The sequence below is a fragment of the Oryctolagus cuniculus genome, chromosome 15, assembly GCF_964237555.1.
Source record: "Oryctolagus cuniculus chromosome 15, mOryCun1.1, whole genome shotgun sequence".
In the NCBI taxonomy this organism is placed as follows: Eukaryota; Metazoa; Chordata; class Mammalia; order Lagomorpha; family Leporidae; genus Oryctolagus; species Oryctolagus cuniculus.
This window is the reverse complement of record NC_091446.1, coordinates 27,160,433-27,285,390: the sequence shown is the minus strand read 5'-3', so window position 1 is coordinate 27,285,390 and position 124,958 is coordinate 27,160,433. Positions and strand designations below refer to the sequence as shown.

General features: G+C 50.0%; 4 protein-coding genes and 1 long non-coding RNA gene across 12 annotated transcripts in view; 2 read left to right on the top strand and 3 right to left on the bottom strand.

Annotated features, from left to right (window-relative positions):
- The window catches only part of ARL3 (ARF like GTPase 3), a 38,259-nt gene extending 26,501 nt beyond the window's left edge, over positions 1-11,758 (bottom strand). The window contains exons 1-2 of one of the 3 annotated variants that reach the window (XM_008270423.4): positions 11,582-11,758; positions 4,736-4,879 (exon numbers count right to left, since the gene is read on the bottom strand). In XM_008270423.4, the coding sequence (XP_008268645.1) occupies positions 4,736-4,879; positions 11,582-11,584 (147 nt within the window). In that variant the 5' untranslated portion in view covers positions 11,585-11,758. Of the gene's footprint in view, positions 1-4,735; positions 4,880-5,191; positions 5,281-11,460 lie in introns of those variants that run through there. The other 2 variants (XM_017348527.3, XM_008270424.4) reach the window with 2 other exon arrangements.
- Positions 11,759-11,871: 113 nt separating this feature from the next.
- Positions 11,872-33,043, top strand: SFXN2 (sideroflexin 2). Of its 4 annotated transcripts, XR_011382300.1 has the most exons (14): positions 11,872-12,006; positions 24,280-24,457; positions 24,607-24,777; positions 25,886-25,984; positions 26,575-26,650; positions 26,894-26,979; positions 28,036-28,096; positions 28,429-28,495; positions 29,037-29,086; positions 29,410-29,459; positions 29,874-30,073; positions 30,660-30,769; positions 31,125-31,172; positions 31,934-33,043. XR_011382300.1 is itself a non-coding variant. In XM_002718583.5 (12 exons), exons 2-12 carry the CDS (start codon positions 24,297-24,299, stop codon positions 32,031-32,033), a joined length of 969 nt encoding a protein of 322 aa, XP_002718629.2. In that variant the 5' UTR covers positions 11,872-12,006; positions 24,280-24,296; the 3' UTR covers positions 32,034-33,043. The 4 variants fall into 4 exon arrangements, 2 of the variants coding, with proteins under 2 accessions (XP_002718629.2, XP_069913413.1); XR_011382299.1 differs by lacking the exon at positions 29,874-30,073 and having other exon boundaries at positions 31,934-32,023; XM_002718583.5 differs by lacking the exons at positions 29,874-30,073; positions 30,660-30,769.
- Positions 33,044-37,682: 4,639 nt separating this feature from the next.
- WBP1L (WW domain binding protein 1 like) lies at positions 37,683-109,268 on the top strand. Of its 3 annotated transcripts, none has more exons than XM_002718584.5 (4): positions 37,683-37,908; positions 93,963-94,065; positions 104,280-104,441; positions 105,725-109,268. In XM_002718584.5, exons 1-4 carry the CDS (start codon positions 37,819-37,821, stop codon positions 106,465-106,467), a joined length of 1,098 nt encoding a protein of 365 aa, XP_002718630.3. In that variant the 5' UTR covers positions 37,683-37,818; the 3' UTR covers positions 106,468-109,268. The 3 variants fall into 3 exon arrangements, with proteins under 3 accessions (XP_002718630.3, XP_051679503.2, XP_051679504.2); XM_051823543.2 differs by lacking the exon at positions 37,683-37,908 and adding an exon at positions 54,523-55,695; XM_051823544.2 differs by lacking the exon at positions 37,683-37,908 and adding an exon at positions 69,511-69,763.
- Positions 65,093-69,580, bottom strand: LOC138845311 (uncharacterized). The gene is made up of 2 exons (XR_011382296.1): positions 69,208-69,580; positions 65,093-65,317 (listed from the first exon to the last, which is right to left on the bottom strand). It is a non-coding gene; the product is annotated as an uncharacterized lncRNA (long non-coding RNA).
- A 5,545-nt stretch (positions 109,269-114,813) lies between the features above and the next one.
- On the bottom strand, positions 114,814-120,778 carry CYP17A1 (cytochrome P450 family 17 subfamily A member 1). The gene is made up of 8 exons (XM_002718585.5): positions 120,414-120,778; positions 119,027-119,165; positions 118,583-118,812; positions 117,896-117,982; positions 116,680-116,895; positions 116,215-116,384; positions 115,641-115,744; positions 114,814-115,263 (listed from the first exon to the last, which is right to left on the bottom strand). The coding sequence occupies exons 1-8, from the start codon at positions 120,708-120,710 to the stop codon at positions 114,980-114,982; spliced, it is 1,527 nt and encodes a 508-aa protein (XP_002718631.1). The 5' UTR covers positions 120,711-120,778; the 3' UTR covers positions 114,814-114,979.
- Positions 120,779-124,958: the final 4,180 nt, after the last annotated feature.

Sequence of the window (124,958 nt, the reverse complement as noted above, 5' to 3'; positions counted from 1 at the left end):
TGAAATGCCACAACGGCTCGGAGGGCTGGGCCAGGCCGAAGCTAGGAGCCTAGTACTCCACGTGGGTCTCCCCCCATAGATTGCAGGGGCCAAGCACTTGGACCGTCTTCTGCTGTCTTTTTTTTTTAATTTTTAAAATTATTTTTTAATAATTTATTTGAAAGAGTTAGAGAGAGAGGTAGAGCCAGAGAGAGAGAGAGGACTTCCATCCACTGGTTCACTCCCCAGATGGCCGCAACAGCTGGAGCTGTGCTCATCTGAAGTCAGGAGCCAGGAGTTTCTTCCAGGTCTCCCACGCGGGTGCATGGGCCCAAGGGGTTGGACCATCTTCTACTGCTTTCCCAGGCCACAGCAGAGAGCTGGATTGGGAGAGGAGTAGCCGGGACTCGAACCGGCACCCACATGGGATGCTGGCACTGCAGGCTAGGGCTTTAACCCACTGTGCCACAGCACCAGCCCCTTTTCTGCTGTCTTACCAGGCACATCAGCAGGGAGCTGGATCAAAAGTGGAGTAGTCAGGACTTTTGAACTGGCATTCATGTGGGATGCTAGCATCACAGGCAGTGGTTTAACCTGCAGTGCCACAATGCTGGTCCTCACTCCCCCAAAAAACTTTTTTAAATGATGTTAAATGTCATACCCAATAATATCTGGTATTTTCTGGAATGAAGCAGGGAATAAATAACAGTAAATTGTTTAAAGGGACCATATGTATCAATTGCCTTGAACTTCTATGAGTTATCAGATCAACCAAATCTAGTAGGAAATTATTCTAGGGAGATAATACTACTATCATGTAGAGATACATTACACAAGCACACACAGACAATGTAGGAAGAGGTTCATGACATGTTATTAAGTAAGCAAAAAGCTGATACAATACAGTGTATCTTTATAAGCCATTAAAATTTTTTAAATATACCCATCATAAAAATGCAAAGAAAATAAACCTGAATGGATACATTCCTAAATGCAACAGCGGTTATGTCTGACGGGGCATTGTGATTTCTAGTTTTTCTTTTTCTTTTTTTTTTTTTTTTTGACAGGCAGAGTGGATAGTGAGAGAGAGAAACAGAGAGAAAGGTCTTCCTTTTTCCATTGGTTCACCCCCCAATGTCCGCTGCGGCCGGCGCACTGCGCTGATCCAAAGCCAGGAGCCAGGTGCTTCTCTTGGTCTCCCATGCAGGTGCAGGGCCCAAGGACTTGGGCCATCCTCCACTGCACTCCTGGGCCACAGCAGAGAGCTGGACTGGAAGAGGAGCGACCAGGACAGCATCCGGTGCCCTGACCTGGGACTAGAACCCAGTGTGCCGGCGTCGCAGGCGGAGGATTAGCCTAGTAAGCTGTGGCGCCAGCCTCTAGTTTTTCAATTTATTCATTTATGATTTCTAAATTTACTATAATGAACATCTGTTACTTTTCTAATACAAAACAGAAACACAATAAAAGTGTTTTTAAAGAATAAACACAGGGGCGAGTGTTGTGGCACAGCAGGTTAAGCCACCTCCTTCAACGCTGGGTTCCCATGTGGGTGCCACCAGTTGGAGTCCTGGCTGCTCCACTTCTGATCCAGTTCCTTGCCAATGCACCTGGGAAAGCAGCAGGAGATGGCCCAAGTGCTTGGGCCCTTGCATCCACGTGGGAGACCTGGAAGAAGCTCTGGGCTCCTAGCTTTGGCCTTGCCCAACTCTGGCCATTGTAGCCATCTGGGGATGGAACCAGCGGATGCAAGATCTCTCTCACTCTCTCTCTGCAACTCTGATTTCCAAATAAATAAATAAATCTTAAAAAAAAATAAATATAAAACCCTGATATAATATGAGTCACCAACATACATCCACAATAGAATCGGAACTTTGAGTTCATTCCTTGTCTATAGTGTGGAAATCTTTTTTAGCATGCCTGAGACATGCAGGCCATTGCTAATACTAAAAAAAAAAAAAAACTAACCCTTCTTTTCCTGGCAGAAATCCTGTCACACTAATATGTGTTTTCAGCCCTTCTAGGCTAGACGGCTGTAATTTGCTCTTCCTTGTGCTATACATTAAATTTGCTCAGAAGCTGCAAAATTGCTCATTTGGTAGGAGTTGAAATGACTTTCCTACAAAGAGCTGAGAATCGGCGCGAGGCACAGGCCGTGAAGTATACATACCCACCGTGTTCAAACCTGACACTGAGGTCTCATTATGTACAGCATCAGAAAATGCTAAATAACTCTGGTTTTGCTAAAACTTGTAATGCTCAAACACTTTCAAGTGACCAAGACCAATAGGCTATCCCTCTTGGCTTGGGCAAAGGCCACGCTTTCTCAGGATTCCCTAGTGGGAATGAGGTCCAAAGAAGCCTGCTGGGGTTCTTCCAATCACAGTCCATCTTTACCCCTCCTGCTGGGAGCACAGCCACTGCTTTATCCTTTGTGTTTTGCTTGCATGGCCTTAGGAAAGAGGAATGTTGATGAAGCTATATTTTATAAGACAGTAATTGTCTTATATTTAAAAAATGGACAGGTATTTGTAAGCCTGAAAAAATATGCACTAAAATATTGACTGTGCTTTTGGCTTTTTCCTTTCTACTTTCTCTGAATTTTCCCCAATACTAATTTAATAGTCAGAGAAGATAAAGCTATTTTTTGAAAGAATATATAGGTAATTACTTTCTGAATGAACTGTTTTTGCAACACACACACATGTATATGTATTCTCATTTTTGGTGTTTTAAAAAGATTTATTTATTTATTTGAAAGGCAGCGTTACAGAGAGAGACTGAGAGAGAGAGCATCCATCTGCTGGTTAACTCTCCAAATGGCCACAATGCCAGGGCTGAGCAAGGCCGAAGCCAGAGACCTGGAACTCCACCTGGGTCTCCCACATGGGTGGCAGGGGTCTAAGCACTTGGGCCATTTTTTTTTATAACTATTTTATGAAAAAAGGATTTATTTTATTTATTTGAAAGGCAGAGTTACAGAGAGGCAGAGGTGGAGAGAGAGGTCCTCCAACTGCTGGTTTATTCCTGGAAGGCCAAAATGGCTGGAGATGGGCCTGTCTGAAGCCAAGAGCCTGGAGCTTCTTCTGGGTCTCCCATGTGCATGGAGGGGCCCAAGGGCTTTGGCCATCCTCCACTGCTTTCCCAGGCACATTAGCAGGGACCTGGATGGGAATGGAAAGGGTGCTCATATGGGATGCCAGTACTGCAGGTGGCCACTTAACCCAATGTGCCACAATGCTGGCCCTTAAATTCTGATTTACGTATGAGGGTACTTCAAAGACTTTGTGAGGACCAGCAGAGTGGTGTAGCGGGTAAAGCCACCACCTGCAGTGCCAGCATCCCATATGGGTGCCTGTTTGAGTTCTGGCTGCTTCAGTTCTGAGCTAGCTCTCTGCTTTGGCCTGGGAAAGCAGTAGAAGATGACCCAAGTCCTTGGACCTCTGCTCCCAGGTGGGAGACCCAGAAGAAGCTCTTGGCTCCTGGCTTCAGATTGGCACAGCTTCAACCATTGAGGTCAATTGGGGAGTGAACCAGTGGATGGAAAACCTCTCTCTCTGCCTTTCCTTCTCTCTGTGTAACTCTGCCTTTCAAATAAATAAATACATCTTTAAAAAAAGAAAACTTTGTGAAAAATGGAACTAAAAGGTAAGTTTGTTTTCGTGCAAAAGAGCTAGGAATCCATAAATATGAGGGGTCTTAGAAAGCTATACAAAATGTATATTATAAAAAAACAAATGCATGGATTTCTTTATCTGCTCATTCATTCCCAAAATGTCCAGAACAACCAGGGCTGAGTCAAGCTGAAGCCAGGAGCCTGGAACTCAGTCCAGATGTCCCATGTGAGTGGCAGAGACCCGAGCACTTGAGTATCACCTGCTGTCTCCCAGGGTGCACATTAGCAGGAAGCTTGATTGGAATCATTGTGGGGACTCAAACTCAGGCACTGTGGTAAGCAATACAGGTATCACTGCCACAACGCCTGCCCCATAAACTTTAATTTCATTTTTCCAAAAACACTTTGAAGCACCCTTGTATGTAGGTATATATTTTTAAGATTGTAGAATATACATAACATAAATGTGCTGTTTTAACCATTTAAAAGTGCACAGTTCAGTGGCATTAAGTATATTCACACAGAGATTTTTTCATTTAAAAAAATATGGAGCTGGTATTATCTCCTAGCGGCATAACCTGCCATCTGCAATGCTGGCATCCCATGTCACAGTGCTGATTTGAGTTCTGGCTGCTCCACTTGCAATCCAGCTTCCTGGTTAGGTGCCTGGGAAGGCAGGGGAAGATGGCCCAAGTACCTGGGACCCTGCACCCATCGCCTATGTGGGAGACTGGGATGGAATTTTTGGTTCTGTTGCAGCCATCTTGGGAGTGAATCAGTGGATGGAAAATTTCTCTCTTTCTTCTCTCTCTGCTGCTCTGCCTTTCAAATAAATAAATCTTAAAAAAAAAAAAAACAACCTATATTTATTAAACAACACCTCCACATTCATAATTCTCCCAGTGCCAGTAAGCCCCATACTAAACTAACTTTCTCTATGATTATGGCCACTTGAAATAGCTCATATGAAGGGAATTTCTTGATGTATGTTTGAAATCTGATTAATCTTAGACTGTATAGACTTTTCTCAGAAACAGATCATGGGAGTGGACAAAACTCTATTTCCCACGTGGTCTTTCACACCTCGGTTAGCCTCCTTCCCCAGTCACACAGCACCTGGAGGCAGGCAGTGCTCACCTGTGTAGGTGTGATGTGGCTGATGTCCTCCGATGCAAGCTGCTTCAGAAGGGTGGTCTTGCCAGCATTATCCAAGCCCAGGAGAAGGATTCTCACCTCCTGGTCCGGTGCACTTTTCAATTTGCGCAAAATTGAGAGTAAGCCCTTAAACAACCATGAAGGAGAGAGATTACTTTAGGGGCACTGGTTTTGACATTACTGGACATCAGAATGACTTCTCCTTGAAAAACGTTCTTGGTTATGGAGAGCTTATGTCATTATTTTCCACTCTAATGCCACTTAGTTCATTTACTTGCTCCTTCCAAGTGTTGGCAGACACACTACGGTAAACTCAGCAAGTTAATAAGCAGCCTGGCTTATTCCTGCTCCTCCTCTTAATCCAGCTTAACAGTCACCCCAATTCTCCTGTGAGTGCGCACTACTACCCACTCTGTTTTCCTGAAAACCTTTACTCACCATAATTGATTTTGTATTTTTTCTTCTTCACTAGGGTGAAATTTCTCACGGGTAAGACTGACAGCTTCTGTCTTCCACAGCGCATGGCACTTACTAGACAGACAGCAGGTAACAGCTATCAAATTCAACAGAATCACCCACCCGAGTCAAGGCAACATTTTCAAGCACTTAAAGATCGTAGCTGAGCTCTCTATGTAAGACTATCTATTTCAGTTCATGTTTTAAGACTTCATTCAAATACTCTATCATAGTCTAACTTTCACAAGAGCATTTCAGGCTACACACATGCTATACAGATTACCTGGGTTTTTCAGATGAAAAATCGGATACAACAGAGAAACTGAGGAATTGGAAAGGGCATTCATGAAGAGAAAAACATCCAGATATAACCAGAGTATTTCTGAATAGTCATCTAACATTTCTGTTGCTTTTTTATTTATTATTTTTATGGATGAAAATAACCCACGTTGCTTTTTAGCTAGCCACCGAGACAATTTTTATGTGATAGTTATTTGTTTTGTCCTGCAGCTGACAGTCGAATGAGGCATGGCTGCAACAAGCCTCAAAGAATCCCAGAGTTGAAAGGGCATATAATCTTATCTCCCAGCCAGAGCAGAAATTCCTTCACGCTGAGTCTAACAATATATAAAATGGCTGTATTTGTTATCCACATGGCAGCAGGCAACGATTCAAACCAGTTTGTTCACTAAGATCAAACAATACTTCTGTGAAAGAATCCTTAACAATTAGGTCTAGGGACAATGATATGCAAATACACATAATTATTAAGAACTCCTTTCTGCCTGGAGGCTCCTTGTTTAGCACTTGAACTACTGTATTTGTACTGACTTGCTGAGGACCGCATTAACCTCGCCAGCCTTCAATCATTCCAGCAGCAAAATGAAAGGTTGAGTTTAAGATAGAAAGACAAATTCTATGCCCAAATATTTAGGGGAGGAGACTGGATGGACTGGAAACAAACACAATATAGGCAGGGCTTTTTGTCTGTTGTTTCACTTTAGTTTCCAATCTCCTCTAGCCTTGAATACTTTGACACCATTCCTTCTTTCTCTTTTTATTTGTTTATTTATTTATTTATTTTTTTGACAGGCAGAGTGGACCGTGAGAGAGAGAGAAAGGTCTTCCTTTGCTGTTGGTTCACCCTCCAATGGCCGCCGCGGCCAGCGCGTTACAGCCGGCGCACCACGCTGAGATGGCAGGAGCCAGGTGCTTCTCCTGGTCTCCCATGGGGTGCAGGGCCCAAGGACTTGGGCCATCCTCCACTGGACTCCCGGGCCACAGCAGAGAGTTGGCCTGGAAGAGGGGAACCGGGACAGAATCTGGCGCCCCGACTGGGACTAGAACCTGGTGGGCTGGTGCCGCAAGGCGGAGGATTAGCCTAGTGAGCCGCGGCACCATTCCTTCTTAAAACTGTATTTGTAGGCCGGTGCCGCGGCTCACTAGGCTAATCCTCCGCCTGCGGCGCCAGCACACTGGGTTCTGTTCGGGTTGCTCCTCTTCCAGGCCAGCTCTCTACTGTGGCCCGGGAAGGCAGTGGAGGATGGCCCAAGTGCTTGGGCCCTGCACCCCATGGGAGACCAGGAGAAGCACCTGGCTCCTGCCTTCGGATGGGCATGTTGTGCCGGCCGCAGCACGCCGGCCATAGCGGCCATTTGGGGGGTGAACCAACAGAAAGGAAGACCTTTCTCTCTCTCTCTCTCACTGTCTAAGCTCTGTCAAAAACAAACAAACAACAACAACAAAAAAAAACCCCTGTATTTGTAAGAAGTCTCCTGGGCTTCCATTTGCAATCACTCATTTATAATACCACCTTTCAGAATAGTTACAATTCTGAGATCTTCAGAATGATACAAAGAACAGGGAAAACACAATGCACTACTCATCCCGAGTGCCTGATTGGATGTGAAAAAAAAAAAAAAGGGTCCCATTATCTCTTACAGTAAATCCCAAAAAACTGGAACGTATTAATACATTAAATGACATACAGGTAAAATCTTCTGAGTCACCCACAAGTGAAGAAACTGTGATGAAGATCTGCTTGCTTTCTTTTTTTGACAGGCAGAGTTAGACAATGAGAGAGAGAAAGAGACAGAGAAAGGTCTTCTTTCCGTTGGTTCACCCCCCAAATGGCTGCCACTGCTGGTGCGCCTGCACCCATCTGAAGGCAGGAGCCAGGTGCTTCTGGTCTCCCGTGCGGGTGAAGGGCCCAAGCACTTGGGCCATCCTCCACTGCCCTCCCGGGCCATAGCAGAGAGCTGGCCTGGAAGAGGCCAACCTGGAAGAGGGGCAACCGGGACAGAATCTGGCGCCCCAACTGGGACTAGAACCCGGGGTGCTGGCGCCGCAGGTGGAGGATTAGCCAAGTGAGCCGCGGCGCCCACCTAGATCTGCTTTCTAAGCTTGATGTTTTGGGTTCTCTCTCATGTATCTTCTCTTTTTAAAAAAACATCAAATAAAATACTCTTTTCTGCAGGCTAGGATTTTCAACACAACTCATTGTATTTGAAACTGCATAATTAAAAGTATCATTTATATTCATCTTAAAAGAAAGGGAGAGAACACAGCCCAGAGGTTAAAGCAATCATCCTGACTGCAGAGAAATTTTACTAACCTAATGGCCCAGAATACTATACGTCTTCACTTCTAATTGGGAAACAGAAAGTTTACGTGCTTCACCTATAGGTGAAATTACGGAGAAATGTAAAGTTCTGCTAATATTTTCTTGCAGCAAAATGCTAAGTGTCATGTCAAGCATGGCCTAGGGATACAAATGCAATGCAGCAGGCTACTAATCCACCTACGGAGGACAGGGGCACACAGGATTACCAGGTGTGCTAAATAGGGCTGAGGACATTTATAGATGCCAGGGTTCTGTCTGAAAGGTACAGAGTAAGCTGATTCAAGAGAGGCTGAATGGAAGGGAGCAGAGTAAGTCTAGGAGCATTCTGCCCTTCCATCCATATACACCCATGCTCTATCTTAAATGTCCAACCAAGGGAGATAGCCTTTAGAAGTTAAATTTATCATTTGCCTGAGCTTTGCAGTATAAATGAACTTTACAAGTTTTATTCTTGGTCAAAATATCCATTCATTATGGGTCATCCTATTAGACAGCCATAATGTACCCAAGTACAACAGTGAGCAAAATGGACAGGACCTCTATGCAGGATCCACATTCCTCCGACATTAAACAAAGGCAGTAAGAAAACAAGAATTTCAGTTAATTGTACGTTGTGTGTCACTAGCATGGGTGTTTACAAGTTATCTGCACCCTGGTGGACGGAAGTGGTCTGACTCAGCCACAAGCACTTAAACTAACTTTTCTACAAGCAAATCATGCCTCCAGACATTTTATCTGCCTTAAAATCAGCTTAAACTCAGCTACTGGCAGAGGCATGGCACGCTGACCTAAAATGATGCTACAAACTAGGTCACTCAAAGAGACTGGAGTGGTGGAGGGGGACAGGGATGTGTTGGAGTATGGAAAATGAGCTAACATTTTACATATTGAAATTACAAAGCCAACTTTCAAAGACGGCCCCTCCCAATGACTAGCTTAAGTGGAACTGACCATTTTTACTTACTTATTCTTACTTCTTTAAACTTCTACAGCTTTGAAAGGGAAAATCTCACTGACATTTTGTCATCTTTCTCATCACCACTCTACTAAATAACAACACAAGGTTTCCCAGGCATCTCCTCAGCCAGGGTGGGCCTCACTAGGAGGTTCAAGATTTCAGATTTGTATTCATTCAACTTCCCTCTCCAAGCACACACAACCTGGGGCATCTTTTCATCTAGGAAATGGGAACAGCAATAGACACACCCCCCAAAAAAATGCCAAGAGCATTAAATGAAGTAACAGATAGAAAGCATGCCACATGGTAGGCACTCCCAACAGTAGTTGCGGGCTTTTTGTTCCTTAACTGACCATTTTCAGACCAGAAAACTTAAACACTGCTGGGAATAAGCTTTCAGTGTTGAATAAGCTTGACAACTGCCCCAAGCTCCACAGGGGTGGAAAGCAATCCCCAAATAGCTACTGCATGGAGTCACACAGTAAATAACAGTGATTAGTTATGTGCTAAGATTACTGTCATCTTGGTACTTCTTCAAGAACTTGGTATCATAAGGCAAGAGTAATGCAGCTGACTCTAAATGTTCACAGAAACCAATAATGGTTGCAGTAACCTGAATTTTTTTTAAATATATCAGTTGATGCTGAAATTTAAAAAAAGCTCAAAACTGGCCAGCGCCACGGCTCACTTGGCTAATCCTCCGCCTGTGGCACCTGAACCCCGGGTTCTAGTCCTGGATGGAGCACCGGATTCTGTCCTGGTTGCTCCTCTTCCAGTCCAGCTCTCTGCTGTGGCCCGGGAAGGCAGTGGAGGATGGCCCAAGTGCTTGGGCCCTGCACCCCATGGGAGACCAGGAGAAGCACCTGGCTCCTGGCTTCAGATTGGCGCAGTGCGCCATTTGGGGGTGAACCAACGGAAGGAAGACCTTTCTCTGTCTCTCTCTCTCACTGTCTAAGATCTGCCTGTCAAAACAAAACAAAAAAAGCTCCAAACCTGGAATTCAGTTTTCAGTTGTACAGTGAAGCATGGGGCTCCTGGGGATACCAGATGTGACATATTTAATTACATCACTGACCATTTAAATTCAGTGTTCTACTTCCAATCCTAAGAATAGCTCACTCTTTTAGAAATAGACCAAAAAAAAAGTGTATTTGGTAACCAGATAAAGAATCCAGAATAATTTGTTCTACTTTCTTATTGTTCATTTTAAGAAAAAAGGAAGAGACAAACCCCCAATCTGTTTTGATTATTGACAACAGTTGTATACAACAGTGTTGTGTACACACTGTCAATCTGTATACAGTGCCAATGTGCACCTGGTGCGGTCCTCGATAATGACAAATCTCACTCTCTGGTGGTTTGACATGCCTTTTTTTGTTTCGATTTTAGGAATTTTCTGTGTAAATATTTATGTTTGCACTCATAGGTTGAGAAAAACCTAGCCTTCAAGTGGACTGCTCATGTATAAATGATTACTAAAAAGAAAACACTTGCAAAAATCTGTTTAGCCTGAGGTTTCAAAAGCTACAAATGTAGCAAGTGCGAAGTGTGATGGCAAGGTCAGATCAAGTAGCTCTGCTTTGGGAGCGATATGACAATGTTAAATCAACTGAGGCTCTTTCTTCCTATCAAAATTTACTCAATGGATAATCGACCAAAGGGAAACATGTACTCTCTCCTCCCGGTCATCTGGATTTTTCTTACTTCTTAAATTAATAGTAATGGTTCAACATTCGAAAGGTCAGAAAGGAACAAGGGGGCAGGGTGGAAAGTTACTGCAAGTTTCCTTTACTGGATTTTTTGCACTTGGTAAACCAACCAAGCTGCTCCGAAATCTTTAACAAATCGATTTTTCTACGACTAGCTCAAAAGTCACTCAATGCCACCGCACAGAAATCAACAAGGAACTGTCAAATCCATCACACAAAAAGTGCGATTTGTCACAGCCTTAATTAGGGTTGACAGAGGAAACGCTCGCCCCACTCACGCCTATTCTCCAGTTCTAGCTTCCCTCCCTCATTGCCGGAGGTGGGGTTGGAGACCCCACGTGGGGATCAAGACCTTGGGGCCCGGTGTGGCCACATGCAAAACGGGGTTGCAACAGGTTTCCAAGGAGATGGTAGGGGCCGGGAAGCCAATTTGTTTCCATCCACACAGATTAAGGACTGAACGAATCGTCGGTCATCAGCAACCGGATCTTGTGGAACTCTGAGCAAATGAATAAATAGCTCGGGATTTCAGAAGCGCCCCCGCCACGCAGCCGCCGACACTGCGTGGAACCCACCAGGCATCCCAACCGCACCTCGTTTTGTCCTGGGAATCGGACCCCGGGGGCCCAAGCCCGGCTACCGTCCCCCGGCGCCGCGGGCCCACCTTCTCCCCGCTGCGGGCCCGGACCCCGTCCTGCAGCGCGAGGAGGCCGAGTCTCAGGGTGATCCAAGCCTGCGTGCGGAGGCGGCTGCTCCGCAGCTCCCCGGATCTGCCCTCATCCCTGCCACCAGGGCACTGATGGAGCCTGGGCTCGGTACCCGGCCAGCCACCAACTCTGCCAGCCCCTTCCCCAAGCCTCGGACCCGTCGCAAGCCCCGCCTTCCTCCCTAAGCCCAGGCCTCCCTTCTGGGCCCACCCTCGGGGCTTCCCGCCGCCCCTCAAAGCGAATCCAGAACCCACACTGCAGGCTGAGCGCCTTCCCATCTCCTCCTCGGCTTTAAGCGCGGGGCTCCGCCCTGGGCCTGGAGCGGGGAGGGGGGTGATCGGCCGGGTGCAGAGGGGCCCGGGTCCCCACACTCACCATCCTCCCGCCGAATCCCTCCTCCTCCTCCTCCTCCTCCTCCTCCTCCTCCTCCTGCAGCCTCCCCCGTTACCAGGGGCAACTGCCGCGGCGCCGCCCCCGACGTCCCTCGCACGCACAGCGGAGGAGCAAAGCCGCCGTATTGGGCGGGGTCCGGCTTCGCTTTCTCCAAAGTGCGCAAGCGCGCCGAGGTGCCCGCCCCTGCGCGGGCGGGGTCGCTGCAGAGGGGGCTGGAGACCCAGGGAACGGCGAAAACTCGCCCACGTGGCTGGCGGGAGCCTCCCGGTGCCTGATTGGCCAGGAGGAGGGGCGTGGGCGGGCGAGAAGGCGGTCCCTTGGCCCTGGCAGGCGGAGCACCCTGGCCCGGCTTGCAGCGGCTGGCTACATCTGGCGGCGGCTGTGTCAGGCATCCCTCTTGCGGCCAGGTAAAGGGTCTTGAGCGGAGGCTGCCCAGCGGTTTGCAGTCGCCACGTCCCGGGAGGGCTGGGAGTTCTGTCCTGACTCCGCCTGCGCTGGGCTGGGGTGGGGGCTAGACTTCTACCTGCAGAAGCCACGTGGTTCAAGGAGTGGCCTAGAGCTGCTCGCAGATGCCACTGCTCGGATTCTAGCTGCCATGGAGCGCCGGGCAGAAGGGTGGGGGTTAGGGGCTGTGCAGTCGTCTCCACAGGGAGTCCCTGCGGGTGAAGGTTCCTGGTCGGAGGGCCGGGGGCAGCCTCCTGACCGCTCTAAACCCCGAGCTGGGACCTGGAGGCAAAAACGGGCCTGCACTTCCCTTCAGGGGGCAGAGAGACGGGTTCTGGGTGAGCTGGGAAGCGCCGCCCCCACCCCGTCCGTGTAAGTCTCAGCACGTGCATTAGTGGTAGGCCCGCATCTCGGCACACTGCGGTGGACAGTCTGCCCTCATGGAAATGTCGCCTTTCCTAGAGAACTGCTTTTCACCGCACAACTCCAGAAATTGATTGTTGCAGATGGCGAGTTTGGACTTGGACCGACTTGGACACACTTGTTTACTTTGCTCCTAAACACAGTTGTTCAGGTGGGAGGGACACATCACAGATGGAAACCAAGAGCTTTTGGAGAGCTGATAAAGTCTGGGGGCAAATGATACATCTGGAAGCTTGCTAATGTGCGTGTGTGTGCCTGTGACCTCAGCGGTTTCTAGTGAGGGTAATGTGAATTATGAATATTATCTGTCAGATGCATAGAGCATTGCCTGCCGCAAAGGAAGCACTATCTAAGGGCTTACTTTGCTCTTTTTTAAGAGAAAGAACACCTAACCATTGGTTCACTCCCAGAATGCGCAAGATGGCCCTGGGCTGATTGGAAGCCCAGAGCCAGGAACTCAATACAGGATTCCCACCTGGGAGCTAGCTGGAGTCGAAAGCCAGGGGCTATGGTGCATTGGGTTAAAGCCCCAGCTTGCAGTGCCGGCATCCCATATGGGTGCCGGTTCAAGTCCCGGCTGCTCCAATTCCAACCCAGCTCTCTGCTGTGGCCTGGGAAAGCAGTAGAAGATGGCCCAAGATCTTGGGCCCCTTCATCTGTGTGGGAGACCCAGAGGAAGCTCCTGGCTTTGGATCAGCTGCAGTCATTTGGGGAGTGAACCAGTGATGGAAGATCTCTCTCTCTCTCTATTTCTCTCTCTGGCTCTACCTCTCTCTGTAACTCTTTCAAATAAATAAAATAAAATCAAAAAGAAAGAAAGCCAGAGCTGGGAATTGAACCCATGCACTCTGATGTGGGATACAGGCATCCCAGCCTCTGAGCTAAGTGTCTGCCCTAGGGCTAGCTGTCAATAATTTCATCTAGGGTTTTGGACTTTTTTTCCCTACCAGCCGGATTCTATGTCTAGTTAAGATCATTAGAATGAAGATATTTTTCCTGAGTGGTCTTTAACTGTTTACACATTCAACTAGAGGTTGTTGTATTTTATTTATTTGTTTGTTTTATTTGAAAGCCAGAGAGAGAGAGAAGTCTTCCACCTGCTGATTCACTCTCCAAACACCCTTAACAGTTGGGGCTGGGCCAGGCTGAAGCCAGGAGCCTGGATTCAATCTAGGACCCCCATGTGAGTGACAGGCACCCAATTACCTGACCCATCCCCTGCTTCCTCCCAGACTGGACATTCGTAGGAAGCTGGAATTGGAAGCAGAGCCAGGACTTGAACTCAGGTTCTAATATGGAATGCAGGCATCCCGATGATGGTTTAACCCCAGTGGCAAATATCCACTCCCAAAGTATTTTTAAAACACCTGGGGCTTGGTGTTGTGGCGTACCAGCTAAAGCTGCCACCTACAACACCTGCATCCCATAATGGGCGCCATTGAAGTCCTGGCTGCCCCACTACTTATCCAGCTCCCTGCTAATGTGCCTGGGAAAGCAGAGGAAGATGGCCCAAGTGCTTGGGCCCCTTTCCCACATGGGAGACCCAGTGGAAGCTCAGGCTCCTGGCTTCATCCTGGCCTAGCCCCGGCTGTTGTGGCCATCTGGGGGAATGAACCAACAGATGAAAGATCTCTTTCTGTCTGTGTTTTCCTCTCTCTCTCGGTGTAAATATGACTTTCAAATAAATGAATCATTTTTTAAAAATCAGCTACGCGCATACCAGCTTTAGATTTTTGGAGCAAAGACGCAGTTCAGAACCTTGACCCAGGAGGTGCCAGATGAATGAGTGCTTTGGGGCATGCACCCCTATGATCCATCATTTTTAGGTGGCTGGCTCTTTTGTGAGAAAAGCGAGGCAGGTTTCTTTCAGGTTGTCAGGCGCCTAACATCACAGCAGCCTGGAGTCAGGTGAGTGTTGGCTAACATTCCTGGACCCACTCTCATGTCCATTGGGTTCTAGGAAACCGTGATAGGAATCTTCATCCATCTCAGTCAGTGGCCTTTGGTCTGACTTCAGAGTCTGGCAGCCTCGCGCCTATAAAGACATCGTGGGTCCCCATGCCCTTCAGCTGTGACCTTCTCCAGTGCTGCAGGGCAGATATTAGTCAATCTTTGTTTTCATTTCCACCGTGTTCCTAGTGGAACTGTAATGCAACAGAAGTAGGGCTGTCTGGGACACGATGGTAGCCTTTTCTTCCTTCCTCGCTCCCTCCCTCCCTCCCTCCCCTCTCTCTTTCTTTATTTCAAGATTTTTTAATTTTATTTGAAAGGCAGAGTTACAGAGATCAGAGGCACAGAGAGAGAGAGAGAGAGAGAGAGAGGGAGAGGTCTTCCATCTGCTGGTTCATTCCCCAGATGGCCATAAGGGCTGGAGCTGTGCTCATCTGAAGCCAGGAGCCAGGAGCTTCTTCTGGGTCTCCCACGCAGGTGCAGGGACCCAAGGACTTGGGCCATCTTCCACTGCTTTCCTAGGCCATAGCAGAGAGCTGGATTGGAAGTGGAGCAGCCAGGACCTGAGCTGGCGGCCATATGGGATGCCAGCACTGCAGACAACAGCTTTACCTATTACGCCACAGCACCAGCCCCCTCTTTTTTTATTTTTTAAAAGATTTATTTTATTTATTTGAAAGACAGAGTTATAGAGAGACAGAGAGAGAGCGAGGTCTTCCATATGGTGGTTCACTCCCCAAATGGCTGCAATGGCTGGAGCTGAGCCAATCTGAAGCTAGGAGCCAGGAACTTCTTCTGGGTCTCCTACGTGGGTGCAGGGGCCCAAGGACTTGGGCCATCCTCTGCTGCTTTCCCAGGCACATTTGCAGGGAGCTGTATTGGAAGTGGAGCAGCTGGGACTTGAACCGGCATCCTTATGGGATGGCGAACCTTCAGGCCTGGGCATTAACCCACTGTGCCACAGCGCCGGCCCCAATGGTAGCCTTTTTTAGGGAAGGCTAGATGCGGCTTGTGCGGGAAGACGGAGGGAAACCGTGTAGGAGAACTTAGAGGCCACACGTGCCTTCGTACAGCAGGGTAGAATTTGCGGCTTCATGAAATAACCTGCTCTTCTTCTGAGCAAGGCAGTTCCCGAGTATGACTTCAGAGAGGAGCCAGGAGAACCCAGGCCTCTGCTGGAGGGCATCTCAGGCAGGCAGTAAACGTTTGTAGAGGGCATATGAGAGATGCAGCAGGGAACACTAGACTTGGTCCTGATGCCCGTGAACTTTACAGTCTGTCGGGGAGGCCAGGTAAATGAGTGACTGTAAATGGCAGGGAGCCGGCAGTGCTAACAGCCCAGCATGCTGCAAAGCTCCGGGTGCCAGAGTACTTATTGCAAGGACTTGGTGCCCTGCAGGAGTCAGAGAACTGTTCCCGTTGGCGGACAGCGGATGTTGGCGGGGGGGGGGCTGTTCCAGACAAATAATCGAGTTGTCTTTTTGGTCTTGTGGTTTGTATAAAATAAGGACTGTTCTGTTTCCATCCTGACCCCAGTAAGGAGGGCAAAGATTCTTGCATCATTTAGCAAATGATTATCGTGGTAGAACTTCCATGTGGGACAGTGGACTTTGCAATGCTGACTTGAGGTAGGTGTGTGTGTGTGTGTGTTGGGGGGGAGCATAGCATTTTGCTCGGTAGGCTGTCCCCAGCACCTGTGAGCCCAGGGTTGTGTAAGCCAAGGCAGAGTGACTTGCTGGTCAGCCAGACTCCCAGCTTCACATAGAGTCCAGGGAAGCCAATTCTTTACCTCTTCCCACTCCTGGTTCAGTTAGAACTGAGACCTATGCCTGAGTCTTTTTTTTTTTTTTTTTTTTTTAAGATTTATTGATTTATTTGAAAGGCAGAGTTACAGAGAAGCAGAGACAGAGAGAGAAAGAGAAAGAGAGAGAGATATATATCTTCTATCTGCTGGTTCACTCCCCAAATGGCTACAATGGCTAGGGATGAGCCAGGCCAAAGCCAGGAGCCAGGAGCCAGGATCCCCTTCCAGGTCTTCCAAGTGGGTGCAGCAGCCCAAGCACTTGGGCCGTCTTCTGCTGCTTTCCTAGGCACATTAGCAGGGACCTGGATCAGAAGTGGAACATCTGGGACCTGAATCGGTGCCCATGTGAGTTGCTGATGTCGCAGGTGGCAGCTTTACTTGCTGTGTCAAAGCACCAGCCCTGGTAAGTCCCTTTTAAGAAAAAAGAACTGGGGCTGGCATTGTAGTGTAGTAGGTAAGGTCGCTGCTTGTAGTGCCCACATCCCATATGGGTGCTGGTTTGAGTCCCTGCTGCTCCACTTCTGATCCTGTTCCCTGCTAATGTGCTAGGGGAAAGCAGCGGAAGATGGTCCAAGTCCTTGGGCCCCTGCACCCATGTGGGAGACCCAGTAGAAGCTCCTGACTCCTAGCTTTGGCCAGGCCAAGCCCCAGCCGTTACAGCCATTTGGGGAGTGAACCAGTGGCTAGAAGACCTCTCTCTTTCTCTCTCTGCCTTTGTCTCTGCTTCTCTGTAACTCTGCCTTTCAAATAAATAAATAAATCTAAAAAAAAAAGTGGCTTACCCTCATCATATAACTTCCTAAATTCCCTTCCACCCTAACTAAACATCTAAAAACTAGGAGTGTGTGTTTACCCTTAGTGCTTCAAATGCCCATCTTCGTTCCCAGTTCCAGCTCCTGACTCCAGCTTCCTGCCTATGAAGACCTTGGGAGTTGGCAGTGATGGTTCAAGTGCTTGGACTCCTGCCACTCACATGGGAGACCAGGATGGAGTTCTGGACTCCTAGCTTTAGCCTGACCCAACTCCAGCTCTTGCAGGTGTTTGGGGAGTGAACCAGTAGATGGAATCTCTGTATCTGTCTCTCTGACCCTGAAGTAGATAAGTGAGTAAATCTAGAAAGTGACCATGGCTGTCTCCCCACTCTCTTTGGCTTTTCTTTCTCATCTTTTGGGCCTTGTTTTTCTGAGCTTGCCTCATTTGTAGTGACTTCACAGATTCTGTTTAGTTTTGTTAGATTTATTTATTTGAAGGACAGAGCAATGGAGAGAAAGTGATCTTTCATCTGCTGTTTCATTTCCCGGATGGCCACAACAGCCAGGTGTGGGCCATGTAAAGCTAGTCTCCTAGTCTTCCATGTGCATGGCAGGGGTTCAAACACTTGGGCCATCCTCTGCTGCCTTCCCAGGTGCATTTGCAGGGAGCTGGATCAGAAGTGGAGCAGCCAGGACTCAAACTGTCACTCTGATATGGGATGTCACAAGGGGCAGATTAACCCATTGCACCACAGCACCTGCCCCACTTCCTCAGGGTTTGTCTTCAGAGCTCTACTCTTCCCGTTCTCACTGGAAAATACTACTTAATTACCTGATGCTGCTGACTCAGTTTTTTTACTTCCAACCCAGTCCTTTATACTTTCTTTCAAGTTAGAATATCCAGTTGGGGGCCAGTGAGGTGGCTTAGTTAATTAAGCCACTGCCTACAACACCAGCATCCCATATAGACACAAGTTTGAATCTTAATGGCTTCACTTTTTTTTCAAAGAAGAGGAGCAGCCGGGACTAGAACCGGCATCCATATGGGATGCCAGCACCCCAGGGCGTTAACCCACTACACCACTGCACTGGCCCCTATTTACTTATTTTCATTTTTAATAACTTTTTAACTTAAAAGGCAGAGAGACAGAGATCTTGTACTCACTGACTGACTTCCCAACACCAGCAACAGCTAAGGGCTGGGCCAGGTTGAAGTCAAGAGCCAGAACTCCTGGGTGAGCATTAGCAAAGCTGGGACTTGAATCTAGCATTCTGACATGGGATGTAGCCATCTCAAATGTCTTAACTGCTATGCCAAATGCCTGCCCCTGAGAAAATCTTTCATTATTTTATAAGATTTATTTATTTATTTGAGTCAGAGTTACACAGAGAGAGGAGAGGCAGAGAGAGAGAGAGAGAGAGAGAGAGAGAGAGAGAGAGAGGTCTTCTATCTGCTGGTTCACTCCCCAGATGGCCACAATGGCTTGAGCTGCGACAATCCAAAGCCAAGAGCCAGGAGTTTCCTCCGGGTCTCCCACGAAGGTGCAGGGGCCCAAGGACTAGGGCCAGGCTGTACTGCTTTCCCAGGCCACAGCAGAGAGCTGGATCGGAAGTGGAGCAGCCAGGACTTGAACTGGCGCCCATTTGGGATGCCGGCACCGCAGACGGCGGCTTTATCTGCTACGCCACAGCATTGGCTCCTGTTGTATAATTACTTATTTACTTATTTGGCAGAGAGAGAGGGAGGGAGAGAAATTGATCTTCCATCTACTGATTCCCCCTCCAAATAGCTACAATGGCTGCTGCTGCTCCAGGCCAAAGCCAGGAGCCCAAGCACTCGGGTCACCTTCTGCTGCTTTCCTAGGTTCATTAGCAGGGAGCTGGAGTGGAAGCAGAGTCACTGGGACTCAAATAGGTGCTCCAGCATGGGATGCCGGGTGCCACGGTAGTGGCTTGACTGGCTGCATCACAACACTGCCCGCTGAGAAAACCTTTAAATCAGGAACTTGCTATGCCACTGGGTGCTGTATCAGTGAGGGTTCGACCAGAGACGCAGAATCAGTAGATTGTGTCTATCTCCCTATTACACACATAAATCTAGAATGCACTCACTACAGGGACTTGGTGAACTGGCTTATGCAATCGTGGCAATGGACTGAGCAGGCCTGACAACAGCAGGGTGGGCAGCCAGGAAGAGACAGTCCTAGAGGGGAGGGGAGCTTCGCACGGGGTTGAGTCTCAGCCTTGGGGGGCTTGGCCCTCATTGAAAGGGCTTGCTTCTGTGTGAGTAAGCCAGGCCACCCAGCATAAGCTCCTTTTTGATTAACTTAACACCAACCAATTAGGGGGTTAATTATATCTGCAAAGGCCCTACACAGCAACACCTAGATTCATGTCTAAGGAATAAGGTACCTGTGTGCTGTACCCGGAAACACCCCAGAGAGGGAATCCTGGGAGTCTTGTTTGGCCTAACCACGGGGAAACATCACAAGTATGTAGAGTAAAACCCAGGGCTTCTCACTTGGGCAATGGGCACTGAGATAGAGCACAGAAACATAGGCTCTAAGAGATAACACAGTGAGCTTTATTTTCCTTCATTGAATTGCAGGTTCCTCGGAACTTTCTTAAATCAAACAGGCTGTCTACTGTCTCGAGCCCTTTCCAAACACTGTTCCCTGGCCAGATGTTTTTCCTTCCCCAACAGCCAGTGCTGGTTCAGGCCAAAGCCAGGAGCCAGGAGCTTCTTCCTGGTCTCCCATGTGAGTGTAAGGAACCAGGCACTTGGGCCATCTCCTGCTGCTTTCCCAGGTACATTAGCAGGGAGCTGGATCAGAAATGGAGCAGCTTGGGGCCGGTACTATGTCACAGCAGGTTAATGCCCTGGCCTGAAGCACCGGTATCCCATATGGGCGCCGGTTCTAGTCCTGGCTGCTCCACTTCCGATCCAGCTCTCTGCTCTGGCCTGGGAAAGCAGTAGAAGATGGTCCAAGTGCTTGGGCCCCTGCACGTGGGAGAGCTGGAAGAAGCTTCTGGCTCCTGGCTTCGGATCAGCGCATCTCCAGCCGTTGTGGCCATCTGGGGAGTGAACCAGCAGATGGAAGACCTCTCTCCTCTCTCGCCTCTCCTCTCTCTGTGTAACTCTGACTTTCAAATAAATAAATAAAATCCTTAAAAAAATAAGTAAATAAAGTAAAAAAATAAAATATCATATTAAAAGATTTTGATCCCTCCTCTGGGTGCATCTGGGTTCATTTAAGCCCACCTTTATTTTCTTTCTTTTTAAAAGATTTATTTATTTGAAAGACAGTGACAGAGGGAGAGACAGAGAGAGAGAAAGAGAGCGAGAAAGAAAGCGATATCCATCCGCTGATGCACTCTCCAAATGCTAGGCTAGGGCTAAGCCAAGCCACAAAAGTGGCAGGAACCCTAGTACTTGAGCCATTACCTACTGTCTCCCAAGTGCATTAGCAGGAAGCTGGATCATATGCATGGAGTAGCCAGGACTTGAACCAGGTACTCCTTTATGGGATATTAGCATCCCAAGTGGTGGCCCACCCTGCTGTACCAGAACACCTGCCCTGAGCCCTACCTCTTGCTTGGATTTTTTTGATTTTCTTCCATGTGGTCTCTTGGCATCTCATGAGGTCCTACCCCACCCTGTTTTTTCCTATATGATTGCCCAGGGTGTTCCTTCTAAGCTATGCATATACATCTCATCTTGTTACTGGTCTTTTTTTTTTTTTTTTTTTAAATATATGAAAAGCAGAGAGACACACACAGAGAGAGGCAAAGACAAACAGAGATCTCCCCCAAGTAGCTGGAGCTGGGCCAGGCTGAAGCCAGGAACCCAGAACTCAGTCTGAGTCTCTCACATGGATGGCAGAAACTCAGGTGCCATCATCTGCTGCTTCTGGGGGTGTGTTAGTAAGAAGCGGGATCAGAAGCAGATATTCGATTCCAGGCACTCTGATACGGGAATGCAGGTGTCATAAGCCACAGCTTAACCCACAGTACCACTTTACCTTCCCCATATCACCAATCTTCTTCTTCTTCTTTTTTTTTTTTTTTTTTTTTTTTGACAGGCAGAGTGGACAGTGAGAGAGACAGAGAGAAAGGTCTTCCTTTTGCCGTTGGTTCACCCTCCAATGGCCGCCGCGGCCGGTGCGCTGCGACCGGCACACCGCGCTGATCCGATGGCAGGAGCCAGGTACTTATCCTGGTCTCCCATGGGGTGCAGGGCCCAAGCACTTGGTCCATCCTCCACTGCCCTCCCGGGCCACAGCAGGGAGCCAGCCTGGAAGAGGGGCAACCGGGACAGAATCCGGTGCCCTGACCGGGACTAGAACCCGGTGTGCCGGCGCCGCAAGGCGAAGGATTAGCCTAGTGAGCCGCAGCACCGGCCACCAATCTTCTTAAAATCCTTTTATAACTCTCTGAGATTTTCAGACAAAAATTTTAAAAGTTTAACATTTTAAATTTTATATATGACTCCATTTTCTCTCCTCTATTAAGATATCATTTATATTTATTTATTTATTTATTTATTTTTTTACAGGCAGAGTTAGGCAGTGAGAGAGAGACAGAGAGAAAGGTCTTCCTTCCATTGGTTCATACCCCAAATGGCCGTTACGGCCGGCGCGCTGCGCCAATCTGAAGCCAGGAGCCAGGTGCTTCCTCTGGGTTCCCATGCGGGTGCAGGGCCCAAGCACTTGGGCCATCCTCCACTGCCTTCCTGGGCCACAGCAGAGAGCTGGACAGGAAGAGGAGCAACCGGGACAGAACCGGTGCTCCAACCAGGACTAGAACCCGGGGTGCCGGCGCCGCAGGCGGAGGATAAGCCTAGTGAGCTGCGGCGCCAGCCTATATATATATATTTTTTAAGGCTTATTGATTTTATTTGAAAGTCAGAGTTAGAGAGAGAGATCTGTCCACTGGTTTTCTCCCCAAATGGCTGCAACAGCCAGAGCTGGGCCAGGCCAAAGCCAGGAGCCAGGAGCTTCATCTGGGTCTTCCAGGTTTGCGCAGGGGCCAAGGACTTGGACCATCTTCTGCTGCTCCCCCAGGGGCACTAACAGGAAGCTGGATTGGAAATGGAGCAGCTGGGACACAAACTGGGGCCGTTATGGGATGCTGGCATCACAGGCAGTGGCTTAACTCACTTCACCACAACACCAGGCTCTCATTTATACTTTTGAAAACATTTTTTTAGTGTTTGCCTTAGAGTTTGCAATAGATGTTTACAAGTAATCCAAGTCCACTTTCACTAACACGTACCACTTGAGGGGCAGTGCAAGTACTTAGGGACATCCTCAGTTCCTCCCTTGCATCCTTTGTTTCGTTGCTGTCACTCATTTCCACCTCTCTGCTCTATTATCCATCTGTCCTTAGATTTGTTGTGCACTTTTTCCTTTGGAGTCCCTCGTGTCTTAGTCATGGTGATTTTAAATTCCAGGTCTGACAATTCCAATATCCCTGTCATACCTGAATCTGGCTTTGATGCTTGATCTGTTTTTTTTTTTTTTAATAATTTTTTAAAAGACTTATTTATTTGTTCAAGAGTTACAGATAAGCAGGAGGAGAGAAAGAGAGAGAGGTCTTCCATCTGCTGGTTCACTTCCCAGTTGGCTGCAATGGCCAGATCTGGGCCGATCCAAAGCCAGGAACCTGGAGCTTCTGTTGGGTCTCCCACACAGATGCGGGGCCCAAGCACTTGAACCATCTTCTGCCGCTTTCCCAGGCCATAAGCAGGGAGCTGGATCAGAAGTGGAGCAGATGGGACAGGAACCAGTGCCCATATGGGATGCCGGTGCCGCAGATGGAGGCTTAACCTACTACGCCACAGAGCTGGCCCCCGGTCTGTTTCTTCAGGCTGTGTTTTCTTTTGCCTTTTAGTAGGCCTTGTAATTTTTTGTTGCAGCCGGACGTGATGTACCCGGTGAGGGAAACTGAGGTAAATAGGCCTTGAGGGCGTTTATCCGGCCAGGATTTAGGCCACATTTGCTGGTTCGCTGTGTGCTGCCGCTACTGTTTCAAAGGCATCTGAGAGGGGCCCTGCTGTGCGGCGAGGTCAGGAGGGCACGCGTCCTACAGTCCTGTGATTAAGTCCCGGTCTCTACTGAGCCTGTGCCCCGGCACTTCCCCAGTGCTTCTCACTCTCCTCTCCCCGTAGGTGAGGCAGGAAGGCTAGAGGGCTGGGGTTCCCTTCCCCCAGATCAGTTAGGTTCTGCTAAAGCCCCGACTGGTTAGGCTCTGATACAATATTTCCTTTGAGGGTAGGCCTGGTTAAGAAGAGTGCTCTGGGTGTATTTATTTTATTTTTAAAGATTTACTTATTTATTTGAAAGGCAGAGTTATAGAGAGGCAGAGAGAGAGAGAGAGAGGTCTTCCATCTGCTGGTTCACTCCCCAAATGGCTGTAACAGCCAGGGCTGGGCGGATCTGGAGCCAGGACCAGGAGCTTCTTCTGGGTCTCCCACATAGGTGCAGGACTTAGGCCATCTTCTACTGCTTTCCCAGGCCATGATAGAGAGATGGATTGGAATTGAGTAGCTGGGACTCGAACTGGCACCCATATGGGATGCCAGCACCACAGGCGGCAGCTTTACCTGCTATGCCATAGTGCTGGCTCCTGTATTTATTTTATAAAAGATTTATTCATTTGAAATGCAGAGCAGCAGAGAGACAGAGAGAGAGAGAGAGACAGAGAAAGAGAGAATCTTCCGTCTGCTGGTTGACTCCCCAAATGCTTGAAACAGTCAGGGCTGGGCTAAACCACAGCTAGGAACTAGGAGCTCCATCCAGGACTCCCTCATGGGTGCAGGGGCCCAAACACTTGGGCCATCTTCCACTGCTTTTCCAGGCTCATTAGCGGGGAGCTGGATTGGAAGTGGAGCAGCTGGGACTTGAACCGGCGCTCCCCTATGTGATGCAGGCATCACAAGCTGCAACTTAAGCCGCTGTGCCACAACGCTGGCCCTCTGGACGTATTTAAAAATGGCTATGTTCCCCGTCTCTGCCAAGGCATCAGGGACTATCATATATTACATATACTGCTTTTATTCCCCAGACAGACCCTGAGCTCCGCAAGAACAGCCTTGGGACGCTTTTCCTAGTTATCCCAGTGTCGTGCAGCACAGGCCTGGTTGGCAGCAGGCGCTCGGGAAACACGAGTTGACACCCCGGCTCAGCCTGGAGAGCTGCGCCGGGAGACGCCTGTGGCTGGGGAAGTAGGCAGCCCAGAGCAGTGGAGCAGGGGCAGGCTTTGGCTGGGGGGTAAGCCCCTTCTTTCTCCATCCCTTCCGTCCTCAGTCTCGTGGGTGAGCACCATGAAGGCTGACCTGTCCGGCTTTAATATCGACGCCCCCCGCTGGGACCAGGGCACTTTCTTGGGAAGGGTGAAGCACTTCTTCAACATCACGGACCCCCGCACCATCTTCGTACCAGAGCGGGAGCTGGACTGGGCCAAGGCAACAGTGGAAAAGAGCAGGTGAGTGATCAAGGGAGAGGAGCGGGAGGCGGTGGGTGACACTGATGGGGTCCTCCAGGGAGGCGGCGGCGGCTGCGGGTGAGCGAATAGACAGAGATCTCGGGCGTGGGTCAGGCCGGCAGTAACCCCCTGCTGTCTTTGGGGGAAAGGTTGGGGGTCATGCCCCCAGGCACCCAGGTGGAGCAGCTGCTGTATGCCAAAAAGCTGTACGACTCGGCCTTCCACCCCGACACGGGGGAGAAGATGAACGTCATCGGGCGGATGTCCTTCCAGGTCCCTGGCGGCATGATCATCACAGGCTTCATGCTGCAGTTCTACAGGTGGGTCCGAGAGCAAGGCGGTGGCAGGTGCATCTGCCTGGGGCTGCAAGATGGGGAGCTGTGTTAGGATGATGATGGATACTGGGAACCGCGCTGAGTTCTTTGCGTGCATTGCCTCATCCCACCCTCTGAACACCCTGACACACACACGCCTCTATCAGCTCCATGTCACGCATAAAGAACAGAGAAACTTGTCCAAGGAGATGTGGGCGCCTGGATCCTAACCGAAGCAGTCCGCTCCCGAGCACTCAACAAGCCAGCTCTCCCGATCCCTGCTTTAAAGAGTTCTTCTCCTACAGTGCAATTTAACTATTTTTATTTATTTTTTTGACAGGCAGAGTGGACAGTGAGAGAGAGAGACAGAAAGAAAGGTCTTCCTTTTGCCGTTGGTTCACCCTCCAATGGCCGCCACGGCCGGCGCGCTGCGGCCGGTGCACCGCGCTGATCCGATGGCAGGAGCCAGGTGCTTCTCCTGGTCTCCCATGGGGTGCAGGGCCCAAGCACTTGGGCCATCCTCCACTGCACTCCCTGGCCACAGCAGAGAGCTGGCCTGGAAGAGGGGCAACCGGGACAGAATCTGGCGCCCCGACTGGGACTAGAACCCGGTGTGCTGGCGCTGCAAGGCGGAGGATTAGCCTAGTGAGCCTCGGCGCCGGCCTTTTTTTTTTTTTTTTATCAGTAACATCCCAATAAAAAATGCAAAGAGCCTTTTCCTCATCCCAGCTGGGGGGAGGATGCCCTCTGTGTGGAGCTGCTGGATGTGTGACTCCCCTGCAGCCCGGCCGCCTCCTGCCCCTGTGTCTGCTCACTTATGGAGCTGAGCCCGGGGCCTGGTGTTGGAAGTGTGCACCAGTTTCACTGAGGAGCCCAAAAGTAAGGGCTAGACTAGGGGAGCAGGGAGCGCTGAGTGACTCCCTCTGTCTCTGGAGGGGCAGTGTAGTTCCAGAAAGTTCCAGGGGGGGAGTGGTCTCTTGCAGAGCAGGATCTTGCCATGGACGGGAGGAGGAGGGGCACTCCAGGCACGGGAGCTGCAGATAATGCGATTTGATGGGGGACCTCAGCCCTCCCTCCCTACGCCCCGTCCCTTCCTGGCCTCCCTTCCTGTTAGGACGATGCCGGCAGTGATCTTCTGGCAGTGGGTGAACCAGTCCTTCAATGCCTTAGTCAACTACACCAACAGGAATGCTGCTTGCCCCACATCTGTCAGGTAGGAGACCCGGGCCCCCAGCCATCCTCTTGTTTCCCCCTGGGGCAGCCCCTGGGGGCGGGCAGGAGAGGAAGGCGGCCTTTGCCAGGGGCTGGAAGCATTTTCTCAGGCTCCCTAGGAGAGTGTCTTCCTCACCCATTCAAAGTGCATCCACTCCTGCTTTCTACAAATGCTTCTTGACCGTAATGTGCCACGAGTGCTCTGGGTGCTGGTCCCTGTTCTGGTGGGGCTGAAGGTATTTTAAGAAATCAAGCATAGTGATCCTGGGTGAGGTTCACTGCCATTGAGGACAGTCTCGGGGTGACAGGACAGAGAGCAGTGAGGGGGCAGCCATCTGCAGAGATGGCATGTCAGCTGGAAGCTCGGAGCCCAGGGAGGGATCCCCAGGCAGGAGCTGCAGACTGCACAGGTTCTGGGGTGGGAAAGAGCTGGCATAAAGGCCAAGGGGGTGGGGACATTGTGAGTGAAGCGGGGAGGGTCCCAGAGGAGCCTGGGGGCAGATCACGTGGTTTTTAGGCCTGGAGCCGCCTCACCGGGCTTTGTCCTGGCCAGCAGGGCACCGAGTTCTGAACACCTCTCTCCTCCCCCAGGCAGATGGCCCTTGCCTACTTTACAGCTACAACCACCGCAGTGGCCACGGCTGTGGGCATGAACATGTTGACCAAGGTATGGTCTGGGGCTGCTGTGGGCCAGGTGGCCACTGGGGGGCAGCAAAGGCTAGGGGAAAATGGCAGGGCTGTCCCTGGTTGGGTCCTTCCTGGGCCTTTGTAGGGGTTTGGGACTCCCAGGCCGGATTTCCAGATCCATGGCAGTGGCCAGGTGTAAAGTCCTCTAATGATTTCTAGTCCCTAAACCCCTCTACCCCCAGCCTCCCAAGCCTGAACCACTCCCACTGTCCTTGCCTGGCAGAGAGCTCCACCCTTGGTGGGCCGCTGGGTGCCCTTTGCCGCCGTGGCTGCAGCCAACTGTGTCAACATCCCCATGATGCGCCAGCAGTGAGTACAGAGACCCCCTGCCCCCTGCACACCACCAGGTCGGCGGGGAAAGGGCACAAGACCAAGGCCGGGGGTGGATCCTGGGGACCAAGCTGGGGGGGCGGGAGAGCTACTCCCTGCGTTCCTGTGGTGTTGGTCCAAGGGGTGTGAGTGCCTTGGGCATCCTTTCTGGGGTGGTGGGTGGTGGGGGAGACAGGGCGGCCCTTCCAGTGAAACCATGGTCCAGTCGAGAACTCTGCCTGTGTCTCAACCCCGGGTGCCGGGCACTGGCTTGCAGAGGGTCTGTACCAAGGCTCTCTGAAGGAAGCCACAGGAGCAGGTGGATGCTTTCCAGGCGCCAGCACTGAGCTTTCCAGCAAAAAAGAGGGAGACACACATCTCCTGGGGCCTATTCCCTGACCAGAGAAAGCACAGGTGGTCCTCTGTTAGGAAGCTGTGCTGATGTGGTGGCCGTTACAAGTGCCACGCAGGGTGAACAGCGTCTACACATTTTCTTGGGGCTACTCACGGTGGAGATTGATCGCGGCCTGTCTCGGAGAGAGCACCCGCTCTGCCCGCCTTGTCTCCCTCCCCGCCACAGCGGCTCTTTGTCTGCAGATGGGTGCAGCCCAGCCACCACCCTGGTCTGAGGCGCGTGCCGTCCAGAGCAGGCCTGGGCGTAGCCGCAGAGTAGCTACTGTTTGTGGAGGGGTCGCTGTGTGTCCAGTGCCCCAGCAGCTGTTTTGCGGGCACCGTCTCGCTTCATCCTCACCAGATCCTAAGAAGGAGATACCAGGATGATCCCTGTTTAGGAGGGTGAAGGACCGTGCTGCAGGTCACACACACGTCCGGGACTCACCCTGGGCAGTCTGGGCCCAGGGCCAGCTCCCTTAGTCACTGCCCTTGATTGCTTCTGAGATACCTCTCACTGGAGGGCAGAAGGAAGGTCAGCAGGCCAGCTTGCGGGAGGCGGCTTCCTGGTGCTGGAAAGCCTTGGCTTTGGGCCCTTGTGAGTCACGTGGATGGCAGGCTTTAGCGCTCCGTCCCCCACGTCTAGCATCTCCTGTCTGTGTTTAGGGAACTCCTCCAGGGCATCTCCGTGAAGGACAGGAGCCACAATGAGGTCGGCCAGTCCCGGGTGAGCACAGGCCTCCCTCTGGGGTGGGAGGAGGGAATCCTGGCTCAGACTCTGTCGGCTCCGCAGTGAGCAAAGCAGGCCCAGGCGTGGTTAGAGGATTGAGGAGCCTTCTCTCTGAGCCTCTCCCGATTGTCCTTGAGTTTACCCCCCAGTTCTCTGTGCACAGCAGGCCTCTGATGACCTCGCTCTATCATTTCTGGTCTGGCTGGGTGGGAGAGGGTTGGGTGAGGGTCCCATCCCCTTCACCACCTCAGACTTGGCCATGACCCTGACCTAGCCCTGCAGTGCACTAGATACGTTGTTCCTGACAGCTCGCTCCTTCCCGTCCTCAGAGAGCTGCGGCAGTGGGCATCACCCAGGTGGTTATCTCCCGGATCACCATGGCAGCTCCTGGCATGAGTAAGACGGGGAAGTCTTTCCATCCCTGGGCACCTAGTGCAGGTCCCAGCCACACTCAGCCATGAGTGGGCGAGGGACCCCTGTCTCCACAGCTGTGCTTCTCACGCGGGCGTGCTGAAAGGCCTAGAACACCAGCGAACCGGAACTTTGGGGGAGAACGTTCTTTTCATTGGTGTGCTAGAGAGACAGTGGGAGAGGGAGTAGACGCCCTGCCTTGGTTTGCTTCTCACAGGGGTGTATTCCAGAGGGTGTGCCCACAGGTGGCTTTGAGCTTTGGGAAGGACACTTTGGGCCTGATGGCACATGTCCCATGATTATTGCAGGTTACAGGTGTGCACAGTGGGGGGTTTGGAAGCACTGCGCTGGGACTTGGGGGGACAGGCTGAGGGTGACCGTGCCTATGCAGTCTTCCATTCTTCCAAATGAAAGGGGTTTTCTGGGGCTTCTAGGGGAGGGGAGAATCACTCAGCCCTGATGTGGCTTCACAAGGGCTCTTGGGGAGAGTGTACAGTCCTCCCTAGCTGCTCATGGTCTCTTCCAGTCTTGCTGCCAATTGTCATGCAGAGGCTGGAGAAGCTGCATTTCATGAAGGTAAATGGGGTCTCCCTTTGCATCTTCCCTGCCCAGAGGGGCCCCCTAAACCCCTGTACCTGGGACTCCTGACCTCCCTCCCTTCCCGCCAGCCAGCACCTCAAGCAGAGCCCATCCCAGTGCCTGCTGGCCTTCGGTCCTAGACATCATAGCAGGCTTCCCGACTGTTGCAGAGAGCAAGGAGAAAACCCTTGCCCCCACCTCAGGGCGGGGAGATCCCTGCCTCTGGGTTCCTGTAGCTGGCGGATCTGTGGCGGGACAGGCGCGGGGTTCACCTCAAGGTCTAGGAGTCCCACACGGGTCTCTCTTTTGTTTCTATGCAGAGAGTCAGGGTCCTGCACGCCCCATTGCAGGTCATGCTGTGCGGGTGCTTGTGAGTATCGTGCTCTGACGGTTTGGGTTCTGTGGTGGCTGGGGAACCTAGGTCCTGTCTTCTTGCAGCATTGGAGAACGTGTGCTCCTTTACCTGACTTTAAAAGCGGCCAAGCTCAGGAGTGGGCGTTTGGCCTAGTGATTAGGATGCCCATGTCCCATATTAGAGGGCCTGGGTTCTATACCCTCCTCCAGCCCTGACTCTAGCTTCCTGCCTTGGAGACCCTGGGAGGCAGTGGTGATGGCTCAAGTAATTGGGTTCCTGCCACCCACAAGGGAGACCTGCATTGAGTTCTAGGCTCCCAGCTTTGGACTGGCCCAACCTGGGCTGTTGTGGGCATTTGGGGAGTGAACCAATGCATGAAAGATCTCTTTCTGTTTCTCTCTTTCTCTCTCTGCCTCTCTGCCTCTCCAGTACATTTTAAAATATAAGCAATTTTGTAAATGGCCAAGCTCAGAATACCCGTGGCCCATTCGCAGAGTTCACACCCGTCTTTTGTAAAGGCACGCGGCTAGCGAGGCTGTGTGCACGCATTCCTGTGGAAAACAGAGTGATCTCCTGTCCCTCTGACCGCAAATCCGGACCTGTGTTAGAGAAGAGACAAGAGCGATGAGGTATAGCTCTGTCTGAGGCTGTCTGTCAGGCGTCCCAGCATTGCGAGCAGGAAGAAGCCGCAAGTCGCGTCGGCATCCTCAGGTGCCTGCCTCCGGCCGGACATGTTCCCAGCATGAATCACGCCCAGCGAGGCCGCGGGGCTAATGCTGACAGCAGTAACAGCTGGCATTGGTTCAGGGTCTTCTGCGTCCCTGCCGAGGGACTGCTTCGTGTCTGTAATTTCACTTAGCACTGTCTGCCCTGGCGGCATGTGTGTGTCCTGTTAGCATCTTCCACAAGTGACGAAACGGAGGCTTACGTTAAAAAAAAATTGCCCCGGGTGTATGGCTGGTAATTGGTGAGGCTGAGATTTGATCTTCAGTGCTCCAGCACCGCGCTGTACTAACTCCTGCTAATTGCCGGCCGGGCGCTTTACGGAGTCTCACCGACTCCTCCCGGTAGCCCTGCCCGGCGGGCACCGCTGCCCTTCCTCTGCTGGCTCGGAGGTTATTTGCTCAAGATTGAGTAGCTTGCAGGTGGCGAAGCTGGGATACAAAGGCAGGTCTGTTAGACTCCCACATCTTGTCATTTGCATCCCCAACTCAGGCCTGTCTCAGAACTTGCTGGAAATAACGATCGTGGAGTCCTTCCCCGGACCTCCTGAGTCAGCAGCACGGACCCACGAGCTCCTCCAGCCACCTGTGGGTGCCAAGAAGGTGCTTAGTCTCCACCCCTTGGTGGGTGCTAGCAGCCGAAGGAGCTGGGCTCTAGGATTCACGCCATCACCCCTCGCCCTGCATGTCTGCTGTGTGCTGTCGCTCCTGCCCCTCCTCCCTGCATTCTCTCTTCATCTGCTGGAACCTGGGGCTGTGGGATGGGAGTGGAGGGGGTTCTGGTTTTGTCCCCATAGCAGGATGAGTTTCCCAGCACTCAGAGGCCAGGGAAGGCATTGGAGGAAGGGGGCTCTGGGGCTACCTGGGAGGACAGGCCTGGTGCACAGGCATTGAGGGTGGGGTGTGAGGGGCCACGGGAGCCTTGGTTTTTGACACCTTGGTTTCTCTTTCCTCGCAGCCTCATCTTCATGGTGCCAGTGGCGTGTGGGCTCTTCCCGCAGGAATGGTATCAGCCTTTCACCGAACAGCCTGCCTGGGCGCGCCCTGACCTGCCTGCTGTCCAGGAGGGGAGAGGGAGGGGACAGCAGGGGCAGCGTTTGTCCAAGGCCAAGTGCCCAGCAGCTTAAGCTTGGGGCCTCTTAGCATGGGGAAGGGCCAACAGAAACAGATGGCCAGGGGCCAGAGGAGGCCAGAGGAGTGAGGGCTGCCCGGAGAGGAGCGGCAGCGGGAGGCATTCTCCCACTGCCACCGGGTTGGGAGGAAGGGCTCCCTAGCTGAAGCCGCTCTGTAAAGTTAAACAAGGGCCCTGGCACTTATTCTGACTTGGGTTTGCCAGAGGGTTGGCAACTTGAACCTCACCACTTGCTTTGCGTGTCCTTGTTGGGGTCGGTGGGTGGGAGGAAGGGGTGGGAAGCATCGGGCCAGGCACTGGAGGAGGAGGCCTGGCTTGATCAGATGCTGAGAGAGGCGCGGTCTCTGCTGCCTCAGCGCTCCTTCTCAGGACCAGTTCTGTGGTCACCTGCTAGACATGGTGTTCTGAGCACCGTGCTTGTCACCTTGTGGGAAGGCGAGAAATTTAAACCAGAGAGAATGGAGTTGGGCCTGAGTAGAGGTAAAAGCAACATATTGTGAGATCAATAACCGTTCTGACTGGACAAATCAGGAAGGTCTTCTTGGAGGTGGCGTTTGGGTCGGACTTTATCTGAGGATAACTCGCTGCTTATCCCAACTAGCACGCGCATCACCTGCTTCTTGCTCTCGTTCCAGTGAATTGCCGGCTTCCTACCTGGAACCAGAGCTCCGAGACACCATCAAGGCCAAGTACGGAGAACTCATGCCTCACGTCTACTTTAATAAGGGTCTCTAAGCGCCCCACCCCAGCCAGGACCAGTGGAACCCCTGTTCACCGGCTCCACCTTAGCCACCGTTCCTCAGGCCTGCGGCTGGGGTGGTGGGTGGGAAGATGCCTCATGCAGGCACCTGGACTGTTGGACTCCTCTAGTGGGTACAGATGAAGAGGGGAGCAGAGACCCAAGCCCTCGCTCTGCTTTCTCCTTAACCCTCGGCCCCAGGAGACCAGCGCTGAGGCCCTCACAGGAAGTTGCTGGGCCTGAGGCAGGCAGTCAAGGAAGTCATGTGGAGAAATGAGGAAACTTCTAGGATTCTGGCTGCAGCCAGGCCTGGGGAAGAGCCTCAGGGCCTCCCTTCTTCCTCGTCCTCTCCCAAGTGATGGGACCACTCTCCCGGCCACTCCAGCCTGACGGAGGAGGCAGGGAGGACATCCGTGTCCACCTGGAGCCCACCGTCCTCGTGCTTCTCCCCGTCGCCCAGAGCCAGAGAGCCGCCTCGGGAGCGCTGCCCCGCCTGAGCCTGGCGGGCCCCCGCAGTTCGGGGCCGCGGGGTTCCATGGTGCGCCACGCCCTGTCCGTCGGCACTGACTGTTCCGTCTTAAAATCGTGCCTGAGTCTTTACTTGGCGTCTTTTCCCATTGCCGTGGAAGTTCTCATTCTTCACCGCCTCCGGCCTCTGTTATAAAAGATAAACCCACTCGCCGTGAGGGACAAGCACGGAGGGAAGCGTTCATCACACATTTCCGTGGGGGTCATTTCCTGGCTGCCTCCCTTCCTCAGAGAAAGACCACTGTGTCCGGATAGGAAGGGGAAGTTTTACTTGGACACCTCTAGGAGGACGTCGGCCAGGACCAAAGAGCCTCTCAGACCAGGCGCAGGGCGCAGCCGCTTCCCTTCTGCTGCCCCTGCGGGGTCGCTGGCGCTTACCTGGGGTCGGTGTGGGTGCGTTCTGTCTGGTAGGATCTGCTGGCTCTGTGCTGAGGACGTCACTGTGACCTGAATCAATCACTTGCGAGAGCATGGGAAACTGGTCCCCAGACCAAGTTAATAAAGCCTCCGTGGGAAGCGGGAGCTGGGCTTGCCTGGTGCTGGCTCCTCTGAGCCGAGGCTCTCAACTCTGAGGGGAACCTGTGCCTGCCTCGAGGCCGCTGTCTGCTTCCTTGATGAAGCGGAGGAATCTGCCTGTCCCAGAAGCGCCGGAGGTTTCCCAGAATGGGAGCAGGGCTCAGCGGACTGAGGCCCAGGGCTAACACCTGCTACCTGCTTTTGTCCACCTAGGATCTCAGTATTTGCATCCTGTTAAAAAGACTGGGAACGTGTGGCTGAGACTCTACATAGGTGATGTGCAAAGCCTGCGACATTTGCTCTGTGGCCCTTTACACAAAAGGCGTGCACACACAGTGCATCAGATTCACCCCAGGACCTGTTAGAACATGGGTCCCAGGGCCGGCCCCCGGGTGTCCCTGCCATAGGTCTTGGGGGAACCTGAGGATGTGCTTTTCTATTTCCTGGTGCAGATTTTTGTTGCAGCCCACACCTGGAGGAATTCTGCTCCAACAGGAAAGAGCCCCCTCCTTGATGGCAAGATCCTGGCTACAACTTGATCCACCTTTCCCCCACTGATTACAAAAATTGTAATCCACATATCATAAAGTTTATCTTTTATTTTTAAAAGAGATTTATTTATTTATTTTATTTTTTGGACAGGCAGAGCGGACAGTGAGAGAGAGAGACAGAGAGAAAGGTCTTCCTTTTCCCGTTGGTTCACCCCCACAATGGCCGCTGCGGCCGGCGCCGTGCTGATCCGAAGCCAGCCGGGTGCGTCCTCCTGGTCTCCCATGGGGTGCAGGGCCCAAGCACTTGGGCCATCCTCCACTGCACTCCTGGGCCACAGCAGAGAGCTGGCCTGGAAGAAGAGCAACCAGGACAGAATCCAGTGCCCCGACCGGGACTAGAACCTGTAGCGCCAGTGCCGCAGTTGGAGGATTAGCCTATTGAGCCGCGGCACCGGCCTATCTTTTATTTTTAAAAGAGATTTATTTATATATTTGAAAGAGTTACAGAGAGAGGGGGAGACAGGAGAGATCTTCAATCTGCTGGTTCACCTCCTGGATGGCCACAAAGGCCAGGCCTGGGCCAGGCTGAAGACAGGAGCCAGGAACTCTGTCCCAGTTTCCTGAGCTCAGGGGCCAGGCACTTGCGTCATCTTCCTCTGTTTCTCAGGCATATTAGCAGGGAGCTGGACGGGAAGGCAGAGCGGTCAGGAATCGGTACTCCAGCACGGGATACCAGCAACCCAGTGGCAGCTCAGCCCACTGCGCCACAAGGTCAGCCCCACACATGCAGCCTTTGTGTGTGGCTTCGTTCACTGGGTATTTTCCAGTCCATCCGTGTTGTAGCGTGTGCAATGTGGTTTTAGCTGGTGTCTGAGCAGAGGAGTCCGTTTGAGTAGCTTCCTACAATAGGAGACGCCTTTTGAAAGCGTTTGCTGTGACTGCTTTTCTGCCCCATTTTACAGCATCTCTGTCTTCTTTGAGGTGAATCCTGCGGAGTGTTGACAGGGAGGGGGCTAAGGTGACGAAAAGGCCCTGGTGTGGAAAGTGCTGATGCAGACTGCACAGTTTAATATTTGTCCTGTCGGCCGGAGCCACGGCTAACTAGGCTAATCCTCTGCCTTGTGGCGCCGGCACACCGCGTTCTAGTCCCATTTGGGGCGCCAGATTCTGTCCCAGTTGCTCCTCTTCCAGGCCAGCTCTCTGCTGTGGCCAGGGAGTGCAGTGGAGGATGGCCCAAGTGCTTGGGCCCTGCACCCCATGGGAGACCAGGAGAAGCACCTGGCTCCTGCCATCGGATCAGCGCGGTGCGCCGGCCGTGGCGGCCATTGGAGGGTGAACCAACAGCAAAAGAAGACCTTTCTCTTTGTCTCTCTCTCTCACTGTCCACTCTGCCTGTCAAAAAATAAATAAAAATAAAAATAAATAAAAAAATATTTGTCCTGTCTGGTAGCTCCCTCTCAGGTAAAAGGAGAGGGGGGGAAGTTCTGACAGAATCCTGTGTTTGCCAAAAATTGGGGTTTCCTGATATGATGATACTTGGCTTTTCTGTGCAGCACTTATAACTCCCTGAGGCCAGGATTGGGAGACCCTGTGCCGTGAAAATAGTTCGGCCCTTGCCTATCCTCTTTATTTCTCCCCAGGGGAGTTTGACTTGTGGGACCAATGGATTTCTGAGAATCCACAGATGGGCAGATACACTGGTCACCTCTTGTAGTCCTTGGGAATGCAGGATCAAGAGGCAAAACTGGGTACTGTGAAACTGGGACAAAATGGATTCCTTCACTCTTACCTGTTTTCCATTTTACCCACATTTAAGCTAAGGACAGCTCCCTTTGGGCTCAATTATGGGCTAGATTGGGCCAGGCTATAAATCCTTTTGGCAAGTTTTTGGTGGGAGAATTTGGTTGCTAGAGGCAGCTGGCTTTTCTGCCATGGTCTTCATTTGTCATTTACTTTACCAACATTTATTGAATTCATGGTTGACATCCCTGTTTGGGATGTTGTGGAGATACTTTTTTTTTTTTTTAAGATTTATTTTATTTATTTGAAAGAGTTTCAGAGAGAGAGAGATGGAGAGAGAGAGGTCTTCCATCCGCGGGTTCATTCCCCAGATGGCTGCAACAGCCAGAGCTGCACTGATCCAAAGCAAAGAACCAGGAGCTTCTTTCGGGTCTCCCACGCGGGTGCAGGGGCCCAAGGACTTGGGCCATCTTCTACTGCTTTCCCAGGCCATAGTAGAGAGCTAGATTGGAAATGGAGCAGCTGGGACTTGATGCCGGTGCTTCAGGCCAGGGCTTTAATTCACTGCGCCACAGCACTGGCTCCCGGAGAGACTTTTTTAAAAAAACATTTATTTATTTGAAAGTCAGAATTACACAGAGAGAGGAAAGGCAAAGAGAAAGGTCTTCCATCCCGTGGTTCAATTGGCTGCAACAGCCAGAGCTGCAAAGCCAGGAGCCAGGAGCTTCCTCTGGGTCTCCCACATGGGTGCAGGGGCCCAAGGACTTGGGCCATCTTCTACTGCTTTCCCAGGCGAGAGCAGAGAACTGGATCAGAAGTGGAGCAGCAGCTGGGTCTCAAACCGGTGCCCATATGGGATGCTGGTGCTTCAGGCCAGGACGTTAACATGCTGTGCCACAGCACTGGCCGCACTTACTTTTTTTTTTTTTTTTTTTTTTTAGAATAAAATCTAGGGACTGGTGCTGTGGCACAGCAGGTAAAAGCCCTGGCCTGAAGCGCCAGCATCCTATATGGGCGCCAGTTCGAGACCCAGCTGCTCTACTTCCCATCCAGCTCTCTGCTATGGCCTGGGAAAGCAGTGGAAGACAGCCCAAGTCCTTGGGCTCCTGCACCACGTAGGAGACCTGGAAGAAGCCCCTGGCTCCTGGCTTTGGATCGGTGCAGCTCTGGCCTTTGTGGCCATCTGGGGAGTGGACCAACAATTGGAAGATTTCTCTCTCTGTCGCTACCTCCCTCTGTAACTCTGTCTTTAAAATAAATAAAATAAAATAAATAAAATCTAGTGTGCTGTAAAAAAAAGCTACACATCAGGTGGACAGATACGGATTACACTGTGTGGCAAAGTGTTGTGTGAATCCAGAAGAAACAGGTTGGAGCTAGGAGCTTGCACTCACTGGGAATGTGAGGTGTAAGTGAAGCTATTGGACACTGAAGTGCTCACCGTGAGTGGACTGTGTGGGAAAACGTGGCGGGAAGAGAGAAGTAGGTAGGAGCCAGGTCCTAGAACCCATGAGGTCACTGAGAAGTTTGGACGACATGTCCTGTAGGTAGTTGAAGTATTTTCACAGAATACTGCTGGTTTTATGTGGCGTGGCTGTTGCCGCGATTTGTGGGAGGGATCTGAGAGGGAAGAGTGGGTGACCCCACAGAGCAGCAGGGAGGCCATTTGTATTCAGCAGGAAGAGCTGTGGATGGAAGCAATGAGGGGTGGGTGGATGGGTTTCAGAGCTTTTCTTCGGAGAGTCACTAGAATTTTGTCCCTTCTGAAGCTGGAGGTGACAAAGCACTACGCCTCAGATGGACGTATCTCATGAAGAATTCAGGTGAACTGAGCTGCTGTTTGGGCAATTTTGAGAAGGGAAAAGGGACCCTGGTAATGGGGCTGTGCTTCAAGACAGAAGACATCAAAAAAGAGTGCTAAATTGCAGTTGTTTTCCTCGTTAGGAGAGTCCATTACTTTCTAGAAATAACATTTTCTAATACCCTTTGGAATTATCATACCTCTTTTTGTGTTACACTGTGGAAACCTAGTACTTCCGCCACACTCAAGATGGGTGCATCCGATGTAGCCTTTTCAATACTCTCCCTGGGTGGCCCCGCCCCTGTGGAAACCATTTCCGCCACACTGTGCGAAGTGGGACGAATTTTACAGTGTCTCTCAGCACGCAAGATGGCCCGGTTCCTCCTACTTTTCATTGGTTGACTCACTCGGGTCTTCCTCGTGAGGGGCGGGGCTTACATTTGATCGACGGCTACTCTGGTCAATGGGCGAAGAGCAGGGACCAATGAGGCCCTGGAACTGGAGCCCCTTCCCCGTGGTTGGGCGGGTGTTTTGCGTGGGGCGGGGTGGAGCAGAGCCGGAAGCGGGAGGGGAGAGTGAAACAGGAAAAGAAGGGAAGAAGGAAGAAGAGGGAAGAGAAGGAGAGGGAGGAGGAGGAGGAGGAGGAGGAGGGAGGTGGCGGCGCCGTGGCGGAGGAGCAGGAGCAGGAGCAGGAGCAGGAGGGGGATGGAGAGGAGTAGGCTCCTGGGTGGCATGGCGCTCCTGCTCCTCCAGGCGCTGCCCAGCCCCCTGTCAGCCAGGGCTGAACCCCCGCAGGTAAGGGGGAGGGGGCGTCCGGGCCAGGCTGGGGGCCTGGGAGTCGTCGAGGCCTGGCTGGAGAGGTCTGGAGGAATGTTGCTGTTAAAGAGTTGAGGGGTCCCGAGACGGGCGCCCATGCCTGGCGTGCACAGGGTCTGAGGGGGCGTCGGCGTTCAGCTGAGCGATACCTGTGACGGTTTGGGGTTAGGAAGGTGGTAGAGGCGTGTTGCCAAGCGTCCGAGGAGCCTTTGAGATGTGGCAGTTAGGTGAGGGGCTCTGTGGGAGTGGCTGGTGATGCCGAGCTGGGGCCTCGGGCTCATTTGTGCCCCCCGGTGGCGCAGGTGGCCAAGAGGGCTGTGCTATGAGCCCGGCTATGTGGGTAGGGGTACCCAGGCTATTGAGCTGTCCTGGGGAGAGGAGGGCCTTTCAGGCTGGACGGGGAGAAAATTCTGTGCTTCATTTTGGCCCCATTTTTCATGGCGTGAGTCAAGGCACTGTTGGTGGCAGGTTGTTGGTGGCGGGGCTCTTAAGGCAGGTGGGAGGAAGCGGTGGGACCGCACTTGGTTTTAGGAGCGCATGCTGTTAGGCCGGTGGTCCCGGGAGGGCAACCAGTGATGTTGATCTGAACCTGCTCAGGGCTTTTGAGCGAAGGATGGTTCTGATGCCAATATGGGCAGCAAATGGAGCACCCTTGCTTTTCTTGCTGGGTGGCTTGCTCTGTGTCCAGGCAGAGCTTGTACTGGCGTTTCGAAACCCTGCTGGGAGTGTTACTCCTGGTGCCAAGTTGGGTGGGGTGCAGGAGGGGGAATCACCCCTCCTTTCCTGCTCTGGCAAAGCTTTAACCTTCATTTTCTTCGTTTTCTCTTCCCTTCCCTGTCTTCCGAGAGAAGTGAGCACCCACACACAGACAGCATGGTGGCAAAGTCTGTTAACTTAGCACTTGTTGTGGTCAGGAGCAGAAACAGCATGCCTGCAAAAACTATTCCCCAGGGGGTTTGAATGCTGCCTTTTCATATATGCAAATATTTTTTCCCATTAGTATCCTCTATTTAAAATGAATGTTTAGTGTGTTGAAGTTCCTTTAATAAAATTAGCCATTTTCAAGTGAACAGTTCAGCAGTGCAACCATCATCCCTATCTAGATTGAAAACACTTTCACCTCCCTGAAAGAAAACTCCATCCCTATTAAATACTGACTCCCTTTTCTCCCCTGGCCCCAGCCCTTGGCAGCCACCAGTCTGTCTTTTGTTTACGTGAATTTATGTATTCCAGATATTTCATATAAATGGAATCATATGATACTCATATGTGGTCTTTTGTGTCTGGCTTCTTTCACTTAACAATGTTTTCAAGGTTCACTCACAGTGTAGCATGCACCAGTACTTTGTTCCTTTTTATGGCTGAATAGCATTCTATTGTGTGTATATACCACAATTTGTTTATTCATTTATCTGTCTCAAAGTATCTAATTTTTCCTCAGAATAGATTTGTATGTGTTACAAATACCATGTTGAAAGGGATAGAGCTCATTTTCTGGCCTAGAGCATTCTCTTTTCCAAGGCTGGCACCCTTCAGTTTAGCCTTGTTGGAGTTTTTTCTTTTCCTAGTTAAAAATACCCTGGGTGGTGGTGGTGGGAGAGTGGGGGAGCAGCAGTGCTGTGGTGTAGCGTGTAAATCCACCTGTGATGCCGGCATCCCGTATGGGCACTGGTTCGTGTCCTGGCTGCTCCACTTCCAATCCAGCTCTCTGCTGTGGCCTGGGGAAAGCAATGGAGGATGACCCAAAGTTTGGACCCCTTCCACTCTTGTGGGAGACCCGGATGAAGCTCCTGGCTTTGGCTTGGCTCAGCCCTGGCTGTTGCAGCCACTTAGGGAGTGAACCAGCAGATAGAAGATCTCTTTTTCTTATTTATCTGTAACTCTGATTTTCAAATAAATAAGTTTTTTTTTTTTTTTTTTAAGATTTATTTATTTATCTGAAAGGCAGAGTTACAGAGAGAGAGAAAGATCTTCCATTCAGTAGTTCACCGCTTAAGTGGCTGCAGTGGCCAGGTCTGGGCCATGCAAAAGCCAGGAGCTTCATCCGGATCGCCTACGTGGGTGCACGGACCCACATCCTCCACTGCTTTCCCAGCTGTGTTAGCAAGGATCTGGATTGGAAGTGGAGCAGTCTGGACTCAAACAGGCATCCCTATGGAATGCTGGCATTGCAGGCGGCAGCTTAACCCATTAAGCCACAACGCCAGCCCCTAAATAAGTCTTTAAAAAAAAAAAAATACACAGGCAGGCAAAATACATTTTTTTCTGCTAGAAAATCTAAAACTCTCAGAATTGGTAAAGTTAGAAATGCATTGACAACAAAATGTGGAGTGAACTTACTTTTGCTTTGCACGTGTCTATTTGTCTAAGTGTCTTAAAGGCTGTTCCCAGTAACCAATAAAAACTGTTGCTAAAGGGCTGATTTGGGGTATCAGACGTTCTGAAGGGGTGGCTGGTGATAGGAATGGGTTGCAGTTCTTCTGCAAGTGTAAGGATGGAAAGTGGGGTTCCTGCCAGGTCTTACCCCTGGGAGGTGGTGAGGAGAGGGGAAGGACTGCGCTGTAATTGCAGTTTGTCAGTCAAATCCGCTGTCACCTTGGCTCTGACACGTTAATACTTTCTGGGGACAGGATGGCGTCTGTACTTGGTTGCATTTGGGTGGATGCTAGCATCAAACAGCTATTATGTGGTTCCAGTTCCTGCAGAGAAGGGAGCGGTTTTGTGAGGCACAGCAGCCTTCTTCCTAACAGCTCCTGGTTCCCTCACCGCCAACACCCTCCATCCACTCTGCCCCCACCTCACACCCTTGTTTCTTTCCGTCTGCGAGTGCTAGATATCCCAGTCAGATTTGAGTTCTAACCTTTGGAATGGAAGTTACTATATAACAACCGTGAATTCACCACAGTTTAGTCCATTTAGGTTTTTTTGTTTCCTGGCCTGTTCAGATCAGTAAGAGGGGAAAAAAATTCTAGAGACCATGTTGGCATAAAACATAACTCAGGTCCTCCCTGTGGTTGATTTCAACACTGACTTCCAGCTAACTCTGAATTGTGCTGCTCATTCTGTATCGAATCGCATCCTGCTCCCCACCCATGGATCTGCTAAATATACTCTTTTAAAAATAAATAAATTTATTTATTTATTTGAAAGGGAGAACAACAAAGGGAGGGGAGTGGAGAGAGAGAGGGATCCAGGTTCATTCCCCAAATGAACGCAACAGCCAGGTCTAGACCAAGTAGAAGCCAGGAGCCAGGAACTCCATCCTGGTCTTCCACATGGCTGGCAGGGTCCCAAGCACTTGGGCCATCTTTTGCTACTTTCCCAGGCCATCAGCAGGGAGCTGGATCACCAGTGCAGCAGCTAGGACTCAAACCAGTGCTCCAATATGGGATGCCAGTGTTAGAGGCGGTGGCTTAACCTGCGCCACAGTGCTGGCCCCCTGTAATCTTTTTTATGTATACATTCTATATCAGACATACACCCTTTTAAGCATTGTGGTTTTGCTGTTAACCAGCTCTGATCTGAAATAGCCTTGTTTTGCCATGTAGGCCCGGGAATGTTCATCCACCTTGCTCACCTCTGTGATTAGGGACTTAGATTGATTGCTGTAGGTCACTGTGACTCACAGATGTGATTCCTTGCATCTATAAAGAATAAGAAAAGCAGTTTCCAAACAGGAGGACCTTGGCATTTGTTCCTTCCAGTTAAATTATGATTAAGATATGGAGAGTTTGTGTTGTTATTTAGATGTAACCAGAGTATTTGAATATTATTTACAGTAAAGTTTGCTGTAAGGTGAGTGAGCCAGTGGTCTGGACAGATCTCTAGAGCTGCAGGCCTTTCCTCCCTGCCACGCTCACATGGGCCCCCGTGTCTACTGTGTCCGACAGTACCCTCCCCTCAGTAGTCAGCTCTGCCCCTCTGCCCGCACCTCACCTCTGCTCACCTCCATTGCCCTGTCTTCAGTGTGGAAGTCCTGCTGCATTTCCCCTTCTTAAAGCAGCTTTCGTTGCTCTTGCCATCAGTCCTGCTCATCGCCTTTTCTGATTTACTTAAACTGCTTGCTGTCCCAGAGTGAGTATTTGTCAAAGATCAGTACTTCAGTTTCTGAGAATCCTTGCAGTGAAATTTGGTCGAACTCAAAAAATGGACATTTACTGAAGTGTCCACTCTTTCTTTTTTTAATAAAAAATTTATTTCTATTTATTTGAAAGGCAGAGTTACAGAGAGAGGTAGAAGCAGAATTCTTCCATCCACTGGCTCACTCCCTAAATGGCCACAACAACCAGGGCTGGACCAGGCCAAAGCCAGGAGCCAGAAGCTTCTTTTTTTTTTTTTCCCCCCAGGAAAGCTAGGGTTTTTTGTTGTTGTTGTTGTTGTTGTTGTTGTTGTTTAGATTTATTGATTTATTTGAAAGTCAGAGTTACAAAGAGAGAGAAGGAGTGGCAGAGAGAGAGAGAGGTCTTCCATCCGCTGGTTCACTCCCCAATTGGCTGCACTGGCTAGAGCTGCACTGATCTGAAGCCAGGAGCCGGGAGCTTCCTCCAGGTCTCCCATGTGGGTGCAGGGGCCCAAGGACTTGGGCCATCTTCCACTGCTTTCCCAGGCCATAGCAGAGAGCTGGATCAGAAGTGGAGCAGCCGGGACACGAACTGGCGCCAATATGGGATGCTGGCACAGCAGGTGGCGGCTTTAACCGCTACGCTGCAGCGCCGGCCCTGACCAGGAACTTCCACTGGATCTCCCATGTAGGTGCAGGGGCACGAGGACTCTGCTTTCCCAGGTGCAGCAGCAGGGAGCTGGATTGGAGGTGGAGCAGCTGGGCCTCAAACTGGAGTCCATATGGCATGCCAGCACTGTAGGCAGTGGCTTTGCCCACTGTGCTGCAACGCCAGCCCTTGGAGTGTCCACTCTGTAGCAGGCTGTTACGGCTTGACTCTGGGATCTGTCAGGTGACTGTCACAATGCGTGTCCTCAAGGAGCTGGTCATCTTGTGGGAGGACAGAGAACATACACGGCGAAGTGTAATCCAGAGGGATCGGTGTGGTGACGGACCTGCAAGCAAAGGACCATGGGAATAAATGATTCTGCTAGGGCAAGAAGAAGATGGGCAACAGGGAAAGCTCCCTCGAGGGTGTGCCTCTGGACTCGGCTTTCCGTGAAGGTCATTGAGGAGGAGCAGGCTAGCATGGGCTAGGAAGAGGAAAAGGTGTCTTCCAGGGTGGAAGAGTGAAAATGGAGGAGGTGTTGGGAGGTGGCAGGTGGTGTGTGGCAGAGGCTGTGTGGGTGGGTGCGAAGGCGGGTGTGGGGCTGTGGGCAGATGGGAAAGAGGCCTTTCATCCATTCATCTAAGGCTGCACTGTCCTATAGAACGTTCTGTGGAGCTAGAAGTGATCACTGTACGTCACTGTATGTGCTGTTCATTTCAAGTAGCTCTTAGCTGCCTGTGGCTGCTGAGCACTTGAAATGTAGTGAGGTAACTAAGTACCTGAGGTGCTTTTTCATTAACCTCTTGGAATTTTTTTTTTTTTAAATTGGTTTGGTTGAAAGGCAGAGCAACAGAGAAAAAGAGAGAGAGAGAGAGAGACAGACAGGTATCTTACATCTGCCAGTTTACTCCCTAAATGCCCGCAACAATCAGTTCTGGGCCAGGCTGGAACCAGGAGCCTGGAACTCCATCTGTGTCTCTCACAGGGTGACAGGGACTCAAGTACTTGAGCCATCATCTGCGGAATTTTTATCTTTGTTTAATTTTTATATCAACTTTACTGAGCTATCATTCACATGCCAAAAATTCATCCTTTTAAACTGTACCTAGATATCTTTATTAGTATGGTCATGCAACCACCACTGCTATCTAATTTTATTGTTTGTTTTTAAAATTTTTATTTATTTAAGGGACTGGCACTGTGGCATAGTAGGGTAAGCCTCTGCCTGTGGTGCTGGTATCCCATATGGGTACCAGTTCATGTCCTGGTTGCTCCTCTTCTGATCCAGCTCTCTGCTTATGGCCTGAGAAAGCAGTGGAAGATGGCCCAAGTACTTGGGCCCCTGCACCCATGTGGGAGACCTGGATGAAGCTCCTGGCTTTGGATGGGCCCAGCTCCAGCCATTGCGGCCATTTGGGATAGTGAACCAGCATATGGAAGATCTCTCTTGTGTCTCTCCTTCTCTCTCTCTAACTTTGTCTTTCAAATTAATAAATTAAAAAATTTAAAATTTACTTGAAAGGCAGAGAGATAAACACAGATGGCTCCCAACTGCCAGTTCACTCTCCTTCAACTGCCTGCCACTGTCAGGCCCGGGGACATGAAAACTAGGGGCCTGGCACTCCATACAGCTCTCTCAGATAGGTGGCAGGGACGCAATACTTGAGCCATCAGCCGTCACCTGCTGCCTTGCAGGGTGCACCTTAGCCTGAAGCTAGAATCAGAAACTGAATCAGAACTAGAATCCATCTAATATAGGATGCAAGTGTTCCAGGCAAAGTCTTAACCACTGTACCTAATGCTCACTCTTATCTAATTTTAGAATAATTTCATCATCCCCAAAAGAAACCCTATAAACATTAGCAGGCACCACCCATTCCACTCCCTCTCTGCCAGCCTGTCCCAACCACTAATTCACTTTGTTTCTATGGATTTACCTCTTCTCAACATGTCCTAGAAAAGGAATCATACACTGTGGTCCTTTGTGACTGTTTTTTTCTTTTTTAAAGATTTATTTATTTATTTATTTGAAAGGCAGAGTTATAGAGAGGCAGAGGCAGAGAGAGAGAGATGGGTCTTCCATCCGCTGGTTCATGCCCCAAATGACCGCAATGGCTAGAGCTGTATGGATCCGAAACCAGGAGCTTAGAGCTTCTTCCGGTCTCCAACATGGGTACAGGGGCCCAAAGACTTGGGCCATCTTCAGCTGCTTTTCCAAGCCATTAGCAAAGAGCTGGATCAGAAGTGGAGCAGCCAGGACTTGAACAGGCACCCATATGGGATGCTGGCACTGCAGACTGTGGCTTTATCCTCTGTGCTACAGTGCTGGCCCTGTGACTGGTTTCTTTCACTTAACATAATGTGTTTAAAGTTTATCCTTGTTCCAGCATTGTATCAGCAGCACTTCATTCCTTTTTATGGCCAATAACTATTCTGTTGTGTGCATTTACTATGTTGTATTTACACATTCATCAATTGGACATGTGAGCTGTTACCACTTTTTGGATATTATGAATAGTGCTGTGAACGTGGAGTACAGGTTTTGAGAGGACGTGTTTTTGGTTGCATGTACCTAACAGTGGAATTGCTAGGTTGCATGGTAACTCTTTGTGTAACCTTTTTAGGAACTTCCAAACTGTTTTAAAGTGGTGTGATATTCAACTTAAATCAAACAGCACGTGTGCTGGTGACTACAGCTTTCCAGTGTGGTGGTTTGATACAGTGTGACATAGTGCTTCAGTCCTGGTCTCTGGGGTCAGTCCACTTGAGTTCCAGTCCTGACACCATAACTATCCTGGAGCCAGTTTCGTAGCCTCTTTTTGCCTCATTTTCCTCTTCTACAAAATGGGAATAGTACTAGTCCATATCATAGGGTTATCTGGGTTGAAAGATAATGTAAAGCTTTTGGGATATACTTAATGATTAATGACAGTAATTATCAGTATTGTTATTGGTTGTCCTCAATGCATTGTGGTAGGCCCGAAAAGGTCAGCTCCGAAACTAAGTTTGGAAACAGATCGGGGAGTTTGCAAGAACCTCCTCGCTTCTCTTCCGTACTGGAGTTTAGATTCGTCCCTGTGTTCCTTTTTTTGCCTCCTCCAGAGGACATTTGTCAGGGTGTGGAAATATTTTTGGTTGTTACCACTTGGGAATGCTGCTGGCATCTGGCGGGTGAGGGCCGAGGATGCTGCTAAACACGCCCGGCTCAGGACAGCTCCCCTGCCCCACCCGCCGCACGCGAGCAGGGCGTTGTGAGAGCCTCCCTGCCAGCAGTGCCGACGTGGAGAAACTCTGGTTTACTGGCCCCTGCTATCGCCTTTCCGACTCTTGCTCAACACGTAGGAGTCTGAGGTCAGCCTTCCCACGGAGGGAGCGGGAGCGGGAGCGTAGCATTCGGAATTGCGTGACGTAACCCCTGACAGCAGTGCTGGGGGGACAGTTGAAAGCTTTCATGTGCTGACGCCTGATTACGCTCAGGTTTGTTGACGCAGGATACCGGTCAGCTCTGTTTTGTCTGCCAACACCCAGCTTTTTTGGAGAGGCACTTTTTAAATCTGTGGTTCGTCAGCAGGTGAGCCTGTCTTACGCATCTCAAACTTTGCTTTGCTCTTCCTTTGATCTGCCCTGTGGCTTCATTCTGAGAACTTGATTTGTTCTGTCCCAGTGAAAGCCTGATGACCGGTTTCTCCTTTCTCCGTGTCCTCCATGATCCCGTAGCCAATCTGAGTCATGTTTTTAGAACTTTTTCCTTTTCTCATTCCAAGTCTTGGCCTTCTCATTTCCGGCCTCAGGAACCTTGTTTTGTTCTCAGATACCCTTAGCCTGGGAAACCAGTCTATGTTCTCAGGGTCACCCGCAGGAAGGCCAACCTCCTGTGTCTCGGGCTGGGTTTGTCTGGAGACCCTTTTCTGGGTATTCGGCACTAGCAGGCAAGTCTTTGTGCGGCTGTGTGTGTCTTGGACAGCAGTGCCAACTGCTCTTTGAGTGCCTGGCCATCCATACTCCTGAGAGGGCCTCTTGCCCCTTGCCAACTTCAGTTGGACTTAATACTTGAGGGGTCATCGGGACCTGGGTAGTCCCTACAAGCTGTCATAGATACCTGGGGGCCACTGCACCTGCACAGGCAGTAAGGGCAGCCAGCAGTGAAGGCAGGTCTTGGTGACCGGTCTATTCACATAATATACAAGCCGAGGTCTGGCATGTGCGCACCTCCCTTGTGGACCATCCTTGGCAGTTCCACTAGGTGGAGCAAAGTCTGGCCTACAAACTGCATGGCCATGTAGAAACCACAAACAGAAACACAAATAAATCCTGAGCATTGCCATCTGGGAGGTCAAGAAAAGGAAAACAGACCCAGTCCTGTCGCATTCTAAGGCTTGTCACTGCAGTTCTGGGCTTTCCTAACATGGGGGTTAAAGTAGGTCATCCTCAGACTTGTGGATCGCCAGTCTTGCTTGGAGTGGGTTTTTGAGATATTCTTGCTTACTCAGTTACATTCCCATAGCTCTGCTTTATTTACTTTTGGTTTTCCTCTTGCCGCATTTCCTACTGTGGGAAAATAGATGAGATGGGTAACTTCTCGTGGTGCCATCTTGGTCCTCATTGTGTCAAGGCTAAGGTTTGAGTCAAGATCTCAGATGTTTTAAAGAATTAAGCTTTCTTTCTCTGTATAACTCTTACTTTCAAATAAATAAATAAATCTTTAAAAAAAAAAAGGAGGGGGAGCGTGCTGTGGTGTAGCCGGTGGAGCCGCTGCCTGTGGTGCCGACATCCTAAATGGGTGCCAGTTGAGACCCAGCTGCTCCTATTCCGATCCAGCCCTCTGCTATGGTCTGGGAGAGCAGTGGAAGATGGCTCAATTCCTTGGGCCCCTGCACCCACGTGGGAGATCCGGAAGAGGCTCCTGGCTCCGGATCGGCGCAGCTGCAGCCATTGCAGCTAATTGGGGAATGAACCAACAGATGGAAGACACCCCCCACCCCACCCCACCCCCCCGCCTCTTCTCTCTTTTTGTAACTCTGTCTTTCAAATAAATAAATAAATCTTAAAAAAAAAAAAAAGAATTAAGCTTGTTTTGGAAGAGGTGAAAATAAGAAGTTGCAAAAGTATTTGTGGCTTGCAAGGGTGGGTCCTGGAGTGAAATGTTATGTAAACAAGTCTGTTTTGATTTTTAAGTATCTAGCAAGACAGATCTTATGTTGTAACACTGTTTTATTATACATTCTTTCACATCAGTGGCATGCATTCATGGAGAAAATACTCATGTTTTTCAAAATTCTTTGGTTTGCCACTTGCTAATTTATCCTCCTCATCTAAACTTCCACCTGGCAGTTTCACTGAACAAAGATATAACAACAAAAACCCACAGCTTAGTTTATTAATTAGATCTAAGTATTTTCTCTCTTGGTGGTTCATATGGGAGAGGAAGTTAATACTTATCTTTCTAAACTAGAATATTAGATTATTGTAGTTTTTTGGGACTTGAATATGCAATTGAATAGTGGGTTCTGGCATTGTGGCACAAAGGATTAAGCTACTACTTGCCATGTATGGAGCGCAGTTTCAAGTCCCTGCTGCTCTGCTTCTGATCCAGCTCTCTGTTAATGCACCTGGGAAATCAGCAGAAAAGAGCCTAAGAGTTTGGGCCCTTGCCACCCATCAGGGAGACCTGGATGGAGTTCCAGGCTCCTGGCTTCATCCTGGCCTACCCCTGGCTGTTTATGGGCATTTGAGGGGTGAACAAGGGTGGAAGATTTCTGTCACTTATTCTCTCTCTGTCACTGTGCCTTTCAAATAAGTAAAAATACATCTTTTTAAAAAAAGGAGTTGGTGGGTCTAGTGCTGTGGCATAGCAGGTAAAGACACTGCCTGCAGTGCCGGCATCCCATATGGGCACTGATTCGAGTCCTGGCTGCTCCACTTCTGATCCAGCTCTGTGCTATGGCCTGGGAGAGCAGTAAAAAATGACCCAAGTCCTTAGGTCCTTGCACCCGCATGGGAAACCCGGAAGTTCCTGGCTCCTGGTTTCAGATCGGTGCAGCTCCTGCCATTGTGGCCAACGGGGAGTGAACCAGCAGATGGAAGACATCTCTCTCTCTCTCTGTCTCTCCTTCTCTCTCTATGTAACTCTGACTTTCAAATAAATAAATAAATCTTTTTTTTGAAGATTTTTAAATAATGTATTTATTGGGGCTGGTGCTTCAGGCCAGGGCATTAACCCGGTGCACCACAGAGCTGACCCCAATAAATAGATCTTTTTTTTTTTTTTTTTTTTTTTGACAGGCAGAGTGGACAGTGAGAGAGACAGAGAGAAAGGTCTTCCTTTTGCCGTTGCCAATTTTGCCAATGGCCGCGGCGGCCGGCACACTGTGGCCGGCGCGTCGCGCTGATCCGAAGCCAGGAGCTAGTTGCTTTTCCTGGTCTCCCATGCGGGTGCAGGGCCTAAGGACTTGGGCCATCCTCCACTGCACTCCTGGGCCATAGCAGAGAGCTGGCCTGGAAAAGGGGCAACCGGGACAGAATCCAGCGCCCCAACCGGGACTAGAACCCGGTGTGCCAGCGCAGCAAGGCGGAGGATTAGCCTATTGAGCCTGGCAATAAATAGATCTTAAAAAAAAAAAAAAAAGGCCGGCGCCGCAGCTCACTAGGCTAATCCTCCGCCTTGCGGCGCCGGCACACCGGGTTCTAGTCCCGGTTGGGGCGCCGGATTCTGTCCCGGTTGCCCCTCTTCCAGGCCAGCTCTCTGCTGTGGCCAGGGAGTGCAGTGGAGGATGGCCCAGGTGCTTGGGCCCTGCACCCCATGGGAGACCAGGAAAAGCACCTGGCTCCTGGCTCCTGCCATCGGATCAGCGCGGTGCGCCGGTCGCAGCGCGCTGGCCGCGGCGGCCATTGGAGGGTGAACCAACGGCAAAGGAAGACCTTTCTCTCTGTCTCTCTCTCTCACTGTCCACTCTGCCTGTCAAAAAAAAAAAAATAAATAAAAAAATAAAAAAATAAAAAAAAAAAAAGGAGTTGAATATTGTGACGAGTCAATCCTGCTCATTCCTTTAAGTTTGCAAGTTCCCTTGCTATTTTGTGGGGACAGAGAACCTGCTCCATTCTGACCTGGCACAAGGTCCACTGTGGCTGTCTTCCCATTTTCCTTTTTTAGAGCTGATTGATAGTTTTCTTTGAGTGATAAATAATAGAGAAATACAAAAATATATAAAAAGTGAAAGTTTCTGTTTTGCTATATACCTTTAGTGGTTTCTCTGCTAATGTTGCACTTTCATGGATATAATAATACAAGAGAGGTTTCAAAACTTCATGGAAAAATAGAATTAAAAGATAACGCATAGGGTGGGTGTTTAGTGGCTGTGATGCTGGCTAAGGCACCTGTGTCTCACACCAGAGTACCTAGGTTTGATACCTGGCTCCAGTTCCTGACTCCAGCATCCTATTAATGCCGACCCTGTGAAGTAGCAGTGGTGACTCAACTGGCTGGGTTCCTACCACCCATGTGGGAGACCTGAATTGAGTTCCCAGCTCCTAACTCCAGCCCCCACTTCACCCCAAGCCCAGACTTGGCCATTGTGGCCATTTACAGCAGGAAGTAGTGCCTGTTGGCTAAGATCAAGTGTGGCACCTTCTTCTGTCTGTCTCTGCCTCCCAAAAAAAAAAAAAAAAAAAAGGTAATGCATATTTTCCATGAAGTCGTTGAAGCTCCCCTCATGTAATTTACAAATATAAACAAATTTAAATCATTGTGTTCTTTTTTTAAACAAAAATGAGATGTTTTATATGTAATATTTTATAACATGCCTTTTTTTTTTTTTTTTTTTAAAGATTTTACTTATTTACTTGAGAGGTAGTGTTACAGATAGAGGGAGGGAAAGACAGAGAGAAAGGTCTTCCATTCACTGGTTCACTCCCCAAAGGGCCACAACAACCAGAGCTGGGCCATTTGGAAGCCAGGAGCCAGGAGCTTCTTCCAGGTCTCCCATGCGGGTGCAGGGGCCCAAGGACTTGGACCATCATCCACAGTTTTCCCAGGCCATAGCAGAGAGCTGGGTCAGAAGAGGAGCAGCCAGGACATAGACTGGCATCCTTATGAGATTTCTGGCACTGCAGATAGAGGCTTAGCCCACTATGCCACAACACTGGGCCCACAACTTGCTTTTTTAGCCTTCACAATATGTTGTGTACTAATTTCTGTATCACATATATATAACTGATTTATTTAAGTGCCTATATGCTATTGCTATTTTCCATGATTGATTTACCCTCTCATCTATAAGCAGACCTGTTCGTATCCAAGTTTTTGCCATTTTCCACATTGTTCTACGGTGAGCATGGCTGCCCCTGTTTCTGCAGTTGTGCAAGATTCAGATCCTAGGTGTGGAATTGATTGTGGGGTCATGGGCGTATACAGTTTGAAGTTGGGGTAGTGAGTGACAAGGGCTCCTCAAGGTGTTTGTGTCGGTTTATGTTCCCGTCAAAAGTATAGGCAAGGGCTCATTCATCTCCCCACATGGGAGTAAGCTAAGCTGCTTCATGCTTTCCACTTGCCCTTGAAGATTAGCTGTCTTGCTCTTTAACATGGGCACCTTGGAAACACTTGGATTTACTTCCTCCTAAGCCTGTGGGTTGTCGTTTGCTTAGCTTCTAGTCGCCCCCTTGTCTACTGTGGTTCCCTTTATTGTGGAGCCAGGTTCACCCCAGGACAATGAGTCGGTCGCTGAAGGGTAGAAATGCTTGACCTGTGCTAACTGAATTGGTTTCTGGTCCCCCTGAAAGATATTAGGCAAGTGATCTGGAGTGGGGGCCAAGTGCTGTATGGCATGCATGTCTAATTGTGTGCTTGACCAACTGCCTTTCCGTGAGTGGTGTTCATCACAGAAGCAGGGACTCTGGAAAGACGAGGTGCTGGGAGTGCAGACTCAGGAGCCTGCCTGCGTCTGAGGCCTGCCTCTGCCCGCAGTGTCTCTGTAACAAGGGGCTAGTTGGTTACCTCAGCTTTCTCAGCTGTCAGGCGGGGATCATAATACCTAACTTTTAGGTTATCCTGAAGGTTAATTGAGTTAATATTTAAAACAGAACACTGCCTGCTGTAAATTTGTATGTATGTATTTCTAGAAGCTTTAGGACCAGGCCAGGGCTTTAACCTGCTGCGCCACAGTGCTGGCCCTGGCATTTTTTTTTTTTTAAAGATGTATTTATTTACTTGAAAGTCAGAGTTACACAGAGAGGAGAGGCAGAGAGAGAGAGAGAAAGGGTGGGGGGGGGAGAGGGAGAGGGAGGCCTTCCATCTGCTGGTTCATTCCTCAGTTGGCTGAAATGGCCGGAGCTGTGCCAATCCAAAGCCAGGAGCCAGGAGCTTTTTCCAGGTTTCCCACATGGGTACAGAGGCCCAAGAACTTGGGCCATCTTCTGCTGCTTTCCTAAGCCATAGCAGAGAGATGGATTGGAAGTGGAGGAGCCAGGACTCGAACCAGCGCCCATATAGGATGCCGGCACTGCAAATGGTGGCTTTACCTGCTATGCCACAGCACCGGCCCCTCAATTGGCATCTTCACTGCTATGCCAAATGCCCGCCCCCTATTCCTTTTTATGGCCAATTAATATTCTGTTGTATACATATACCACATTTTATTTATCAATTCATTAATTGAAGGACTTTTGGGCAGTTATGAATAATGCTTCTGTAAACAAGTTTTTATGTGAACATACATTTTCAGTCCTCTTGGGTACATAGCTAGGAGTGGAATTGCAGGGTCTTGTGGTAATTACACATTTAGCTTTTTGATAGTCTGCCAGACTGTTTTGTGAAGCATCTGTACCATTTCACACCCCGCCAGCAATGTTTGAGGGTTCTGATTTCTCTCTCTCTCTCTTTGTTTTTTAAAGATTTATTTATTTATTTGAAAGGCAGAGTTACAGAGAGGCAGAGGCAGAGAGAGAGAGGTCCTTCATCCGCTGGTTCACTCCCCAGATGGCCACAATGGCAGGTGCTGTGCTAATTCAAAGCCAAGATCCAGGAGCTTCTTCTGGGTCTCTCTCGTAACTGCAGGGGCCCAAGGACCTGGGCCATCTTCTACTGCTTTCCCAAGCCATAACAGAGAGCTGGATCGAAAGTGGAGCAGTCGGGACTAAAACCGTCCATATGGGATGCTGCCGCTGCAGGCAGTAGCTTTTACCCACTATGCCATAGCACCAACCCCATTTATCTTTTTTATGACAGCCATGTTAGTGAGTGTGAAGCAGTTTTTTTTTTTTTTTTTGATATGCATTTTCTTAATGACTAGTGATGGTGAACACTTTTTCATATGCTTTTTGACCATTTGTGTATCCTTGGAGAAATAGTGATTTAATTCCTTGCCCATTTTAAAGCCCCTTACCTGACAGAAAGAACAAAGATCATTCTCTGGAACTCCAGTGAGTGATGCCCAGGGAGAGATTTTCCATTAAAGTAGACTTTCAGGGCTGTGGCATCTCAGACCTGGCCAGGCCACCACCTATTTTCTTGTGGCCCTGGGTTGGTGAACCCCTTTGAGCCTTCCTTGTTACTGTCAGCATTTCTCAAAAATAGTGCCAAGGCCTGCCATTCCTGTGATAAGAGACCCATGTGGCCAAAGAAGTGGACCATCTTGTTTGGTGAGTCACAATTAACCTGCTTACGTTTAAGAAATCTGTAGGAGTCTCTTATCAGACATATAAGTTGCAAATACTTATTCCTGTTCCATGCTGTTTTCCCACCTACTTTCTTGGTGTGTCCTTTGAAACATGGCCTTTTTTTTTTTTTTTTTTGGACAGGCAGAGTGGACAGTGAGAGAGAGAGACAGAGAGAAAGGTCTTCCTTCCATTGGTTCACCCTTCAATGGCCGCTGCGGCCATCGCGCCACGCCGTTCTGAAGCCAAGAGCCAGGTGCTTCTCCTGGTCTCCCATGCGGGTGCAGGGCCCAAGCACTTGGGCCATCCTCCACTGCCTTCCCGGGCCACAGCAGAGAGCTGGACTGGAAGAAGAGTGACTGGAACAGAATCCGGCACCCCAACCGGGACTAGAACCCGGTGTACCGGCGCCACAGGCGGAGGATTAGCCTAGTGAGCTGCAGCGCCAGCCTATGGCCAAATTATTTTAAAAATCGTTTATTTGAAAGGTGGAGAGAGAGATCTCCCATCTGTTGGTCCACTCCCCAAATGCCTGCAACAGCGAGGTCTGGGCTGGTCAGGTTAAAGCCAGGAGCCCAGAAAACAATCTGGGTCTCCCGTGTGGTGGCAGGGACCAACTTACAGCCATCACCTGCAGCCTCACAGGGTGTGCATTGGCAGGAAACTGGAATCAAGAATGGAGCAGGGATTGGAGCTAGACAGTCATGTGGAATGTGGGTGTCACTAGCAGTGCCTTAACCGCTGTGCCGAATGCCTGCCTGATTTTTAGTTTTTATGAAATCCAGTTTATTTTTCCTTTTCTTGCTATTGCTTTTGGTGTTCGTTAGTTCTTTTAAAGGCTCAGAAAAGTGGAGCCAGTTTTGTGGTACAGAGAGCTGAGTTCTATTTCTGTGATGCCAGCATCCCATATTAGAGCACTGATTCCTGTCCCAGTTGCTCTGCTTCCAATCCACCTCCCTCCCTACTAATGTTCCTGGGGAGGCAGCAGAAGATGGCCCAAGTACTTGGGCCACTGCCACACATGTGAGAGACCTGGCTGAAGCTCCTGGCTTTGAGCTGGACCAGCCCTGGCCATTGAGGCTATTTGGGGAGTGAACCGGTAGATGGAAGAGCTCTCTCTCTCTCTCTCTCTCTCTCTCTCTCTTTCAAATAAACAAATACATACTTAAATCTTTTTTAAAAGTAGACTCCGAAAAGCTTCATATTATTTTTGGATCAATAATGAACATTATTTAGAATGTGTAGAATCCTTTATTTTTTTTACTCTGAAAATTTTAAACAAGTTCAGAAATACAGAGAAAGAGAATGGTATGATGAACTCCTGTATATGAATTATTCAGTTTCAGCAGGGTATTAGGTCATGGCCAGTCTTGTTTTAACTCTGTCCATATTCACTTCCATTTGTTCTCAGTGAAATTATTTTGAAGTGAATTGAAGATTCCATATAATTCCAACTATAGTCAGGTTTGAATCTCTAAAAGAAAAGGATTCTGCTCTTTCAACATACCCATCATACCATATCCTTCCTGAAAAATTGACACTAATTTGCTAATGTTGTGAGATAAGATCTTGCATATATGAATTTAAATAAGATGCCAGGGTAAAAATATTATTAGAACACAGAGCTAATTATGATAGTTCTTCAGTTTTCATAAGTAATTAAAGCTAAGTTTTCCTCTCTCTCTCTTTTTTTTTTTTAATTTTTTATTTACTCCCCAGCAGTTTCCTGCGATCCCAAGTATCAGAAGTGTTCTTTTGATAGAGCAGTGAAGACACTAGTAAGCTTGCATCCCATATAAGAGTTCATGGGTTTGAGTTCTGGCTCTGCTTCTGATTCCAGCTTCCTGCTGATGCTGATGAGCACCTTGTGTGAGGGAGCAGGAGATGGCTCTAGTACTTGGATTCATGCCTGAGTTCAAGGCTCCTGGTTTTGGCCTGGCCTAGGCTGTTGTGGGCATTTGGGGAGTGAACCAAGGTCTTTCTGCATTTCTGTCTGTCTCTTTCCCTCTCTCTGCCTAGTGTTCTTTCAGCCCAGCTTTCTCATTTTTACGTGAACAGGAAGAACCTGTTATTTTTCTCTGACCCACATATCCATTTTTAACCTTTGCCTAGTGTGTAAAGTAAAAGATTAAAAGATTAACTTAGGACTTTTGCACTCAGTTTCTAGTTTAGAGAGAATTTTTGGAAAAACTCCTATCTGAGATTACACAAATGTTCAGAGGAACATGGGACAATGAAAAAGCTCTGTCAGCGTGTTTTCTCCTGTTTCAGCTCCCAGGGGTGGCTGTGTGTCCCCAGCCCATGCCTGGCTGACTGTGCCTGCTCAGTATTGGGTGTTTCATGGCACTTGAGCTTCACTGCTGAGGGAGAAAAGGCACATGGAATTTGGAGGCTGAAAGACACCAGCGAGGTAATGATGCTGTGAACAGATGTTCAGTGAGAAAGGGGGTCTGTGCTGCTCAGAGTGCGAGAGATTGGGAGTTGGACAGGCTTCTGACTGTGGCGCTCTTCAGAGGCTTAACTGCAGGTATGTGCACTGTGACTCCCCAGATGAGACTGTAGACTTACGTGACCACATGGGCCTCTTATCACAGAAATGACTGGCCTCAGACCAGGCTCTGGGCAGTGCTGATAAAAGTAAGGCAGGCTCAGCAAGGTTAAGTAATCAACACAAGGTCATAAGACTGGTGGTGGCATGGTCACATCTAGGATACCAGAGCCATAACAGAGTCGAGTTGAAAGGAGAATCTCCCACAGGCAGCACTCCTTAGGGAAGGACTATGCCTTCAGAAACCTGGGCAGAGCTAAGTCATTTCACATCTTCAGATCTTCGGGGTCCTGGTCTGGCAAGTGGGGTCAGTAATACCTTGATTCCAGCTGTTGTAAGGGACAGCTAACGTGGATGTGAATGTAGTGTAAACCTTCAGTTCGGATTTTATTGAATTATCTCTGCATTTATTTGAAAGACAGAACAACAGACAGAAGGAGACATACATGTGTGTGCACGCACATGCAGACGCACACGCGCGCACACACACACACACACCTTCCATTTACTGGTTCATTCCCCAAATAGCCATAACAGCCAGACATGGGCCAGTCTGAAGCCAGGGCCAGGAGCTCCATCTGGGTTTCCTACATGGGTGGCAGAGGTCCAAGCATTTAAGCCATCCACCTCTGCTTTCCCAGGTGTATTAGTAGGAAACTGGATCAGAAGCAGAGTAGCCCAGTTAGGCAGCTGCTTGGGATGCCTGCGTGCCATATGGGAGCGTTGGTTCAAGTTCTGGCTCTTCTGCTTCCAGTCTAGCTTCCTGCTAATGGGCATGGGGAGGCAGCAGCAGATGGCCCAGTAGCTGGTTTCCCGTCACCCGTGAGACCCAGATGGAGTGTCAGACTCCTACTTTCAGCCTGACCCAGCCCCGGCTGAGTAGGCACTTAGGGGAGCGAACCAGCAGGTCAATGACTTGTGCACGGTGGTGGCTACTTTCTGAAAGGCACTGTGAGCTTTTCTTCTTCAGCTCTAGGTGTAGTAGATTGTTGGTTCCCATTCCTTCTCTTGGCTCATGATTTGGACCCTGGATTAAGGTGGTTTTTGAAGAAGGTTTCCTTACTGCCGTCATGCTGTGTTGTCTCATGCCTGTGGCGTGGAGGTGTGACTGTGGCTGGGCATTCCAGGACAAAAGGCTCAGCGTCCTCTGCATCTGATGTGCTACCCTCTCGAGTTCTACCACCTTTAGTCATCATTTCCCAGGAGGTGTGGGCACTTGTGATAAGTTGTCTGATGTTTTCTTCTGGTGTTTTTGACCATGAAATCTCAGACCTGGAGTAGATTGTGTTACCAAATAGCCAAAGGAGGGAGGATGTAATATTTGATTTACATAATATCCAGGAAATGAGGGAAGGCATGATGCCATTAGCTGTGTTTCCAGTCAGACTTAGGAAGTTTCACAATCGTTTATTCAGAAAAGATGAAGGCAACTTGCAGGTGTTGCTGATGGAGTTAGTTACTTGCTGAAGAGGAGACAAAACCAGGAGCAGCTTTGTTTCATTCCTCATAATTGTAAAGCCATTACTGGGGAGTTAGGTCATGTCCCCCCTTTACCTTGCGAAAGGGAATTTTTCTCCTGAGGTGATTTCAGTGCTTTAAATTCCTCGGCTGAAATTGGAGACTCACAGATAAATGAGACATATAGAAGGCTTCCCAGTCCCTGCTTCCAGCCTCATGAAACCAGGGTTCCACGGCCAGGAACATGTCACCAGCACTGACGTTTAGGGGTTTGGCTGATTAGCTTCATTTTTATGATCACTTCTTTAGTCACCAAGTCTTTTTCTCTTTGTCCATCTCTCTCTCTCTCTCTCTCTCTCTCTTTTAAAGTTTATTTACTTGAAAGGTAGAGTTATACAGACAGAGATGACAGAGTTGCAGATGTAGAGACAGATCTTTCATCTGCTGGTTCACTCCCCAAATGGTCCCAATGGTGTGGCCAGGAGCCAGGAGCTTCATCCTGGTCTCCCACGTGGGTGCAGGGGCCCAGGCACTTGGGCCATCTTTTGTTGCTTTCCCAGGCGCATTAGCAAGGAGTTGGATCAGAAGTGGAGCAGCCAGGACTCAAACCAGTGCCCATATGGGATGCTGGTGCTGCAGGTGGTAGTTTAACCTGCATGCCACAACGCCAGCCGCAGTGCTATTTTTTTTTTTAAAGATTTGTTTATTTGAAAGGCAGAGTCACGAAGAGCAGAGGCACAGAGAGAGAGAGAGAGAGAGAGAGGGAGAGAGGTTCTCCATCTGTTAGCTCACTCCCCAGATGGCCATAGTGGCTGGAGCTGGGCTGATCCGAAACGAGGAGCCTCTTCTGGGTCTCCCACCAAGTGCAGGGGCCCAAGGACTTGGGCCATCTTCCACTGCTTTCCCAGGCCATAGCAGAGAGCTGGATCAGAAGTGGAGCAGCCAGGTCTCAAACCAGCACCCGTAAGGGACGCTGGTGCTGCAGACGGCAGTTTAACCTGCCTGAAAGGCAGAGTTAAAAAGAGGGAGACATATACACACACAGGAATCTTCCATACACTCGTTCACTTCCCAAATGGCCACAATAGGCTGGGCCAAGGCAATACTAGAAATCTGCAACTCCATCCTAGTTTCCATGTGGGTGGCAGAGGCCCAACCAAGCACTTGGGCCATCATCTGCTGCTTTCCCAGGTGCATTAGTAGGAATGCTGGATCGGAAGTAGAGAAGGGGCTGGTGCTGTGATATAGTGGGTAAAGCTGCTGCCTACAGTGCCAGCATCCCATATAGGCACCAGTTCAGGTCCTGGCTGCTCCACTTCTGATCTAGCTCTCTGCTGTGGCCTTGGAAAGCAGTAGAAGATTGCCCAAGTCCTTGGGCCCCTGTACCTGTGTGGGAGACCCGGAAGAAACTCCCGGCTCCTTGCTTCAGGTTGGTGCAGCTCTGGCCATTGCAGCCAACTGGAGAGTGAACCAGCGGATGGAAGACCGCCCTCCCCGCCCCCCGTCTCTCCTTCTCTCTCTGTGTAACTCTGACTTTCAAATAAAATAATAAATCTTTAAAAAAAAAAAAGATTTATTTTTAAAAAAAGGAAGTAGAGCGTCTGGCACTTGAACCAGTGCTCATATAGGACGCCAGTGTGGCAGGCAGTGGCTTAACCTGCTGTGCCACAACATTGGCTGCTTATACTTTAGAAGAGGAGGTATGCCTGAGTATAAACAATCAAAACAAAGTATAAAATGTCTTTGCTGAGTTTATGAGGCACATACAAGTGCATAAATTCTCCCATGAAAAACAGCCAGGATGGTTTTTCTCTGGGAAATGAGAACGACTGCTCTGATGATCTTGAACTCAGAGCACCCAGAGCCACTTCCAGGGACTCAGAGTCGAGGTGCCTATAGTAAAGCGACCTTGCTGTTAGCCTTCTCCTTGGGTCAGCCATCATGCACCTACATTTCCACTGAAAATAGACCACATCTCTCTTTATCTTGCCCAAAGTTTAGATCAAAGTGAAAAATGAAGTGAGATTTGGTAGAGACCTTAGAGCCCAGTTTTCCTAATGGAGTTCTCGTTCCCGGTTGTGTGTGGGTGTGCAGTTGGTGTGACCTACATCCTTCCTTTTGCTCTGATTCCAATGATCTCTGATTTAGAGAGAGTTGATGAGGAGGCATGAGCTGTGTCTGGGATCAGCCCAGAAGTATAGACTGCTGATTTTCATGTAATTCTTGGTTACTTGCCAGTTTGGTTGGGGTTAAGCTGTTTCCAGGGTAGGAAAAACAAACAGCATTTTGGTACAAAAACAAAGAAGGTTGCTTTGTACTTGGTGAAGCTCAAATTGCAGATCCAGTGAGAGCCCATTAATCTTCAGTGGTAAGTTTCAGAGACCTCTGTACTCTCTTGAGATGGAGTGACTTCTCTTTCATGAAAGTAAGATGTATGTGTGGAGTAATTGTCAACTCCAAAAGGATTTTCTTGTTAGGAGACAAAATAAGAGGCAGAAACCTTAGGAGCACTGTAAACTGGTTTTAGCTTCTGCTACTTTTATTTTTCTCCTTCTGAAAGACTCAGACTGTACCATTGATACAGATACCTTTCCTCCATCGCCCCTGATCTCTGCAATAGAACAAAATCCATTCCAAGAGGGCCAGCATTGTGGCGCAGTGGGGTAAGCTGCCTCCTGCAAGGATGCCAGCTGGCATCCCATACTGGAGTGTTGCTTGACTCTTGCTGCTCTGCTTCTGCACCTGGGAGTGCAGTAGATGATGGCCCAAGTGATTAGACCCCTGTCACCTACATGGGAGATCTAGATGGAGTTGCAGACTTCTGGCTTCGGCCTGGCCCAGTCCTGGCTGCTGTAGCCATTTGGCGAATGAACCAGCAGATGGAAGATCTTTGTCTCTGTCTCTCCCTCTCCTTCTTTCTCTGTCATTCTGCTTTCCAAGAAAATAAATAAATATTCAGAATCCAATCCAAGATTTATCATATTTTAGCAGTAAACCAGACAAGCAAAATGAGGGCCCAAGATCCATAGTAAAATAGAAACTCCTGTCTTTGCTTGTTATTAATGATACCATACTCATCAGAGGGAAAATGATGCCCATCAGAGGCACTCACTAAACACACGAGGGTAGAGGGCCTGGCCTCTACATTCCACCTCCCACTGATCTTTTTTTTATTTTCAAGATTTATTTTATTTAAAAGGCACAGTTAGAGGATGAGACAGATCTTCCATGCACCATAGGCTGCCAGTGTTTGTTTCTGTGTGTTCATTCCCCAAATGGCCACAATGGCTAGGGTTGGATCAGACCAAAGCCAGGAGCTAGGAGCTTCTTCTGGGTCTCCAGAAGTGGGAGTGCAGGAACCCAAGCACTAGGGCCATCTTCTGCTGCTTTCCCAGGTGTATTAGCAGGGAGCTGGATTGTAAGTGGAGCAGTGGGACTCAAACCAGAAACTCTATGGGATGCCAGCATCACAGGTGTCAGCTCTCCCTGCTACACCACATTGTTGGTGCCCCCTCCTCCCCCCTTCTTTGATTTGTTGCTCCCTTTTCATGTGTCCCATGTGTCCTTGTTGCCATGCTTTTATCCCCACTTGGCCCTGCTATGCCTGTGTTCCCTGCCCAAATCCTGCCTATTGTTTTAGTTCCCATATGTTGATCAGGGCTTTTTTGGCCGCACTTTCCCTCAGCAGTGTCCCTTCTTTGCACTCTTTTGTGTTACTGTCTCCATTCCTGCTCTCCGTATTTGTCACAGGCTGCCAGTGCCTGTTTCTGTGTGTGCTCATCTTTCCTCCCAAACCGGATAACTAAATAAACCAATCCCGTAGAGCAAGACTGATTCATCCAAAAGTACGTCTTTGTCACCCCCACCGTACATCCTGGGTGGTTGGGTGTAACTGTGAAGGTCAGATCACAGACAAATGTTTAAGCCGTTTTGGAGCCACACAGTCCGGTTGAAATGCTGACTCCGCTGCCACCTAGGTGTGTGTCCCTGAGTGAGTGACCTAATTTCACTGAACCTCAAGTTTTTTATCTGTAAAATGTAAGATACCAACATCCGCTGGACTCTTCTCTCCCTGCAGTGTGGCATTTGCTGTTGAACACATGATTGCTTACTGCAGTTCTGGACTGTTTGCCCAGCCTTTCTTCCCTGAAATACTCAAAAGTAGGAAAGCAACCACAAAGTTTTTATGGATATCTTGCTGCAGAAGTAAGCCCTGTGACTGGCAGAAAACTGTGTCCTGCTCAGAAACCAGGAGAGGTGTGTGTGTGCTTGCCCCAGCAGGCCTGCTACATGTCAGCCTTTGAGCCCAGGACACAGATCAGCTGGTGTTGTTGGTTTCTGGCAGCTGAGCAATTCTTAGCATTTCTGTGGAGAAGTACTGCCAGTCTTCATTCTGGATTTGGAGCTCATCCCATGACATCCCCCAAAATACTTACTTCAGGATCCTTTTACTGCTGGCCAGTCTCACGTTCATGACATACAGATGTCTCTGTTTTACTTTTACTGTGGCACTCGTGTTGGTTTGGGGTCTGAGTTAATATCCACTTCTCTTTATGTTTGAGTTAGAACTCTAAGGCGTTTAAGTAGGTCTGTGCCCAAACCTGAGGAAGGTAAGAAGCATCGTTTATCTTAGATGTTCCCAGTCGCCTTAGCTGCCTCTGCTCAAAGCTCCTGGAAGTCAAGTGGTCTTCAATCTAGAGGCTGTCTTCTGTGCTAGGAGCCTGGCAGTTGCTGTCCTGTTCTGACAAAACCCCCTTTCCTTCAGATTCTTTGATTGTGAAATAAGATACTACAGCTCTCCTTCAGCCTCAATTGGCCAAATGACATGGGTGTGAGAACAGTGCACCAGGCTACCTGAGAGCCAAGGCCTGGGAGGGTCTCTATCTTGCACCCTGTGTGGGGATCTAACATGTGTTGGGAGCAGATGGGAGCCTCAGTTCTTTCCCGTTGTTTGCCTTCAAGAGCTCTACTGTCCACATGGGTCTGAATAAGAGTCATGGACCTGGGGGCCCTGACTCCACACCCCAAAGCACCTCTTTCACAGGTGGCCGTCTTCTAAACAGTTCCGTAGGACACTGCTCAGGAATCTGCATGTCTGCTAGGATTCTTCTGGACCCCCAGTTCTGGTTTTTGTGGTTTGTTTTTTCCCTCTTCTTTTAAAGAAATGGTGTGTGTGTGTGTGTGTATATATTTTAAGAATTATTTATTTTTATTTGAGAGGCAGAGTTACAGAAAGAGAGGGAGACAGAGAGAGAGATATCTTTGATCTGCTGGATCACTTTCCAAATGGCCATAACGGCCAGAGTTGGGTTGCTCTGGAGGCAGGAGCTTCTTCAGAGTCTCCCATATGCATGGCACGGGCCTGCTTCCCCAGGCATATTTGCAGGGAGCTGGATTAGAAGTGGAGCAACCAGGACTGGAATAGGTGCCCACATAGAATGCCAGCGTCACAGGAGGCAGCTTTACCCACTATGCTGGGTAATACACTGGCCCCTGAATTTTCCTTCTTCCTTCTTGATAGCTTCCTTTTTTTTTTTTTTTTTTTTAAGATTTTTTATTTATTTGAAAGTCAGAGTTACACAGAGGAGAGGCAGACAGAGAGAAAGAGAAAGGTCTTCCATCCTATGGTTCACTCCCCAATTGGCTGCAATGGCCCAAGCTGCGCTGATCCGAAGCTAGGAGCCAGGAGCTTCTTCCGGGTCTCCCACATGGGTGCAGGGGCCCAAGGACTTGAGCCATCCTCCACTGCCTTCCCAGGCCACAGCAGAGAGCTGGATCGGAAGTGGAGCAGACAGGTCTCGAACTGGCGCCCAGGCCAGGGTATTAACCCACTGTGCCACAGCGCCGGCCCCAACTCTTAGTAATTTTTGATCTAATATCTGAATGCTCTATCATTGGGCGGAACCTTTGGAGCCAGAGACCGTGTTCACATTACTTGCTGTGCCACAGCCAGTGGTGTGACCTTGGGCAAGTTACAGAGCAGCCCTGTGCCTTGGTTTTGCAACTGAACAAGTAGGGATAGTGATGGTTAAATCACGGAGTTGTTGTGGTGTTAAGTGAGATGTTGGTTAGATGGAGTTCCTAGCACATAGTGGCTCACAGTCAGAGTCAAACAAATAACTACCTTTTTTTGCTTCTATCCCAGAATGTAAAGATTACAAGGATATAGAAATTGGCAAGAAAAGTGTAACCAAAAGATACTGAGATTGACAGTATTAAAAGAATGAATTCTACTCATGAGCATATATGCTGTAGCATGTCTTAAATGAGAAATTAATCAGAATCTAAAGGATATTTTTGGTGGCACTGTCTTGGGGGGAGGTTCTGAATAGGGATAGTGGGGGCTGGGTCAGTGGAAGGGTATCTCTTAAACAATGGTTAACCAGCAATGTTCTTTTTAAAATATTTATTTTTTAATTTTTAATCTACTTGAGAGGCAGAGCGACAGAGAGACAGATCTTCCATCTGCTGGTTCTTTCTCTTTTAAATTTATTTTTATTTTTTAAAAAGATGTATTTGTTTATTTGAAAGGCAGAGTTATAGAGAAAGAGAGAGATCTTTCATCTGCCGATTTACTCCCCAAATGGCCACAAAGGCCAGAGCTGGGCCAGTCCAAAGCCAGGAGCTTCTTCCAGGTATCTGATGTGGGTGTAGGGGGCAAGTACTTGGGTCATCCTCTGCTGCTTTCCCAGGCTATTAACAGGGAGCTGGATTGGAAGGGAGCAGCCAGGATTTGAACTGGGATCCTGACTTTGTAGGTGGCGGCTCCACCCACTATACGATAGCACCGATCCCTACTGGTTCACCATCTAACTGCCCACAACACCCAGAGCTGGGCCAGACCAAAGCCAGGAACCTGAAACTGCATTGAGGTCCCTCACATTGGTGGCAGGGGCCTGAGCACTTGGGCCATCATCTGTTGCCTCCTAGAATGCATTAGCAGGAAGCTGGATCTGTTCTGGGACCCAAACTGGTACTCCAGTAGAGAATGTGGATATCGCAGCAGTAGCCACAACACCAGCCCAAACCTGTGATATTTTGACAATATAATCCTGTTTAATTCTAGTTTAGTGTGACCCCCCCCCCTTTTTTTTTTAAGATTTATTTATTTGAAAGGCAGAGTAACAGAGCGGCAGAGGCAGAGAGAGAGAGGCCGTCTTCCATCTGCTGGTTCACTCCCCAGATGGCCACAATGGCTGGAGCAGTGCTGATCCGAAGCCAGGAGCCAGGAGCTTCTTCCGAGTCTCCCACACGGGCACTTTCCCAGGACACAGCAGAGAACTGGATTGGAAGTGGAGCAGCTGGGACTCGAACCAGCACCCATATGGGTTGCTGGCACTGCAGGTGGTGGCTTTACCTGCTACGTCACAGCGCCAGCCCCTTCTTTATTTTTTTATTTTAAAGATTTTTATTTATTTATTTGACAAGTAGAGTTACAGACAGTAAGAGAGAGAAAGAGACAGAGAGAAAGGTCTTCCTTCTGTTGGTTATTCCCCAAATGGCTGCAATGGCCAGAGCCACGCCAATCCAAAGCCAGGAGCCAGGTGCTTCCTCCTGGTCTCCCATGCGGGTGCAGGGGCCCAAGGACTTGGGCCATCTTCTGCTGCTTTCCCAGACCACAGCAGAGAGCCTGACTGGAAGAGGAGCCGCCGGGACACGAACCTGTGCCCAAATGCGATGCCGGCGCTGCAGGTGGAGGATTAACCTAGTGCGCCATGGTACTGGCTCCTGGCCCCTTCTTTTTTTTAAGTTAGTGAATTCAATATTGAGCTTAGTTCTACATTGGGAGGTAGATAGCTAATTTTTTTTTTTTTTAGATTTATTTACTTATGTGAGAAGCAGTGTTACAGACAGAGACAAACAGGAGAAAGAGATCTTCAATCTGCTGGTTCACTTCCCAAATGGCTGTAGTGGCCAGAGCTGGCCCTATTCGAAGCCGGGAGTCAGGAGCTTCTTTCCGGTCTCCTATGTGGGTGCAGGGGCCCAAGCACTTGGGCCATCTTCTACTGTTTTTCCAGGCTGTTAGCTAAAAGAATCATTTTTGTTGTTCAGGCTAGCAGAAATGGCTAATGATTATCTTACTTCTTAAATCCCAAAGCTGACTACTTTATCAGTAGATTATAGTGGTATTTGTTGAGTATGGCAGAAAGTAAACTCACTTTCCTGGAAATCCCTGAATTTGTCAGTTCAGCTTCTTTTTCTCCTTACTCCTAGACCTCAGTGCTCGTTGAGGGTTAGTCCCAAGGGGCTGCAGACATGACGTGAGTTAGTGAGATAGAATCCGTTGTCATAACCACTTTTTCAGAGCATATGATACTATGTTATGTGTTGATGCTTTGGGTTAAATGCTGCCTTGCACACAGGAATTTATCATCTTTTTTCCCCTTAAGTGTGTGTTTTCTTTTTTTTTTCTTTTTTTTTTTTGACAGGCAGAGTAGACAGTGAGATAGAGAGACAGAGAGAGAAAGGTCTTCCTTTTGCCGTTGGTTCACCCTCCAATGGCCGCCGCTGCAGCCGGCGCACCGCGCTGATCCGATGGCAGGAGCCAGGATCCAGGTGCTTTTCCTGGTCTCCCATGGGGTGCAGGGCCCAAGCACCTGGGCCATCCTCCACTGCACTCCCTGGCCATAGCAGAGAGCTGGCCTGGAAGAGGGGCAACCGGGACAGAATCCGGCGCCCTGACCGGGACTAGAACCCGGTGTGCCGGCGCCGCAAGGTGGAGGATTAGCCTATTGAGCCACGGCGCCGGCCCTTAAGTGTGTGTTTTCAATTACTGAAAAGGCAGAGTGAAGAGGGGAGTGCGTGAGGAGATATCTTCCATCTACTGGTTCACTCCCCGAATGACTGCAGCAGCCAGGCTGAAGCCAGGAGTCTGCAGCTCCATCCTGGTCTGCCACAGGAGTGTACTTGAGCCATCACTGCTGCTTTCCAGGATGCATTATCAGGAACCTGGATCAGAAGCAGAGTAGCTGGAACTTGAACCAACACTTTGATATGGGATGCGGGCATCCCAAACAATAGTGTAACCTTCTGTGCCACAACCTCTGCCCCAGGAATTTATAATCTTTATTGTTATTATTATTGTTTTTTTTTTTTTTGTTTTGTTTTTTGTTTTTTGTTTTTTTGACAGATAGAGATAGACAGTGAGAGAGAAAGACAGAGAGAAAGGTCTTCCTTCTGTTGGTTCACTCCCCAAATGGCTGCAACGGCCAGAGCTGCACCGATCCGAAGCCAGGAGCCAGACGCTTCCTCCTGGTCTCCCATGCGGGAGCAGGGGCCCAAGCACCTGGGCCATCCTCCACTGCCTTCCCGAGCCACAGCAGAGAGCTGGGCTGGAAGAGGAGCAACCGGGACTAGAACCTGGCGCCCATATGGGATGCTGGCGCCGCAGGTGGAGGATTAACCAAGGGAGCCATGGCGCCTGCCCCAGGAATTTATAATCTTATAAGGAAATAAAAGCAGACAAATGCTGATGAGAAACACTGTCTTGAGTAGCATCCATAAAAGGATGCCTCATTTTGGGGAGACCTGGAAGTCTAAAGTGCAAATATGATCATTTGGATTGAATTTTTATAGTTTTAAAAAAACAATTCTGGTAATTTTGCAATTCCAGTTCTTCTAAGATTGTCACTGATGAATATTGTTTAAAATGTGGTATGCTTCCATAACCCACCAGGGGAAGGTTTTGTCATGATGGCATGCCCAGGGCTAAGAACAGTGCCTGGCCTGCTGAAGGCATTCAGTGCATGTGGAATGAATGGGTGCACTTGCGCCATGGTACTCTGGCTGGGGAAGTGCAGGTTCTAGTCTTGTCTTGTTAGTGCAGTGCTGAACAGAGTTGCCCACAAGGGGCTAAAGATACTCTCTCCTCTAGTTTGATTGCCAAAGTTAATAGAGCTGCATGTGTTTTGTGGTTCTTGGTAGTTGCCAGGCTGCTGAGGAAATGAAAGGAGGGAGTTGGAAGCAGCCTCAGGGCTCTTCCCGAGGCTGGGGGTTGGGGCTGTGCCTTGATATCCAGCCTCATCTGTCGGGCATTTTGGCCTGTTTGTGAGGGTGTGGGGTAGAATGTGTTGCCCTGTCTTGAGAATACATTTTGTACTGAAGAATGGCTTTCCAGTCTCCAAACACCTGCAGCAGCAGAAGCTGCTTCTCTCGACACATCAGCCTCTGCTCTGCTCCATAGCAATGAGGCTGTAATCCATTCTTTCTTGAGCCTCGAGGAAATGGCTCAGCTGGCTTGGCACATTCATTTTCTAGTCAGGAAAGTCAGTGTGACCTTGACCATCAGTGGGGACCTGCAGCAGGCACATTGTGTGTCTGGCTGGATTCTAATGATCAAAAAGTACTTTTGGTACCTCATGGTGCTGTAGTGTTGTGTAATTCTAATTTATTGTCCTGGGTGGGGGTTACAGGTACTAATTGGCAAGAATCATTTCTGATTCACATGAGTCATGCACAACACGGTGCCCCCTGCCATGGAGGCCTTTGACAAATGTCACTGAAAGAAAATGGTTGCAGAAATTAAAAGGAAAGGTGAGATATACTTGCTTTGAGTCATGGAAAATATAATTAATTTGCAGCCTCAGAAGTTATTAGTAGGGTGAGTGTTTGGCCTAGCAGTTAAGACACAGGTTAGGATGTCAGTACCCAAAATCACAGTGTCTGGGTTTGATGTCTGGCTCTGCCTCCTGATTCCCACTTGCTCCTGGTACAGACTCTGAAAGACAGCAGTGATGGTTCAGGTGGTTGGGTTCCTGTCACCCACATGGGAGACCTGGCTTGAGTTCCTGGCTCCTGGCTGGCCATTGTGGGCATTTGGGGAGTGAACTGGCAAATGGGAGCTTGCTCTCTCTCAAATACATAATTTTTTTAAGTTACTAGAAAGTAGCTTTGAATGTATGCAATTCCTCTGAAGATTTTTCTCCTCAGGAGTCATTTTAGTAAATCGCAATGCAGACATGGCTGTTGGCCTTTAGGACCCGGGGAAAGCCACTGTTTAAGGGAGGGCACTAGAGGAGATTGACTCACACTGCAGACTAGGGAAAGTCAGAGAAAGAATCCGACCTCAGCACTGGGCATTTGGCACAGCAGTTAAGCCACTGTTTGGACGTTCACATCCTGTATCTGAGTGTTTGGGTTCTAGTCCTGGCTCCGGTCCTGAATCCCACCTTCCTGCTAGTGCACACCCTGGTGGAGGGGGGCAGGCAGCAGGTGATGGCTCAAGAACTTGGGTCTGTGCCACCTACGTGGGAGACCTGGATAGAGTTCCAGGCTCCTGGCTGCTGGCTTCAGCCTGGCCTGGCCCCAGTTGTTCCAGGCATTTGGAAAGTGAACCAGTGAATGGAAAGGTCTGTCTGTCTCTGTGTAGGTATGTCTCTCTCTGTTTTTCAGATAAAATGAAAATTAGTAAATAAAAAATAAAAAGAGACTTTAGCCCCAGGACCTTTGCTTTTTGTTTGAAGCTTGCTGTTGAAGAAGGCTTTTTCTCCATGAGCCGAACTTAGCAAAAGAATCTCAACAAACCTAAGGTGGTGAACTTTCCCGAAGCAGAGTTGGTTTAAATATAGATGTCTGCTTTACTGGCAACTTGGAGGCTGCGGTGGGACTTGCTGTACCTTTTATAAGACAAGTGAGGAAAGATGTTGGCACCTGTACACTCAAAGTTTGTTTATGAAATATAAACTCTCCTGTAGAAGCAAGAGCTTGAGAGGTCAGTGTCCAAGGTAGCGCGTTCTGCCTCAGCCCGGGAAAGGTGTCTACAGATTGCCTCCTTTCCTAGAGAAAGTTGGGGCAGCCAGGCTTCATATGCTGTTACTCATTAAGCACCCAGCATGGCAGCAATAGGGGAGGAAAAATTTCTGTGAAACTGACAGTTAACTGCGCTTGATTTTCTTTCCCAGGGAGGAGAAACATTACCTTGTGAGCCAGAGAGTCAGTCCTTATTCAGAGAAATGTAGCTCTTTCCAGCTTTCAAGACTTGATTTCCGTCTGCCCGAGACTGCTCTGCGCCGAGGGCTGCTGATAGGAGCAGGCAGGAGCCTCTCCAGCACTCCCCATTGCGGGCTCCGGCTCCCGTGGGTCCGGGGCTCGGCATCGTGGGCTTGCAGCACATCCTCAGTATTCCACAGCAGCTGTCTGAAGTTTTTTTCTGCTGTGCCTGAACTGATGTCATTTCCCCCTTGGCAGACAGCTTCAGCTTTGCTGCGTCTGAGATATGTCACGAGAAGGTGGGGGTGGGTCGGAGCCAGCGGGGGGAGTAGTGAGGAGAGCAGGAGGGAGCTGCCTGCTCGGGCCCAGGACTGTTGACTTTCTCTTCTTTGCTCAGGAGGTCTAGTTAACTGGGAGCACGGAGCACACAGGCCCACCAGGGGCCATGCTCCTTGCAAGACCTGAACTTTTCAGAACCCTGTGTTCCAAACGTTAGTGTGGACGATGCTCTTGCAGGATGCCTTTCCTTTGGGGTCTTAGACAGGTAATTGAACTGGTTCTGCATGAATCGTGTTTGGGGGGCAGGGGGGAGTTTGCTTATTGCCTTGCTGCTTTGGGTGGAGGGAATATTTTACAAAGTGTCTCAGTTCTAACAGGCCAGCTCCTACAGAGAAATTTCTAGCCTTCCCTTCTTGTTTGCTAGTTGCTCCTGACTTCCAGAGCCACTGTATTCTTAAGCTCTTTCAGCCCTGAGGTTTTTTGAGGGTTGTCCAGTTCAAATTTTCTTTTAGACACTAAAATGTTTTTCAAAGTTTTATGGAGGAAACAGTTTAGGGTGAGGCTGGGGAGGGGAAGGATAAAGCGTGATCTTTGGTGAAAACACTCACGCCTCCGTTTTGGTTTGGCTGGTCAGCAGAGTGCTTCCCAGGCTGCTGGTTCTGAAGGGACACGGGATCGGGGTTCTGTTCAAGAGGAAGCTCTCCCAAAGGCCTTGTTCCTTTGAAGCTTGTGGTCAGGGGGTGCATGGCTGAGGATCCTCATGGACACTTCAGGGGGGGACAGGGTGTGGAGCTGATCCCCTTTTGACCTTACTGATCAATTTTTCAAGGCCAACAGACCCCTGTGGCAGAGACTTGATCGCCAGGCCGTTGCTGATTGCCTGGTGATTGAAGCAGGGGCCCTTAAATCAGTCAGCAGCCTAGTGTGGAATAAGAGCGCAGTAGCAAGGGACCAACTGCTGTCTGCTTAGAACACAGCTGCTGCCAACTATTTGTTCCAGGGCTTCAGAGTCGGCTCCCACCCCCGCCACCCGGGTTTGGCCTGAGCCGCATGTCTGTAGGGGAACAAGTAACTGTAACCAGCAGAGGCTGGTGGAGCGTTAAAAGGGATGGGGACTACACACAGCTCCTCTGCTGCCATTCCTGGGGTGAGAAAAAGCCACAGAGGAGCTCAGACCAGAGGCTTTAAGGGGAGTGAGAAAAGTGCTAGGTGAGCAAATCTCTCTTGGGTTGCCTGAAATTCTTCTAAAAGTAAGCTTTTCAGAAAAGCCCTGCTATTCCATTCCTGTCCTTGTTTATCTTCAGTCTTCCTTTGACGTAACTGATAAGCAGTGTTGTGACTGTTTTTGGGCCGACCCCTGTCCTTTTAGCCATGGAGAGCATTTTGAGCAGTGTGGATATAGAGTGGAGGAAGTAGCCAGTGCTGTGTCAGCAGGCAGGAGAGGGGGACAGCTGGAAAGAGGGGGACAGTGGAACGAGCAGGCCCGGGGAGCAGGAAGACCTGCGTGTATCTCGGCTCCCCTTGGGTGGGGGTAGGGGTGTACCCACTTATGGGACTGCTGAGCCTCCTCTTTGAAATGCAGATAATAGTACGTACTTAAAGAAGATCTCTCAAAAGAATGTATGCAAAACATATAGCACCTTGGCTGCCAGAGGGTAGTCGTTGAGTAAACACTTTTGTTTCTGTCTGCTCATTCCTAAAGCATGCAAGTCTGCAGGGTGCAGGGAACTAGAAGGGAGAGCACCACAGCCTTTGCTCAGGTGGAGGCATGGCGGGCTTTTGCGTTCAGTACCACTGTGGATTTAGGGATCCTGTCTCTTAGTGTAAAAAACATACTGTTAATCTTACATACTGAGGAAGGCTAGGACCTGTGTTCACTAACCCCCGTTGGACTCAGAGAGAGAATGAAGTGGTGGGTAGCGTCATTAAAACCTTCTAGGAGCATGGAGGGCCGGGATAGTTGTCATGGAGAGCATCTTAGAGTCCCACAGCAGGTGAATCCAGCTCTTGTTTCTGAACAGTTTCCTGGTAGAAGACTGACGGAAAACTTTTTACAGACTTCCCTTCCTGAAATTCTGTGATTCTAACCTTGCCTTTTTCGTTACGTAATTTTCTACATTTCTGCATCTGACTTGTTCTTTGTTGGAGCTATGTAAAAGCCAGCCTTCTAAATATTAGTTACTTGGTGATAATTCCGTTTTTAAAAAATGATACAAAAATGTATATACTATTAGTCTCAATCATACATAGTATGTCTGTGTTTTCATTTCATTTTTTCTCCTTATTCCATATGGTAACGCTTTGTCTTGTGTGGTAGTGTTACTCAGTTTGTATAGAGATGCATGCTAAGGCTTATAGAAGTTAAGCCACTTGCCCAGTGTTGCTCAGTTAGCTAGAGAAATGTTTTTTGGTTTATTTTGTTTTTAGAGCCATTTTTCCCCAAGTCCTGGACCCCCCAACCCCTACCCCGCTATTTAGACTGCGTTGCCCAGTATCTGTTGGGGCATATTTATTTCCAGCCAGCCCAGGTAGGGGATAAGACATTGCTTGCCTCTTTGCCATTTACGTTTTACTCTGAGCGAAAGCTGACAGGCTTGCATCATCTACTGGAGACATCACTGTGTGAGATTTTGACCACTCACTGGATGTGAAATCGGACATGACCCCCTAAAATTTAAACCAAAAATGCGGCCCTTTAGAGTTCCCCAGAAGTGCTATCTGGGGTGCCACATATGCTACTGGAATTTGGGGTGCCATACAATTTCACCATGAGCCTATTAATAAATCCCCAATATTAATAAGCCCAAGATGGTTCTTGCCTAATATTTAGGAAGAATTCTAAATACCGGCACAGATAAACAAGGCAGCATGGTACGTTTTAAGCTTTTATTTAGTGAGAAAGATGCATAGGAGAGTGAGAGCTTGATTTAAGAGAGAGAGGTAAATAGGGGTTCATACCGAGCACCGGAGCCAGCCTCTTGAAGGAGCATCTAGGCCTGGAAGCCTAGAGCACATGGCCCGAAGGCCACGCGTCCCTGGAGGCGCAGGGCTACAGCAAGCCCCTCCTGGCAAGAGGCCAGGAAAAAGAGCCTGGCGGGCCAGGCCGTGTCCGGCTTTTAACCCACTTCCGAAGGGGAGTGGTTAATTAACCTGATTGGCTGGTGGGCACCCAGGTGTGGCCAGATAATGAGATATGGTCACACAGGGGCCTGGGGAAGGCGTGGTCTTCCAGTTTACAAATCTAATCGATTTTAGCCTGGATGCCTGCCTACTTCAGATGTGGCCTGGCACAAAGGATGCAAGCATACAAATCCTTACTTCCAAGGAGCTTATGCTCTAGCGCAGTAGTTCTCAAAATCATGCAAGTCACCTGGGAGTGGGCTTTTGAAAATGTAGATTTTTTTTTTTTTTGACAGGCAGAGTGGACAGTGAGAGAGACAGAGAGAAAGGTCTTCCTTTGCCATTGGTTCACCCTCCAATGGCCGCCGCGGCCGGCGTGCTGCAGCCGGTGCACCGAAGCCAGGAGCCAGGTGCTTCTCCTGGTCTCCCATGGGGTGCAGGGCCCAAGCACTTGGGCCATCCTCCACTGCACTCCCTGGCCACAGCAGAGAGCTGGTCTGGAAGAGGGGCAACCGGGACAGAATCCGGCACCCCGACCGGGACTAGAACCCGGTGTGCCGGCGCCGCAAGGCGGAGGATTAGCCTACTGAGCTGCAGCGCCGGCCTGAAAATGTAGATTCTATAGGGCTGGGTCCAGGAATATGCATTTCTATTACATTTCTGGGTGTTTCTGGCTTCTGGGTTTAGTGGCTTGGAAAAAATGACAAGAGAGTGTGCTGAGACTACTACAGAGCAACGCCCAGGGAGCAGGATAGCAGAGGGCGGAAGTATCTAAATCAGGCTGGGGTTGCGGGTGGATGCGACTGGCTTTCCTGGGAAGGTGGTATCTGATCCCAGGCTTGAAGGATGAGTAGTTTACCAAACATCTGAGCAGAGGTGCTGGGAGGAGCATTCCAGACAGATCAGGCTGGGGAAGGGGGGTTGTTTTTGTTTTCTCCTGCAGATGAGAAGGGAAACTGGCATTCCTCTGTGAGTCTTAGTGTTGAGTTAGCCTGGGGCAAAACTAGGACTTGGCTCACCAGGCATTGATGTGCTTCTGGGCACATAGGAGGAAGACGTTAGAGCCCTTCAGTTTAATAATGAGTGGCATGATTCAGTGTCTGTAAAGGGCAGGTAGGCCACAGGGTGCCTTCATTCCTTCCTGTGAGGGACAGCTAAGGAGGAAGCTACAGTGTTGACTAAAGAATAGTCTTTGTCATTAGGAGAGCTAAAGGTCAGGAGAGAGCCACTGTAGACCAAACTATAGATGCAAGGCTGTTAGATGCACTGTCCCTTCATTCCTTGACAAGAGCAGAAAATAGGCCTTCTGGGTGAGAGTCCCTAGACCTAGAAGGATTACTGATTTTCAGAGAACAAGATTGCAACCAAATGTTCTAAGTCTCCTGCTCCAAGTAGGTTCTATTGAATGTTTGATGCAGATAGCATTGATTTGCTGATGCTAGAGGATTCTTGTGATCAACATTCTGTCTCTAAGATGTGTTGTGCTCCTGTTCAACCACATTGTGGGTACAAAGAGTTATAAACTCTATCCTGCCCTCAAGGGGTTTGCAGTCAGGGAAAGTGGGATAAGTGCATGGGTGACTGGAACATTCGGCAGGTGGTGGCAAATGGCATTAGAGGGGAGCAAAATGCCCAGGAGTTCACAGGTGTGAAGAGACGACCCTTCTTCATATGGACCTGAAGGTAGTTGTTAGGTGTGTGGAAAGACCAGTTGGTGGAACATAGACTTGATTCAGCAAGATCTTATACCTCAGAATGTTGCCTTTCTCTGTGACAGGGGCCTCCTGTCCCCAGATTATCCATGCCAGTGAGGTTCAATGATTGGTGATACGGGAGATGAGTACCAAAAAAACCTGCTGTAGGTCTAGGGTCCTCTTAGTCTCCCTTGTTGTCCATGTTGGGTTTTGTCATGGAAGGAGGCACAAGGGCCAATTCCTAGCCTAAGGACCTGTTTGTATTTTTGAAAGGGTGAGTCTTCTTTGGCCTGATGCTGACTGTGACAAAGCAACAAGAATGTTGGACAACAGTTATTCCCCAGGGCACCACAAGAAAAGCACTAAAAAAGTTCTGATGATAACCAGCCCAGGCTGGATGGGGGAGCCCTGGCTGGGAATAGGGAAGAGGGAACTTGCTACCTTCCATTTTCACCTCTAAACTGCTGAATAATAGCAAACACTTACTTGGGGGTGTTTCTGTTTCACCACAACAGCCACCATAGGGAGGCGGTCTTATCTCGTCTTTACTAGAAGGCAGCTGGAACCCAAGGAGAAGCTGTCTTGGCTGATGGGCGGCTGTGTTGGAGCTGGAGTGTGGGTCTGCCTGCTGCAGAGAACTGGCAAAATGAACTCCTGGCCACTGTGACCCTTTGGTGCCGGGTTCAGGACAACTTAAGCGAGCTTCTGCTTGAAAGGGCTAGCTGCGGACGATGTGGCAAACAGGAAGGGGGTGCTTGTCTGTGCTAGGAATGGTTGAAGCCAGAATCCTTATTGGAACTGATTTATAAAACTGTAGTGACAGCACCACAAGACACCTCAGTTCCCTACTGTCACTTACAGGTGAGAAAGGTGGTGCTTACCCAAGCCCTTTGAGGTAAATTTTTGACTCCCACCCATTTGTGTTCAAAGAAGCTGCTTTTTTAGAAGAGTGTGGCTTGTTTTTCATCATTTCTCTGGTAGCAAAGCAAAGAGAAAGCCATGGACTCAACAGAAACTTAATGGAAAAGAGAACTGTGTCTGCAGATTTTGAAACTTTTATTTAGGACCGAGCCAAAGAAAACAGCTGCTTCCTCCAGTGATAGCCCATAAGTTTGATCCACCCCCTTCCCACCCCCTTTTTCTTGAAGAGGTAAATTTTAGTTCACAGAAACAGACTAATTTGGGGGCCTGTTTTTTTTTTTTTTTTTTTAAGGTGAGTTTTTTTTAAAGATTTATTTATTATTTATTTGAAATGCAGAGTTACTATTAGGAAAATAGTTGCAGATGGGTGCCTCCTCACACGGGTCACCAAAATGTTAGGAAAAGAGTCGTGGAATAGAGGAGACAGTGCACAAATTTACAGCCAGATTGAATTTATTCAGAAAAAATAAATCCACAGAGGTGGATGACCAGCTGCCTGCTTGTACAAGATGGAGCATATGGCAGAAGGCCCCAGCCCCCGGGGGTCCGGGCCTTTTTAAGGAGGGCTAGGACTGGGGTGTGAGTAGGAGGCAGCAGGGAGGGGAATTCCAGGAACTGGGCGAGGTGGGGGGGGCTTGGGAACCTGGAAAATAATGCAGGGTGGGGTATGAAGGCAATAGGGTGTGAGACCCAATTGAGTTTCTAGGGCAAGGAATACATTCCAAAGTTTATCTCTTTGGGGCAATGAGGAAGAATGGCTGAGGCTTATGTCCTTGTTCCATCAGTTACTTAGAGGCAGAGAGAGAGAGAGAGAGAGAGAGAGAGAGAGAGAGAGAGAGAGGTCTTCCATCCGATGGTTCATTCTCCAAATGGCTGCAACAGCCAGAGCTGGGCTGATCTAAAGCCAGGAACCAGGAGCTTCTTCTGGGTCTCCCACATGGGTGCAGGAGCCCAAGCACTTGGGCCATCTTCTACTGCCTTCCCAGGCCATAACAGAGAGCAGGATCGGAAGTGGAGCAGCCAGGTCTCAAATCGGCACCCATGTGGGATGCTTTACCCACTGCACCAGAGTGCCAGTCCCTGGGGGCTGTTTTAAAAACTGCTATAAAATTCCTTCTGCTGCTGTAATTTCCTAGCATGCAGATGCTGGTTTCTCAACTATCCCTCTCTAGCACTTGCTGTTCTTGCCTGCCAACTTGTAGCAACAGTGAGTTCAGATAGCCCTGAATGTTGACCTGCCTTAGTCACTTGTGTGCACTTTGTAGGCATTGCTTCTTTGGACAGAGCTCACCTGAACTTGAACCCTGGGCCTCCCAGGAGGCTTCTATAGCAGGTTGCTGGAAATGGTGATTTAAATCTTGAGAGGTGATGTACTCTCACCTGCTCACCTGCTCTTTGAGAGGATTGTGGCTATGAGAATGGCTTGACTTATTTTCCTGAGAGTGGCCTATGGTTTACTGGCACCCTGTTGAACGTAAGACATTGGCTCCCTTGGGCTTTGCATCAAGAGGGTCCCAGGTATTTATTATTGTTTTGTTCTCTTGCTTAACACAGATGATTCCTGAAGCTCCTACTGAGCTGTGACGCATGCTGTCTATCACGGTGTCAGATACTGCCCAGCGTGTCTTGTGGTTTCCACTGAGGGTTTAGAAATCCCTAGTTACCCACCCGGGCAGTGGTGTGAATACCTGTGACCTCCTGCTCTCCTGGGTGTGGCTCTGGGGTAAAATGGGAAGGCCCATGGTAGCTTGGGGCAGGCTGCCAGTAAAAATAGAATCTGCAGTCACTTGTCCATCTGTGTGTGAAGCTCTGAATTTATGGGCCAGGCACAGATCGCACTGGGTGACTGACCACGTCATGGCCTGGGAGCCCTGCGTTGGTCTCTCACCAGTCATACAGAAATCATATCCGCACAGTCTGGGTGTAACTCTTGGAGGGCCACTTCTTGCTGCAGCTGGTCTTGCTGCTGCTTCCAAGGTGTAGCTAAGAGACACAGGAGCCTTGGGGATGGCAGTTGTTTGACTCTGCAGTCTTTTAGGTTCAGGACTTTCTGAAGATTTTTTTCTTTGGTGAGACTGGCATCAGACCTGCTCTTAGAGAATTTAGATGGGGAACCCATTAGAGTTTAAGAATGGACAGAAGACAATTCTGCAAGAAATTCTATGGTATAGTTTGGCAAGAGCAATGTTCTAAACTAGGGCCAGCTTTATGCACCCCCTTGCTGGGATATTTGGCAATGTCTTGATGTTGTTGGTTGTCACAGCTGGGGGTGGAGTGGGTGGTTGCTGCTGGCATCTCTTGAGTAGAGGCCAGGGATGCTGTTAAACACCCTGAAATGCACGAGAGCCCCCTGCAAAGAATCATCATCGCGCTCCAAATGTCAGTAGTGGGCAAGTGCAGAAGCCCTGGGGGAGAAACTGCCGACTCCTGGCTGCTTGGCTTAGGAAGCCTGAGTCTAGGGCCTGAGGGAAGGGGGGCTGAGTTGTTTCCACGAAGGGGAAGCAGGTCTCTTCTGCTGTGTTCTAAGCAGTCTATGTTAATTGCTTGCCAATGTTTAGAATCTTGACTTCTTGGTCATTGCTTTAACCAGAAGGTATTGTGTCTTAACAAAAACAGATAGTCATGTTGTGTGTGTGAGCCAGTAGATAAAGACAAAGCCTTTTTGGACCTGAGATTTCACCTCTTGAATAATAATCTAGACAGCCACCCCCTAGAAGGCCGGATCTCAGTAGCACTCAGATAACTTTATACAGCATAAAGTACGACTAGGCTGCAGTTGATTTAGTATCAGGCCATATTTCAAGCCAGGTACCTATTGCTGTGACTTGGATTTGTTGTAATCCATTTCTGATAACTTGCCAACGCCCCCTTGTTTAAATCATCCGAAGTCTGTTTTCATCTTTAAGAGCGAGGCCCTAGACTTGAGAATGTTCTTTGAAGTTTTCCATAGTCTTTTGGGCACAAAACCTTTGGATTTTGAAGGCTTTTCATCTTGTCTGTTTGCAATGGGATCATTATTAATGTGACCTGTTGTCAGAGGTAGAAGTATACTGTCTCCTTGAACAGTATTGAACTTTACTGGTAATAAATCTCTAGTACTGGTCTCTAGACAGTCACACAAAGCGAGTTCCATTAGGATCCATCTCCTTTGCTCCCAGCAGAAGCCCTGCACAGTGAGATGGAACTGCTAAGTGAAAACTGGGACTAAATTTAGATTTAGGCTTAAACTAAGGAAAGAGACGCAACTTGTGCTTTTCACTGCCACATGAAACTGTGATAAATCTCTTTTAAGAATCATATCAATAGCAAATTAATTTGTTTCTTCAATATTTCAGATCTTTCTAAAAACTGTACCTCTTTCTTCCTTCTGGGCAGCGAGGTGGTATTTTATATGAACAAGAACCATTTGCAAGATAAAATAAAAATGTTGATGAGCTAGAACCTAGCCATAGAAAGAGTAAAGAACCAAAATTCAGAAGCCCAGGTTTTGACAGTCCTGATTCTGTAATCTGTAACCTTAGTCTAAGGGTCAGTCTTCTTGCCTGTAATGTAGTGGGGTAGGGGGTGGGGTGGCACCTCTGCTGACCTCTTGCAGAACGCAGCTGGCAGGCTCAGATGAGAGGCTGATTGTTAAAGAGCCTTGAAAAGCTTGAGTGTTCTAAGTAAATATGTACTGTAGATATTATATATGTGCATTTTTCTGTGTGTGTGCATATCATCATTGCTCCAAGTGATGATTCTGAGGGCCTTGCCACATTACTAATCATTTTAAAAATAATGCATTCTATTAAAAAAAAGAATGTATTCTATTGATTAGATTGTATTTAAAGAGGGACAGATGTACTTCAACATTGTAGGAAGCTTTTTTAGCAACAAGAATTGAAACAAACTTTTTTTTTTCTTTAGCCTAACAGTTGAGTTATTACAAAATGCCTCAAAGGCAAAGTCCTGGCCTTATCTGTTGTTTTTGTGCCTGTCAGCATGTAGCATGAACGGTTAGCATAATCCCTAAGCATTAAACTCTCTCCACTAAAATTTGGGCTCTGGATACAGAAAACTTTTTGTAGCTGTGTGATTGCTCCGCCTCTCAGTGTCGCTTCCTGTGAAAAGGGGAGTAAGTAACACAGGCAAGAACACCCCACACAGTCACTGGGCAGATTGGGTTCCCTTCCTGTGCGATTGTGCAGGAGGTTTTCCTGATTACCAAGAGGTGTTCCCCTGATGCTGCAGGGAGGGGCCCCTCTTCCTGCCAGGTGCCCCCGTTTGACAGGTGTGTGTAAAGCACTGCCCCTCTTCCTGCCAGGTGCCCCCGTTTGACAGGTGTGTGTAAAGCACTGCTCGAGCCTCCGTGTAATGAATTCACATGTCAGCGGCTTACCTGAGTGGTTAGGCCACTGTAGACTGCCTTAACTTCAGGTGAGATGGTGAGCAATCTGCTAAAATTCGGAGCAGGGGATAGTGCAGGGTAGGGATGTGGTGGGTGGCGGAGGAGCCACGGAGGCCGAGTTGGAGCTGGAGCCCTACCCCATCCTCGTAATGGCTCTGTGGGAATTTTTCAAAAGAAACCAGAAATCTGGATTTTTTATATGAATTACTCTCATTTTAAAATGTTGACAGTTAATTCTACTCTTTTTAGAAAGCTGAAAGGCAAAGATAGTATGTGGGCCTAAACCTGCCTCTTGGGACCAACTCTGGACAGATGATGGGCGGCTGAATTGCTCTCCTGTCTGTCTCCCTGCCACCTGCTGCTTCTCTGCTCCACTGCATGCTACCTGCTGTTTCGGCCCACAGCTCTCTGCACCAACCATTGTGAAGAAGCCATGCTTCCCGGTGGATTTACTTGGTGGCGGAAGAGGCTGGTTAATGAAGGATTGCTGGGAATACCTCAAGGCAGAACTGCCTTTCCTTTTCATAGCGTCTGAGGGTGAGAGTGGTACACTGGCCCAGTGTGCCATGCAGCTGCAGCCGGCCGGACATCGGCAAGCCTGCACACACTAGGACTTTGGCAAGTGGACCTTCGCAAAACCACGGGATATGTTGCAACTTCTGATTTTTTTCTCTGGGATTTTCCTACCAGAGTCAGGAGACTTTTTCTGAATTTGTTATTGAGGTTCCTAACAGCAACACAGGAAATGGATTTTAATTTCTTTGCTGGCCTCTCTGTTTGGGGGCTGTTTAATGAGGATCCAATTGTAGTGTAGCTTTGGCAGTAACAGTACTGGTGAGGATGGGAGTCTACCTAACATGTCACATCTTTTTAAAATGTACGTGTATGATCTATTGTGTTTATTTTTTAATGGAATGAGGCAGAGAGACTATAAATAATTTAATGTGCCTTGATTCTTAGTAGATATTCTTGGAAGGAACTGTGTTGGGATATGTTTGGGATTCTAGGGAAAGATACTGGTCTATTCTGTTTTTAGAGAGCAAGAACTGTTTATTGTATGTTTGTTATAGATCCAGGGCAGTAGTTCTCAAATGTGAATATATGTGAGCATAGCCAAGAGAGAATATTTATTTGTAATTTATATTTTTTAACATGGTATTTATTTGAAAGGCAGAAAGAGAGAGAGAGAGAGAGATATCAGTCTTCCCTCTGATGGTTCACTCTCCACATGCCCACAGCAGCCACAGGTGGGCTAGGCTGAAGCCAGGAACCTGAGTTTCCCTTGTGAGTGGCAGGGACCCAAGTCCGTGAGCGGTCACCTGCTGTCTCCCAGGGTGCACATTAGCTGGAAACTGGAATCAGAAGCAGAGCCAGGAAACCAGCCTAGGTGCTCTGGTAAGGGATACGAGCGCCATCTTAACTGCTGTGCCCCACAGGAAGGGTATTTAAAAAGGTTACTTCGGGGCGTGTTTGGCCTAGTGTTTAAGTTGTTAATTAAACTGCTTCTGATGCACTGTGGTGGTAAAGCCACACCAGCCACCTGCAATGCTGGCATCCCATATGGGTGCTGGTTGGAGACCCGGATGCTCCACTTCCGGTCCAGCTCTCTGCTGTGGCCTGGGAAAGCAGTAGAGGATGACTCAAGTCCTTGGGCCCCTGCACCCATGTGGGAGACCTGGGAGATGCTCCTGGCTTCAGATCAGCACAGCTCTGGCCATTGCTACCATCTGGGAAGTGAACTAGTGAATGGAAGCGCTCGCTCGCTCTCGCTCTCTCTCTTCCTCCCTTCCTCCCTCCCTCCCTCCCTCCCTCCCTCCCTCTCTCCCTCTCTCCCTCTCTCTGCCTCTGCCTCTCTGTAACTCTGCCTTTCAAATAAAATAATTCCTTAAAAATAAATAAATAAACTGCATCTGCATCCCATATCAGAATGTTTTTGATTCCTGGTTCTCTCTCTCTCTCTCTCTGCTATACAGACCCTGGGAGGCAGCAGGTGATGGCTCAAGTAGTTGGGTCCCTGCCACCCACATGGGAGACTCAGATTGGATTCCCAGCTGCTGGCTCCAACTGTGGTCCAGCCCTGGCCATTGTGGGCATTTGGGGAGTAAACTGGCAGTGTGAGCTCTTTGTATCTTTCTGTCTTTCTGCCTCTCTAATTAAAAAAGAAAAAGAAGGGGCGAGATACAAAATGTCAGTTGCTGCCAGTAGATCCTGCATTTTTTTAAATTATTGCCTTTTTTTTTTTAAGATTTGTTTATTTTATTTCAAAGTCAGAGTTACACAGAAAGAGAAGGAGAGATATATAGAGAGAGGTCTTCCATGCGATGGTTCACTCCCCAATTGGCCGCAATGGCTGGAGCTGTGCTGATCCAAAGCCAGGAGCCAGGAGCTTCTTCTGGGTCTTCCACGCGGGTACAGGGCCCCAAGGACTTGGGCCATCTTCGGCTTTCCCAGGTCACATCAGAGAGCTGGATCAGAAGTAGAGCTTCCGGGTCTCAAACTGATGCCCATATGGGATGCCGGCGCCTCAGGCCAAGGTGTTAACCCATTGCATCGGCTCCTACATTTTTTTTTTTTTTTTTTTTTAATTTGAAAGGCAGAGTTATAGAGAGAGGTGAGACAGAGACAGAGAGGTCTTCCATTCACTGGTTCAGCCCCCAAAATGGATGCAATGACCAGGGCTGGGCCAGGCCGAAACCAGGAGCTTCCGGGTCTCCCAGGTGGGTGCAAGGGCCCAAGGACTTGGGCCATCCTCTTCTGCTTTCCCAGGAGCACCAGCAGAGAGCTAGATAGGAAGTGGAGCAGTTGGGACTTGAACTGGTGCCCATATGGGATGCTGGCGTTGCAGGCCAGGGCTTTAACCCCCTGAGCCACAGCACTGACCCCAGGTTCTACATTCTTAACAGATTTTTATTTTGGATCTGTGGACCCAAATAAAACACGGCTCTATTTTGTTGGCATTTGCTATCTAACTGTATACATTGTTGTTTGGAAGCAAATTCACTTATTTGTAAGCTACCCTGGTTTGTTCTGATTTACTGTAGTGCCCTTTGTTTTCTTGGAGAATATCAGTTGTGTCAGGAAGCACTCATGGGGGTCTCAGGGACTCCCCCTTAGTAGAGCACACTGCCGGAACCTCTAGAAGCAGCAGCCACCTCTTGTGGTTGTAGGCGTTTCTCAAGTGCTTTTGCCTTACTCTGCAGCTAGAGCAGGGGACTGGGCATTTCTGAGCCAGAGCTGGGATCCGGAGCTCGCGAAGGGTCACATCTGACAGATGAGGTTGAATCTTATCAGATAAGATTTACTGGCTTTGTTAGGGAAACCTGCCATCTAGCTAGGCTTTTTGTTCTTTTGGAAAAGTACTGAACTCAGCCAAACAGCATAAAAGCTAATTCTTAATATCCTGGTGTATAACAGGCAGTCTTGTTAATGTCTTAGCACTGGCTTGCCCTTTGTCAGAATGGGTGAAACTGAACTCTTTTTTTTTTTTTTTTTTTTTTTAATTTTTGAGAGAGTGGACAGTGAGAGAGAGAGAGAGAAAGGTCTTCCTTTGCCGTTGGTTCACCCTCCAATGGCCGCCGCGGCCGGCGTGCTGTGGCTGGCGCACCGCGCTGATCTGAAGCCAGGAGCCAGGTGCTTCTCCTGGTCTCCCATGGGGTGCAGGGCCCAAGCACTTGGGCCATCCTCCACTGCACTTCTGGACCATAGCAGAGAGCTGGCCTGGAAGAGGAGCAACCGGGACAGAACCCGGCGCCCTGACCGGGACTAGAACTTGGTATGCCGGCGCCGCAAGGCGGAGGATTAGCCTATTGAGCCACGGTGCTGGCCGAAATTGAACTCTTTTAGCTATTAAAGCTGAAGGAGTAATTGTCAGTATGGTATATATTGTGAAGAATGTAAAAGTAGTATAGGACAATCTCATCCCATCAAATAAGGGACATTAGACTAACACATTGGAGGCAGGAGGCTAGCATTCTTGCTGGTCACTCCTCGTCCTGAATATAGTTTTATTTGTCCACAACTCTTCCATAACCTCCTTATACCCAATTCAGCTCTTTGAATAACCTTAAAAACTATTAGTGTTGGGGAGAATGTGATCCTGACTGCCTGAGTATATCAGTTTTATAAATAAATACATGAAGCTTTAGAGAATATTTTTTCCTGACCACTACGTAGGTCCTTATCTGAGGACCTGGACCTGAAAGTGCTGCATTTTCAGAACTTGAAGATTCTGTCTAGGCTAGGACAAAGATAGCTGATTGTAAATTAAAGTTGCTTTACTCTCCTCATTTAGGCATTTCAAATTTGTCTCATTTATGAAGACTTATCCTTTGCTTACAGAGCATTACCAAAAACAACTGTTCCCTAATAAATGTTTAGTGCCATTCCTGGTTCAAGAATAAAAGTAAAGTTTATTTATTTAATTTTTTAAGATTTATTTATTGGGGGGGCAGTGCTGTGACATAGTGGGTAAAGCCACCACCTGCGGCACTGGCATCCCATTTGGTGCTGGTTCAAATCCCAGCTGCTCCACTTCCAACCCAGCTCCCTTCTAGTGCACCTGAAAAGCAATGGAGGATGGCCCAAGTACTTGGGCCCCTGTATCCACATGGGAGTCCCAGAAGAAGCTTCTGGTTCCTGGCTTCAGCTAGGCCCAGCTCCAGATGTTGTAGCTATTTGAAGAGTAAACCAGTGATTGAAAGATTCTACTCCCCCTTCCTCTCTCTCCCCCTTTCTTCTTCTTCTCTCTCTCTCTCTCATTCCTTCTTTCTCTGTAACTCTGCCTTCCAAATAAAATAAATAAATCTTCTTTTTAAAAGGCAGAGATACAGAGAGAGGAGGAGAGACAGAGAAAGAGAGATCTTTCATCCACTAGTTTCATTCCCCAAGCGGCCAAAACAGCCAGGACAAGCCAGGCCAAAGCTAGGAGCCTGGAACTCCATCCAGGTTTCCCACATTGGTGGCAGAGGCTCAGACACTTGGGCCTTCTTCTGCTGCTTTCCCAGGCACATTAGCAGGGTGCTGGATTAGAAGTGGAGCAGCTGGGACAAGCCAGAGCCCAGATGGGATGCCAGCATTACAGATGGCAGCTTAACCCATTGCACCAGAATGCCAGCCCCAGAAGTTTATTTATTTTTTAGTTACTCTGCATTAGCAATCACATAGGTGGAGCAAAAAAAAAAAAAAAAAAAAAAGCCCAAGTTGAAAAATAAATATGGGAATTACAGAAATCTTTTTATTAAAATCTGCACCACAGCTTAAGGGAAAAGTTAACTCAAGCCGATAATGGATTTACAGATTCTATTTTAATGCGAATCCCTGTTCTCAGCTGCACACACTTCTTGAGGTTCCTGGAGCACACCAAGCTTGTCCCTGTCTCGGTGTCTTTGCAGGCGCCTGATGTGCCCTCTGTCTGGAGCGCGGTTCCCAAAGATCTGCCCTGAGGGGCTCAGCTCCAATGCTGTCTTCTCAGAGAGGCCTTTCCTGATCACCCATCTGAAGTCCTGTGTCTCCCGCTTGCCCCTTGTGGGGTTTTATTGTTCTTGTGGTGCTTATTACTATCTAATTTCTGATTTCATTTGTAATTGTCAGTCTTCCCTACTAGAACATTAAGTAAGATCTTTTTGTTGTTTTGCCAAGAACCTAGGATGAGTTTTTTATTCTTACTTAATCTGTTCTGGAAATTTTTCAGTTAAACCTCTTTTTTTATAGAAAACTTTTATTTAATAAATATAAATTTCGAAAGTACAACTTTTGGATTATAGCGGTTCTTCCCCCCATAACCACCCTCCCACCTGCAAACCATCCTGTCTCCTACTCCTTATCCCATCCCATTCTCATTAAGATTGATTTTTAATTATCTTCATATACATTCAGTTACCTCTAAAAAAAAAAAAAGTTTGTTTACTTATTTATTTATTTGAAAGGCAAAATGACAGAAAGAAAGAGATCTTCCAACTTCTGGTTTACTCCCTAAATGGCCAAAATGACTACTGCTGGTCCAGGCAGAGGTCAGGACCTTGGACCTCCATCGGGGTCTCCCACGTGGATGGCAGTGTCTCAAGTACTTGGACCATCTTCTGTTGCCTTCCCAGGCACATTAGTAGGGAACTGGATCAGAAACAAGCAGTTGGGATTCAAAGAAGCATTGCAATATGGGAAGCTCAACCTAGCGGCTTAACCTGCTGTACCACACCGCCAGTCCTCAGTTACCTCTTTAAGTATTGCCTATCTTCCATTCTCTTCTTTCCTTCAGGGCTTCTTTCTCATTTCCCATGCCTGTTTTATTTTTTTCTCTGTTTTTGAAAAATTTTTGACTATTTTTTATTCCTTTAAAAGGTAGAGAGAGAGAACTTCCATCTGCTGGTTCACTCCCCAGATGCCTGCAGTATCTGGGGCTAGACCAGGCCAAAGTCAGGAGCCTGGAACTCAGTCCAGCTCTCCAAAGTGGATCCCAAGTATCAAGCCATCACCTACTGCCTCCTAGGGTGCCCATTAGCCAGAAGCCGAAATTAAAAGTGGAGCCAGGACTCCAACCTAGGTACTTCCTAGGATGGGTACAACCATCCCAAACAGCATCTTAACCACTACAACAAACACCAGCCCCCATGTTTTCTCTTAATTGATAGAAGCATTTTACTGGAAAATTTCCTCAGATCTGTCAATCAGTTTACTAATTCCTTCTCTATAACTTGAATTAATCTTATGTAACCCATTTGTTGAGTTTTTAATCTCAGTAACTACTTTTCTACAACTTTTATTTTTACTTTTCTACCAAATTTACCTGGTCACTATCTCTTTTTTAGAAGTATTCTTTTTTCAGGTTTTTAATTTCTTTTTTCTTAAGTTTTATATTTATTTGAAAGAGTTACAGAGGCAGAAGGAGATGTCTTCCATCTGCTGGTTCACTTCCCAAATGGCTGTAGCGATTGGGGCTGGGTGAGGCCAAAGTCAGGAGCTTAGAACTCTATCTGGGTCTCCCCCATAGGTGCAGCAGCCCAAGGACTTGGGCCATCCTCCACTGCTTTCCCAGGCACATTAGCAGGGAGCTGGATTAGAAGTGGAGCAGCTGGGACTTGAACTGGTACCAAATGGGTTGCCAGTGTTGCAGGCAGCAGCTTAACCCGCTGCACTTCCACATTGGCTCCACCTACTTTATTTTTTATGTTAATCATTTGAAATATGCTTATATCTTATAGTTTATATATGATTATTAAAAATGTTAGGAGTTCTCATCCTGATATCTGTTGAATTTCCTGTTGGTTTTGATTTTAAAATGTATATATTTGAAAGGCAGAGTTACAGGGAGGGAGAGATGAGACAGAGAACTTCCATCCTCTGGTTCACTCCCCAGAAGGCCCTAATGGCTGGAGGTGGGTCATGCTGAAACCAGGGACCTGATCTCCCAAGCACTTGAGCCATCTTCTGTTGGTTTCTCAGGTGCATTAGCATGGAGTTGTATTGAAAGTAGAGCAGCTGAGACTTGACACTCAAACCAGCGGATGCCTGGGATCCACTGTGCGGTGGGTGGCAGGGGCCCAAGGCGAGCTTGAACCATCTTCTGCTGCTTTTCCAGGCCATTAGCAGGGAACTGGATAAGAAGTGGAGCAGCCAGGACTGGAATTGGTGCCCATATGGGATGACAGTGTTGCCGGCGGTGGCTTTGCACCCGCTGTGCCACAACACTGACCCCCACAATTTTTTTTTCTACTCTGTTATTTCCCTTTGAGGGTCTCAACTTTATACTGAGACTTGGTTCCAATCCTGTTTCAGATGGACCCAGAATGGACAAACTACCCCACTTTATGGGGCAACTGAGAAGGCCTGAGCTCATTCCCTAATGTGGTTTTCTAGTTCTCCCTGTCATTTTTGGTTGATGGGCATTTTCCTTGCAAGCTCAACTATGTAATTAAGAGGATATTGTTATATAGCCAATAATTCTAGTGATTTTTTTTTTTTTTAAATTTTTGATAGGCAGAGTGGACAGTGAGAGAGAGAGACAGAGAGAGAAAGGTCTTCCTTTTGCCGTTGGTTCACCCTCCAATGGCCGCCACTGCAGCCGGCGCACCGCGCTGATCCGATGGCAGGAGCCAGGATCCAGGTGCTTTTCCTGGTCTCCCATGGGGTGCAGGGCCCAAGCACCTGGGCCATCCTCCACTGCACTCCCTGGCCATAGCAGAGAGCTGGCCTGGAAGAGGGGCAACCGGGACAGAATCCGGCGCCCCGACCGGGACTAGAACCCGGTGTGCCGGCGCCGCAAGGTGGAGGATTAGCCTATTGAGCCACGGCGCCGGCCCTCTAGTGATTTTTTTTTATGTTATGGAAGATTTTTTAAAGTTACCTACCCAGCTGTATTGCCAGAAGCAGAAACACTCCTCTCCTCCTCCCAGAAACCTCTTGCTCATTGCTGTAGCTGTCCCATGCTGACAGTTGCCTGGCTCATGGTGGGGGTCAGTAGGTGTGTGTGGAGAGATCTAAGGAGCCTAACATTCCCATAAGGTATTGGTTCTTCTCCCTGCAGAGGAAGCCAGTGGTGGTGCTCCATATTCATTCACGTCAAGACAGTCAAGGTAGTTGGCATCCTGTGCTTCAGCTTCCTGTGAAGGACTTTGGTTTCCTATTTTTCACTCTTAAACTTTAAAACTCTAGTGTTTTCCTAAGGACATGAAGATGAGGGGCCATTAGCCAGTTGCTAGCATAGTTTTCCAGCCCCATAAATTGACAAATTAAAACCATGCCTGGGGAACCATTACTGCCCAGTGTCTCTTTTTATGCTGGCACTTAGAAAGTTCATGCACTGATTAAATTGACCTTTACAGTGGCTCTGCTAAGAATAGCAACTACAAGATGTGGAAACTGTTAAGGGAAATGTTGTTAGTCTCACAGTTTATGCCACCACCAAAGAGATAATTTTTTGCATATGTACAAAAGGCATAGTGTTCATCCTTTTTCCTTGTAAAAATGTTCTTTCCAGTTCGATGTTGGTCTTAATTTTTGTTTTCTTTGTTGCCTGTGCTTTATTTATTTATTTGAAGAATTTATTTATTTATTTATTTGAAAGGCAGAGTTACAGAGAGGCAGAGGCAGAGAGAGAGAGAGAGAGAGAGCGAGCGAGAGAGAGCGCTTCTATCTGATGGTTCACTCCTCAGATAGCCGTAATGGCCTTAGCTGTGCCGATTCAAAGCCAGCAGCCAGGAGCTTCTTCTGGGTCTCCCACAGGGGTGCAGGGCCCAAGCACTTGGGCCATCTTCTATTGCTTTCCCAGGCCATAGCAGAGAGCTGGATCAGATGTAGAGCAGCTAGGACTGGCGCCTAAGAGGATGCTAGCACTGCAGGCAGCAGCTTTATCCGCTACACCACAGCATTGGCCCCATTCCTGTGCTTTTTGTTTGGTGATCATGTGTGCCACACCAGGACAGAAGGCGTGTGCCTGTAACAACCAAGGATGCTAGTCATCACTAGTCATCCTTAAGGCCAGAGGCCTCTACTAAGGGTGCTCATTATTCACACAAAATTCCTTTTTTTTTTTTTTAATTTATTTGAGATGGGGGGGGGTGGGGAGGGGAAAGAGAAAGAGAGGTAGAGAAACTATCAAGGTAGTCATTCCCCAAATGCCTGCAACAGCCTCTACCGAAGGTTGAAGCCTGAAGCTAGGAACTTAATCCAAATCTCATTTGTGGGTAGCAGGAACCCAATTACTTGAGCCATCACTGCTGCCTCTCAGGATATTAAGATTAGTAGGAAGCTAGAATCAGGAGCAGGGCCAGGTATTGAACCCAGGCACTTAGATATGGGACACAGGTATCCAATGCCTTTAGCTGCCAGGCCAAATGCTTGTCCCCAAAGTTCCTTTTTAACAAGTTCTGTAGCTCTGGCTATTTTTTTTTTTTTTGTTAAGTCATGGAATTTTGTGCAAATGAAGACATTGACTGGAAGAAGGTATATTTAAATGTAGATCTGATCTTGTCAACTCCCTGCACAGTCTGGTTCCACCCTCACCACATATACATACCCTCCCCTCCCTGCTGACTTAACTCCCATCCTATTTCTTCAGCTGTTTCCTTTTTTTTTTTTTTTTTTAAAGTTTTAAGCTTTTTATTCAATGAGAGAAATGCATGGAGAGTGAGGGGCCTCTGAAAGAAAGGGAAATCTGGATTCATACCGAGCAGCAGGAGCCAGCCACGTGGAGGAGCATGTAGGCCAGAGATGGGGCGGGTGGCCCAAAGGCCACGCACCCGAAGGCTGCAAGTGGGTCGAGGGAAAAAGGACTGGGCCCACCCTGTCCCAAGCCTTTAATCCACTTCCAAAGGGGAGTGGTTCATTACCCTGATTGGCAGGTGGGTACACAGGTGTGTCAGGTAGGGGCGTGAGGTCACACAGGGGCGTGGTGAAGAGGTGGCCTGCCAGCTCACAACCTAGTCAACTGTTTCCTTCTAGCCAAAGAGCTTCACTGGTACCATTTTCTCCACCTGGAATGTTCTCCCCACCCCTCTTCTGGTTACCAACTTCCCAGCCATCTGGTAGCTTTGGGATGATGCCTGAGACATAGCAAGTGCTTGGCACACATGAGCTGTTCTTCACCTTGACTCTCCTTGCCTACATGGAGGTCCTATGGTCATCATTTTCTAGCAGCGTGGTGCCTATTCTGGCTATGAGAGGGGATGGGAAATTAGCTCTTCTCCTTAGGGAGACCATGATTTGTTCTCTTATCATACTCTGAATAAAGGGGAAGTGGAAGGGATATTTACTATTCACTGTTTGGCACTTTGCCTGAACAACATAATATGTGCAATGGGCTGAAGATGCTTAGAAGAAAAGCATAGGTTGGGCTGGCACTGTGGCATAGTCAGCTAAGTCTGCATCTGCAGTGCCAGCATCCCCTGGTTCATGTCCCAGCTGCTCCTCTTCGGATCCAGCTCTCTGCTTATGGCCTGGGAAAGCAACACAAGATGGCCCAAGTGCTTGGGCCCCTGCACCTGTGTTGTGTGGGAGACCTGTGGGAAGCTCCTGGCTTCTGGCATCAGATTGGCCCAGCTCCAGCCGTTGCAGCCATTTGAGGAGTGAACCAATGAGTGGAAGATCTTTCTGTCTCTTCTTCTCTGTAACTCTGTGTCTCAAATAAATAAATAAAAAAATTTTTTTTAAAGCATAGGGTAATCATAAAGGATGCAAAGCACTTTCCCTATTTGACCTTTCCATTGTGTTCTCTGGTTTCCTCTTCTGTTCTCCTTCATGGTCTGGGTCAGACACACTGAACATTATTGTTCTGAAATAGTTCTAAATGAAGGCACCAGTGCTGTTTGGATGATCTTTCGTGCCCTCCAATTTTGGTTCACAAAATAATGTTGATAGTAGGAGCTCAGAAAAATTAGGGAATTTACCTAGGACACAAAGTTAATAAGCCTAGTGTAAGAGCTGGGCTTTGAACCCAAATCTAGCTGACTCTTTAAAAAAAAAAAATATTTACTTTCTTATTTGACAGGCAGAGTTACAGACAGAAAGGGTGAGAGAGAAAGGTCTTCCATCCACTGGTTCACTCCCTAAATGGGCACAACAGCCAGAGCTGGGCAGATCCAAAGCCTGGAGCCTGGAGCCAGGAGCTTCTTGCAGGTCTCCTACATGGGTGCAGGGGCCCAAGCACTTGGGCCATCTTCTACTGCTTTCCCAGGCCATAAGCAGAGAGCTGAATCGGAAGAGGAGTAGCCAGGACTAGAACCAGCGTCCAAATGGGATGCTGGGGCTGCAGGCGGAGGCTTAATCCACAGTGCCACAGGGCAGGCCCCCCAGTGACTCCGCTCAGGACTCACTATACTTAAGTGATTTGGAGGTCTTTGAAAGTCCTCGGAGTGATCCACGATTTGACTCCTTATACAAAGAACAGTGGAAAAGCACCAGGAAGTGTTTACACAGCATCACAGTGTTTTTGTTGGTTTTTTGAGTGAGAGGCCATACAGACTCATGAGCTCTTGCCAAGACTTGAGGCTGCTGTGTCTGAGATGGGATGGAGGAGTAGGTAGGATAATACTGCCTTGGAGTTGAAGGGGATGCTAGAAATTGTCTTAAGCAGCCTCAGGACCACTGAGTAACATGTCCGAAGTCCCATTCCTTGATAGTAGCAGAGCTGCAGCTAAACTCACCACTCCTGGATTTACCTCTTGTCCCAGCAGGTCTCTCTGGAGGAGCTCACCTCACACATTTCACCATCCCCCAAATTGCTTTCTGCTTCTTCCGCACTAAAGGCCCATGAGCCAACTCTTTCCTTCTCCCCGAGACAGAAAATGGCAGTTAGTGTAACCAAGACCATGCCAGGCGCCTCAGGACTCTGTATTTGTAGGAAAGAGGGAGGGGCACAGGGCATTAGCATATGGGGTTCAAACAGGCAGATTAAATGATGCAGCTGCCATTGTTCTTCCCTGGCAAGTGGAGGCATTCTCTGTTCTGTACGGTGGGGTCTGTTTATGCCAGGCCGCTGCGTCAGGGCACAGAAGAGTCGAGAGAAAAGCTGACACCGGTCCCTGATGCGGATGCCCCTTGTTTTGATTCAAAACACGTTCCATCCCATGCCTCACTCAGGACCAGTTGGCTGCCCTGTGCTCAGAGCCTGGGCCTCATGTGGTGCATTTTGCTGAAGCAGAGGTGTCACTGGAGTCTTCATGCGCCGGGACGTGGACAGTACAGCCTCTTTTAGAAACCATGTGGACACTTTGAACCATGCTCTTGCAAGCTGGTGCCAGAAGAACGGCATTTGCAGGGCCTGGTAGACTCGGGAGAAGGTTTTTGATGTCCATATGAAGGGAGTGTTTTACTCTGAAATAAGAGAAGGTTGTATTCTAGCAAAAGCAGCAAGCACGCATCTGTTTTCCCTGTGTGCCATCAGAGGAGGCGACGGCTGCACAGCCACCCACCGCTCAGTGTCTCATTTTACTTGTGGTGGGCGTGGGAAGGTTAAGACAGGAAGAACACTTTTTGCAATACTGTGAAACCTTCCTTATTACAGTTTATGTATGCCTTTTTCTGTGTTTCCTAAACTCCTCTGTCCCAGGGTGAGAGACTTTGAAAGACCAAGAAGCACCTGAGGACACGTGGTGGAAAGTTGGGCTCAGCAGGGGATCTAGCTTTCAGCTGTGCCCTTTCTGCAGGTGCCTTTCCTCTTGCTGCCCAGCCTCTAGCCCTGTAGACAGTACTTTGTTTATACCGTTGGCCAAGCAGACAGTTTAGCAAAGCCAGGCCCAGAGAGAGGAACTTACCATGTGACTCAAGTTTCCACTGGCAGCCGTCCGCCCGGATGTGCACTGTGGGCAGGGTCAGCCTGAGTGGTAGCAAATACAATACTGTGGTTTGAGTTTCTCTGCCGAGCAGGGTTTTCTTCTTAACTCTGAGTTTCCTGAAGATAGAGACAATGTCTTATTCATCTTTGTATTCCTTGTGTCCAACACAATGCTTGGCATAAAGACAGCACCTGGTGTATGATTGTGTCAGTAATTTAGAATAAAGAAATATTGAAAGAGCAGGTGGCTTATGTTTCATCAGATGCATAACAGCCCAGAGGGCATGTTAGGCTGAGGTTAAGGTTGCCTGGTAGGGTATTTCAAATGTGAAATATAGATAGAAAAAGCAAGTTCACCTTCATCAGGCCATTAGTGCTGCGAATAGAATTTGGCAACTGCTAGGTGGTTACTCAGCAGTGCCATTTATGTAGCTGTCCCGATAAGGGACAGTACACATCTAGGATCCAGTCAGGATTCTTAGGAGATTATCATTTGATAAGCAGAGTGATAAAGGAAATTGAAATTAGGCTGGGCCACCTGCTTACATGGTCCCTTTTCTGAAGAATGAGGAATTTTAGTAGCGGATTTTTTAGTAGCGGATCCTGATTAATTTACACTGTGAACTAATCTTGGAGATCAAATGTTTTAAAGGAAGAATGGAATGATCCGACTAGATGCTAATCCTGGAGTACATGCCCCATTAATTATTCTGGGAAGTTTCACAGAAAAGCCGGTGTTACTTAAAACATACTGCTAATTACAGGAGAGTTGTCACCTTCCTGCCAGCTAGCCCCAGAACACAGTGCCATGATGGAACTGAGGCAGCCCTTTCCTGTCCTGTATGAGGACTGCTCGGCTCGTCCCTGGCTGCCTCTGTGTGCCGAGCCCCCTCCCCACTCTCATAAACCACATTTCTTTCCTAAATTCTGCTGTTGTCTTGTTCTTTTTCACTTTTTTATGTTAATGGAATCAGCAGTGCTACAGACTGTTCGAGGGTGGGTAGGTGGAGGGAGAGGAGAAGAAAAGTCAAAGTCCAGAGCTGCAGTCTCATTTGCTGCTGTGCTTTTTGACTTTTAGGATAAGGAAGCCTGTGTGGGCACCAACAATCAGAGCTACATCTGTGACACAGGACACTGCTGTGGACAGTCCCAGTGCTGCAACTACTACTATGAACTCTGGTGTAAGTCTTCGCCCAGGGGGTTCTTGGTATCCCAGGGTCCAGGTTATTGCCTGTGCCTGGCAGGGAGCCAAGGACTGGCCAGCCTGTTCCTGATTTTCTTGAGGGCAGTGTTATAGGGTCCCCGAGTGAAGAAGAGTTCTGGTGCGCTCTGAAGCCTGGGGGTATGGGCTGAGCCTCTTCAGAGGCCTTGGTTGCCACCTCCTGCCCTCTCCATCGCGTGATAATCAGGTGATAGCAACCTAGATCCCTCCTCCGGCCAGCCCAGCACAGGTCTGGCGGCTTCACGAGGAGAGGTTACTGCAGTCGTGTCGCTTGCATGCCGGCCGAGCTCTAGAGGCCAGCGTGCCTGTGAGAACCTGTGAGAACCTGTGAGAACCATGTGGTACTGATTCTGAGGACCACTCTTAAAGCAACAGTCTTTGCCTCGGTCCCTGGAGAAAAGTAAGTCTTGAGTTTTGTTTCTTCCTCATTTCCCAAACTGAAGCATCTGGAGGCGTCGCCAGTGCATGTAACCTGTTCCTGTCCCCTCAGTACCATGAGGAGACGGTCCTCGTCTTGCCGCTGGCCTTGCTTGAGACCAGGACCACTTGCATCTCCCAGAGTGGCGCAGTGGTAGTGACATTGTAGTGGCTCTCTGAGAGTGACCAGGGTCGCTGTAGCTAACAGGCTTTCTCCTGTGATCCGGGAGCTCAGCTGGAACCGTGTCAGATGCTTGACAAGCAGTGGGAGGATGAGGGTGTCCTTTGGACAGAGGGGCCCCAGGTGACCACTGCAGACTGTTTCCCCAGATCATTCTCAGCCCCCGTCATTGCCTCCATTGGGAACCAGAGGTGGGGCTGGCTTGCCCACCTATGCAGCACCCCCATCACCCCTGCCAAATATTTCCACCTTTCTCATCTCCCCACTCCCCGCACCACAGCTAGGATCAGGACGCAGCCAGGACTGTTGTCCTGTCAGGAAAGGAAATCAGACCCTTGGCTGAGGATTGTCTCTCTGAACTGCAGTCAGAGCTTGTAGCCGGCAAGAGGGGGTCCTCCGGGCGGGACCTCTCCCCCACCCTCACTTTTCCCTCTCCATGCAGAAGGGGAAGGGCACTGGGCCTCCTTGTAGATGAGCAGTGGCAGAGGGCACAGAATCGTTGCTATTTTAGAAGGGGTGGGGCTGAGAAAGTTACTGAAAACACCAAGTGCTGAGCAGGTGGATGGTAGATGGGCTGTGTTTAAATGTTTTAAAATGCAGACAACCAGAGGGTTCAAATGTTCCCTCCCACACTTGTTACAACTCAAGTCGAAGCTGAGGCCACAGAGCTGCAGTTTGTTTTTCTGGGGTCCTGCCCAGGCTGCATCAGTTCCAGAAAGGAACAGAGCTGCTGATGGCACCATCTCAGATTGACAGAGCCTGCTGGGCTGTCACAGAGCAGGATCAGTAGCCATCAGAATTGGGTCATCAGGGGTGGGGTGGCAGGGACAGAGAGACCCAGATGGCAAAGAGGTAGCCTAGGAAGCAGGTGCTTCACCCAGCGGCTTAAAGTTAGGGGAAGAGCTGCATGACTGGCTAATTATCTCTCCAGTTAAGATGTGGGGGAGGGACCAGCATTGGGGCGTAATAGATTAAGCCACCACCTGGAGTGCTGGCATCCCATATGGGCACTGGTTCGAGTCCTGGCTGCTCCACTTCTGATCCAGCTCCCTGCTAATGCTCCTGGGAAGGCAGCAGAAGATGGCCCAAGTCCTTGTACCCCTACACCCACATTGGAGACTCAGATGAAATTCCTGGCTCTGGCCTAGCTCAGACCTGGAGCAAACCAGTGGGTGGAAGATCTCTCTCTGTGTGTCTATCTCTCTTACTATAACTCTTCCTTTTATTTAAATTGATTTATTTAAATAAATAAATTTAAAAAGGGGTGGGGGGTGGATAGGGGAGTGAAGGGAATAAAGCCAGACAGAGAGCAGTGTCTGGACTAGGAGAAAAAGACACATTCTCCAGTCTGGCACATGCTTTCCAAGTTCTGGAGGGGCAGAGCCTGTAGCAAAACATTAGTCTCATGTGCACCCTGCAGCCATGCCCAGTGTAGATTCTGGCACTCTCAGAACTCCTGGTTTTCCTCCCTGATGTGTAGGAGTGAGGGTCAGTGTTGGAATGAGCCCTCGAAGTTCACATCAAAACAAAAAAAGCACGTTTTGTTACCTTACGCCTTCTTCCCTCTAATTGTGCCTCTTCACTTTGTCTGAAATGTGAAAATTACTGGCTTTTCTTCAGTGTCCCACCCACCTTGCTTTGGAAGGAAAAGACTGCAGCCAGGAAGTCCTGGGCAGGGTTCTGCTCAGAGGGTGCCTCTGTGACGGTGCTTGCCTCCAGGCAAGACTTCAAGGGGAAAATGCCGTTTTTACCAACCCTTTCACCTCTAAGCTGCCAAGTTTTCCAGTGCGCTGAAGACTAACATACACATACTGTACCCGGCCACTCGTGCACACACAGACCTGAACTTCGGCCAGCAGCCTTTCCCCCGTATCTCTGGTGTGCGTGAGACAGGAACTAAGGTTCTGTTTTCCTAGTGCCGTGGTTGAGGCCATAAGGACCTGGTGATTGTTATTGTCTCCATACATTTTTATGGTGCTTGTATTTTAATTCATGATCATTTATTTATTCATCAAACCCTTATTCCCATGATCTTCAACTTCAGTGAACATCAGAATTTCCTGGAGGGTGTTTGGCATTGTGGCACAGCACATTAGGCTGCCACTTGAGATACCAGCATCCCATATTGGAGTGCTGGTTCCAGTCCTGATTGCTCTGCTTATCATGCAACTTCCTACTAATTAAGGCAGCAGAAGATGGCCCAAGGTTGCCTACAGGAGAGACCAAGGTGGAGTTCTGGCTTCTTGGGCCTGGCCCAGGCCTGGCTGTTGTAGTCTTCTGGGGAGAGAACCAGCAGGTGGAAGTTCTCTCTCAACTCTGTCTGTCCTTCTCTGTCATTCTGCCTTTCAAATAAATCCTTTTTCTTGGAAATAAAAATTAAAAGGATTTTCTAGAAAAACAGATTTCTGGGCTCTGCTCTTATAGTTTTGTGGTTGTGGTGTTTTTTTTTTTTGTTTTTTTTGTTTTTTTTTTTTTTTTGACAGGCAGAGTAGACAGCAAGACAGAGAGAGAGAGAGAGAAAGGTCTTCCTTTGCCGTTGGTTCACCCTCCAATGGCCGCCGCGGCCAGCGCACCCTGCTGATCCAATGGCAGGAGTCAGGTGCTTCTCCTGGTCTCCCATGGGGTGCAGGGCCCAAGTACTTGGGCCATCCTCCACTGCACTCCCTGGCCACAGCAGAGAGCTGGCCTGGAAGAGGGGCAACCAGGACAGGATCCGGCGCCCCGACCAGGACTAGAACCTGGTGTGCCGGCGCCGCAAGGCGGAGGATTAGCCTAGTGAGCCACGGCGCCGGCCTATAGTTCTTGATTCAGCAGATGTGAGGTGGACCTGAGAATCTACAGTCCTGACAAGTTTCTGGTTGGTACTGTGGCCTCTTCTGTGCTGGAGACTGAGGGGGTGGTGGGAACGACAGACACAGTTCTTGCCATCAAATAGGTACTCTGGCAGAGAGGAGATAAGCCAAGATGTCTTAACAGTGATGTGTGTGTCGGGGGTGGCAAAGGAGAATGTGTGTGCCACGATTGCTGTGGGTGTTCAAAGGGAGAGTTTGCTTTGACTGAATGGAATTCGGGAGGGCTGCATGGGTGAGGTGACACTTGGAATGAGCTTTAAAGGGTGCAGAGGATTCACACATGTGGAGAAAGATAGAACACCAGCAGCCAAGGTCCCCTGGGAAAGAGCAGAGTATTCATCTTGTTAAGTGTTCCCTGAGGCCGTGGGACCCTGGTGTGGACAGAACTCTTCCAAGTGCCAGGCAGTGTTAGGGTCTTCACCCCAGGAGCAGCCCTGGCAGGTATACACTTCATCTCCGTGTCTCGGGCTCAGGGCATGAAGGTACCACTCAGTTGGTCACAGCTAAGAAGTCAGCCTCACTCCAAAGCCACTCTCTTTCCAGCGTGTAAGCACCAGACTGCAAGGATGATGGGCCTTGTTCACAGACGGTCTTGAGTGCCGGGCTAAGCACCTTCTAGGCGCATGTTTAGCCTCCACCTGAAGGTACCTTCATGGAACACATAAAGCAAAGGAGACACTGGGAGTCCAGCAACGAACTCAGCGTCACAAACCCTGAAGCCTGATCTCCCAGTTCTCATCCCCGTGCTCTTCTCAGCCGTCAGCTACAGTGTCCAGGGGGAGGTTGAAGTTGGGAATGTCCTGGGATGATTTGGGAGAATTTCACTCAGTCGTTAGTTTTCCATGGTTTGGTCTTTAGTGGAAAGAAGGGAGTGTTTCTGGTTGGTGGAATTTCCAACAGAATTAGCCAATTTAGTCAGTGCTGCAACTTGTTTTTTTTCATCTGCTAATTTTTCTTTCTTGCTTGCTTGCTTGCTTTTTGAAAAGCAGAGCAACAGAGAGAGGGGGACAGATATCTTCCATCTGCCTATTAACTCCCCAAATGCCTACAACAGCCATGGCTGGGCTGAAGTCAGGAGCCAGGAGCTCCATCTGGAACTCTCATGTGGGTGGCAAGGATCCAGCTACCTGAGCAATCACATGCTGCTTCCCAGGGTGCACATTGGCAGGACACTGGATTGGAAGCAGAGGTGGGACGTTAGTTCATCTTAAGATGCTCGCGGTCGACCTGCTGTCAGGAAAGGCCCACAGCATTTGCCATGCTGAGCTGACTGGCCACAGGGAGCTGGGATTTCCTTCTTTTTTTTATTATTATTATTATTATTATTATTATTATTTTGACAGGCAGAGTGGACAGTGAGAGAGAGAGACAGAGAGAAAGGTCTTCCTTTGCCGTTGGTTCACCCTCCAATGGCCGCCGCAGCCAGCGCGCTGCGGCCGGCGCACCGCGCTGATCCGATGGCAGGAGCCAGGAGCCAGGTGCTTTTCCTGGTCTCCCATGGGGTGCAGGGCCCAGGCACCTGGGCCATCCTCCACTGCAGTCCCTGGCCACAGCAGAGAGCTGGCCTGGAAGAGGGGCAACCGGGACAGAATCCGGCGCCCCAACCGGGACTAGAACCCGGTGTGCCGGCGCTGCTAGGCAGAGGATTAGCCTAATGAGCCGTGGCGCCAGCCTCCTTCTGCACCCCAGTTAGAACCCAGCTCCCCAGTGGTCCCGGGTTTGATCAGTAGCAGGGGCTCTAATACCAGCTGATATAGCACCTTGTTCAAGGTGGAGCTCAGTAAATAGGGGTTGACTGATTTTCCAGTGAATTTTGCCAAGCATAGAAACTAGATGCAAACTTGGACTTGTTCCTAACCCATGTTTTTGTGTTAATACTTTTTGAGGATTGAAAGTGAAATTTAAAGGAAACTCTTCCCATCTGTGGGTATGCCTGAAACAACAATAATAAAAGGCTAGGGGCCGGCACTGTGGCATAGTGGGTTAAACTTCCGCCTGCAGTACCAGCGTCACATATGGGCGCCAGTTTGAATCCCGGCTGCTCCACTTTTGATCCCACTCCCTGCTAATGGCCTGGGAAAGAAGCAGAAGATGGCCCAAGTGTTTGGGCCCCTGCACCGTATGGAAGACCCAAAAGAAGCTCCTGACTTTGGATCAACCCAGCTTTGGCCGTTGTGGCCGTTTGGGGTTAGAACCAGCAGGTGGAAGACATCTCTATCTCTCTCTCTGCCTCTGCCTCTCTGTAACTCTACCTTGCAAATAAATAAATACATCTTAAATAAATAAATAAATAAATAGCTAGTGAATACCAAATATCAGGCTTGGTTCTGAGTAGTCTATAGTATAATTAGTTTAGTTCTCAATGATAGTTGGGTAATATAGATACCATTATTCTCCACATTTTACAGATGAAGTCACTGAGTTAGAAAATGGTTTTGTGGCCAGCGCCGTGGCTCACTAAGCTAATCCTCCGCCTGCGGTGCCAGCACCCTAGGTTCTAATCCCGGTTGGGGTGCCGGATTCTGTCCTAGTTGCTCCTCTTCCAGTCCAGCTCTCTGCTGTGGCCCGGGAAGGCAGTGGAGGATGGCCCAAGTGCTTGGGCCCTGCATCTGCATGGGAGACCAGGAGGAAGCACCTGGCTCCTGGCTTCGGATCAGTGCAGTGTGCTGGCCGTGGCGGCCATTTGGGGGGTGAACCAACGGCAAAGGAAGACCTTTCTCTCTGTCTCTCTCTCTCTCACTGTCTAACTGCCTGTCAAAAAAAAAAAAAAAAAAAAAAAGAAAAAGAAAAAGAAAAAGAAAAGAAAGAAGAAGAAGAAGATGGTTTTGTGGCCAGCGCCGCGGCTCAATAGGCTAATCCTCCGCCTGCGGCGCTGGCACACCGGGTTCTAGTCCCGATCGGGGCACCGGATCCTGTCCTGGTTTGCCTCTCTTGCAGTCCAGCTCTCTGCTGTGGCCCGGGAGTGCTCAGTGGAGGATGGCCCAAGTGCTTGGGCCCTGCACCCGCACGGGAGACCAGGAGAAGCACCTGGCTCTTGGCTTCAGATCAGCACGGTGCGCTGGCCGCAGCGGCCACTGTGGGGTGAACCAACAGAAAAGGAAGACCTTCCTCTCTGTCTCTCTCACTTTCTACTCTGCCTGTAAAAAAAAAAAAAAAAAGGAAATGGTTTTGTGAGTGGGGATCTGAACCCAGGCCATTGGCCCCTTCCAAATACGCAGTTATGGTTTTGGGAACGCTGGCCAGATGAAGTCCCGAGTCGCTGCAGTCTTCATTTCCCAAGTTCAGGCCTTTGCTACAGTGACAGTGGCAGGTGCTGGTAGCACTGAGAGCTGTGAAGAGCCAGGGAAGTCACGCCATTCGGGGTGCGGGTGGAAGGAGACTAACTTACAGCTGCTTGGCTTCCTAGTGGGGAATTTCCTGCCAGTTCAGGAGTGGTATTTTCCCAAGTTTGTAGTGAACTCTGGGACACATGACTCAGTTCCTACAGTGGACTGCGATTGTTTTTAAAAACATGTTTTCCATTTTACTTAGCATGACATAGCAAGGGCACAGCTTTCCCAGTTGTCTTGAGGAAGGCACGTGTTTGAGGGACACAAGGCGAGAGGGCTGTAGATTTGTATTTCTCTCCTGTTCGTGACTTTCATTAGGCCTTACTGTTTTAAACTCTCTCCTTTGGTTTTTAAATCTTAGCTAAAAGGTTAAAATGTGGCCCATCTCCGTAGGGACCAGTCTGAGTATTCTCACTTCGGAAGGGGAAGGGACCCAGCTGGACTACAGTGGCTCCTAGGAGACCCAGATTTGTGAGGTTCACGTCGGGTTGTCTCCCGCCTTACTTCCCATCAGGGGTCTTTTCTGTTCCTGTACTAACATCTTATCTGGCTACCACGTGTGTTCTGCTCTTGAATTGGTTTCACCCCGGTTTTGATACACACAAATGATTCCTTTGTGGACTTATGTTAGAAATAAAGAAGGGCCGGGGCCGGCACCGTGGTGCAGTAGGTTAATCCTCCGCCTGTGGTGCCAGCATCCCGTTTGAGTGCTGGTTCTAGGTAGAGGATCTTCTATCTGCTGGTTCATTCCCCAAATGGTCGCAATGGCCTGGGTTGGATCAGGTTGAAGCCAGGAGCTTCTTCCGGGTCTCCCATCTTCCACTGCTTTTCCAGGTGCACCAGCAGGGAGCTGGATGGGAAGTAGAGTAGCCGGGACTTGAACCAGTGCCCAAATGGATGCTGACACTGCAGGTAGAGACAACATTCTATGCCACAGTGTTGACCCCTACTTTCTTTCTTTCTTAAGATTTATTTATTTATTTATTTGAGAGGTAGAGTTACAGACAGTGAGAGGAAGAGACAGAGAGAAAGGTCTTCCTTCCATTGGTTCACTCTCCAAATGGATGCAACGGCTGGAGCTACACCGATCCAAAGCCAGGAGCCAGGTGCTTCTCCTGGTCCCCCATACAGGTGCAGGGCCCAAGGACTTGGGCCATCCTCCACTGCACTCCCTGGCCACAGCAGAGAGCTGGCCTGGAAGAGGAGCAACCGGGACAGAATCCAGCACCCCGACTGGGACTAGAACCCGGGGTGCTGGCGCCGCAGGTGGCAGATTAGCCTGTTGAGTCGCGGCACCGGCCCCTTTTTTTCTTTTTTTAAACAGAATTAACTCATTGTGATAAGATGCATGTATGTGTAAATATGTTTTAAATATATTTTTTTGAAGATTTATTTATTTGAAAGAAGGAGAGATGGAGATAGAACGCTTCCATCTGCTGGTTCACTCCCCCAAATGGCCACAGCTGCTGGAGTTGGGCCAGTCTGAAGCCAGGTGTTAGGAGTGTCTTCTGGCTCTCCCACATGAGTTCAGGGACCCAAGTACTTGGGCCATTCTTGGCTGAATTCCCAGGCATGTTAGCAGGAAGCTGGATTGGAAGTTGAGCAGCGAGGTCTTAAACTGGTGCCCACAGGGGATGCTGGTTCTGCAGGTAGCAGTTTAACCTGCTCTGCTATAACACTTTCCCTGATTTCTTTCTTTCTTTCTGTCTGTCTGTCTTTCTGTCTTTTTTTAAATTTTATTTATTTGAAAGGCAAGCTACAGAGAAGGAGAGACAGAGCTTTAATCTGCTGGTTCATTCCCCAAATAACGGCAGCAGCCAGGGCTGGGCCAGACTAAAACCAGGAGCCAGGAGCTTCTTCCAGGTCTCCCATGTGGGTGCAGGGGCCCAGGGACTTGGGCCATCCTCCACTACTTTCCCTGGTGCATTAGCAGGGAGCTGGATTGGAAGTGGAGCAGCTGGGACTTGAACTGGTGTGCATATGGGATACTGGTGTCGCAGGTGCTAGCTTTACCTGTTATGCCATAATGCTGGCCCCCTGATTTATTTCTTTATTTCAGAGGCAGTGTACAAAGAGAAAGATCTTCCTTCCACTGGTTCATTCCCCAGATGCCCCAGTGGCTACAGCTGGTCTGGGCTGAATTCAGCAGCCTGGAACGCCACCTGGGTCTCCCACATAGGTGGCAAGGGTCCAGGTACTTGAACCATCTTCTGCTGCTTTCCCAGGGATGTTAGCAGGGAGCTAGATAAGAAGTGGAGCAGCCAAGACTCCAGCTGGCGCTCATATGGAATGCCTGTGTCACAGATGGTGGCTTAACTTACTGCACCACAATGCCAACCCTTGGAAATACTTTTTAAAAGTTAAGCACAGGGCCGGCGCCATGGCTCACTAGGCTAATCCTTCGCCTAGCGGCGCCGGCACACCGGGTTCTAGTCCCGGTCAGGGCGCCGGATTCTGTCCCGGTTGCCCCTCTTCCAGGCCAGCTCTCTGCTGTGGCCAGGGAGTGCAGTGGAGGATGGCCCAAGTGCTTGGGCCCTGCACCCCATGGGAGACCAGGATAAGTACCTGGCTCCTGCCATCGGATCAGTGCAGTGCGCCGGCTGCAGCACACCGGCCGCGGCGGCCGTTGGAGGGTGAACCAACGGCAAAGGGAGACCTTTTTCTCTGTCTCTCTCTCACTGTCCACTCTGCCTGTCAAAAAAAAAAAAAAAAAAAAAAAAAGGTTAAGCACAGGACCACTGCAATGAGAAGAGGAAGAGCTGTGGGACTTCTCCTTCCTCTCCCTACTCTCCCACTCGCCCCCGACTCTATCCACAGAGCAGAGAGGAATAAGGGAAGGCTGTTAATGGCCTAATGCAAGTACAGGCCAAAGGGAGGTGGGAGCAGATTGTTTGTGGCAGTGGGAGATGGAATTGTACCAGATTATAGAGGGAGCGGAAGAAGTCATTTGCACTCTCCAGGGAAGAGATGGGCCTGAGGCAATTAGAATTTTCCACCTTCACTTTAGTGATTCTTTGATTACAGAGGCATACAAGGTAGAGAAAGCCTCCGATCTTTTTGATGCTGTCAGGAGAACCCTAAAAATTCCATTGTCAGAGGCACCTCTGAAGCCCCTTGTGATTGTGAATCTTCGAGTTGAGGGTATGGAGAGAGGGGAGATGGGTGCCAGGAAAATGTTAAGCATTTTCTCAGAAGTCTCTTCGTGGAGGAAGAAGATGCTGTTTTAAGTGGTGAGCATATTTAAATTTAACACATGGATTAAATGTAAATTAACTGGGTGAAGCCCAACAATGCCAGCTTCAACTATGTGGGCAGTGTGTACTGCTTATCTGAGAGCCACCCCCTCTGGCTGGTGCTCACTCCCTGTGTGCCTCTCTGTCTTGCCCCACCCCAGGGTTCTGGCTGGTGTGGACCATCTTCATCCTCCTGAGCTGCTGCTGTGTCTGCCACCACCGCCGAGCCAAGCACCGCCTGCAGGCCCAGCAGCGGCAACATGAAATCAACCTGATCGCCTACCGGGAAGCCCACAACTACTCAGCGCTGCCATTTTATTTCAGTACGTACCCCAAAGGCTGCCCTGCCCCCGCCTCGGTCCCCCAGGCCCAGACCATACGTTAGTGCCCGGAGCTCCTGTGGCCATGGAGGATTTACCCTCCGTGCCCTACACAGACTGGAGCTCACAAGTCCTGGAACGAGGAGTCCTCCTTCAGCATAGGGGAGCAGGCGTGGTGGATGCGGCTCATGAAGCCACTGGACCCTCCCAGAACTCGCAGTGGCTGGGTTCTGGCCAGGTCCCTGTTCCTTTAGAGGGTTGTTTTGGTATTAAAGGCAGCGAGGTGGATGATGTGAGTGAATCAAGGTTTGGAGTTCACAGTCTGGCTTCCTCCCATTTTGCTTACTGCTGTGTGATATGCTTGAGCAGAGATTGCCATGAAAGGGGCAGGTGTAGGGGTGACATTGGGCCTTCCTAAGAACCCACCAACTTAGACGAGCACTCCTCAGACTTCCTGGACTCCAGTGGAGGCCCAGCTGGGCAGCTTGTCCAAAGCCATTCTGCAGTGTGTTCTGCATAATAAAATGGTCACAGTTACTTCAGTTCCACATCTGGGAGGGTTAAGTGTACAGTGCCTGGCATATAGTAAGTGCTCAGTAAATGCTAGTGATTATTGCTGTGTTGTAATTAGGTCGTCTCTGCCTCCGGGCATTCAGCACCTTCAAAAGATAACTCTCCTGGCATATTATTAATAAGCCTTGAATGACAAAGGCCCCTCCTCTGTCACTGATAACCCTAGGTCTCTTGATCTGTTTGTCTTTCCAGACCACTTCTTGCTTCATAGAATGAGGAGCAATACAGATTGCTAACCTCCCAGAGGAAGTTCATAGCACATCTAGAAGGGTGGGGGAAATAAAAAAGTGGTCGGGAAGTCTTGGGTTAGGTCCCTGACCCTGAGGCCTATGGGACACAGAGGGAGGACTCAGTCTGAGCAGGAAACATGAGACTTAGTGTGCATGTGGAAACAGGTCCATTCTGGGCAGAAGTTATTTCTTGGCCGTCCCCTGCATTTGCATGACACTCTGCCTTAGCCCCAGACAGTCCCGAAGTCCTTGCTTATGAAGCAGCTTCAGGGGATCTCAGATTTCAAGAAGCAGGATCAGGTAACTCCCCGCCTGCCCTCTTTATCGGCAGAGTTGCTCAGAGCCCTCTCCCCTGCCCACACCCAGGAGCCGCGGCCATGATGGAGTGGGAAGGCATATTACGTGTGTTTGGTGTGAACTTTGCAACCTGTCTAAGAACAATTGCCAGTGTAGTAATTTCTCCTCCCTACCTCCCCATTTTAGGGTTTTTGCCAAACTATTTACTACCTCCTTATGAGGAAGTGGTGAACCGACCTCCAACTCCTCCCCCACCATACAGTGCCTTCCAGCTGCAACAGCAGCAGCAGCTGCCTCCACAGTGCGGCCCTGCAGGTGGCAGCCCTGCGGGCCCTGATCCCACCAGGGGCTCCCAGGGGGCACAGAGCAGCCCCTTGTCCGGGCCCAGCAGAAGCAGCACAAGACCCCCAAGCATCGCTGACCCTGAGCCCTCCGACATGCCAGCTGACCAAGCAGCTCCCAAAGCCTCTCAAGTGGAGCCCAGCGGCTCTGTGGCCGGTCTTGGGGAGCTGGACCCAGTGGCCTTCCTGGACAAGGACTCAGAATGTAAGGAGGAGCTGCTGAAAGAGGACAGCTCTGAGCATGGTAGTGCACTCCCCGACAGCAAAGACAAGACACCAGGCAGACACCGCCGCTTCACGGGCGACTCGGGCATCGAGGTGTGTGTGTGTAACCGGGGCCACCATGACGATGACCTCAAAGAGTTCAGCACACTCATCGATGATGCTCTGGATGGGCCTCTGGACTTCTGTGACAGCTGTCACGTACGGCCACCTGGCGACGAGGAGGAAGCGCTCTGCCAACCCTCCGAGGAGCAGGCGCACGAGCCTGGGCACCCCCACCTGCCACGGCCGCCCGCCTGCCTGCTGCTGAACACCATCAATGAGCAGGACTCTCCCAACTCGCAGAGCAGCAGCTCCCCCAGCTAGAGCAGGCCCTGCCTCCACCCAGGAACTTGGCAAAGCACCCACGGTAGGGGAGAACCACAAGAGAAGCATTAACGACTTTCCGAGAGAGTGGCACAGCCACTTCGCTGTTCTTTCTTTCTTCCTTCTCTCCTGCGTTTTCCTACATTTCCAGGTACAGTTTGAGGTGTGGTGCCTCTCCCCACAAGCACAGTGCTGCGGAGGACGGAGAAGCTGTTCTGTGACTCATTCCTCTCACCCCACCCCGTCGTCCTCTACCCCGTTTTCAAGTCTCGTCTCACCTACCTGTCTGGGTCAGAGAGATGTGCGTTTTCAAAGCCCCCAAGGAAGGGGGCTGGGACTGTGCCCTGAGAGGATTCTTTCTGTGCTCTGGTTTTTCTCTAAGAGAACTTTGCCCTGTCCCAGGCCAGGAAAGGCAACCCATCTGGGCACTGGGTAAAGAGGGAAGCTCACAGGTGCCCCAGGATTGCCACCCGTGGCTGCCAGCATCTGCAGAGCTGGGATTGGATTAGTCCTGGGGGGGCAGGTTGGGAGGGGCTTGTTCTCAAATCCCAGGTGACATGATGGGCGCATTGCCGGGCATCCTCCACGCTTCCTCCCCTGGGCCTTTGGCTGGCTGCAGACTGGTATGCAAGATAATCCTGCCTGCTCTTCCTTTTTTTTTTTTTTTAAAGAAACAGAATCCAGCTGAAAACAAGCCTACCCGTGGGCAGGCAAGTTATCTCCTAGGAGAAGGAAGTTTGTGGCTCTTTCCAAAGTGGCCTTCTGGGAGCCCAGCCGCAGTAGAGCCAGGAGATACTTTTTGTGCAGACTTAGACTGGGCCGTCTCTGGAAGCTCTGTGAGCACAAGGCCCTGGCCATGGTGGACGTGCAGCTTCCGCATCTCTGCCCTCTGGCTGTGCCCACAGGACCAGTGCCCTCCTCCATCCCACACGGGGTCGGCGGCTTTCACGGCTCCCTGTTCTTTGTGAGCAGACGGGCTGAGGAAGCGGTGGGTGCTGAGAAGGGGCAGCCCTGCCTCATGCGGTATTTTCTCTTTGATTCTGAATGGGTTTTTTGTTTTGTTTTGTTTTGTTTTGTTTTTTTGTTTTGTTTTAAACTGACCACTTAGGAGAAATACCTTGGTTACCTGTGGTTTTCACGCCCTGTCCCTGCCCCCAACTTTGTGTAGGGTGACGACTCCTTTCCCTATAGCCGACATAAAGAGTCTGAGTGGCCGGAGGGGCAGGGGGCGGGGAGGGCAGCGTCCGGAAGGACCGCAGCACCCTCTTGCTGCTGCTTGGCTCCAGGTGCCCGGTTGAACTTTGACAGTAAGCTGAGCAGAGACAGCAGACGGCCGAAACCGACATTCCCTGCCCAGCCGCGTTCATATGAAGAGTCTGGTTCTTTCCCTACTCTCAAACAGTGATACTTAGTCTAAGCATTGATGTTATGGCAAGAAAGGATATATATATATATATATATATATACACACACACACACACACACACACAAACACATATATGCATATATATGTATACACACGGAAACAGACAAATCCAAGGCTGTGAGGTGAATGAACATCTGTGTTTGGATTCCACAAAACCAAAATCCATGTCGAACAAAATGAAGTCCATACACAATGACTTTTTGGATGATCTGTGTGTCTGTCTGTTGTATGTGAGCCCCGAGCCCTGTAGTCCTGTGAAGATGCTTTGAATGGCAGCCATTCTGCTCCCGTGTGCTGCACGTCCGGAGCAGACGTGGCCCTCTCAAGGTAATTTATTTTACGCATTTACTGTTTACTGAACACATGTCTGACTGTGTACTCGGTGTATCCAGCAGCATTGTCGACGGCAGCCCCTGTGTTTGCCAGAGATTCTGTGCTCAGGGTAGAGGTTTTACTCTGCCCATCACTGCAATTTGCACACTTTGCTCCGTGGCCCCTCGAGGCCTGTGTCCTGTCCCCTGTAAATGGAAACGTGCTCTGAACCTGTCTGCTTTCCTCAGCCGCTCCCAGCCCTCTGACTCAGCGCCTGGGAGGTGTCCACGACCACTTGGACAGAAGGCAACAGTGGTGTTTCCGACAGACTCCTGATGGGACCTAGAGCGGCAAGCCTAGGCTTGAGGCTTTGGTGGGCGTCACGGTGCCACAGGGCTTACCTCCCCCAGCTGAGGCCCAGCAGGCGTGGCCGCAGCCCTCAGATGCCTTCCCCCCACCCTTACGTTGAATCCCGAACAACTCACTGAAGTGTCTCAAAGGAGAACAAGGTTTACCAAAATGAATCCTGCTTCAGTTAACTGATCAAATGGAAGAATTCTGACCCTTACGAGGTCTTTTCCCCAAGAAGAGTGGGGATCTGGTCCGAGTGCTGACTGTTGGAGCCACTGCAGCGCCCCCCCACCCCACCCTAAAGCCGTGAGAAGAAAACTGGACCCGAGGAGCTGGGCTTGATTCCTGAGTCGTGGCCTGGCACCTGCCCTGGGAGGCCACCTGCCAGGAGAGAGAGAGATGGACATAGGGAACTGAAGACAAGCTAGGGGGCCTGGGAGGCCGGGGTCCAGTTTTCCAGGTGAATGAAGAGAAAGGGGTTGGTGGAGGGTTTGGTGCTACAGTGGGGAGATTTGCAAACGCTAACACATTCCTGTGCAAGCCCATCACCATTTGTCAGTTATTGTGCATACGTGTATTTTAAGCAATAAGACTCAGCTGGTCAGACTCCTCTGGGCAGTCTCGGTGACGCATTTCCTGTGCTGTGACTGTTCCGAAGACAGAGTGGCTCTGACCACTGTGAGAAGCCCAAATAAAAGTCAATCCCCCCACACCTCCTGCTCTTTTTTTCTGCCTGTACTTCGTGCCTTTTTCTCCTTTCTTAGACTTCAGCGAGTCACGTCTCAGGATCCCAAATCCCAGGCACTTTTTCATCTTCACACAGACTTGGTGGTGTTGTGTTGCCATTGAAGAGAGGATCCTGGGCCCAGCAGAAGCTGCGAGGCCGGGGGCAGACTGGGTGCTGTCGCTGAGTCCGCACTTTGTCCTGGGGACTTTCCCCGCGTGCGCTCTGTCTGGCAAGGGCATGTTTCTGGCATTTGGAATATTCTGTCAAGTTCTCCAAGCAGGTTAAAATCAGACCTGAAACAGCAGAAGCAAGTTTTGCCAGATACCCCATAGCTGAAACACAACAGTTAAAAGTGGGATGTCTCAGTGATGCAACAGAAATGTGGGTGGGTGCTTGGCCTTCAGTTTGATACACTGTGTGTTCATCTGCCCACTTTGTGCCCAGTACCATGCTGGATGGTAAGGATAATGTGAAAAGTATCTAACGCAAGGCCCCTGGAGAACTTGCATTGCAGTTAATAAGATAAAATGTGTAAGTGGGAAATAGTGGCCTAATAGAAGGTGGGGTGGGGCCGGTGTTGTGCTGCAGCAGGTTAAGCTGCTGTTTGCAACACCAGCATCTTGTACAGGAGTGCTGTGTTAAGTCCCGGCTGCTCCACTTCTATCCAGCTCCCTGCTGACGTGCCTGGGAAAGCAGCAGAAGATGGCCCAAGTTGTTGAGCCCCTGCCAACTGCATAGGAGACCCGGGTGGAGTTCCTGGCTCCTGGCTTCAGCCTGCCCCTGCCCTGGCTGTAGCATCCATTTGGTGAGTGAACCAGTGGATGGAAGATCCCTCTTTCTCCCTGTCTCTCTCTGCCTCAAATAAATAGATAGATGATAGAGCGATAGATAGATGATAGAGCGAAAGACAGCAGGGTGAGGAGAAGTGAGTGGCACAGATTCACTCCTAAGGATGTTTGTTGTCTCAAATGCCAGGCAGGAAGTCCCAAAGCTGGTTTTCGGCACTAGGGGGATTGATTGTTCCCTGGGACAATGAGACTTCTTTTGTGCATTGTACTCAATGCTTAAGACAATCCTGTTAGAACTGGGAGTCAGGTGTCAGCCGAAGACCGTGGGACGTAAGAACCTGCTCTCCTGCACAGGAAGAGGCCACCTCTGTCCTGCACGACCTCTCTTTGGACCACCTGCCAGCAGTGATGTGCATCCTGCAAGGGGTTCCTGCCTCCCCTCCTCCAAATGGATTGCTCACTAATGGATGGAGTCCCTGGGGTGGTGGCAGCAATGTGGCCCTCGCTAGGGTTGCTAGCTGTCAGCCCTGTTGTTTCTGAGATTCCAGTGTCAGATGTGCCTGCACCCCATCTTTGACCCTGGGCCAGAGCATGCTGTCCTGGCCCCTCGGTGACTAGAGGGATGCTTGCTGCCTCCTTCCTTCTAAACTGCTGGGCTCTTCCAGGCAACCCCAGTGGAGCCATGTTGGCATGTAGGGACTGTTCTGTTTAAAACCAGAGGAAGGAACTGAGGGTGTCATCCTTGTCTCTACGCTAAGGTCTAAGTGGCACAAAAACAAAATGTTGCAACTCTTAACTGACTGTTGCCAAGGCTGTGCATGTGCTCTTGCCACTGGGTTCCAAAGGAACTCTCTGAACGGGGCCCTGGGATCTCTGAATTCCTTGATTTCTCTAAAAACGATGGCATTGGCTGTTTCTGTTCAGGTGGAGACAGTACCAGTACCCAGAGCACAAAGTAGTAGTTTTGATGTACAAGAATTTCAAGAAATTCCCAATTCTCCAGTTTCCTCTGTTCTCAGGAGTGGGAGTTGTTTGGGATTCCAGTTCCAGTGAGTGTGTGACCTTCAGTTGAGCCCTAGAGGGGCCAGCATTGTAGCATGGCAGGTTAAGCCTCTGCCCACAACAGCAGCATTCCATATTATATCAAAGAGCCAGTTCAAGTCCCAGCTGCTCCACTTCCGATCCAGCTCCCTGCTGATGTGCATGGAAAGGCAGCAGAAAATGGCCCAAGTGCTTGATCCCCTGCCACCCATGTGGGAAACCTAGATTGAGTTCCTGGTTCCTGGCTTCAGCCTGGCCCAGATCTGGCTGTTGGGGTCATTTGGGAAGTGAGCCAACAGATGGAAAATCTTTGTCTCTCTCTTGTTCTGCCTTTGCATACATTATTATTACTATTATTATTATTATTTTTAAAGAGCTGTGCCTTTGTCAGGCACTTACCTTGTGCAAAGTATTAGAAATGCAGAGGTGCCTTAGACCTGGCTCCTCTTTACAAAGAGCTGGTAGCAGTCTGGAGAGCAGGAAAGGCACTTCAGCTCTTGTAGCACCATGCACCACTGGATGTCCTGGAGAATTTAACCCAACTAGGTGTTCAGGGCAGGCTTCCTGGAGGAACTAAACTGAGCTTGCCAGGTGAGGAAAGATACAAAGGAAATCTTAGGCGTCAGTCATTCTGCAGTTTATTGAGTACCTACTGTGTGCCAGGTGCTGAGAAACACAAAAGCATGGGAGGCCTGAAACGGGGGAGTGCGCAGGTGGTGTGGGAAAGGCTGAGCAGGTTGATCTTTAGCTGACTGCCTCTGGAAGGTGGGAGAGAGAAAGCTGGGGAGGCGAGCTGGCAGTAAAATGAAGGAAGCCCTATTTTATTGACTGTAGGCGTCTCCACTACATTTTCCTATCTTAGCCTTAAAACAGTTCTCCAGGTATAGACGAACAGTTTCCACTTTCTGAGCAGGAGCGAGGCATCCGGAGGAGGTAACTAACTGGTCCCTGAGCTGGTAAGTGGCAGGGCCAGGGCCTGAAGCCAGATCGTCCCGGCCCCAAAGGCCATGCAGCTAAGGTGAGATGGTGTTCAGAAGGCAGGAGAAGAACCTGTGTCTTCTGAGAGACAAGAGGGGCCCAGGGAAAGTGTTGGGAGCAAGGAGTGCCGGTGGCGGAAGCGGGTGAGGACCCCGTGTCCTTGGGAGCCCCTCCAACTGCACCTCCCCTTAGTCCGTCAGCTTGCATCTGAGACCCCCTCCCCATGCTGGATTGTGTTCAGGGGGAGGTGTGGTGCCTGTTCCAGGTCCCTAGACCCAGTTCACTTCTCCAAGGAGGCCATATCCCTTTGGAGACACTGCAAGCTTCAGTTAAAGCTGTTTGGCTCTTTGGATCTTTCCCTTGGAAGAGTGTTCTGCACTTCGTCAGAGGAAGTAAAACAGAGCTTCTAGTGTTTGTGAGAAGAGGATTTCTGTGTCCTGGGACATTTCTGCTCACTGTGTGAACTGTCCCTCACCATAGTCTAATTCTCCTTCCATTCCATCTTTTTATCACCAAGAAGTCTCCAGAACGCAGCCCCGCTGGAAGCCATCACACCCACCCTGTGTGCTGCAGCCGCGAGAAGGGTTTGTCTCTGGGCTCCCACCTGCTTCCCGGCTGTCACCTGCCCTGGCTGTGGGGGGCAGGGCTGAGTGGGCACTGCAGGGCCTCTGGAGCTGGGAGGGTGGGAAGACCTGTGCTGAGGAAGGACCCGTGTGCACACACCCACTGCCGTCCCGAGCCTGCGGTGGCTTTCGGGAGGTTTGCCTGAAACCCTCAGAGAAGGAATTGGATGATAAAGTGATGATGATAGAGCCAGTATCAGCAACACCCAACACCTCGTTGGGTTAACCTCGATTTCTGGTCCTCAGGGCCCATGGTGTGTGGTTGGTGCTGCTTCCTCATCCGCTCGAGCCCTCTGTTACCGCTGAGAACACTCAGGTACAAGGCCAAGCAGATGGTCCCTGGGCACTCGTTCTGTGAGTGACAGCGCCAGGGGACTGTAGCCCCAGCTTGGAGGAGGACGTTCCCAGCCAGTTCCTAGTCCCGAGGGAGCTTGGGCTAGTGGTTCGGGTCAGTGGAGGAGAGGGCCTCCCGGGCAGGAGTCAGTTCATGAGGTCATTTTCTGAAAGGACACTGCTTGAGGAAGTTTGTCTCCCCAGCAAACGCCCTGAGAGCCCTTTCGTGGGACCCCAGAAGGGGCTGTGGGAGTCAGGGCAGGGCGCACCCCCTGCTGTGCACCCCACAGAGGCCCTGTTATTCTCTCATTGGCCTGGAGACTGGCTGTTTTCCATCGCAGCTAATCTCTGCTTCCACAGAGAACACAGGCCTCCTGCTGTTTATCTGTTCATCACCAGTCTACTAAATGCCTCAACGTTCTGGGCTCCAGCCCTACAGCCAGCGGAGTCGTGATGGGTGGGTGGGGGCTCACTGTGGTGGCAGCAGCTTGTGGCCCAGGGGCCAGGGCGCAGCAATGTCCACCCCACATCTCATCCCGGCTTTCCGGCAAGGTCTCGGCTCACTGGCTGGTGAAGGTGGAGACAGAGTAGGGGGACTATAGCAGTCACGGCACTGGATTGGTAGAGCTGTTATGAAGGAAGAAAACCTCACCCCTCTCCCTCTGTAGGGGCTCCTTTGATTTCTTCTCTCTGAAAAACAGCCAGGCGGATCTCAGCCTTGCCCTACTGGCCCTTCCAGAACCTTCTCTCTAGTCAGAGGGGGCCTGGGTTGTTTGATCAGACCCTGGTCTGGCTGGCGCCAGGGAGCTGAGGCTGGGCCCCTCTGCAGGCTGAAGGGCAGGGGTCAGTTTCATGCGTCAGTCGCAGGCTAACCAGCGCAGAGCTGTGAAGACGCTGACTGCGAGGTTTAAAGGAGCCCGGCCTGACTTTCCCTGCAGACTCCCTGAGGTTTTGACCCGGGAGAAGGGGCAGAACCCAGGCGCTGCCACAATAGGCAGCTGCAGAAGCCCGTTCCTAGCCGGGTCCAGCCCCGGGGGAGGATGGGGGAAAAGGGGCATTTCTGTCTCTGAGGACCAGGGCAGAGTTGCGACTGTGGGTTACACACTCCTTGCCTCAGGCAGACCTGGGAGGTACAGGCAGTGCCGTTTGCTTGGATGAAAGCAGACAAGCTCTGTCACTCCACTTTCAAAATATAAACTTTGAAAATATAAACTCATTCTGCCTGCTGGCCCTGCTGACACCACGGTCTAAGCCAGCAGTCCCTCTCCGTCCTGGGCCAGCGCCTTCTCCCTGTGCTCTGCGCTCCCACCGTCGCCCCTGTCCAGACCACTCTCCACGCAGCAACTCTGTGGTCTTTTAAAAACACGAAGCACATCATTCTGCTCACGTGTTGAGACCCCCACCCCCAGTGACTTCCTGTCACGCTTGGGATACAAACCTGAACTCCTGCCGCCCTCTCCTCCAGGGCCCAGCTCTGGCCGTGCTGGCCCCTCCCACCTCGAGCCCCTTCCCCTGCGGCTCCCTGGGGTCCTCACCCATCCGCGCGGACCCCTTGTTCACAGTAGCCACCTGCCATTCACATTCACATCACCCAGGTTACTGAGAGCTTTTGGGAGTCTCTGAAATTCTTATTTGTGAATCTGACAGCCCTCACTGGAGAGCGAGCTCCCTGAGACAGGGAGCTTGAGTGTCCCGGGCACGGTGTAGGTACGCAGTAGAACATCTGTTGGAAGTATGAGTGAGCAAATGAATGAAGGAACGTGCTGCTCAGAGACTTGGTTGGGTTTATACGCGTCGCTACCAATGCTCCAGGCTGGCCAAGGCGGCCGAGGGGACTGGGAGGAAGGAAGAACGGGGCGGGGGAGAGGGGAGCAGCACCTCTGATTCTGTACTGGGGTCCACAAAGGGTGAGGGGGGTGGTTAGGGACAGACTCTAGGTGCTGCGCTCAGCCTGGGCTTCCCTCCAGGCCTGGCGCACCCTGATCTTTACTTTGAAAGGGTCGATCAGAAAGACCACCTTGGGGCTGCCCTCCAAGGAGGGCAGCTGTCCATCGTCTGGCACCTCCAAGTCGAACTTCTGCAGCAACCAGGCCATGAATAGGAAGAGCTCCTGGCGGGCCAGAATCTCACCCACGCAGGAACGGGGCCCGGCTCCGAAGGGCAGGTAGCTTAACGATGGTGAGATGAGCTGGCTCCTTGTCGGATCCAAGAAGCGCTCTGTGGGCGAACGGGAGGCATCAGCAAAGGGCCGGGGGGACATGCAGCCTGCCCACGAACCCCAGCCTGCAGTCCTGCTCTCGGGCAGTCCTTACTGACACAGAGGAAATGAAATACTCAGGAAGGATGGGAAGGAAGCCACATCATAGCACCAGGTGGAAACGCCACCGCCATGCACATGGAGAGGGAAGGCTGAATAAGAGACATACCTAGCGCTTCTCAGAGGGCTAAGTTTGCATTTGTAGGTGGTTGGAATTGGTGAGGGGCCCAGCTGCAGAATCTGGGTCCAGGAAGTTGGAACCAAGAGTTCGATCAGCAAGCTCAGCAGAGGGGCTGGGGCGCTGGACGTGTGGCCCAGGGAGCAGGACAGGACTTACCAGGCATGAACTGGTCCGGGCGGGACCACTCTTTCTCATTGTGATGCAGGGCCCACAGATTGATGATGACCTGGGTGCCCTTGTCCACCGCAAACTCGCCGATGCTGCTCGGACAGGGAAAGGAGAGGCGCCCTGTTCCCGCTCCGCCCCGCCCCACGTTGCCCACCTGAGGCCAAGCAGCCCTTTATGCCCTCATTCCCATGGCTCCCTTCCCCAGCTTCTGCAGCTCCAGTCTGAGCCCAGACAAGGCTCATGTGTTGGCCCCTGTACACATGCACACTCGTGTCTGTCAGGGCAGGTGGCCGTGTGCCTGGGGCTATTGCGCTGGGTACAAACATAGCATGCTGGGGCTTTCATGCCATGCCACCTGTCTCCAAGGGCAGCAGGCAGCTTCTGAGGGAAGTGAGGAGGAGCCCATGGGTGTCAGTGGGTGGAGAGTGCATTGAACAGTAGGGCGAGGGGTGGGATGATTGGCAGCAGTCAGTGGTTGACTGACCGTCGGTTGACCAGCAGGCTCAGGGAGGGAGTGTGAAGGGCTGGATGTCGCTGGGCAAGGGGTGGCGGGGAGGCACACCTGGAGTCGGTGGTGGCCTTGTGGGGGATGAGCATCGGGGCCACGGGCCTGATGCGCAGCACTTCCCGGATGGTGGCCTCCAGCAGCAGGAGTTGGTTCCGGTCGCTGATGCTCGGTTTGCGGCTGAATCCCACTTTCTGGTCAATCTCCTCATGGATCTTCTTCTTCAGCTGAGGGCCAGAGCAGGGTGCGCGTGACCAGTGTGCCGGGAGAATCATGTGCTTAGGAGAACTCTGCTGTCACGTCCAAAGAGCCTGCCCAGAGCGTTCCCGGCGGTGGCCCTGCAGCCCAGGCCCTGCTTCTAGAGGCGGCGCGGCTCCACTCTGGGACGCGAGGCCACCACGGCCCCGGCGATGGGGCAGGCCAGGCCCCGTGTTCTGCAGAAGGCCTAAGGCTGTTGCCTTTCCCCTTCCCTGGGACCAGAGGCCGGGCTGCCTGGGCAGACAGGAGTGGAGAGCAGCTCACCTGTGGGTTGTGCAGCAGGAAGGCCACGGTCCATTTCACCACAGAGGTGGTGGTCTCCACCCCGGCCCCAAAGATGTCCGCTATGGTGGCGAAAATGTATTTGTCTGAGAGTATCTCGGAGTCCTGGTCCTGGCTGGCATTGTTATTGTCTGAGTTCATCTTGGCTTGTATCAGTATGTCCAGCATGTTGGTGATAGAGTTGCTGTTGAACTTCTCCTGGGTTGGGTAAGGTTGGGAGGCAGTGAGGAGGAAGGAGTCCTGTCCCAGACTGCAGATAATACGGCTCCTGCTCGGATGGGGCTGCCCAGAGCCCATGAACTTGTGGAGGTAGGAGCCAGCACTGGGCCCTCTTTAAATTTTTTTTTTAAATTTTTTAAAATGTATTCACTTGAGAGACAGAGACAGAATCCTATTCACTGCTCCACTCCCCAAAAGCCCACAATGCCTGGGGGTGGGGGCTGAAGCCTGGGGCTGGTCTCCCACATTGGTGGCAGGAACCCACTTACTCGAGCCATCACTGCTGCGTCCCCAGGGTCCACATTAGGAAGCTGGAGCTGAGTATCAACCCGGGGCACCCCAGTGCAGGACGTGACATCATAACTGGTATCATCCTACCTGCTAGGCTGGCCTCCTGCCCCAGGGCCCTCTTTATTTTATTTATTTATGTATTTATTTATTTTTGGACAGGCAGAGTGGACAGTGAAAGAGAGAGAGACAGAGAGAAAGGTCTTCCTTTTGCCATTGGTTCACCCTCCAATGGCCGCCACGGCCAGCGCGCTGCAGCCGGCGCACTGCGCTGATCCGATGGCAGGAGCCAGGTGCTTCTCCTGGTCTCCCATGGGGTGCAGGGCCCAAGCACTTGGGCCATCCTCCACTGCACTCCCTGGCCACAGCAGAGAGCTGGCCTGGAAGAGGGGCAACCGGGACAGAATCCGGCGCCCCGACCGGGACTAGAACCTGGTGTGCTGGCGCCGCAAGGTGAAGGATTAGCCTATTAAGCCGCGGCGCCGGCTCCCAGGGCCCTCTTTAAATTGGGGGATTGCACGAGTCCCTTCTAAGTATCTTTCTCAGTTCATCGCTTTCCCCGTCCCTTTCATTCATTCAGTTTTTTCTTGTGTACCTACTATGGAGATCCTACAGTGTCCAAAATAGACTCCAACCCTGCTCTTAAGACACCTTCATCCTAACTCATAGCCTCCTCTCCTCCATCGCCTACCTTGTAACTTTCAAATACTTTCTTCAGCACATTGTCTCGCATTCTCACGTACTTCCTCATCATTTCCAGCGTTTTATTGGGAAAAATCTGGGGAGTAAAAAGAAATGTGAAGTCCCCTTGTCTTCCGCTTTGCTTCTCCAGCTGCCAGAATCCCTCCTGCAGGTCGATCCTAGCTTTCTGCCCCTGGAGAGCTCCGCTCCAACCTTGATCTTCAGCCGAAATGGAAAGCAGGCCGGAGAACAGAATGGGGTCACCTGGGACAGTTCCAGACAAAGGAGCAGAGAGCGGTGGCCATTTCTCCTTCCCCATTCAATAAACACCAACTCTTATCGCCCTTAGGGGCAAACACTGGTTTGGGTCTGGAGCCTTAGGCAGATGCTTTAACCTTGCTGAGCCTGTTTGCTCACCCTCCAAGGGGAATCCAGTGATGCCCGTGAAATTCTTGGTATACCCGGTATTTATAAAATTACCTTACATTAGCGTGAGCATCAAGATGCGTGATTAAATGGCTAGGTCTGTTTACGTGGAGAAGTGGCAGTGGTTGTACAAGGCAGAGGGGGCAGACGACCCTGTGGCTGAGGTGTTCAGAAGAAAGGTGGCCCTGGAGCTGGGCGGTCAAAGGGAGGGGGCCGGGAACACGGTCAGGGTCTGCTGGGACCCGGAGGTGCGGCCGCGCGGCCTCCTCACCTTCAGCCAGGGGAAGATGTCCACCAAACAGTCCTTGTCCAGAGTGTTGAGGATGCCTTCATTGTAGTGCTGGATGACCTGCAGCTCAGGGTCCCCCTTCTTGTAGGAGGTCTTGAAGCAGATCAAGCAGATGATGTTGGTTATCGCCGTGAAGAGGGACGCGGTCAAATCGATGGTCTGTCCATCGTGGGCGGCCAGCAAGTCACAGAATACACTGACTTCCCGACATACTGATGGCAGACAGGGGGCATGAGGTGGGGAGTGAGTCAGCGCTGCACCCTCACCTTCTCTGCCAGGGCGGGGGACGGATGACAGGTGGCCACTAGATGGCAGCAGCAGCCAAGAAGAGCCTGGACCGAGCCGTCAGCGGCTGATCCTCCCGGTCCCCAGCCTTCACCTCCCCACAGCAGCCCCTGTGGGATCCAGGGCCAGCCCAGCACTCACTGATCTTCTCCAGCTTCTGGTCGCCTTCCCTGAACAGGGCAAAGGTGCCCAGCACCAGCTTCCGATGCAGCTGCCAGTGGGCGCCGTAGTCAGCAAAGGCAATGCCCTTTTGGTTGTCCGAGAGGATGTCCAGAGTCGCCTTTGGAGAGCAGGCAGGGCTGTCGAGAGCACAATCCTCCCCTCCCCGCTATCCTCTCCCCAGAGCTCCCGAACCGGCCCGCTGCTCCCGATTCCATCAGGAGAAGGAAAGAAATCTGGGTTCAGGAGATAGGATAAGCTCTCTGAGGCAGGGACCTTGTGGGTTTCTGCAGAGACTGAGGACTGCCCAGATCTCAGCCTTTCCCTGGGCCCTCTGGGGGCGCTAATGGCCCAGTGCAGCTCACGCAGGCTTAGCTTTCTGCAACCAGCTGTACGCCCAACCGTAAGCCCACATCTGGAGAGGGTCCCATCTGGACTTGGGCTAGGCTGCCTCCTGCCAGAGGCACACTCCAAAAACGCCAAAAAGCACAAGGGTCCAAAGCCTCCCTCTCCCAAACCCTGACCTCCAAGCCCCACCTGATGCCTCCCCCATCCTTTCTGCCCTGGAGAGAAACCCAGCCGAGGGGGGAACAAGTCAGGCACCTCAGCCAGCAGACCTGGCCAATGGTCCAGGGAGAAACAAGTGAAGCGGTGGTCTGGTGAGAGGTGGGGCCCTGCTGGGGTGGGGGCGTTGGCAGTCTCCACACGGTGAGCACCCTCCTCTCCCAGCAGGGGGAGCAGCAGCCCCAAAACACCCAGTGGGCCACCCTGCTGTGAGCCGGCGCGGTGCGGCAGCTCCAGGGAGCTGCGACCCCAGTCCTCCCAGTCCTCCGGGAGCCAGCCGCCTTCTCCCCAGCATTTCCCCCTGGAGGACGGCAGTTGCTGCCCCATTTTCCATGAAGAAAACTTTTTTTTTTCCATTTTCTGTTAATACCGGCTGTCTCTTGAGCCTGCTGCACCGGGCCTGGGCCGTGTGCTTTATTATACACCTTCTCGGTGAGGGAGGGAAGGCTGCGGCGAGGAGAATGGGGTGAGCTCTCCTTGACCCAGCAGGCCCCTGTGCCCACTGCCACCCCACGCCGCCTCCTGGGCAGCCCAGGAAGGGGGCCCTCCCTTTAATCCCTCCTTCCCAGCTTAGAGGCTGGGTAGGATCTGAGGGGGGTCGCTCCCCTCTCCTTGTTTTTGGAAGAGTTCCAGGTTGTTGGAGCTAGGGACTGGGGGAGAATCATCCCAGGCATGGCCTGGCTGCAGAACCGCACAGCCCTGGGGACGGGGTGGGGGAGGGGCACTGCTCACCACCCGGGGCCAGCTGCTGAACCGCACAGCCCTGGGGGAGGGGGGAGGAGGAGGGGGGAAGGGCACTGCTCACCACCCGGGGCCGGCCGCTGAACTCCTTGCCTTTCTTTACCAGCACCTCCTTGGCCAGCTGGTGGTTGCCGACGATCACTGTGGTCTTGGTGCCCATACGAAAGGAATAGATGGGGCCGTATTTCTCCTGCAGCTTGAATAGATTGACATGCAGATGGCCATGTCTGGGGAGGAATGGCAAACTGCCCACCAGGGGCAGGGACGGGAGGCTCTTGGGGTACTTGGCACCAGGGTGCTTTGCCTTGGACTGAAAGAAATAGACTAGCATGAGCAGCAGAAGAGCCAGCAGCTCCCACATGACGGCCAGGTACCAGCAGGCAGGATGCAGAGCTGTGGCGTGGGAATTGCTGTGGCAACTCTAGGGTACAAGGAGACCTTTATAAGGGCTGCCCTGTTTTTCACCTTGACTTGATGTTATCTCTTGCCTTGTGAAAGTTTATCCTGGAGCAGAGCCAGGCCTGAGCCCTCCCCCAGAACAGGGTGAGAAGGGGGGAGTGATGGCCTCCTCAAGGGCGGTGCAGCTTCAGGGCTGACCCCTGGAGGAGGAGCCAGGTAAGGGGAAGACAGCTGGTCCCTCCCAGGAGCCGCCCATGACCTCAGAGTGCACCAGAAGCCACTAAGCCATGTCATAAAATAGCAATCACTGGACAGATGATAGAGGGTTACAACCAGTAGGGATGGTCAGATATATCATCCTGTCTTATTGGTTAACATCTGAGCCAAGCAAGGCCTTTGGAGGTCATTCAAGACAGTGACAGCAAGGATCCAGATGTCCCAACTTCTGCTTTGCTGCCCTTTCCAGAGAAAGTGATTGGCTGTGGGTTCAGAGCCACAGGAGTCAGACAGGTTTGGGCTCATGTCCTGGCTTGGCGACTTGCCAGCTGTATGGCCTCGGGTGAGTTACTCAACCTACCTACCTTCCTTCCTCCTCCCTCCCTCCCTCCCCCTTTCTTTCTTGACAGGCAGAGTGGACAGTGAGAGAGAGACAGAGAGAAAGGTCTTCCTTTGCTGTTGGTTCACCCTCCAATGGCCGCCACGGCTGGCGCACCGCGCTGATCTGAAGCCAGGAGCCAGGTGCTTCTCCTGGTCTCCTATGCGGGTGCAGGACCCAAGGACTTTTATTTAAAAAATGCTTTTGCTGCGTGAAAGTATACAGAACATAAAATTTACTATTGTGGCCATTTCAGGAGCACCAAGTATAGACATGTCCAGATGTTGCATAGCCATCACCACTATATGTTTCCAAAACTCTCTCCTCCCCCTCAGCAGACACTGGACCCATTCAGCAGCAGCTCCACATTTTCCTCTTCCCCACAGCCCCTGGGAACCTCCAGTCTATGTTTTTGTTTAGTTTTATTTTTTAAAAGATTTTATTTACTTGAAAGGCGAAGTAACAGAGAGGGGGAAACACACACACACAGACACACACAAAGATCTTCCATTGCCTAGTTCTCTTCCCAAATGGCTGCAACAGTTGGGGCTGGACCAGGCTAAAGCCTGGAACTCCATCCAGGCCTCTCATGTGGGTGCAGGGGCCCAAACACTTGGGCCATCTTCCCCTGCTTTCCCAGGGTATTAGCAGGGAGCTGGAACCAGTGACCATGTGGGGTGCTGGCTTTGCAGTCAGTGGGTTAACCTGCTGTGCCACAACCCTGGCCCCAGTATATGTTCTGTATGTAAGAATATGCCTGTTTGGGGACTGATGCTGTAGTGCAATGGGTTAAAGTCCCGGGCTGTGGCCTCAGCATCCCATATGGGCACTGGTTTGAATCCCAGGTGCTCCACTTCCAATCCAGCTCCTTGCTGATGGTTTGGAAGAGCAGTGGAAGATGACCCAAGTGCTTGGGCCCCTGCATCCACGTGGGAGACTCAGAGGAAGCTTCTGGCTCCTGGCTTCGGCTTGTCCAGCCCCAGCCATTGTGGCCAATTAGGGAGTGAACCAGCAGATGGAAGACCTCTTTCTGTTTCTCTCTCTATATATAATTCTGTCTTTCAAATAAATAAAAATAAATAAATCTTTTTTTTTTTTTTTTGACAGGCAGAGTGGACAGTGAGAGAGACAGAGAGAAAGGTCTTCCTTTGCCACTGGTTCACCCTCCAATGGCCGCCGCGGCTGGCGCACTGCAGCCGGCTCACCGCGCTGATCCGATGGCAGGAGCCAGGTGCTTCTCCTGGTCTCCCATGCAGGTACAGTGCCCAAGCACTTGGGCCATCCTCCACTGCACTCCCTGGCCACAGCAGAGAGCTGGCCTGGAAGAGGGGCAACCGGGACAGAATCTGGTGCCCCGACCAGGACTAGAACCCTGTGTGCCGGCGCCGCAAGGCAGAAGATTAGCCTACTGAGCCGCGGCGCCAGCTTATAAATCTTTTTTAAAAAAGGAATATGCCTGCTGTGGTGCAGTAGGTTAATCCTCTGCCTGTGGCTCTGGCATCCCATGTGGGCGCTGGTTCTAGTCTCGGCTGCTCTTCCAATCCAGCTCCCTACTGTGGCCCAGGAAAGCAGTGCAAGATGGCCCAAGTGCTTGACCCCATGCACCCACATGGAAGACCAGGAAGAAGCTCCTGGCTCCTGGCGTCAGCTCAGTAAAGCTCTGGCTGTTGCGGCTATTTGGGGAGTGAACCAGCAGAAGGGATATCTTTCTCTCACTGTCTGTAACTCTACCTCTCAAATAAATAAAATATTTTTAAAAAAGTAATATGCCTGTTTCTTCTAAGTGGAATCATACAATATTTGTCTTATTCTGTCTGGCTTATTTCACTTAACATGTCTTCAAGTTTCATCTACGTTTGTAGCATATATCAGAACGTCATTCTTTTTATAGCTGAATAATGTTCATATATTTAGGTTTTTTTTAAATGAGGACAGGTACAAGTATTAAGTCATCTCTTTTTCTTTATTTTTAAATTTTCACTTATTTATTTGAAAGGCAGAGAGACAGAGACAGACAAACAGAGGTCTTGGAGCTGGCGCTGTGGCATAGTGGGTAAATCCACCGCCTGCAGTGCTGGCATCCCATGCAGGCGCTTGTTTGTGTCCCAGCTATTTCACTTCCCAGGCAGCTCCCTGCTAGTGGCCTGGGAAAGCAGGGGAAGATGGCCCAAGTGTTTGGGCCTCTGCCACCCAACATGGGGGAAGAAAGTGCCTGGCTCCTGGTTTCAGCTTGGTCCAGCCCTGGCCGTTGAGGCCATCTGGGGAGTGAACCAACAGATGGAAGCTCTGTCTGTCTCTTCCTCTCTCCATAACTTTGACTTTCAAATAAATAAATAAATCTTTACAAACAAAAACAGATAGAGCTCTCCCATCTACTTGTTCACTCCCCAAATACCTAATATACCAGGGCTGGGAGGACAGGCCAGGAGCCAGGAATTCAATCTGTGGTTTCCCATGTGTGTGGCAGGGACTCAGCCACTCGAACTGTCTCCTGCTGCCTCGCCGAGTGCACATCCACAGGAAGCTGGAATCAGAAATGAAGCAAGAATTCCAACCCATGTGCTTTGACGTGGGGTGCCAGCATCCAGCGTAGCGTCTGGACTGTTGCACCAAACACACCCTGGGTGTTTTAAAATTATTGTTATTATTTTAAAAGATTTATTTATTTAGGCCAGCGCCGCGGCTCACTAGGCTAATCCTCCGCCTAGAGGCGCCGGCACACCGGGTTCTAGTCCCGGTTGGGGCGCCGGATTCTGTCCCGGTTGCCCCTCTTCCAGGCCAGCTCTCTGCTGAGGCCAGGGAGTGCAGTGGAGGATGGCCCAGGTGCTTGGGCCCTGCACCCCATGGGAGACCAGGAGAAGCACCTGGTTCCTGCCATCGGATCAGCGTGGTGTGCCGGCCGCACTGTGCTGGCCGCGGCGGCCATTGGAGGGTGAACCAATGGCAAAGGAAGACCTTTCTCTCTGTCTCTCTCTCACTGTCCACTCTGCCTGTTAAAAAAAAAATTTAAAAAAAGAGATTTATTTATTTATTTGAAAGAGTTACACAGAGAAGGAGAGGCAGAGAGAGAGAGAGAGAGGTCTTCCATCCACTGGTTCATTCCCCAATCAGCCACAAAGGCTGGAGCTGTGCCGATCTGACTTTCAAATAAATAAATACATCTTTAAAAAATTTTTTTTTCTAGGAAAGCAGAAGATGTGATTGGGTCCTGCCTTATCTTTGCTAAATTAATTTGCAAAGATTTTAAAAGAGAAATTGTAAAGGCCTGAATCTAAGCCCTAAAGTCATTTCAAAAATTTATTTATTTGAAAGGCAGAATGACAGAATGGGAAAGACAGAGAAACCTTCCATCCATTGCTCTACTCCCCAGATACTCCCAACAACCAGACGGGACCATGCCAAAGCCTGGAGTCAGGAACTCCATCCAGGCATCCCATTGGGTGGTAGGGACCCAAGCACCTGGGCCATCCTCCACGGCCTCCCAGGAGCATTAGCAGGAAGTTGGTTTGGAAGCAGGGGAGGGACTTGATCCCAGGTACTCCGATATGGGATTTGGGCTTCCCAAGCTGCTGCTCAACCTGCTGGACCACAACACCCACCCCGTGAATGTCACTT

Coding starts and splice junctions, on each gene's coding strand:
- SFXN2 (XM_002718583.5), top strand. CDS start 24,297: ATGAAGGCTGACCTGTCCGGCTTTAATATCGACGCCCCCCGCTGGGAC. Junction 26,980..28,035: donor ATCCCCATGATGCGCCAGCA/GTGAGTACAGAG, acceptor GTCTGTGTTTAG/GGAACTCCTCCAGGGCATCT. Junction 28,097..28,428: donor ATGAGGTCGGCCAGTCCCGG/GTGAGCACAGGC, acceptor TCCCGTCCTCAG/AGAGCTGCGGCAGTGGGCAT.
- WBP1L (XM_051823543.2), top strand. CDS start 55,519: ATGAAAAAGCTCTGTCAGCGTGTTTTCTCCTGTTTCAGCTCCCAGGGG. Junction 55,696..93,962: donor GGCTGAAAGACACCAGCGAG/GTAATGATGCTG, acceptor TTTGACTTTTAG/GATAAGGAAGCCTGTGTGGG. Junction 94,066..104,279: donor CTACTACTATGAACTCTGGT/GTAAGTCTTCGC, acceptor GCCCCACCCCAG/GGTTCTGGCTGGTGTGGACC.
- CYP17A1 (XM_002718585.5), bottom strand. CDS start 120,710: ATGTGGGAGCTGCTGGCTCTTCTGCTGCTCATGCTAGTCTATTTCTTT. Junction 118,813..119,026: donor CCAGAAGCTGGAGAAGATCA/GTGAGTGCTGGG, acceptor GTCTGCCATCAG/TATGTCGGGAAGTCAGTGTA. Junction 116,385..116,679: donor TCCTGCTGCACAACCCACAG/GTGAGCTGCTCT, acceptor TCTGGCCCTCAG/CTGAAGAAGAAGATCCATGA.